Source organism: Halichoerus grypus, chromosome X (assembly GCF_964656455.1).
Source record: "Halichoerus grypus chromosome X, mHalGry1.hap1.1, whole genome shotgun sequence".
Taxonomy (NCBI): domain Eukaryota; kingdom Metazoa; phylum Chordata; class Mammalia; order Carnivora; family Phocidae; genus Halichoerus; species Halichoerus grypus.
The window spans coordinates 90,419,087-90,526,229 of NC_135727.1; the positions used below are offsets into that span (position 1 = coordinate 90,419,087).

At 52.1% G+C, this 107,143-nt stretch overlaps 7 protein-coding genes across 18 annotated transcripts; 6 read left to right on the top strand and 1 right to left on the bottom strand.

Moving 5' to 3' along the window:
* Positions 1-7,456: 7,456 nt before the first annotated feature.
* Positions 7,457-30,076, top strand: GRIPAP1 (GRIP1 associated protein 1). Of its 2 annotated transcripts, XM_036095743.2 has the most exons (27): positions 7,457-7,513; positions 9,615-9,681; positions 9,818-9,879; positions 10,863-10,889; positions 11,718-11,825; positions 15,390-15,540; positions 16,390-16,574; positions 16,770-16,817; positions 17,503-17,534; positions 17,649-17,696; positions 17,827-17,926; positions 19,427-19,504; positions 19,712-19,804; positions 20,846-20,980; positions 21,775-21,870; positions 22,133-22,345; positions 22,477-22,590; positions 23,375-23,452; positions 23,556-23,651; positions 23,771-23,827; positions 23,917-24,016; positions 25,733-25,863; positions 27,449-27,571; positions 27,681-27,774; positions 28,521-28,675; positions 29,300-29,427; positions 29,511-30,076. In XM_036095743.2, exons 1-26 carry the CDS (start codon positions 7,472-7,474, stop codon positions 29,417-29,419), a joined length of 2,553 nt encoding a protein of 850 aa, XP_035951636.1. In that variant the 5' UTR covers positions 7,457-7,471; the 3' UTR covers positions 29,420-29,427; positions 29,511-30,076. The 2 variants fall into 2 exon arrangements, with proteins under 2 accessions (XP_035951636.1, XP_035951637.1); XM_036095744.2 differs by lacking the exon at positions 29,300-29,427.
* A 131-nt stretch (positions 30,077-30,207) lies between these two features.
* KCND1 (potassium voltage-gated channel subfamily D member 1) lies at positions 30,208-39,850 on the top strand. 2 transcript variants are annotated; one of them, XM_078064348.1, is made up of 7 exons: positions 30,208-34,450; positions 36,201-36,363; positions 36,466-36,549; positions 36,649-36,747; positions 37,029-37,279; positions 38,399-38,627; positions 39,719-39,850. In XM_078064348.1, exons 1-6 carry the CDS (start codon positions 33,330-33,332, stop codon positions 38,622-38,624), a joined length of 1,944 nt encoding a protein of 647 aa, XP_077920474.1. In that variant the 5' UTR covers positions 30,208-33,329; the 3' UTR covers positions 38,625-38,627; positions 39,719-39,850. The 2 variants fall into 2 exon arrangements, with proteins under 2 accessions (XP_077920474.1, XP_035951640.1); XM_036095747.2 differs by having other exon boundaries at positions 31,714-31,895; positions 33,207-34,450; positions 38,399-39,850.
* Positions 39,851-42,659: 2,809 nt separating this feature from the next.
* OTUD5 (OTU deubiquitinase 5) lies at positions 42,660-70,469 on the top strand. 3 transcript variants are annotated; one of them, XM_078064211.1, is made up of 9 exons: positions 42,660-43,997; positions 53,807-53,897; positions 62,096-62,160; positions 62,260-62,416; positions 62,507-62,655; positions 66,994-67,197; positions 68,639-68,840; positions 68,963-69,076; positions 69,386-70,469. In XM_078064211.1, exons 1-9 carry the CDS (start codon positions 43,407-43,409, stop codon positions 69,508-69,510), a joined length of 1,698 nt encoding a protein of 565 aa, XP_077920337.1. In that variant the 5' UTR covers positions 42,660-43,406; the 3' UTR covers positions 69,511-70,469. The 3 variants fall into 3 exon arrangements, with proteins under 3 accessions (XP_077920337.1, XP_077920335.1, XP_077920336.1); XM_078064209.1 differs by having other exon boundaries at positions 42,662-43,997; positions 53,804-53,897; XM_078064210.1 differs by having other exon boundaries at positions 42,663-43,997; positions 53,804-53,897; positions 69,389-70,469.
* Positions 70,470-73,389: 2,920 nt separating this feature from the next.
* PIM2 (Pim-2 proto-oncogene, serine/threonine kinase) lies at positions 73,390-78,712 on the top strand. Of its 2 annotated transcripts, XM_036115368.2 has the most exons (6): positions 73,400-73,679; positions 73,814-73,923; positions 74,682-74,732; positions 76,445-76,817; positions 77,300-77,476; positions 77,575-78,712. In XM_036115368.2, exons 1-6 carry the CDS (start codon positions 73,619-73,621, stop codon positions 77,736-77,738), a joined length of 936 nt encoding a protein of 311 aa, XP_035971261.1. In that variant the 5' UTR covers positions 73,400-73,618; the 3' UTR covers positions 77,739-78,712. The 2 variants fall into 2 exon arrangements, with proteins under 2 accessions (XP_035971262.1, XP_035971261.1); XM_036115369.2 differs by lacking the exon at positions 77,300-77,476 and having other exon boundaries at positions 73,390-73,679.
* A 929-nt stretch (positions 78,713-79,641) lies between these two features.
* SLC35A2 (solute carrier family 35 member A2) lies at positions 79,642-88,772 on the top strand. Of its 2 annotated transcripts, none has more exons than XM_036115367.2 (5): positions 79,642-80,154; positions 81,706-81,888; positions 85,259-85,410; positions 86,921-87,061; positions 88,458-88,772. In XM_036115367.2, the coding sequence occupies exons 1-5, from the start codon at positions 80,064-80,066 to the stop codon at positions 88,566-88,568; spliced, it is 678 nt and encodes a 225-aa protein (XP_035971260.1). In that variant the 5' UTR covers positions 79,642-80,063; the 3' UTR covers positions 88,569-88,772. The 2 variants fall into 2 exon arrangements, with proteins under 2 accessions (XP_035971260.1, XP_035971255.1); XM_036115362.2 differs by having other exon boundaries at positions 79,645-80,154; positions 86,331-87,061.
* Positions 88,773-88,831: 59 nt separating this feature from the next.
* On the bottom strand, positions 88,832-92,912 carry PQBP1 (polyglutamine binding protein 1). 6 transcript variants are annotated; one of them, XM_036115376.2, is made up of 8 exons: positions 92,769-92,912; positions 92,470-92,503; positions 92,256-92,340; positions 90,405-90,516; positions 90,024-90,136; positions 89,542-89,826; positions 89,250-89,313; positions 88,832-89,054 (listed from the first exon to the last, which is right to left on the bottom strand). In XM_036115376.2, the coding sequence occupies exons 3-8, from the start codon at positions 92,320-92,322 to the stop codon at positions 88,898-88,900; spliced, it is 798 nt and encodes a 265-aa protein (XP_035971269.1). In that variant the 5' UTR covers positions 92,323-92,340; positions 92,470-92,503; positions 92,769-92,912; the 3' UTR covers positions 88,832-88,897. The 6 variants fall into 6 exon arrangements, with proteins under 6 accessions (XP_035971269.1, XP_035971270.1, XP_035971263.1 ...); XM_036115377.2 differs by having other exon boundaries at positions 92,466-92,503; XM_036115370.2 differs by lacking the exon at positions 92,470-92,503.
* A 74-nt stretch (positions 92,913-92,986) lies between these two features.
* On the top strand, positions 92,987-96,760 carry TIMM17B (translocase of inner mitochondrial membrane 17B). The gene is made up of 6 exons (XM_036115392.2): positions 92,987-93,127; positions 93,993-94,092; positions 95,090-95,153; positions 95,975-96,103; positions 96,197-96,307; positions 96,388-96,760. Exons 1-6 carry the CDS (start codon positions 93,102-93,104, stop codon positions 96,474-96,476), a joined length of 519 nt encoding a protein of 172 aa, XP_035971285.1. The 5' UTR covers positions 92,987-93,101; the 3' UTR covers positions 96,477-96,760.
* The last annotated feature ends 10,383 nt before the right edge of the window (positions 96,761-107,143 follow it).

The window sequence follows — 107,143 nt, forward strand, 5'->3', positions numbered from 1 at the left end:
CATTATTGAAATCAGGAAATTAATACTGATGTATTCCTGTTATCTATTTTATAGACATTATTCAAAGTTTGCCAATTGTCCCACTGACACCTTGTTTTTATACACATTTTATTTATTTATTTATTTGAGGGAGAGAGAGAGAGCGAGAGAGGGGAGGAGAGGGAGAAGCAGACTCCCCGCCAAGCGGGGAGCCCGATGCGGGGCTCTGTCCCAGGACCCTGGGATCATGACCCGAGCAGAAGGCAGACGCTTAACCAACTGAGCCACCCAGGTGCCCCTGACATCCCTTGTAGTAAAATAAAAACCTTTTTTCTAGTACAGGATTCAATCTAGAATCACATGTTGCATTCAGTTGTTAGTTCCTTTAATCTCCTTAAATCTGGATCACTTCCTCAGTTTTTCTTTGTTTTTCTTTTTATGACCTTGATATTTGTAGAATGCCCCTCAGTTGGGGTTTGCTTGATATTTTCTCATGATTAGATTAGGTTTGAATTTCTGGCAGCAACACCACAGAGGTGAAGCATCTTTCTCAGTGCATTATATCTGGAGGCAGGAAATACCAGTTTGTCCCCATATTGATGATGTGAATGTTGTCCTCGTGGTGAAGGTGGTGTCCACCAGGTTTCTCCACTATAAAGTTACCCTTTTCCTCATTATAATTAAGAAGTAATTTGTTGGGGGGCGCCTGGGTGGCTCAGTCAGTGAAGCATCTGCCTTTGGCTCAGGTTATGATCCCAGGGTCCTGGGATCAAGTCCTACATCGAGTCCCACATCGGACTCCCTGCTCAGTGGAGAGTCTGCTTCTCCCTCTGCCTGCCGCTCCCCCTGCTTGTGCTCTCTCTCTCTCCCTCAACCTCTCTCTCTCTCTGACAAATAAAGAAATAAAATCTTTTAAAAATTTTTTAAAAAGAAGTAATTTGTGGGGAGATCCTTTAATACTATGTAAATGCAGTGTTTCACAGTATAATTTTACCCACTAGTTTTAGCACCCATTGATGATTCTTGCCTGAAATAATTACTGCAGTGGTGTTTGCCATATAGTTATTTTCTAATTCCATCATTTTTTCTACATTTAGTAGTTGGTAATCCACTGTAAGGGAGTTTTCCCTTGTCCTCCATTCATTTATTTAGATTAGTTGGGATTCATGGATTCTTTTTTTTTTTTTAAGATTTTATTTATTTATTTGAGAGAGAGACAGAGATGGCGACGGAGACAGGGAGAGAGAACACAAGTGGGGAGGATGGAGAAGCAGGCTCCCTGCTCTCAGCAGGGAGCCCGAAGCAGGGATCAATCCCAGTACCCTGGAATCATGACCTGAGCCAAAGGCAGACGCTTAACCGGACTCATAGATTCTTTTTATTTTTCTTTAAAGATTTTTTATTTATTTACTTTTGTGAGAGAGAGAGAGAGATTGAAAGAGAGAGCACAAGCAGGGGGAGCGGCAGGCAGAGGGAGAAGCAGACTCCCCGCTGAGCAGGGAGCCTGATGTGGGACTCAATCCCAGGACCCTGGGAACATGACCTGAGCGGAAGGCAGACGCTTAACTGACTGAGCCACCCAGGCGCCCCTCATGGATTCTTTTTAAATTCAAATTCATTCAATGGGTGGTAAAACAAGATGCTCCAGATTCACCTTGTACTTTCCTTGCCCCAGCCCTGCGATCAACCATTTCATCAAGGAGCTCTGGTTCCTGTTAGAGGAAAATGGTAATTAGACGAGAGAAATCAATTGGAGGTACACTAACTGGAAAAGAGGAAATAAAGATATCTTTATTTTCAGATGATATTATTTTATACCTGGCAAACCCTAGAGAATTAATGATAAAACTATAACAATAAAAGTATTCAGCAAAGTGGAGGGACATAAAATTAACATAAAGAAGTCAGTGGCCTTCATGGGACACCTGGTGGGCTCAGTTGGTGAAGAGTGCCACTCTTGATCTCAGGGTTTTGAGTTTGAGCCCCATGTTGGGTGTAGAGATTACTAAAAATAAATAAACCTTAAAAAATAAATAAAATAAAGTCTTAAAAAAAGACATCAATGGCCTTCATATATACAAATAATAATCAGTTAGAGGATCTAATGATAGAGAAAACCCCACTTACAATAGCAGCAATGAAGATAATATACCTTGGGGCTGCTGGGTGGCTCAGTCGTTAAGCGTCTGCCTTCGGCTCAGGTCATGATCCCAGGGTCCTGGGATCGAGCCCCACATCGGGCTCCCTGCTCAGCGGGAAGCCTGCTTCTCCTTCTCCCACTCCCCCTGCTTGTGTTCCCTCTTTCACTGTGTCTCTCTCTGTCAAATAAATAAATAAAATCTTTAAAAAAAAAAAAAAGATAATATACCTTAAGAAGGAACCTAGCAAGAAATGTAAAAAAAAAAAATCTATGTGAAGAAAACTTTAAAATGTGTTTGTCAAAACTCATAGATCTTTACAGCACAAAAAATGAATCTTAATGTATGAAAATTAAAAAAAAATCAACCAGGAGGTCAGGGAATCCCTGGATGGAATGCAGACCGTGACAACATAATCTAACTGTATTACTAAGAAATGACATGACCTCACTGAAGGGGGCAGGAGAAGACATGCTGACCTATGTAACCTTGGAAAATGGTACTTTGACTGAAAACTCCAATTTAAAGACAAAAGAACCATAGAAAAGCATTTAGCTCAATTTTGGTCAAGTTATTTCCCACAGAGGTACAAATTAACAATTCTGATATTGCTATACATGTTTACTGCAACTGAATAATTAAGTAAATGGGTGAGGGATGGTTGGAGCCCGGTTTCTCATGGTTGGACTGGGAGGACATTGATAAGAAAGAAGAGATAGAATGAACCATGTGGTACTGGAATATCAGTATGAATTCACGTTTGTCTTAAAATATATACAGCTGGATAGATACAGAAACCATTATAGATATGTGTGTATACATGGGTTAGTATACATACTTCTATTTCCGAGATCTTATGATCATAAACAGGTCAAAAGACAATTGACAATCTGGGAGAAAATGCATACAACATCTATCACAGTAAAGCGTTCGTATCCTCAATACACAAAGAACTCTTGAAAATTGAGGGAGAAAGGTCAAAAAAGCCAATAGAAAAATGAGCAAAAGATGTGAACAGACAATTCACACATTTAAAAAGGATATTAACATGGCCCTTTAATATATGAAAAGTGTAATCTCACTCGTAGTTGGAGAAACACAAATTAAAACTACCCTGAGAGGATGGATAAACAGATTGTGAAATATTCTGGAAATACCATTTCCAGAATATGGAATTCTATTCGTCAATAAAAAGGGAAAAAGTACTGATACACACAGCAAGTTGGATGAATCTCAAAAGCATTATGCTGAGTGAAAGGAGCCAGATACAAGAGTACATACTGTCTCATTCCATTTGTATGAAACTCTAAAAAAGACAAATATAATCTACAGTGACAGAAAACAAATTAGTGGTTGTGTGAGGTGTTTGGGGGGGTGTTGGAAAGGGGTGCAAAGGAACCTCTAGAGGGTGGTGAAAATGGTCTATATATCGATTGTGGTAGTGGTTATAAGGTTAAATACATTTGTCAAAACTCACTGAACTGTACCCTTAAGTATATGTATTGTTAAACAAACAAACAAGACAACATGTCCAAAATGAAGTTGCTTATGCTAAGCCCCACATCACCAAACCAAGACTTAATTACAGTTTTGGCTCTCCCAGATATGGATTCTTACACCAGTCGATCAAGAATCACCTGCTCAGCACTAGTTTGGTAGTCTTTCTGACAAACTTCTGTCATGCCTTAAAAGAAAGTAACCTTGCAATAACCATCCTGGGTTTTCTGCCTAGAAAATTTCCTTATTCCTGCTCCCTTCTGGCCATAAATGTCATTTTGTACAACTTCTCGGGGCTCTTTTCCATCTGCTAGATTAGATACTGCCTAATTCAAATAGGTTTTTGCTCAAATAAACTCTTAAAGTTTTTAATATGCCTCAGTTTATCTTTTAACTATATATATGGGGAGGGAGGGAGAGCATCTCAATAAGGTTCATGAAATTACAAAAGGTATAAAGGAGTTCTGGCTGAAAACACTTCCCCACAGCAGGCAAATTATTTACCCCTATGAAAATGAGGGCTAAGAAAACCTTCAATGAGATACCATTTCTTACCTCTCAGATCGGAGAAAAAAAATTTTTTTTACGATTTTACTTGTTTATTTGACAGAGAGAGAACGTGCAAGCACGGGGAGTGGGAGAAGAAGAAGCAGGCTCCCCTGAGTTGCTCAGGGAGCACGACGAGGACGACGCGGGGCTCAATCCCGGGACGCTGGGATCATGACTTGAGCCGAAGGCAGACGCTTAACCTACTGAGCCACCCAGGTGCCCCTGGATCAGAGAAAATTTTAAAATATGACAACACAGTCTGTTGGAAAGGCTGTGGGGGAAACAGGCTGTCAAATGCATTGCTAGTGGGAATGAAATTGGAACAGCCCTTTGGGAAGGAAATTTGGAGATACCTAACAAAACTACATCTGCACTTTTTTTTTTTTTAAAGATTTTTATTTATTTATTTGAGAGAGAGAGAATGAGAGAGAGCGAGTACATGAGAGGGGGGAGGGTCAGAGGGAGAAGCAGACTCCCTGCCGAGCAGGGAGTCTGACGCGGGACTCGATCCAGGGACTCCAGGATCATGACCCGAGCCGAAGGCAGTCGCTTAACCAACTGAGTCACCCAGGCGCCCTACATCTGCACTTTTTGATGCAGCAATCCTAGTTCTGTGTATTTACCCTAAAGATACACCTCAGATAATACAAAATTACATACATGTACAAGGGCATTCTTTTTGGCATTGTTTATAATTGCAAAATATCGGAAACAACCTACATTGGCAAACACAGGAGAGTGGTTAAATTATGATACACCTACAAAATGGGGTACTGTGTAGCTGCAAGAGAGACAAGATATAGTATCAAATGACAAATGCAAAGCATGCTACCCTTCATATATGATAAATAAGATAATATACATATATCTGTTCATTTGAGCAAAAAGAAACACAGAAAGGCTAAACCAGAAAGTAAGTAGACTGGTTACCTCAACAACGGTGGGGAGGGGCAAAATGGAATTCTAACAGAAACAAAGGAATCTGACTATATTTCAAATGAATCACACAGCCTAATTGAAGGGGGCGAGGAGGAGGAGAACTAATCCAAGTAGCTCTTGAACACAGTATTTTGACTCTCATCAGATTAAAGACAAAAGGAACTGCATCAAATATTGAAGCTTGTTAAACCCAGTATTTTGACTATAGACTGCCATGAGCCTAAAGACAAGAGACTGTAAAACAACCATATTGACCTCTAGTTGGTAGGTTTGTTTTTTTGCAATCTTATGGTTTAGCAATTCTGGTTACCTAATGGGTATTATATGATTGCACAAATAAGCAAATTTATTGTGGATAATGACAGCCAGGTTTCTTTCCATTGAAGAAGGGATTTACAAATATGGAAAGTGAGACAACTAGAATGAACCTTGCGTTGGTGGGTTGAAATGTAAGGTATTAGTAATGAATTTATGTTTTCAAAATATAGATACCTATAGCAAAATATATAAATAGATATGTATGGCTAGATGGATTAGAATACATACATATATTTCCTACGTGAAATAAGTCAATCAGAGGAAGACAATTATCATTTGATTTCACCCATATGCGGAATTTAAGAAACAAACCAGAGGATCATAGGGGAAGGGAGGGAAAAACAAAATAAGACAAAATCAGAGAGGGAGACAAACCATAAGAGACTCTTAACTCTAGGAAACAAATTGAGGGTTGCGGGGGGGGGGGGGGATGGGGTAACTGGGTGATGGGCATTAAGGAGGGCACTTGATGTAATGAGAATTGGGTGTTATATGCAACTGATGAATCACTAAACTCTACCTCTGAAACTAATAATACACTATATGTTAATTAATTGAATTTAAATTTTAAAAAAAGGAATAAGGTGAGTCTGGAGCATCTTATAGTGCCAACAAGAAAGTGCAAAAAAAACCCCAAAAAACCCAACCCAAAACGATGCGGACATGTCAAAGGGACTCCAAAGTCAACTTGAAGGAGCTCCCACTGGCCAAATCTGGGATAGTTTGAGCACCAAATGAAATAATGATAGTGATTATAATTCATTGAATAAAATAAGTCTGTACAGATATACATACATAAATGGGGGAGAAGAGAAAACTCTTCCTTACAGTAGAATAGCAACTAATAAATACCAAAGGAATGTTGGTGTTAGAAAATCATCACTGAATACTGAAGCCAATGGTTCAGAAATTTTATATATAGAGAAAGAATGATAAAACAAAGGTGGTAAAATGTAAACAATGGATGAATCTGGGTAAAGGGTACCTGGAATTTCCTTGTACCATTCTTGCTTTGGGGTACATTTAAAATGATATAAAAATTAAGTTACCGCTCCCCACCAAAGAAAGATAAAGAAAATAGAGTATGCTAGTATTGATAATGTCTCTAAACATGCTTTCTAATGTTTTTCTTTCCCAGATAAAAACTACTGCTTGGGTGGTGGGGTTTGTATAGGGAGCCAGAAAGTACAAGAGAGGCGGGCGCCTGGTTGGCTCAGATGGTTAAGCGTCTGCCTTTGGCTCAGGTCATGATCTCAGGGTCCTGGGATCGAGTCCCGGATCGGGCTTCCCGCTCCTTGGGAGCCTGCTTCTCCTTCTGCCTCTCTCTCTCTCTCATGAATAAATAAGTAAAATCTTAAAAAAAAAAAAAGTACAAGAGAGGCTTATAATGCATTTTACTACTTATTTGGATGTTCCTGGGGTTTCGCCATCCTGTTTTTGCTTTGTTTTTTTAAACGAAGCTTTTTCGTTTGATTCACTGCCATTCTTTCCTCTTGGGTATTTTACATTTATTTGTGGCTAGGTCCTTTACCTAACAGGATGTACGGCTTCATGTTAAGAAAATCAGCGTCAAATTTTGCCCCCCCCCCCAAAAAGCCAAGGGCTTCACCAGAGGCGGGGTTTCCCTCCGGGAATCACTCGGAGGGGGGCGGGAACTAGACAAGCGCAAAGCTTCCGCTTTCATTTCTAGGGTTGTAAGTCAACCATTCTGATTAAAGGAGTACGGCGGAAGGGTGATTTTCTGTCGGCAAACACTTCCCTAGAGACAAGTCCACCTATGACATAGGGATGCCACAGTGTCGCATCATAATGGGTGGTCTGTGAGAGCTCAAAGGCCAGATCAGATGACCTAGTTTGCGGTAAAACATTAAATTGCAATTCACCTGACCTGTCAGTTTTACTCTCTTCTCTCCGTTTCCAAAATACTGAACTTCCGGGGTAGACTCCTCCACCTCCATTCCTGGCCAGTGGTTTGATCCGACCCTAATACTGACAGGAGGGACGAGCTGCGTCTGCGCAGAAGGCTGTTGGGGGGGGTGGGGGGGAGGAACATGGCGCAAGCTCTGTCTGAGGAGGAGTTTCAGCGGATGCAGGTGCCCCTCGCTGGGAAAAGACCACCGCGTTAGGCGACGGGGGGCGGGGTAGAGAGAGGTCGTGCCACCGGCTCTGAGAAGGGGTTGGTTGGGGTGGACCTTGAGTCTAAGGGATTGGTCTGGAGAAGGGAAACTGAGGCTCTATGGGATGAGACTCTTGGATTCTGAGATACTGTTGGGATCAGAGGGGTTGGAGTCTGTTAGCTTTGTGGGCGGAGGAGAGAGTCCTAGAGTGGGCGATACCTTACTCAGACCTGGAGGGGACGAGACCTTTGGGCCCGTGCGGAGGACACCATGGGTCGGTGATGATAGCATTGGGTTTTGAGAGAAGGAGATCCTGAGAGGGCGAAACCATTTTGTCTGGAGAGGAAGGAAGCAGGCGTTAGGCCATTTGCGTCATGGTGGGGGGAGCCCTTGAGAGGGCAGTACCATTACCCGGTGGAAGGTGGAAATGTTTGCGGGAGATACCACTGTGCCAGGGAATTGGGGAAAGACCCCACATGTTGTCATTGTTCCTGGGAGGTGGAGATCCTGTGTGAGTGCTGGTAGTGTATCCTAAGAGGGAGCGGTACCTTTGGATCTAGATTAGGGGTGATCCATTAGGCGTGGGGTGAAGAGGACCCCGAATGGATAATACCATGAATTCCTGTTGGAGAGAGGACCAGAAGAGGTTAAAGAGTGATACCTTGGACCACACGGAGGGGAAATCACTGGACTTTGGGGAGGTACCCCAACTGGGTACCCAGACCACTCGATTCTTTTGGGGATGCCTCTGAGTTGGGATGAAAGGCCAGAGTAGGCCCTTGTTGAGAGAGTTCCTTACTGGGGAAGACCATTGGATTTTGTGTTTGGGGAGACTCTGAAAGGGGGGAAGCCCTGAGTAGGATCCTGTGGGAGAAGAGGAGGAACTCCGAGTGAGGATAGGTGATCCATTGATCCTTGAATGAGAGAAACCAGTTGTAACTGTGCGAGGGATGCTTAGGGTGAAAGGGTGAGATCACTGGACTGTGAAAGGGGAAATTACAACCTGTAACTTGTGAGGGGAGATTCTAAGTGAGTAAGAGTAATCCAGTTGGCCCATCCAAGGTTTTGCAGAGGAGAGACCCTGAAGGATGTAGGGCCATCCCATTGGATCATGACTGGGGAATTCCTGAGGGACGTGGGGGACCCTTGAGTGAGGAAGATTGATTTCACGGGGCCATGAGTGAGGGAAAAACCATTTGGCTCTGATGGATAGGGCTTCTAGAGGTGCCAAGGGTGTACAAATTGGATCAAGACAGGGGGAGACAGATCATTGGATCTGGTAGACTAATAGGGGCAGGAAAGATTCTGTAGGGGCCAAGCCTTTTGACCTTAAGTAGACCACCAGGGGGTGAAGGCTGGTGCCATGGGAGGAGGGAAAGATCCTTATGGGGTAAGGGACAGTAGGTCTGGGAAGAACTGGCCTCAGTGCCCTACAGGGCTGTTAGGAAGGGGTATGCTGTTTGGAGTGGCCCATACTTCACTTTCTCTTAATTCTTGAAAGGGGTTAATTCTCTCGAGCTTTGGAGGTGAGGATCCCAGGCAGTCCCCAACTTAGTGTAAGTTGGACAGGAAAATACCAGGCCCTCTTCCCTTGAAAAGAGGGAGGAATACAGGCCCCTGCCCCCTATACTCAGGGTCCTCCAAGTCTGGCCAAGAGGATAGACAAGACTCTACTATGACAGAAAGATAGAACAGTGTTTAGTGTCTGATGAGGTGAGCCAGGATGAGGAGGGAGAACTTTATCCTGTGGGTGTGGGGAGCCATGGAACATGCATGAGCAAGAACTTGACTGCATCAGTGCTCTGTCTATGGCCTGAGTGCAGAGGGATGGAAGAGGGGGAGGGATGGAAGGGGAGGGATGGAAGAGTGAGGCTGACTGTGATTATAAGTAGAGCTGGAGAAGGTGGGACAGGGGCTGAGGGGCTGGAGGCTCGTTTAGGACCTAGCGTGCATAGGTCTTAAGGAGTGGCTACAGGGAGGGTAGCAGGGTGTGTGGGGCTCAAGGGATTGGTTCCCTCATGGTGAAAATAAGGGCACATTCCTAACCAAGTCATTTCCCTTCTCTGCTTCCCCCAAGGCTCAGCTCCTGGAACTCCGGACAAATAATTACCAGCTTTCAGATGAATTACGCAAGAATGGCGTTGGTGAGCCAAGAGGGTCTCATTAGATGGGGGTGGCTTTGGGGGACACAGGCCAAGGGAAAAAACCTCAGAGGCCTGGCAGGAAGACCTTTCAGCTTCCTGCCACTGAGGCTGAGACAACCTGCTTTCCCCACACCAGAGCTCACCAGTCTTCGACAGAAGGTCGCCTACCTGGATAAGGAGTTCAGCAAAGCTCAGAAGGTACCTTCCTCCACCCACTCACCCACCCATGCTTCCCTGTAACCATCTGACTCATTCATCTATCCAGGGAGCACCTACAGAGAACCAGGCCTAATGTTACATGCTGTCATCAGTCATTCAAAAAACTCTCATGGAAGTCTCTTTAGTTTGCTAATTTTATCTAATCCTGCTTAGTTATTGATTAATTTTAATTTACTCTTAATGCATTTTCAATTTCAATTACTCAGTCTCATTCACTAACTTCTAACTAAATAGTCGCATCCATAGGTGAATCTGCCTTGAATCTGCCTTCTGTCCTCCACTCAAACTCCTGCCTGTGCTCCCACTTCCCATCCCTGTCCTGGTCCTGTTGGTAACATGAGACTAGACCTACCTCTCAGATCATCTGAAGATGAAATAGTGTATAACCTCTTATGGCCCCTCAAGGCATTCAAGGCCCTCTTTTGTCTCCTTCTTCACTGCTCTGTCCCTACGCATAGCTCAATGTTATGCACTCCATAAATATTTGTTAGATGAAAGCATACAGAATGCAGAAAACCTGGCAGTCAGGAAGGTGGGTTTCTCTTCGGTAGGGTGCTGACTGCAGAATGTGGCAATGCCCTCAGCTGCTCAGCAAGGGAGCAGCAGTTTTCACGGTGCGTGGGAGGGATCCACATAGACGTGTTTGGACTGATGTAGCAATGCAGTCACAGTTTCTGAGCCTGGAAACCCAGCCCATGAAGGGTTAAATACTAAGACTCATGAACACTCTCAAGAGCTAAGAGGAAAGCATGTAAGCAGGATGCCCTTCACTCACTCACTTATTCACTCCATCATTTCCGTGGACTACAAATTTCATGCAAGTTCTGTGGTTGAAGATGCTCCCATCCCCCAACCCGTCATCATTGTCCCCCCTTGACACTTGCCACAATGTCTCCATACCCTAGTGAGGGAGTCCATCTCCATTCACCTTATCTCTCTTCCCACCCCCCCCTCACCTTTAGGCACTGAGCAAGAGCAAGAAAGCTCAGGTAAGGGGACCCATGGTGGGTGAATGTGTCTGGGAGACCAAGGGTCGATATTTCTGTATGCTGGGATCTCCTGGTACTGGCCTTTCTTTCTCTGTGTGTGCACTTGCATCTGTGACTACCTCACTGTCATGTGTTTGTAAGTCTGTCTTTATTTTCCCGTGTTTGTCTCACTCCGGGCCTCTCCATCGTTCCTTTTCCCTTTCCGGCTGGGCTTCTCTCTGAATCTCTCTCTGCCTGTCTTCCTGTTCCTCTCTGACTGTTGCTTCTCTCCCCAACCTTCCCTTTTTCTCTCCCTCACCTGTTCCTATCTGCCATCATTTATCTTTTCTTCTTTCCCTTTCTTTCTCTCTCTGACTCCTTGTTTCTTTCTCTCCCACCCTTTCCTTTGTTGCTTCCTGACTCATTTCTTTCCCTGACCCCCTCTCTCTTCCCTCTGTTCTGTTCTCCCTCCCATTGATCTCTCTTTTCCTATCTCTCTTTCTTCCTGCTTTTTCTTTTTTCTCTCTCCCTCTCCATCCCTTTCTCCTTCCCTATCTATCTCCCTTTCCCCATCTCTCTGTACCTCCTCTCTCACCTATTTCTATCTACCACTCTCTTTCCTCCCACTCTCTCCCCTCATGTCCCTCTCTCCCCCCATTTCCATCTTCCCTTCTCTCTACCCTTCCATGTCTGTCTCTCTCCTTCCCTGTATCTCCTGATTCACCCATCTCATTCTCTGTGCCCTACGATCCCCTCCCCCCCGTCATTTTCTCCATCTCTGTTTCTTTGCCCTATCTCTCTGTCCTTTTCTACCCTTGTTCGAGACCTGGCCCATGTCTGCCACTGCAGGAAGTCGAGGGGCTGCTGAGTGAAAATGAGATGCTGCAGGCAAAGCTGCACAGCCAGGAGGAGGACTTTCGTTTGCAGAACAGCACGCTTATGGCCGAGTTCAGCAAGGTACTGGTGCCTGGGACAGCCGAGCGGGATCGGAGGGGTAGGGGCCCCCTGGGCTGAAGCTGGAGGGCTGCTGAAGGTGGTTGGACAGAGGCTGGCCCTGGATAACTGTCCATGGTGCTGAAACAGATCCTGGATTTGTGCTGGGGGGCAATGATTCGACAAATGGGGCCGCTTGCTGTGCTGGGATTAGAAGGCTGCAAGCCCTGAGGACAGCTGGTTCCAGACCAAAGCACTCCTTTTCTTTAAGCTTCAAGTCCCTTTCTATATATTTGGTAGCTGATGCTAGGGAGCTCCTGGTTATTGGAGGGTCTTAGGTAAAGTTCTTATGCTTAGCATGAAATAGAAAAATGTTCTAGCTGCTTCCCTTTTCTCTTCCTTCCCCTTCATCTGACCTGACCCTGGAGTTCTAGTTCTTCTAGATAATTCATCCCAGATTGGATAATTCTGTCTTCTCACTGATTTTAGTGTCCTGGCTGTTCCTAAACCTACTAGGGAGTTAGAGATACTATCTTTTCTTTCCTTATCTATCTTCTCTGTCCATGGTCAAGAAGTCTCTAAGGGGGATGCCTGGGTGGCTCAGTTGGTTAAGCATCTGCCTTCAGCTCAGGTCATGATCCCAGGGTCCTGGGATTGAGTCCCACATGTGGCTCCTAGCTCAGCAGGGAGCCTGCTTCTCCCTCTGACTGCCGCTCCCCCCTGCTTGTGCTCTCTTTCTCTCTCTCTGACAAATAAATACATAATCTTAAAAAAAAAAAAAAGAAGTCTCTAAGGTTTTAGTGTGTTTTAAGGAAAAAATTCTCATGGCAACAAAAACGGTATTTCCAGGACTCCATGTGAGAACTTGAGACCTTAAAAAACAAAATACGAAAACAACCTTTAAACAGGTACAATGTCAGGAGAGGTGATTTGACAACTAATAGTTAAGAGCTATAAGGCCTAGATTAAACTCTTGGCTCTACTTTTTACTAAGTGTAACCTTGAGCAAGTCACTTGACCTGCCTGCTTCTTGGTTCCCAGATGTTTAAATTGGGAATGATAATGACGGTACCTGCCTTGCTGGGATTTTTGTGAGGATTGAATGGGTTAATGTCTGTAAACGCCTTGTACATAGTATTGGTTATGTAGGTGTTAGCTACTTTTAAAAAATTTTTTTATTTATTTGAGAGAGAGAGAGATTGAGAGAACGAGTGGGAGGAGGGGCAGAGGGAGAAGCAGGCTCCCCACGGAGCAAGGAGCCCAATGCAAGACTTGATCCCAGGACCCCAGGATCATGACCTGAGCCAAAGGCAGACACTTAACCGACTGAGCCACCCAGGTGCCCTAGGTGTTGGCTACTAATGGAATCCTTTTATTATTACTGATTCATTTTCCCGCTAAAATGTTTTTTGACTATTTAAAAGTCTTAGATCCATCCTGTGGCCCTGCTCTGCCTCAGCCCTTACTACCTCTTATCTGCTCTATTCCCATAGCCTTCTTGCTGGTGTCTCCACGTCTAGTTTCTCCTACCAGCCCATGCCCTAGAGTTTGTCCTGACCTGCAGGCCTTCTCACATCACTCCTCTAAGCAACAGCTCCGAGTGGGTCCTTGACCCTGACTGTGCAGAGCCCCTGGTGCTCACATAACAGCTGACCTCACTGCCTCACTTCTCACTGCTTCCTGCCTCCAGCCTCAATGGTATCGTGGTTCTTTTAGGATGAGGCAGGGGCAAGCATTCCTCCATCTGTCCAACTTGTGTTTCTCAGCACCTGCCCTGGGCCAGGCACTGGACCAGGTATAGAACCTCCTTCCCACTCCCCCTCTTCCTCCTGGGAACTGGTAATGCTCACGGAGAGACCTGGGTTCAAGGCCTGCCTCCACCACTTACTTGCCAAGATATTTCAGCTCCATTTTTCCTTCGACAAATAGTAATTGAACACCCCCGGCATGCTCTGCATTCTGGAGATAGTTGCAAGCAGCACAACCTGGCCCCCACTCTTGGGTAGCCTACATTCTGGTTGTGGGATGGGGAGAAAGATAATGTATTAAAAAATGATAATGGGACACCTGGCTGGCTCAGTTGGAAGAGCGTGTGATTCTTGATCTCAGGGTTGTGAGTTCGAGCCCCACATTGGGTATACAGATTACTTAAAAATGAAATCTGAAATAAAATAAAAATTAAAAATAGTAATAGTACAGATAACTGACAGTTATGTAGTGCTTACCGCGTGCCAGGTCCTGTTCGGTGTGCTTTACGTTATCCACTCATTTATTCTTAAAACAGGCCAACAAGATATTATTAAGATCCTTACCAAGCAGATGAGGAAAACCGAGCCCCAGAGAGATGAAGTCATTTGTCTCAAGGTCACATGGCTAATAAACAGCAGAGTAGAAGTTCACATCCAAGTAGGCTAGTTTCAGAATCTGTGCTTGTGACCCTACATTACAAAACAAAGTGTAATTGTCAATCACGGTTTAGAATCCAAACATTTGCAGAGCTTTATCTGTAAGACAAAGGGGAATGGATGTTGTCTGGATGATTTTTTATGGTTTTCTTTATTTTCTACATTTTAAAATTTAGCATGTATTGCTTTTAAATAAAAAATCCTGTTAAAATATATATTAAATTAAAAAAAAGAAATTAAGAACATAGTAGGGCAATTTAAGAGTTTGGAGTTTTGAAGGAGCCAGTCGTGTGAAGAACTGGATGAAAGGAATAGTGTTCTGGGTAGAAAATAACCCAGGCAAGAGAATAAAAATTCTCTGTGAGCCTCGGTATTCTCATCTGAAAATGGGGACAAAGGACCTTTTTTTGAAGAAAAAGATTTTATTTATTTATTTGACAGAGAGAGAAAGCACAAGCAGGGAGAGCGGCAGGCAGAGGGGGAGGGAGAAGCAGGCTCCCCGCTGAGCAGAGAGTCCGATTTCAGGCTTGATCCCAGGACCCTTAGATCATGACCTGAGCCAAAGGCAGACGCTTAACCAACTGAGCCACCCAGGTGCCCCGGGGACAAAGGATCTTGTCAGGACCCACTGTGAGAACTCTTACAGCCAGGAGTTGAGCAAGGGGCTGGCCTAGTTTTATTTGCATTGTACATTTCTCCAAGGCTGAGGGCTGACGATGAGGGGCTGTGGGTAGTGCTGGCTTTGGAAATGCCCCGAAAGCTTTCTGTGGTGCCTAGGCTCCCAGACACAGACCTTGCCCTCACAGAAGAGTGAGGTCTGGCAGTGGGGCTAATTTGTGATGCTGACATCCTGGACCAACAACTTCCAGTAGGAGCCTGCCTGAGGTCTTTGATTACGACTGTGAGGTTGCGATTGGGCAAGCAGAAAATTGCCCTCAGTGGCCTCCGTCCTCTGTGACTCGGCCTCTTAACAGATGGGTGAATTCGAAGTCATTTGACATTTGTGCCTCAGTGTCCTTATCTGTGAAGTCGGGATAATGAGTGACGACGGCACCCTACATAATGCGGGAGCATTATGGGAATTACATCAACTGTAAAGTGCATCAGCCAAGTGCTGTGTATATTGCAGCCAACATTGTTCTGATTCTCTGCTTGTCTGCTCTCTCACTCCTCCCCTGTTCAGCTCTGCAGCCAGATGGAGCAGCTGGAGCGGGAGAACCAGCAATTGAAGGATGGGGCTGCCAGGGCAGGCCCTGCCCAAGCTGGGAGTCTTGTGGATGGCGAGCTGCTGAGACTGCAGGCGGAGAACACGGCCTTGCAGAAAAATGTGGCAGGTGCAAGCAGGCCCTCCTTGGGGATGTGGGGATCTTGGGGATTGAGTAGGGTGTTTTCCCCCCTGGGGGAAGGGGAAAGGCTTCAGAATGAGGCTCAGCCCTGCCATGAACCAGTGTATAACTTTGGACAAGCCATTTCACCTCTGAGTCAAAGCTTCCTCATCTACAAGGTGCTCGTGGGGATGTCCACCACGTGGAAGATTGCAGTAGAGTTGAGATAAGAGGTGGTATCTTTCTGAGTTGAGTTCAGTGCCTGGTACCTAGCAAATGTTACCGATTAGCAGATTGAACATCGGAAAGGAGCTCTTTGCTAAATGGAGAGAGTGAATGAAGGAGCTTTCGGAAGACTCTGAGTCCAGATTGTCAGTGGGGTCTGGGAGGAAGGCTCAAAGAAGGCTTGGTAGAGTGTGGGAAGGTCCCAACATGGGGATGTTTGGAGAGCAGCTGGGGCTTGTGGTGTGGTGGGTGCTAGTTTGGTGATCAGGAGGGAGGCTTTGTAGATTTGGTTGAGGATTAGGAGGTTAGAGGATTCAGCTGTAAGGGGGGGGTTAGAGGATGGTGGGCAGCACCTTGGAGGGCTATGGGCGGGGCCTGGGGATAGAAGGTGGAGCTTGGGGAAACTAGCTTGGGCTGGTTTGATTGTAGACAGGATTTCAGTGGATGGGAGAGCTTAAAAGATTTGTGAGGAGTGTGGATGTGGCTGAGCCTTTGTTTTGTAGGCTTTTGGTCACTTGGGACAGGGTCTCTTCTACCTGAGGGATCCAAGGCCAACTCTTCCATCTACTTGAGGCATGGCAGGGGTCTTCAGAGACCACCTCATCCATCACATATTTTTGTTCTACCCACCAGCCCTGCAGGAGCGCTATGGGAAAGAGGCCAGGAGATCCCAAGCTGCCAATGAGGGCCAAGGGGACCCCCCGGGGGGGCCAGCCCCCACTGTCCCGGCCCCCATGCCACTGGCGGAAGTAGAGTTGAAATGGGAAATGGAGAAGGAAGAAAAGAGATTGCTCTGGGAGCAACTGCAAGGCTTGGAGGTGAATCTGGGTCTGTTGGGGTTGTGGTGTCAGGAGGCAGGCAGATGCCCTAGCTCTGCCTATAGTCCCACGGAGATGTCTGTGACATCACCAACTCGTGGGCTGACAGACTGGGGAGGCAGGAGGGCAGGGGAAGGCACAGGCCTTACCTGCCCCTTTGCTGATATTAACCCCCTCCCTCATCCTTCCCTGCAGAGCTCAAAGCAGGCTGAAACCTCCAGGCTGCAGGAGGAGCTTGCTAAGGTAGGGCTGCTGAGCTTTCCCGGGACTTTGCCCCACTCCACTTCCCACCTGCTGTGCTTCTCCTGCAGGGGAGACGGACCAGAGTACCCCGCTCAAAGCCTGAGTTTCGTCATCTGTGAAATGGACAGACTCACATTTACGGCCCATAGTTGCTTTCAATATGGTATAGGCTAATGTGGTTCCTCTGTCTTGTGGATGGCAAGCCCCATCCCTCCCTTCTGTGTCCTCCCAGCTCTCCTTGTTCATCCAGCCAGCCAGCCAGCCAAGCATTTATAGACTGCTGGCTCTTCTCTTAGGTCCTGGCAACCCAGTGATGAGGCAGACAGTCATGATCCTGCTTTCCAGGCCTCCTGCCCTAGCCATTCTATGATGTGGCTGTCAGTCCACATGTTGGGGATGTAAATACCAGCCTTTGGAGCCTATGGCAGCTGGGTGGATGGAGATCATGTTGTTGCTACTGACCACCTTGGCAACCAAATTACTTAACCCTCCTGAGACTCAGTTTCCCCATTTATAAAACCAGTAGTCCTCGCCTCTCAGGACTGTTTCGAGGATTCCACGAGATAACATAAGTAACTTCCAGCTTCCAAAAAGGACTCAGTGAGAAGTGTCTATAAATACTAAATTTATTTTTGCCTTTACTAATATGTTATTACTTGTCTGCACCCCTGTCCCCCACCACCAGCTCTCTGAGAAACTGAAAAAGAAACAAGAAAGGTAAATTTCTTTTCTTCCCGAGGCGGGGGGAGGGGTTTGGAGGGACCAGCGGCGGGGGCGGGGGGGAACCGACTTGTGGAACTGACCCATTTATGTCTATCTTTCTGTGCCCAGTTTCTGCCGTCTGCAGACAGAAAAGGAGACGCTGTTCAACGACAGCCGGTAACTAGCAGGGGTGGGCGTATGGGCAGACAATGGGGACAGTGCCCAGCAGAATTGCCTGAAGACCACAGGGGCAGAGCTGGGGGATAGGGTCTCAGGCCATGGTCAGCACTCCCCCCATCACCCCCAGGAATAAGATTGAGGAGTTACAACAGAGGAAAGAAGCGGATCTCAAAGCCCAGTTGGCTCGTACTCAGAAGCTGCAACAGGAACTCGAGGCTGCCAATCAGGTGAGTGGCTGGATTCTGGGATTGCTGGGGTAGAGGCCAGGGCTGGGAGTCCAGGGAACCCTGAGGTCTGCGGAGACTAGTTGGGGAAGCCAATAGTTCCTGTGTTGGAAATATAGGGACTGGATGGGTCCCGGACCCCCCAGGAGCTATGAAAATGGGAACTAGGGAGCCCCGAGAGCCTTAGGAGTTGGCCTATGGGTCTGCATGAATCAAAGATCTCAGGGGGGCTGAAGACTTGGGGGCTGTGTGCCAAAGTTCAGATGAATCTGAAACTGTGGGGGATTGGAGACAGGAATCTGGAGAAATCTATGGTCACTGGGGACTGGGACGAGGAGCTGGAATGAGCCTGAACTCCCTGGAGGTTGGGGGACTTTGAGACCTGTGGGAGCTGGATAGGTACAAGACTTTCAAGGGTGGACAGGTGGGCCTGGAGGCTGACTCTGTTTGAGGCCCTCAGGGTATGGGGGCTGGTTTGGAGGGCTGAAACAACTAATAAGTTGGATCACTTGGGCTGAATGGTCCTGAGACCTCTGGAGGCTGTGAATAAGAAAAAAAAAATTGGTGAGTCTAAGACATCCAGAGACTGAAGCAAAAGTCTAGATGGGTCTCAGGCTCCCGAGGGTTAGGGGCTAGGGGACTTTTAAGCTTCTAGGCTTCCCCCTAGAGCAGGTGAATCTGAGATCCCTTGGATTAAGGGATATAGTGGTTTGTGGGTCTAAGGTCCCTAAGAGCTGGGGACAGAAGTCTGGGTAAGGCTGGGTCTTCAGTTACCTGGGTCTGAAGATCCCCAGAGACTGGGGACAGAAGTAGCAGGTGGGTGGGTGGGGGGGCGGTGTGGTCAATCAGACCTCACCAGGAGCTGGAAACTAGGAGACTGTATGAGTTTGAGACTGCTAGGTTTTGGGGCTATGAGTTTGGGCAGACCCTGAGACTCTTGGGAGCTAGAGACACAGGGATGGAGTGTGTCTGAAACCCGTGGGTGTTGGGGTCAGGAGTCTGGGTGAAGCTGTAGTCCCTGGGGGCTAAGTGTGTCTGAGAATCCTGGGGCCTCCAAGCTAGAATCTGGGTGAGTGTGAGCCCTCTTATGGATGGGGGTGGGTGAGTTTGAAATCCCCAAAAGCCTAGGTGTTTTTCTAAGATTCTTAGACCCGGGATATAGGATCCGAGGCCAAAATCAAGAGTTGGATGCTTAACCCACTGAGCCACCCAGGCGCCCCTCTCGGCTTCCCTTTCCGATGGCTTCCACTCTTCTCTCTGGCCACCCACCCCTGCTTCTCTTGCATTTTCTAGTTTCTCTCCAGTAAAGTACAAGAAGTGTACTAATCTTAAATTCTAATGACTTAGAATTTGGGTGAGCCTGAGTCTGATGGCTGGGTAGTCTGGGACCCTCAAGTGCTGGGGACATGCTGTCAGGTGGTCAGAGAGGGGGGTCTGTACGGTTATGTGTACCTCAGGGGAGGCTGAGGTCTGGAATGGGCTCCCCTGACCTGATCCCTACAGAGCTTGGCGGAACTGAGAGATCAGCGGCAGGGGGAGCGCCTGGAGCATGCAGCAGCTCTGCGAGCCCTACAGGATCAGGTACGTGGTACTGGGCAGCTTCTGGGAGGTGGAGGGTGACATGGTGGGGGGGCAGCCTCGGCAGGTATTACACAGGCAGGGAAGGCCCCAGGAGTCCTGTTTCCCCCTGGTTGTGGTGCGAGTGCACATGTGTTTTCTTTCTTGGCTGTGGGTGGGTCCTGTCCCCTGTTCTGGACCCACTCTCACCTGGTGTGGGGGTGGGGCCAGGTGTCCATCCAGAGTGCAGATGCACAGGAACAAGTGGAAGGACTTTTGGCTGAGAACAATGCCTTGAGGACCAGCCTGGCTGCCCTGGAGCAGGTACAAGATACCAGGGAGCCCTCACTGATCCCTCTCCGGTTTCCCGTCTCCTCCTGCTTTTGATCCACATTAGGGCACAGCCTTCTGGACCTCATGCCGTTCTCCTGCCTCTGTTTCTATTTGATCCTCTGCTTTCTTTCTTTCTTTTTTTCTTTCTTTCTTTCTAGAGAGAGCAGCAGTGGGGGAGCAGGGTGGAGGGCAGAGGGAAAGAGAGACAGAGACGGAGAATCTTAAGCAGGGTCCACACCCAGCCCCGGAGCCTGACTCAGGGCTCGAACTCACGACCCAGAGATCGAGCCTGACTCAGGGCTCGAACTCATGACCCTGAGATCGAGCTTGACTCAGGGCTCAATCTCACGACCCTGAGATCATGACCTGAGCCAAAATCAAGAGTCAAATGCTTAACCCACTGAGCCACCCAGGCGCCCCTCTCAGCTTCCCTTTCCGATGGCTTCCACTCCTCTTCTCTCCGGCCACCCACCCCTGCTTCTCTTGCATTTTCTAGTTTCTCTCCAGTAAAGTACAAGAAGTGTACCAATCTTAAGTGTACATTCAGTGAATCCTATCTGTCTGGCAGTCTGTCTGTCTGTCTCCATGTGGCTACCACCCAGATCAAGATGTAGAGCGTTTTCAGCACCCCCAGAAAGCCCCTTTTACCCCTTCCCAATCAATACTTCCCCAGAAATAACCACTCCTCTGACCTCTAGCGACACTAATTAGTTTTACTTGTTCTTTAACTTCACGTAGAGGAATCAGACACCCATTTTCGTGCCTGGCTTCTTTCCGGTGAGGCTCATCCATATGTAGCATTGGTCTGTTCTTTCTTCTCTGTTTACTATTCCACTGTATGACTCGACTACTTTATCCATTCCCCCGTTGATCTCTTTTTCTCATTCCTTTTCCCTTTGAAATTCTTTCTCTTTCCTCCTGGCTCTCTTCCCGCCTCCCTCCTTGTCTCCCAGAACCGGGAGGCTCAAACCCTGTGGCTAGCCCCTGGGGGGCCCTTTTCACTCCGCTTCCCATCACCCCCATTCATCCCAGATCCAAACAGCAAAGACCCAAGAACTCAATACGCTCCGTGACGAGAATGCCGGGCTGACAGCTGATTTGCAGCAGCGGCAGACTGAGTATGAGGACCTCATGGGACAGAAAGATGACCTCAACTCCCAACTGCAGGTGACATCTCTGGCTCTGACCTGGCTTCTCCCAGTTCCCTCGTGCGGGCTCAGGGGAGCCCTCCTCGAGGTGCGGTGGAGTGGGGGGAGACTGTGGGATCGGGAGGATCTGGGTTCCAGTCTGGTCTCCTAACTTACTAGCACCTCGTGTCCTAGACCATGTTGCTCTCCTTCGCTGACACTGAGCCTCTTAAGTTAGACAGGATAGCCATTCTGAGTCCATGGTAGCGACCGGAATCATAGTGGCTGAAATAAGATAGAAGGCTAGTTCTCTCTCATGGAACAGTCCAGGTGGGCTGTCTAGGGATGGCTGCGCCACGACCAGTGACCCAGGTTCCTTCTACATTGCCACTTTCAATGCAAGACTTCTATCTTGGTAGCCGAGATGCTTCCCAGGCCCCCCCTTCATCATGTTTGTTTTCCATCTGGAAAGAGGGAAGGAAGAGGGATGGGCCCAGCATGCCCCTTTCCTTTATGAGTATAACCTACCTCATGCTCACCCCTTCTGCATATGGAAATTAGTCACGTGGCCACACCTCACTGCGAGGGAGGCAAGGAAAAGTCAACTTGACAGCCGTGTGTCCAAGTACGAAATCTATTGCTAGGGACAGAGGGGGGAATGCACGGAACACTGGGGAGCCGCTAGCAACGTCTGCCATGTTTCTCATCTAGGAACGGAGAGAACAATACCAACTTTACTGGGGTTAAGGGAGACCTATCCACCAGAGGTGTCCTGGGCGACGATCGCCTCCTGAAGGCTCTTTCTCAAACTCCTCTCCTTTGTCCCCTCATTAGGAGTCATTACGTGCCAATAGTCGGCTCCTGGAACAACTTCAAGAAATCGGGCAGGAGAAAGAGCAATTGACCCAGGAACTACAGGAGGCTCGGAAGGTGGGCAGCTCTGCAAGGTGGATAGCGTGGGTGGGGAGGGATCGGCCCCGGTCCGTGGGGAGGGCGCAGATGATATAGGCCGACACACGGGACCAGCAGAGGGTAGAAAGTGACCAGTGCCATGAGGCTAGGTGAGTGACTTAGCTAGTTCTGTGGGAATGGGGAGGAGGCAGAATTGGGCTCATTCCCTGAGCCTGGGGAGAGGTGGGAGGCCCTGTCTAACGCTGAGGGAGGAGGCTGACTGGCATCCTCCTGCCCCCAGAGTGCCGAAAAGCGGAAGGCCATGCTGGATGAGCTGGCCATGGAGACGCTGCAAGAGAAGTCCCAGCACAAGGAAGAGCTGGGAGCCGTCCGACTCAGGCACGAGAAGGAGGTGCTGGGGGTGCGGGCGCGCTATGAGCGTGAGCTCCGAGAGCTGCACGAAGATAAGAAGCGGCAGGAGGAGGAGCTCCGTGGGCAGATCCGCGAGGAGAAGGTGGCTGGGTGGATGGCGATGTCCTTCTCTCAAAGTAGGGGGAGCACAGCATCGCTGATGGGTTCGGGGATGGTGCGGGGTCGGGGCCCGCTCGTCCGCCTGCCTCGCCCTGACGGTCTCCCCTCTCCCAGGCCCGGACACGAGAGCTGGAGAATCTCCAGCAGACGGTGGAGGAACTTCAAGCTCAGGTACATTCTATGGATGGAGCCAAGGGCTGGTTTGAGCGGCGCTTGAAGGAGGCTGAGGTGAGTTGGTGCCTGATGAGGCACGGACGGCTGGTGGGGGGACACCCATGCCACGCCGGGGGACCGGGAGTGGTCAGGCCCTGGAACTTTCTGCAACACTCTGGACTAGGGTAGCCCCACCGCCCCGCCAGCTCCACGGCAGCCCTCCAGAGGGGATCGGGGCCGGCCATCAGTGAGGCAGAATGCCACATGAGCAGATTTGAAAAGGCATCCCTTCCTTCCGGAACCGCTTCCGTCAGGAAATCATTATAATATCCTGATTTTATTCGGACGAGGACTTTCACTGCCATTGTGGGGGAAAACTCATCATAATACCTAAGAGGAAGTGTCACGCGGTAGTGAAGAGCGCAGGTGCCGGAGGCGGCCGTTTGTGTGGGTTCGAGTCCTGGCTGGGCCGCTTGCTCACTGTGGGCACCTCACCTGGCCTGCGGCCTGTGTTCTTCACCAGTAAAAACAAAAGGAATGATCATAGTACCTGCCATGTGGGTGGTATGGGAAGATTATGTAAACCGAGTCAGTGCACGTAAAATCCCTATGACGTTCTCGGCATGCAGTGAGTGCCGTGTTATGTTTTGTGAAATCAAATCAGATGCACGCGTCGCTCCGTGGCGCAGACAGCGCAGCCCTAGATGTGCTGCCTCCGTGTCCTGCCTAAGGGCACACGGTGTCCCCTGCAGGAGCGGCCCTTGCTGCCATGACTGCCCTCACGGGCCGTGGCGTCCTGTGTGTGTGTGCGGGGGGCGCGGGGGGTTGTGCATGGCCGGACCCGACGCTTGTCCCGTAGGAATCTCTGCAGCAGCAGCAGCAAGAGCAAGAGGAAACCCTCCAGCAGTGCCGGGAGCAGCATGCCGGCGAGCTGAAGGTGCCCGCCGCCCGCCGCCATTCCTCTCTCCCGGGAGGGCCGGGCCCTGGCGGGAGGACGGAGGTTCCCCAGGCAGAGGCCTGAGCTGCCCCCTGGTTTGCAGAGCAAGGAGGAGGAGCTACAGGGCGTGCGGGACCAGCTCCAGCAGGCCCAGGAGGAGCGGGACTGCCACCTGAAGACCATCAGCAACCTGAAACAGGTCCCTTGTCCCCCACCCCGACCCCCGCACCGGCCCGGACACATCCCGGGCCCCAGCGCAGAGTCCTGGGGCGGGGAGGGAAGGCCCCGCCCGCCAGCCATGCTTTCTCTGCCGCACAGGAGGTGAAGGACACGGTGGACGGGCAGCGGATCCTGGAGAAGAAGGGTAGTGCTGCGGTATGACGCGGGGATGGCCAAGCACAGCCCCCCTCTGCCCGTGGGACCCCTGGGCCTCAGCCCGCCTCTTTCCCCCCTGTCCCCCACAGCTCAAGGACCTCAAGCGGCAGCTGCACCTGGAGCGGAAAAGGGCCGATAAGCTGCAGGAGCGGCTGCAGGACATCCTTACCAACAGCAAGAGCCGCTCTGGTGAGGGAGCGGGAGGGCAGGGGGTGCCGGGGTGCAGGGGTGCAGGGGTGGCTGGGCTGGGGCCCGAGGGCCAGAGCTGCTTTTTGCACCTTTATCCACCGGCTCTCCTGCGCTTTCTGTCTGTCTTCGACTTGGTCGGTCGGTCGGTCGGTCGGTCTCCTCTGTTTTTCTTGCTCTCTGCGTTACCTCTTTCTGTGTCTCCTCTTGGTCTCTCTGTGACGCCTTGTGCTATTCTCTGTCTCTGTCTTTCTCTCTCCCTGCTTTCTTTCTCTCTCCTTTTCTCCTGCTGCTTTTTTCTTCTCTGTCTCTTTAACTCTCTTTCTTCTCTGTCTCTGGATCCCCACAACCCTCTCATGCACATCCCCACACCTCACCTGGTGTCTAAATCTCCTGTATCCATTCTCTCATTCTGTAAATGTGGACTGAGCCCCCATGCTCACATCCAGGGTCCTTGATAGGAAACCCCCCAAAACTGTCCTCCAGGGGCCCCAGGTTGAGCTAGGGAGACAGACTTACATTCAGACAGCCGCACTGCAGCATTCTCCCTATGCAGCTAAAATCCATGTTCTTTCTGCCACTTCGGGCAGAAGATGCAACAAAAAACCTTGAGTTTCTTTGGACCTTTTTTTTTTTTAGAAGGAAATGGCCTATAAATATGTTTAAATAAATAGATATGATGCAGCGGTGAGGGCACTGTGCATCTCCCATATCACAGGCTCAGAGAATACTTGCTCCCTTGTCCCCCTGCGGCCATCGGCTCTTGCTGGAGATCCTTGGGGTGGGATGTCAGCCCCCCCGATACCCAGAAGCAGCTGCAGGAGCAGAGGCCCAAGCTCAGTGGGCCTGCTTTAAGTGACATGGCAAAAATGGATCTATCTCTCACCCAATCTATGTCTCCCCGAGGCATTCTGTCTATCCTGAAGTAACCTCTCTTTATTTTTTTAAAGATTTTATTTATTTATTTGAGAGAGAGAGAGAACATAAGCAGTGGGGAGGGGTAGAGGGAGAAGCAGACTCCCTGCTGAGCAGGGAGCCCGATGTGGGGCTCGATCCCAGGATCCTGGGATCATGACCTGAGCCGAAGGCAGACGCTTAACGACTGAGCCGCCCAGGTGCCCGTAACCTCTCTTTATCAGAGGGGTTTGGTGTCTGTTTTGCTACAGATTAAGGTACGAATCAACAAGCAGATTCCAATGGTGGTGCCATACATTGTCCTTGTCCGTTAGATGAAATGAGGATTTAGGGTCACGGTTACATGTCTCTCTCCATCTTTTTTCCCTCTTCTCGTCTCTGCTGACTCGTGTCCTTATGCCCGGTCTCTGTTGGCCTACCCCGTCTGCTGTGGCTCGCTGCCCATCGGGTTTTCTCTCTGCATGTAGGCGTCACCCCGTGCTCTCCCCAGCTGTCAGTCCTCTTTCTGCGTACCCCAAGTCCAAGCGCAGACGTCCCTTAATGCCCGTAGGTGTCCACACTGCCCACTCTCTCCCAGCCTCTTCACCTTTGTTTCTCTTCTGGCGTGTGTGTTTGCCCGGAGAAGCAGCTCCTTTTTCTGTTTCTGCCTGTCCCTGTCATGCTGTCTGCCTCCACCTTCCCCACGCCAAGTGTCACTTCGCCTCTTTCCATCTCTGTCCAGTCTATTTCTGCCTCTTCCTGCCAGTCGCTGCCCTGGGACCCTGGGGGATTGGGGCTCAGGTTTCTCTTCCCTCTCTGCCCAAGGCCTCGAGGAGCTGGTTCTCTCAGAGATGAACTCACCAAGCCGGACCCAGACTGGGGACAGCAGTAGCGTCTCCTCTTTCAGCTACCGGGAGATCTTGCGGGAGAAGGAAAGCTCGACTGTTCCAGCCAGGGTAAGGGGCAAGGAGGAGCCGACAGTCCAGCTTCTCCTGCCCCAGTTCTGGGGCCCACCTTTTGCCCTCCCCTGCAGCCATCTACCTCTCTGGGCCCAGCACACACATTTTCTTACCAACTTTTCTTTAAGCTCGCCAACTGGGACTCAGATTGCCAAATGGGGGATGGGCAAATTATTCTCCCTGACCCTCTGTTCCCTCATCTGTGAGCTAATTCCACCTTTCCCGGTGTCATAAAATATGTAACTCATAGCAGGTGTACCACCCAGGTAGGAGGTCCTTTTTTCCAACTTGTAATTATCACTCGTTACTGTCGTCTGTTGTGTCAGCTTCCTGGCCGGCCACTTTTATTTGGAAATCAATTGTGATTATTCCATAAGTAGTATGTGTGCCGTGTAGAAAAATTTAAAAAACACACACAAGTGAAGATTTTTTTTTTTTAAATCCAAAGAAACCACATCTTCACCATCCAGAGATCACCACTATAAACCCTGGGTTCACACCTTTCTAGATCTTGCTCTTTAAAAAAAAAAAAAAAAAAAAAAGATTTTATTTATTTATTTTAGAGAAAGAGAGAGATCAAACAAGTTGGGGGGAGGGGCAGAGGAAGAGGGAGAGAGAGAATCTCAAGGAGACTCCATGCTAAGTTCCAAGCCCGACGCGGGGCTCCATCTCACGACCCTGAGATCATGACCTGAGCTGAAACCAAGAATTGGATGCTTAACCAACCGTGCCACTCAGGTGCCCCTCTCTTTCTTAAACCTAAATGAGATTGTAAGTAACCTGTTTTTGTTCAGCTGATCTTTTTTTTTTTTTTTAAGATTTTATTTATTTGACAGAGAGACAGTGAGAGAGGGAACACAAGCAGGGGGAGTGGGAGAGGGAGAAGCAGGCTTCCCGCCGAGCAGGGAGCCCGATGTGGGGCTCGATCCCAGGACCCCGGGACCATGACCTGAGCCGAAGGCAGACGCTTAACGACTGAACCACCCAGGCGCCCCTGTTCAGCTGATCTTTATCCTCCCGATTTCATAAATTTTCATCTTCTCTAGTACTCTGATCTTAATCAGATTTCCCTGGTTGGCCCCAAAATGTCCTCGAAAACCAGCATTCAGTTTCAGAGCACATGTCGCATCTGGTTGCTTTATGCCCTTTAAGTCTCTTGAGTCTAGTGTGGTCCTTTTTTTTTTTTTTTTTTTTTTTTATTTCCATGACACCAACCCATAGAAGAAACCAGCCAGTTGACCTGAAGAAAACGTCCCACCTTTTGGGTTCTCCTGCTGGCTTCTTAGTGGTATCATTTAGCTTGTTGCTCTGTCCTCTAGTTTTCCTGTCGACTGGAAACGAGATCTCATTTGCTAGAGGCTCTCCCTTCACCCTCTCAATGAGGAAATGATGTGGCGGTTCCTGTGTCCCTCTTTAGGCAAAGGGAGACCCAGAGTCCCCGTGGGTGCTGAGACTTGGTCTCCAGCCCCTGTCACAGAGCCCACCCCCACCCAGCCCTGGCTCCCTTTCAGCCCCTGATCCTAACTGGGGGCGGGCGACAGCACTGACCCTGGGCTGGCCTCTCCCCTCTTCTTCCCCGCAGTCCTTATCCAGCAGCCCTCAGGCCCAGCCCCCTCGGCCAGCAGAGCTGTCAGATGAGGAAGTGGCTGAGCTCTTTCAGCGCCTGGCAGAGACGCAGCAAGAGAAATGGATGCTGGAGGAGAAGGTGCTGTCTGCCTGCTTGTCCTCACTTGGCACACCCTTGGAGGGGAGGCTGGAGCGTGGAGGGGGGATGTGTGGCTGGGCCCCTTGTTACATGTGAACATGCCCTGCAGGTGAAGCACCTGGAGGTGAGCAGCGCCTCCATGGCGGAGGACCTTTGCCGGAAGAGCGCCATCATCGAGACCTACGTCATGGATAGCCGGATCGGTCAGTGCCTCCTCCCCAGCCTCACCCCCCCCATCCGGCCGCTGACCTGCCTCCTCCCCCCCCACTGTCTCCTCTCCTCTTGCGACTCAGCAAAGGTACTGACAAGACCACAGCTGCTGGAGGGGAGAGCAGGCCCGGCCCGTCCATCCCGTGTGTCTGTCTCTTACCTTGGCTCTTCCCTTCTGTCTGGGTCTCTGTCCTCACTCCACTCTCCTTTCTCTGGTGTGGCTCTCTGTCCCCTCTCTCTTCCCATCTCTTCTTTCTGCTGCACCCCATCATCTCGTCTCACTGCTCCTACTGCTTGTCTGTATCATGTCTCCTCCGGAAGTTCTTGTCCTCTGCACGTGTACCCCTTTGGGGGGTCCTTATCTCTTCCTCTCCCACTTTCTCTCCTCTTTTTCCTCCGCCCCCCATCTTTGTTTCTTTTGCTCCTTTCTTTCATGCTTTCTCCTACCCCTGTTTTTCCTTTATGAGTCAGAATAACACGGACTGATGCATGCTGAGAGCTGGGTGCTCTGTGCTTTGCATGCGGTCGGAGACCTTTTTCCAGCCCCACGAGTTGGCTATTATCCCCATTTCTAGTAAGTGACGGCTGGGTTTCACATGGCAGAGCCTTGGCCCCGACATCACATGGCTTCTCCCCCTGCTTTTTGCCCCCACTCTCTGCTTCCCTCTTCTCTGCCCCATCTCTGTCGTCTGTCCTCCGGCCCTGCCGAAGGGCTGGTCCTCAGCCTGGGCCCTTGCAGATGTGTCTGTGGCAGCCGGCCACACGGACCGCAGTGGACTGGGCAGCGTCCTGAGAGACCTCGTGAAGCCAGGTGACGAGAATCTTCGGGAGATGAACAAGAAGCTCCAGAACATGCTGGAGGAGCAACTCACCAAGAATATGCACTTGCACAAGGCGAGTGTGGCCTACCAGCCTACCCATCTGTCCGTCTCGCCACCTGCTTCCCATGCCACACAGCCCCCGGGTCATCTGCCAGCACCCAGAACCCCCCACCCATTCACTGACCACGCCTCCAGCCCCACCTCCCCATCCTCCAGTCAACTCACCTGCTCTCCCTTGTACATTTCACTCTTCGCTCTGTCCTTGCACCCACCCGCTCATCTGTTCATGCACATTTCACCCAGCTCGCCCATCAACCTGCCCTACTTGCCCATCTAATCATCTGCCCCGTGTCTTTCCACCCATTTCCTGACATACCTCTCTCTCTCTCACACCACCTCATCAGTTACCCACCTGCCCAGTGACCTGCCTGCCTAGCTGTTGTCCTCTATCCGTCCTCTGAACCGTTCCTTTGCTCACCTGTTTACCTACCATGGATCACCCCATATATCTGCTTGCCCATCCTGACCCCCCAGATATTTCCCCCATTTCTGGGGGAGTCAGAAAGGTTACAGACCCAGCCCTGCCTCTGAGAAGTGAGCTCACCATTTAGTAGAAAAGCTGGTGGCAAGGGGAGGGTTGTATCCTCTGGCCGCACCACATGCAGTGGGTGATCTGCTCCCATATCCGTATCCTTAGGTCCCCCTCCCCTGGGAGGCTCCCGCCCCCCCCATCTTTTCCAAGCCCAACCCACTGCTGGGGTTCTGTGAGCCTCTCCAAATACCTTCCTGTGCCAGGCTAGACATAGCTGGGCATTGATTAATGAGGTGAGAAGGATGACACCCTGGGTTTGGTGAGGGAGCGTCCCCTGCTCTTTTCCCTGGCCCCTGATGGCTCGTTTGTTTCTTAGGACATCGAAGTTCTCTCCCAGGAAATTGTGCGGCTCAGCAAGGAGTGCGTGGGGTCCCCTGACCCAGACCTAGAACCGGGAGAAGCCAGCTAAAGACCTGAAGGCTGCACCTACTCCCTCCCCTCCCCACCCCCCCCTCCAGGACACCATCCCCTTGGGCTGTGGTGGGAAAATGGGGCCAAAATCAAATAGGTTGGGAGACTGGACATTAAAGGGGTTACAGGCCTGTTGGCTGGTGTTAGTGACCCTGTTTGAGGGCAGAAGCCCTCGGGGAGTGGGGATCCTGAGGGGAGGGGCAGGGATTTCTCGTCTTTCTCTGCCCTGGCTCCCAGAGGCCTTTGCCTTCATCTCTGCATGAGCTCTCCCTCCCCAGAGACCAACTCTTTTTTATTTTATTTTATATTTTAATTTATGTCTGGAAGCCTGGCTACTCTGCATTTGGGATTGGGGATGTTTGGGTGGGGCGTGGTCCATGTTCAGTGTTCTAGCAATTGTGTGTGTGTGTGTGTGTGTGTGTGTGTAAAGGCTGCAGCCAAAATACCATCTGGCCAGATGGGCCCACCCACTGACTGTCTACTCTCATTCTTTCCAACCCGGAGGGGTGTGATGGGGATGGGGAGGTCACACCATTGGAACGGGGAGGGAGGTCTGTGGCTGCAATTTCACTCTCCTTCCCCCACCCTCCCCCAGCTGTCTGCAGTTACCGTGGGCCCGCCCCTCTAACTGAGTGGCACAGAAATACCTACAGATATGTATGTGGGTGGATGTGTGTGGGGTATGGGTGTGGATAAGAGTGGGCAGGTGAGAGGATAGATAAGTGGTTAGATGGACTGATGGATAAATAAGTGGAAGGTTGCACAGATCAATGATGGGGGAGGTTGAGAAATACACAGGCAGATGGATGGATAGGCAATTGGATGAATAAATGGATAGATGGATAGGTCGGAGATGTAAGTAGACGGATGGCCAGGGGAATGGATGGATGGATGGATGGATGAGGAAGAGTGAAGAGTAGGTAAGTAAGTGATGGGCACGGCTATGGATGGACAGATAGATGGGTGCTGGGGGTACATAAGGATAGGGTGGCAAATAGGTGGATGGGGTGAACATACAAATGGATGAGCGAGTGGGTGCATGGAGGGATAGGTAGAGCACTGGGTTGTGGGTGGGAGAATGGATTGATAGGTGCGTGGTGGGTGGATGGAGGGATGGAGAAACAGACAAATCAGGAGTGTGATGAGTGAGCAAACAGGATTACGCAGGTGGGTAGATTGATTGAAAGGGGAAAATTGGTCCCCCCCTTAGTGCTCCCCCCCTCACCACACTTTTAATTACCAAAAAATGAGGCTTCCCCTGTGCGCCATGCCCTGTGCCATCCCCTCTCACATGACTCCATTTAATGCCTCCCACGATACTATCAAGTTGGGGTAACTCTCCATCTGACAGCTGAGGATACAACGCAAGTCACTTGCTCAAGGACACAGCAAGTCAGTAGCAAAGCTGGGGTTCGAACCCATCCGTGGTCTGAGGCACTCGGTACCCAGTACTCTATGCCACCCGGGAGCAGAGTCCTCTAGCGGAGGCGGCGTGAATTAAGGCTCCTGGACGCAGAGGGATGAGGCAGACTGCCCCTCAGAGTGGGGCCCGCCTGCCTGGGAGAGACCCTGGCATGGGGGTGGGACCTGGCTTGTTCCCATCCTGGCTTGCCCCCATCCACACTCCCCTTACCCCCTATTTTGGGCTGGTGCTCCAGTCCCATAGCAACCATCTTGGTCAGAGCTGGGCTCTAACGCATGCACCCCCCCACCCAGGGAGCAGCTTTGGGGGCCTGGCCATCTAGAGAAATGCCCCCCACCAGTCCCCCCATCCACCCCCTTCTCCAGCCCTTCTCCAGCATGGGGGCAGGGAGGGGACACAGCGCTGCATCATTCCCCATGGCACTCCGCTCTGGGGCCATTAACAGACGCCTCCCCATCGATCAGATCTGCTAAGTGCTGCTGATTCAGACGGGTGGGGGTGGGGGCCCCCGGGGGCAGAGGGGGTAGGAGCTGGGCAGGAAGAGGGGGGAGTCCAGGAAGGAGGTGGGGAGAACTGGCAGAGCTCCCTGCCACCCCCATTTTCCAGATGACGCGACTGAGGCCCAACCAGCTTTGTAGGAGGCGGAGTCTCCCCAGGGTCCCTCTGAGGCTGTCCTAGGGGAGGGGGCTCCGGGAGCCACGAGGCCCCTCCCTGCCTCTCTCTCCAGCTCCCGGCAAGCTCGGAGGGGCGGGGAGAGAGAAGCAGAGGAGGAGGAGAACTCGGGCAGCTCTGCAGAGGGGGGCAGGAGCTCCGGTGTTTGGTACCCCCAGCCCCACCGCTGTGGCCACCGCTGCAGCGGGGACACAGGTGAGGACGGCCCTTGGGGGAGGGGGAGGGGGCCACCAACAGCGCTGTCCTTGTCCCTTCCCTGGTCCGGCCCCCACGCTCTAGCCCATCCTGGGATAGTCCCCAGGGCTTCTGCTGGCCCTTGTCCTTCCAGGGCCCCGGCCCCCTCCCCCTGCCTGTGCCGCCTTCTCCTCTCCCGGGCCCGACTGTGGCTGCTTCCCCTCTTCTGCCGCCGCCGCTTCTACCGCCGGCCCCTCGGGGTGTGGCTTCCCCAGACCAGCCCCTAACGGTGGGACGCAGCTTCTCCCCGGCCTCCCCCATCCGCCCCCCGCAAGGCCCGCCAGCCCCCCTCCCTGGAGACACACCCAACTCCTTTTAACACCCCACTCGCTCTCCAACCCATTTTGCGGGGGGAGGGGGGACCCCTCCTCTTGTCTTAGTCTTTATCCATCCTCTGGGTGCTCTGGGGCTGTGCCCAACTTCCAGTTGAGCCCCAGGGGGCTTCCTCAGGCCCTTTCCTCCCCCCTGGAACTCTTGAGAGGGTGGACCAGACTTTCTCAGCACTCCCTCCTCGCTCCCAGACACCTCTCGGTCTCTGAAAAATAACCTAGCCCCATATCTACCCCTTTAGATGCCCCACTCCCTTCTCCAGCCCCTCTAGGGGGCCCCACCTCGCCTTCCTTCCCCAGAACTCCTGTAGAGTGTAGATACCCCCCCCCCAGGCTATTCTTGGCAGCTCCAGGCACTCCCAAGACACCTCGCAGCCTCTTTACAACCTCCTGGTTCTATAGCCACCTCTTCATGCACGAACCCCTTTCCTGGATCCACGAGGGAGCTCCAGTCCCCTAATCTTTTCCCCAGAAGTCTTGAGGGTGTGGATGAGCCACCTCACTTTTCTCGGCCCCTCTAGAACGCCCCCTCTAGAACGCCCCCTCTAGACACTCTCGGCCTCTTTGAAACACCTCTGGTCCCATTTCCACCACTCTGGACGCCCCGGTCCCTTCTCCAAGCCCACTAAGGGGTCCCAGCCCCATCTTCCCTCAGAACTCTTGAGAGTGTGGACAACTCCCCAGTGTTTCTTGCCCCCCTAGACACCCCAGACATCTTGCAGGCACATGCTGACCCCTCTAGAGCCATCTCTGTCTCTCTAAACACTCCCTCAGATCCTTCTCGGCCCCTCCAGGCGCCCCTTTGCTGTTCCTCTCCATGTGCCCTAGCCCCTCCTCCGTAGGTCCCTCAAGACAACCCCCAAGTCCCCCCCAGACCCTCTAAATGCCCCCCAAGCCCCTGCCCGTCTCTCTAGTTCCTCCTAGTTCCTCTTGGCCTCTGTAGACACCCCCAGTTTGCTTGTGCGAGTGGCCCAGGGCCTCTCCAAGCCCCCACCATCCTGGAGACAGCCACACTCTCCTAAAGGCCACCCCCCCCCAAGTCTCCGTGGGCCTGGGGCGCGGCAGGATGGCGGCAGGCGTGGCCACGTGGCTGCCTTTCGCGCGGGCGGCCGCGGTGGGCTGGCTGCCCCTGGCCCAGCAACCTCTGCCCCCCGCGCCGGGGGTGAAGGCGTCCCGAGGGGACGAGGTTCTGGTGGTTAACGTGAGCGGCCGGCGCTTCGAGACCTGGAAGAACACGCTGGACCGTTACCCAGACACCCTGCTAGGCAGCTCCGAGAAGGAATTCTTCTATGACGCGGACTCCGGCGAGTACTTCTTCGATCGCGACCCAGACATGTTCCGGCACGTGCTGAACTTCTACCGCACGGGCCGCCTGCACTGCCCGCGGCAGGAGTGCATCCAGGCCTTCGACGAAGAGCTGGCTTTCTACGGCCTGGTGCCCGAGCTCGTGGGCGACTGCTGCCTCGAAGAGTACCGGGACCGCAAGAAGGAGAACGCCGAGCGCCTGGCGGAGGACGAGGAGGCCGAGCAGGCCGGCGATGGCCCGGCCCTGCCGGCCGGCAGCTCCTTGCGGCAGCGGCTCTGGCGGGCCTTCGAGAACCCGCACACGAGCACCGCGGCCCTCGTTTTCTACTACGTAACGGGCTTTTTCATCGCCGTCTCGGTCATCGCCAACGTGGTGGAGACCATCCCGTGCCGCGGCCCCGCGCGGCGGCCCCCGAGGGAGCAGCCCTGCGGCGACCGCTTCCCCCTGGCCTTTTTCTGCATGGACACGGCCTGTGTGCTCATATTCACGGGCGAGTACCTCCTGCGGCTGTTCGCTGCCCCCAGCCGGTGCCGCTTCCTGCGGAGTGTAATGAGCCTTATCGACGTCGTGGCCATCCTGCCCTACTACATCGGGCTTTTCGTGCCCAAGAACGAGGATGTCTCGGGCGCCTTCGTCACCCTGCGTGTGTTCCGGGTGTTCCGCATCTTCAAGTTCTCCAGGCACTCACAGGGCTTGCGGATTCTGGGCTACACCCTCAAGAGCTGTGCCTCTGAGCTCGGCTTTCTCCTCTTTTCCCTCACCATGGCCATCATCATCTTCGCCACTGTCATGTTTTATGCCGAGAAGGGCACAAACAAGACCAACTTTACTAGCATCCCTGCGGCCTTCTGGTATACCATTGTCACCATGACCACACTTGGGTGAGTGCAGACCCTGTGTTGGGAGCTGCCCGACCAGTTACACTCACCGTTTTCTGTAAGAGTAAGAAGGGTAGATAAACGATCTCTTTTTTCTCGATTTGCGCTTCTGTTTGCTCTTCTCTAAAAAAAACAGAGGGAGTTGGACCAATCTCCAAATCCCTCGCAGGTCTGACGATGCCTTCACTGTCCGGGTCAGGAGACTTGGGTTCCAAGGATTGTCTTAGGTGCACTCTTTCTGTTGACCTTGTTCTCTCTGGGCCTGTTTCCCCCACTGTGTCAAATGAGAAATGGTGATCCCTTCATCATTTAGAGGGGATTCCGTGACGTCACGGTTGTGAAAGTTCTCTGAAAGTTTCTGGTGTAGGATACCTAGGTACTGGCTTTCCATCACCTCCTTTTCCCACCTTGAGGACCCATGTCTCCCAAACCTCCAGAATCATCTGCCGTATGGAGTACTACCTCTGTGGCTTTGTGATTCCTTGATGTTCTCCAGGTCAAGGTATTTTCGGCATTATGTTTTTAGTGTCAGTCCTTGAGAGGGAACAGTTGGGATAAAGGCATCAAATGGGATCACCAAACTCATGTTATTCTTAAAGACACTGTCTAGGGCAGATACTGCGCTCCTTCTCTAAATTTCCATCGCTGGGAATAGGTGTGCAGTTGCTGCTCAGGATCTGTCGAATGGGTGAATTGGGCTTGCTCGGGGCTTTCATAGAGGTACAGAAAAGTGGCTTTCAGGTTGCTAAGGAGTAGAAATTAATTCTGGTTGGAGGTTCAGAATTGGATCGACATACAAATACTGAGCCCTGAGAGTGGGTTGGAACTGGGTCTTTGGGTGCCTTTTACCCTAGCGAGTCCTCACAGCAACCCCGGGAGGGTGGACAGCTGCCTGCGTCTCATAGTTGAGGACACAGTCTGAGATGACACATCACAGACCAGAAATGGCCAAGTTGGAGAGACTTTTAAATGAGTCAAAACAAAGAAATAAGGAACAGCCATCCTTGGGGGGAGGGGGAGTGGGACATGGACTGAGCGAAGGCCTAGAGGCTGGGACTGCAGAGGCTGGGACTGCAGAGGGGAGGGGATCTAATTGCTCCTGTGGTCAGAACAAAAAAGTATACTGTGCGATCTTGAGCAAGTCAGCTACGGAACCTCCCTGAGCTTTGGTCCCCCCACCCCGGCCCCGTGAAACAAGTTGGTAAGATCAGCACTGCTCCATCTCCTTGGGAGAAGAGGTGGCATGAAGAAGAGGAGGGAGTTACAAGGCTCCCCCCTATTTTTTCATAGGAGCACAGTTTCAAGGCTTCCTCTGGGGTAATAAGAAGGGGTCCTACCTAGAAAAGGTAAGACAGATGTAAGCAAAACTAACAGAGCACTGCTCCCGGGACTCAGAGCCCCTCAGCTGGCTTGGGGTGCTGGGACTCTCTCCCCAGGAGACTATATTTACTGCCTATGACTTCCTCCTTCTCCCCTCTGTTTGGTATTAATAGATTTCCAGCTGACTCAGATGCTCGGTGTGCAACTCAGATGGGGGGGCAGCACATGGTAGGGGCCGAGGGCCAATTTCTCATTTGACCCCCACTGGTGGCCAGAGAGGTCTTTCCCCACATTTTGCAGAGCAGGAAACTGAGGCTCAGAAGGTTTCAGTGCCTGGCCAGGGTTGCAGAGCGTGTCGGGTTGGATGGGACGGAGTGGGAGACTGAGGGGTGGGTGCGCACTTTTCTTGACCTCGGCTCCCCCCCCGGCCCAGCTATGGAGACATGGTGCCCAGCACCATTGCTGGCAAGATTTTCGGATCCATCTGCTCCCTCAGCGGTGTCCTGGTCATTGCGCTGCCTGTGCCGGTCATCGTGTCCAACTTTAGCCGCATCTACCACCAGAACCAGCGTGCTGACAAGCGCCGAGCACAGCAGGTACCTGCCTCTTCCGTCTGAGTACCTCCTGCTGCCCACACCCCGAGCCAGTCTAGTCTTGTGTCGACCCACCTGACTCTTTGTCTCCTCCTTTCTCTGTAGAAGGTGCGCTTGGCAAGGATCCGGTTGGCAAAGAGCGGTACTACCAATGCCTTCCTGCGGTACAAGCAGAACGGGGGCCTTGAGGTGGGGAGGGGCCTGCCTTGGGGTTGGGGGGAGGGCAGCAGTGACGGGAGGAAGAAGGTTCTGACCTCAGTGCTTTGCTCCGTGTCCCCCCCAACCCAGGACAGCGGCAGTGGGGAGGAACAGGCGCTGTGTGTCCGGAACCGGTCTGCTTTCGAGCAACAACATCACCACCTCCTGCACTGTCTAGAGAAGACAACGGTGAGGCCTAAGGAGAGGTGGCAGCGTGGCAGAAGGAGGGGCGTTCCTCTGCGGCCAGGCCAGCTCCCCCCACCCCCCCAGGATGGGAGGCTCACTACTAATTGTGGAAATCCCAGAGGGCTTCCTGGAAGAGGCCCCAGTACAGCTGAGCCTTGAAGGGTGGGCAAGGGAAGGGAAGCGAGAGAGACTTCTGGAAAGGAAGGAGCGGCCTAAGCAAAGGCCCGGGGGTGGGGTCAGTTCCCGTGTGCTGCCTGGTGACCGTGCCTCTCTTCTGCCCCCAGTGCCATGAGTTCACGGATGAGCTGACTTTCAGCGAGGCTCTGGGCGCTGTCTCACTGGGGGGCCGCACCAGCCGCAGCACCTCTGTGTCCTCTCAGGCAGTGGGGCCCGGCGGCCTGCTGTCCGCCTGCTGCCCCCGCAGGGCCAAGCGCCGTGCCATTCGCCTCGCCAACTCCACGGCCTCGGTCAGTCGCGGCAGCATGCAGGAGCTGGACACACTGGCAGGGCTGCGCAGGAGCCCTGCCCCTCAGAGGTAAGCACCCCCACCTGCTGGCTACCCCCCGGGGGAGCTCAGAGCTTGGCCCCAGGGGCGGGGGTTCTGAGATGTCATGACTTCGCGCCCAGCAAGCCAATATTGAGCCCAAACTCCTCTATGCTGGGAGCTTGGGCTTCTCTTGTCTGGAGCTTGTTCTTCGTCGGTTCTTTCAGCAAACATTTATTGAGCACCTATTATATGCCAGGCACACTTTTAGGCACTTTGGAGTTCCCTGTAGGAGTTTAGGAGTTGAGTTCACTTCAGGCAGCGAAGAGAACAGAGAGAGATCCTTGACCTTCTGGAATTTATATTCTAGTGCAATGAGACAGTTAATAAACAAACAAAGACAGATGATGAGGTGTGTTAAGTGCCAAGAAGAAAAATAAATTGGGGGTGGGGGACAGAGAGTATAGAACAGGGTATGACGCAGTTTAAATAGTGTGGTCAGGGGAGGCTTTGCTGAGGTGACATCTGAAGAAGGTGAGGGAGGGAGCAAACAGCCTGTGCAAAGGCCCTGAGGCAGGAGTGGGTCTGCATGTCAGAGACACAGCCAGGAAGCTCCTGTGAGCAGAGTGGAGTGAGTGAGGGGGAGAGTGGTAGGAAGCCAAATCAGAAAGGAACAGGGACCAGGTTGTGCAGCTCTCACAATGGATCGTTGTGAGGATTTTGGCATTGTAAGGAGTGACCGTAATGGAGAACATTTTTGCATGTGTTCTCATTATGTTCCAGGCACTATTCCGAACACTTGGTAGCACCTCTTATCTCATTGAATCTCCACAGTGACCCTATGAGGGAAGAAATATTGTTATTTCCCTGTGTGCTCATTATGCTAATCTAATCTCCGCAACGACCCTATGAGGTAGGAAATATTGTTATTCCCATGCTGGAGATGAAAGAGAGAAGAGAGGTTCAGAGTGGCCAAAGTGAGACCAGGATTTCAACCCAGGACCACCTGACCCCAGGGCCCTCACTGGGCACCGCCATAATGGAGGATGCAGGCGAAGCATTTAGCACAGTGCCAGGGACCCAGCAGGCGCTCAATAAATGTCACGATTGCTGGGGCAAGTATTAAGAGGACCTTTTAAGAAGCTTCCATCTCCCCACCCTTATCCACAGCCGCTCAAGCCTCAATGCCAAGCCCCATGACAGCCTCGACCTGAACTGCGACAGCCGGGACTTTGTGGCTGCCATCATCAGTATCCCTACCCCTCCTGCCAACACGCCGGACGAGAGCCAACCTTCCTCCCCTGGTGGTGGTGGTGGGGCCAGCAGCACCCTCAGGAACTCCAGCCTGGGCACCCCTTGCCTCCTCCCGGAGACTGTCAAGATCTCTTCCCTGTGAGCGGTGGGTCCGCCCGTCCAGAGGGCCCTCTCGATTCTTGGGGACTCCTTTCCAAAGCCATATTTTGGGGAGGCTGGGAGGGGCAGGCCTGGGGACCCCTTCTGCCCCCCACTGAGAACTATGCAATGGAGTTTGATGGAACGGCTCACCTGGTGGGGAAGCAGCCAGGGAAGGGGAAACTTTCCCCACCCCTGACAGTTTTTCCAGGGGGCGCTGAAGTGCTGGGCTTCCTCAGGCCCCCTCCCCGCCCCCTCCACCCCCCTCCCCCAGCCTCCTTGCCCCAGCACGCTGGGGCTGGCCTCTCTCCCCTAGCTGGCCTCCTGCATGCTCCTCCTGTTGGGCCCCCGGGGCCCCCACCTGACATCTGAGCTCTGGCCTGAGAAGGAGAGATGAGATTCCCTCTTCTCTCTGGCTGGGCTGTGGAGGTTTGGGGGTTCAGAGATGAGAACCTTCGCCTCTGATCTGGCCTCTAAGAGATGTCCCCGCCCTCCACCGAGCCCCACAACTCCCCAGTTCTGAAGCTTGGAATGCAACCACAGGCTTCATGGGCCGTGGCCTCAGTAGTGACTTGCCAGCCCCCGGCCTTGGCTCAGGGGTCAGGCTGCCTCTCCCGATCCACACAGATAGCACAAACACCACTCCCCTTTCCTGGCTGCTGGAAACGGGTCCCTGCAACCCCGTCCTCCGCTGGGCCCCCAGCAAACTCTAGCAATAGCAGCTGCTGCCATGACAATTATGCAAAGCCTCTCTGCCCCAGTCTGCTGCAGCATTTACATCTGCCCTAATCAGAGGGGCCGCCTCTACCTACTCCTCTCTTCTCCTCTGGTTTGCTTCCTTCCTGGGTTCGGCTGGGGTCTGGACTGGCTGAGATAAGAGCCTAGCAGCCAGCGAGAGCTGGGCTGTGTTTGGAGATCATAGCTGATTCCAAGTTCTTGGGCAGGAGTCCAGAAGCATCAGGGGCTGAGGCCTGGGTTGTTCCTGAACTCTGGGAGTTGTTGGGAGCAGGAGGAACTTCTTGATCTCCTCTTCCTCCCTCCCCCCACAAAGCCTTTTCACATATTCCTCTCTCTTTTCCCTCTTGGGTCACCTTCCAGAACTCTGTGTCTGCTCTCAGGCTGAAATCTGGCATCATCTCAGGTTCCCTGTCCCCAGCACTGTCCCCGTGGAGCTGGTGGCTGACAAAGATGTAGCTTCCATCAGTCAATAAAACCTGAGAGGAGAGATGAGGATGAGCACCTCCTGGCTCTGTGGGTTTGGAGGCTGGGTTGGGCTGGTGGTTGAAAGTACTCTGGTTTCAATTCCTTTCAACCAGGAGAAGGGCAGGTGTGGGTACAGGTATTGGGAGGTCAATGGTTGGTGACATGTTCTGGAAGATGGGGATCTAGGAGGAATTAAAGAGGGTGGTTTGAAGAGCTGAGACCCACAGCAGCACACGCTTGGTTAGAGGAGACTTAAACCCGGGCTTCCTGGCAGCAAATGACTCTGAACTGAACCCTAATTACAAGCATCTCTCAGGGGCGCCTGGCTGGCTCAGTCAGTAGAGCATGCGGCTCTTGATCTCGGGATCGTGAGTTCAAGCCACACATTGGGCCTAGAGCTAGCTTTTTAAAAAAGAAAGAAGGAAAGAAAGAACTCAAGATTTAAAAAGAAGAAGAAAGAAAGCATCTCTCAAATTTGGCAAATTCCCCGTCCTTGTGGACATCCCCTGCATTCTCTCTGCTGGGCTACTGGGTACACTAGGCTAGTGTGTGACTGAGCCCTGTGGAGCACCGAGAAGACAGACCTTGGATTTGAGTTGACCTGGGTTCCAATCCCCAGGTGAGAGAGTCACTTAAACCTTCTCTTGCCTCAGGTTGCTAATTTGTAAAATAATAATCATTTATTCACCAAATATTTATTAACCGCGTATCATGTGCTAGCCCTAGGGATACAAAGATGGGCAAAGAAGACATTGTCTCTGATCTACAGAGGTGAGCACGGAGGGCAGACAATTAAGCAATTACAGTGTAGTGTTGTAGAACTAAAATCGATGGGATTGCAGAAGCATGCAGATGACAGGAGGACCTAACCTGGCCAACACCCAAAGAATGAGGCGGAGTTAGCCAGGCAAAAGGATAAAAATGTTTCAGGCAGATGGAACAGCATGTGCAATGACCTAGAGGTTAGGAGGCAAGCTCAGAGCCTTTGGGGAACTGAAATTAGTTCAGTTCAGCTGGGGAGGAGAGTGTGAGGCTGCGATGAGAGTAAGGATGTGGAGATAGGCCGGATCACAAAAACCCTTTGAAGCTATGATACAGATTTTGGACTTTATCCTAAGGATAATGGGGACCTCTGAAGGCTTGTAAACGGGAAAGTCATCACGAGGTTTGCACTTCAGAAGGATCACTCTGGCTGTAGACAGTGGATTCTAGAGAAACAGTCCTGGCGGGAGGAAGGGTGGTGAGGAGGCTTTTGCAGTAGTCCAGTTGGCGGGTGATGCTGGCTTGGAAGTGTAGTGGTGGTAAGAGTTGGAGAATCAAGAGATTTGAGAGGTAGAATTGGCAGGACTTGGGATTGAAAGGCATGTGGGAGTTGAGGAAGAGGGAGCAGACGAGGTTGACTCCCAGGTTCTGGCTTGGGCAAAGCCTGAGTGGGGGGTGGCACTCACTGTCAAAAGGAACATCAAACCCATTAGCACACAGTGCCAGGCACATAGAAAGTACTTGGTGAAGATTAGCTACAACGATTACCCTAGATTCAATTTTAGACACGTAGTGCTGGACAAATAAATACCTAGTAGGAAACATAGGTCAAGTGAGAGGATCATGAGAGGATTCAATATGATAACGTGCATAGGCATTTGGCATAGTGCCCTGAACACAATAGGCCCAGGAAACGTGAGTCCTCTCCCACTAAGTCTTCAGAGCAGAAAACACAACATGCCATTTGTAACTGACACCCTTCGGGGAAGAACTTCAACCAAGGTCAGCATCTGAAGGAAGAAGGTTAGATGGCACTCAGAAGAGCTTTCTGATCATCTTTCGGTCAACATGTATGGCTTGACTCCCAAGACTGACAGCAAGCCCTCACCTCTCGAAACAACTTCTTGGTTCATAAGCCCATCTGAACCTCATAACTACTCCCTGAGGTAGTCTGGGCAGGCATTATCATTCCCGTTTTGCATGGGTAACCTCAAATTTGAGACACAATGACTCGCTCGAGGTCATACAGTTGGTAACGGTCCATCAGGTTCTGGAACTGAGGTCTTCCTGACTCCAAAGCCTGGGATCCTTTTCCTTGCACTGCCATTCAGACTAATTTATTGAGCACTTACTATGTGTCAGACACAGCACTAGGCCCTTTACAAGCATTAACCTCTGATCCTTAAATCATAATTATCATTGCCATGTTACAGAGAAGTGGAAATTGCAGATAGGGGCGCCTGGCTGGCTTAGTCCTAAGAGCATGCGACTCTTGATCTCGGGGGTTGTGAGTTCAAGCTCCACTCTGGGTACAGCGATTACTAAAAAAATAAATAAAATTTCTTGAAAAATTGCGGATGGGATGGATGTTAAATGACTTGCCAAAGATCACTCAGACAGGAGGGGCAGAGCTCCGATTAGCTTGTAGCTCTCCAACCGCTCAATACCAGGGATTTTACCAACCCCCTTGCTAAGCACTGGCTGGTGACAGCGCTGGTTCATAAACTTTTGCTCAACCCAGGTAAACTCAGTGGCAGGGGGCGGGGGGCGGGGGAGGGCGGTGGAAAGGCTGTGCTGCGCTTGCGCACTAGCCACAGGGGCGGGGAGGTCAACGCGAGGGCGAGAGTGCTGCGGAGCCAAAGAAGGCGTGTGTGCTTCCCAAACACCCAAGGTCCCCACGGTGCACGTCTGTCCCAGGGTTGGCCGGCCCAACGTGAGTGACGGCTGCTCTTAACCAATCACCGCAGAACTCGGTCTGTTGCCAGGGTGAAGCGGCACCCGCCTCCCCGCCGGCCAAGGATTTGCAGGTGGGTGGGACCGGAACTGACGCTTCAGGGGAGTGCTATATTCTGGGAGTGTTGATATTTTCCAGTCAGTCCGGCTGACTGCGGCCAAGTTGGAACCCTGGCAGGGAGGCGCTTTCAAAATTGTCGTGCGCGGGGCCGGCCACGCTGTCCTGTCGTAGTACCCCCGCGTGCGAGTCACAACCTAGAGGAGAGAAGAGCGCGACGGGGCGGACGAGAAGAAAGGCAAGGAACTAGGGTGCCGACTTTGCCTGAAATCTGAGACGGAGGGCACGGGAGGGCGATCGCTCGCATCTGATTGGCCCGTGGGCGTCATCGAGCACCCACGCAGCTGCCCCGATTGGTTGGTGCCCGCGATTGTTGTGGCGGCGGCGAAGATTTTGCCCACGTACTTCCGAACGAGAGGCGGGGCCGTGCCCTGGCGCGCTTGCGCAGCGCCCCGGGGCCCCACCCGGTAGTTCAAGAACCTGCGAGGGGGCGGGGCGAAGAGGTGCTTGTTTTGGTTCTGTTTCCTTTGAAGCAGCAGGCCGGAACGACCGAGTGTAGCAATAAACTTGTTGGACTGGAGAGAAGGCTGCGACAAACCCGCCGCGGTGCCTTCATCTAGGACTTCACATCCGGGTTCTCCTGCCGCGTGACCCGCGCGCCACCGACGGTTCTCGAACCGGTGCATCAATCTCTTTATCCGGGTCCCGCCGATCCCGTCGTGCTTCGCGCACCACAGTAGCCCCCTCATCCGGGTTCTCTCCCGGCGTGCCCCGCGCCGGGTTTGCTGGGGGGTACTTGGCGGTGCCGCCATGACTATTCTCCCCAAAAAGAAGCCGCCGCCTCCCGACGCCGACCCCGCCAACGAACCGCCGCCGCCCGGGCCGCTGCCCCCGGCGCCGCGTCGCGGCGGGGGTGTGGGCGTGGGCGGCGGCGGCACGGGTGTGGGCGGTGGCGACCGCGACCGTGACTCGGGCGTCGTGGGGGCCCGCCGGGCCTCGCCACCGCCTCAGGGCCCGCTACCGGGGCCACCGGGAGCGCTTCACCGCTGGGCGCTGGCCGTGCCGCCTGGCGCCGTGGCGGGTCCGCGGCCACAGCAGGCTTCACCTCCTCCTTGCGGGGGCCCTGTTGGTCCCGGCGGCGGTCCCGGCGACGCGCTGGGTGCAGCGGCGGCGGGTGTGGGCGCGGCGGGCGTGGTGGTGGGCGTGGGCGGAGCCGTAGGCGTTGGCGGTTGCTGTTCAGGGCCGGGCCACAGCAAGCGCCGGCGTCAGGCCCCCGGGGTCGGAGCGGTTGGAGGGGGCAGTCCAGAGCGTGAGGAGGTCGGCGCGGGTTATAACAGTGAAGACGAGTATGAAGCGGCTGCAGCTCGCATCGAGGCTATGGACCCCGCAACCGTTGAGCAGGTATGGGCTGGGGGTAACAGGTGAGTGGGTATGGTGGGTGGGATCCCCAGACCGGGTAGGGACCCAAAGAAGGCTGTTTGAGATCGTCCCGAGGGACCTATGTCTCCTCCCGGAGCCTGGCATTCTTCTCTGGTGGTGGGGGCCTGAGGCGCTCTCTTCCCCACCCCCCACCAAGGACTTGGGGGTTAGAGGCCCCAGATAAGATGGCGGACTTAAGGATGGAGTCTGTGGTCTCTTCTGGGACCCAGAGCCATTATTCCGGGCCCTGGGACCTCATCAAGTAGGGCCATTAGATGGGATTGCCTCCTGAGAGGGGAGTCTCATGACTGCAAGGGACCTTGGTTTGTGTTCGGTGCCTTGAGATTTCCTTTCCTCTGGGATAAGGGTCTAAGACTCCTCCTTCAGGGAACACAAGTAAGGTGGAGACCTCAGGGGAATTTTGAGCGTCCCCAAGATACATAAACCCTTTTCAGGACTCTATACAGGACAATCCCCTTTCCTTTTCCTTCTCAGGAGTCTATACAGGACAGTCCCCCTTCCTTTTCCTTCTCAGGGGGACACAGCTTAGGACCACCCTGCAGTGGAGTTTGAGACTTCCTTAAGGGTCCTAAGCCTGCCTTCGAGTGCCTGAGACTCCCTTTTCTAGAATCAAGAGCCTGAGACATACGTGTATATATATTCTCTTTAGAGAAGGGGGATCTGAATTTTTCTCCAGGGAGACAAGATTCTCTTCCCTTTGGGGACAAGAGCCAAAACTAACACTCAGGGACCAGAAACTACTAAGGTACATGAGATTCGTCCCTTTTCTAAGTGACAAGGGTCTATGCTTCCTTTCAGTGGTCTGAGACTTTCTTGGGGCCAAGAGTCTGAATTTGAATTTCTCTCTAGGAGCTTAAGCTTCTTTTAAGTGATAGGCTTTCAGCTCTTCTCTCCCCCAACCTCACCAGCCTGAACCTTTCTTCAAGAAAATAAGCCTCACTGATTTGGGTACTTGAGCCCAAGATCCCCCTGTTTATGGATGGGGGCTTACAGAGACAGGGTCTGAAGCCTCTTCAGGAGATGGATACCCCCCACACACAGAGGTCCCAGGCAAGGTGAGGTCTTTAGAGGTCCTTTCTCATCAGGGATTGGTATCTGAGTGTTCTCCTGGGGTGGTCTGAGACACCCCCTTCCAACACACAGAAACACAGGGATATGAGATCCTTCTAATTATGAAGGACCGGAACACGCCTTGGGTACATAACAGCCCATTCTCTCCCTGCAACAGGGATCGGAGCACCCCCTACCCCAAGGGCCTGAGCTGCTGCTTTTTTTTAAGATTTTATTTATTTATTTGAGAGAGAGAGAGCACAAGCAGGGGTTGGGGGGGTGGGGGAGGAGCAGAGGGACAGAAGCAGACTCCCCGCTGAGCAGGGAGCCTGAGGTGGGGCTCATCCCTGGACTCCAGGATAACGACCTGAGCCTAAGGCAGATGCTTAACTGAGCCACCCAGGCGCCTTGGGCCTCAGCTTCTTGTCAGTGATGTAAGATCCCTGCTTTGGGAACTGTAGCCTCATACCACTCTTCAGGGAACATGGGCAGCATGGAGTCCCAGAGATGGAGCTTGAGGCCCCCCCATGGATCTGAGTCTGCCTTCAGGGCCTGAGACCCGTTGCTCCAAGGACACTTGAGCTTGCCCTCAAGGACAAGAGACCCATACATACCTCAGTGACTGGTGTGTCTCTAGAGATGATGTCTGGGCTTCCCCCTCAAGGAATTTAAGGTATTCCTCAGGAACAGAAAGACTCCTTCCACCTTGGGCCCTAAGTCCCTAGGGAGTAGGGTCTTGGGTCTCCCCCTAAGAGTTTAAACTTTGTCTTTGGTGTGTGAGACAACTCAACCCACTTTAGGACCTGAGACCTGAGTCTTCCCTGAGAGTAATTGTCATCTCACTTCAGATAGCATATGTATACCCCAGTCATAGGGACCTTTTAGGGACATAAGATATTTTGCCTTGGGGACTTGAGCCTCAGACCACTTGTGAACTAAATCCTGAGAACTACCTACTCCCCTTGGGACATGCATAGGATGGGATTCTGAGGAAAAGTTGAGCCTCTTCCCAGGGGCCTAAGCTTCTCAGGGACAAGAGATCCTTCACCTTAGGGAGGGGCCTGAGCTCCCCCCTTGAGTATGAGGCTCTCTCCACCATCCTGCAACCAGCAGTCCTTTCTCACCAGTGAGAGGGACATGAGGTCTCCAGTGTGGCCTGCGGCCTCCCCCATTAAACAGAAAGACGTGGGTGCTCTTCATAGTCCTAAGAACCCCTTACCAGGAAGATCTCCCTGCTGTCTATGAGAAGGTTGCCAGGTACTGGGGATGTGGTGGCTGAGGCCTCCCCTGAGTTTCTCCCTGACCGAGCTGTTTGCCTCTCATTTCCAGGATCAGGGAAATGTTTTGAGCTTCCTGAATTGCTTTCAACAAGCTTTGTTCTCGCCAGAGATAGCCCCACTCCAGGGAAATTCTCTACCCATATCTCTCTTCCCCTTGGTTCAGATAAATCTTTCTTTACTTCACAGGGGCCAGGGCCTTGTCTTGAGCACCCTGTCCTTGCTCCCTTTCTACCCTTGACTACTGCAGGTAGAATCAGTTGTCGGAGCCCATAGGGTCAGGACCAGGAATTGTTTCTCTTCCTGGTTGGGGGAGTCTGCCTTTTCTCCACAGAAATAAGCACAAGGACATAAAGGAAGAAAGTTGTGTGCTGCCATGGTGACTAGAAAGACCTCTCCTTACACCCCCTGTGCATCTCCTAGGCTCCCTCCCTCATACTTGTTCCCATCAGAACATGGAAGTAAAGCTCTGTGGCTGCATGTCTTCCTGATGACAGAGGAAAGGCTTTTCCTGTCCTCACACTTCTTGGGACAAGAGGAGAATAAGATGCTTCTCCCTGCCTCGCCTCATCCAACTTGGGACTTTTTGGGGATGAGAAGAGGGAAGATGCTTCCTGCTGTTCCAGTCTTGGTCCTGAATGGTCCCCTGGGGCGTTTGTAGCCTTGGAGGCCCATTAGATCTCCTGGGAAAGAGAGGAGTTGTTGAGAGGAGGCCCAGATGGTGAATCCTTGTTCTGACTACTCAGATTTCCTGTTTGTTCGGATGCTGTGACTACTGTAGGACTTGAGCCCTTTTGGCACCCTGGGGTCCTGGTGCAGGGTTGGTGGTAATGTCAGGGGTTTCCTTTTCCAGGCATGGCTGCCTTACTGAGTCTACCCTGTGAAAAGAGTGGCTTATAAGTCTCCTGGGCTTGAGGACCCCACAGAGCATTTTCAGAGGGGGAGATGCATGCTCCAGTGGTGGGAGAAGCTGGACCTGGCACTGTAGTCAGGATACCTAGGTTCCCACTCTGGCTCTGCTGGAGCTTTGCTGGATGGACCAGAATAGCTAGGTCTGTGTTCTCTGGGTCTCCCGTTTCCTCATTGGTCAGGGAAGGAGCTGGGGAGGTGTCGTTTAGCTTTGGGATTTTAGGGAACTCACGCCAAAGCCCTCTGGAGTTGGAGGTGACAGAATGGTGGGTGTCTTTGGAGGAAAATCTGGGTTTCCCCCCCCCCCCCGCCCCTTTCTTCCCTCCCCACCATCCAAGCTTGGTGGGCAGGACAGGTGTCTGTTCAGTGTGAGGCTTGAGGTTGGCAGACAGTGAATTTTATGTCCAGTGAATTTTATGGTGAATAATAAGCTTGGGGGTTGCCTGTCAGGGGGCCTACTGGATGGTGTGGGGGTAGTGTGGAAAAAGTTTGGGCTTTGGAGCTGGGCAGGTCTGAGTTCAAACCCCAGGATCTCCTGCTTGGCTGTTTTATGGCTTTAGGCAAACTCTCAGCTTTTTTTTTTTTCCCCTCCCCAAAAGACCACCCATGCCTGGGGTTATTGAGTGTATGAATACCTGACCTGGCCCACCTCAATTTGGCTGATTCTTCTCTTGCAGTTTTCCCAGGATCATCTGGTTCTTCCTGGAATCCTTTGTAATAGCCGAGCTTTGGCATCTAGGAAACCTGCTGATACCTTTGGCGGGGAGACAGAGTCTTATAGCAGGAAGTAGTCCCTTCCCGGGCTGTTTGGGTTTGAGTCCTCTGTCTTCAGGCACTTCCCCTATCTGGGCCTCAGTTTCTCCAGCCTTAAAATGGTAACAGTGAGGAGGGAGGTTGGACTCATTTCTCGGAAGCTAGTTGTGATCTCTTCTTTAATTCCCTGCTCCCCACTCCTCCTACCCATTCTGAAAGTTTTGGGTGAGGCCCATTGGCTTGTGGGGATATGCTGCAAAGTTTCAAGCAGTGTTTGGCTTTCTTCTCCCCTGCTAGTGCTATAGGCCTTTGGGCTTGTTTAATTTTAATGGCTTTATTGAGATATCATTCACACACCATAGAATTCACCAATTTAAAATGTACAATTCAGTATCTTTTAGCGTATTCACAGTTGTGCACCTACTGCCATGATCACTTTTAGAACATTTTTATCACTTGCAAAGAAACCCCGTACCATCACCATCCTCTAGTCCCCTCATCCCCTCCCAGCAACTACTAATCTACTTTTTGTCTTGATTGATTTGTCTGTTCTGAATGGTTCATATAAATGGAATCATACAATGTGCAGTTCTTTGTATCTGGCTTCACTTAGCATATTCTTTTCAAGCCTCATCCATGTTGTAGCATGCGTCAGTACTTCATTTCTTGTTGTTGCAGAATAATAGAATCTTCGTTTTTTAACCCACCTCCTCTCCCCTCTCCCCATCAGTGGCCCGGCAGTAGGTTCGGGGGCCTTGGTCTTTTCCCATTCCTTCACCCTGGAGAAGCTTGTGTTGCTCCTTAGAGAGCAGTGCGCCTGTTTTTCATTGGATGGGTTGCCTGTGTTTTGCCCATGGAGCTGAGCCAGTGTTCCTGGGTGTTTTGGGGGGAGAGAAGGGTGGTCTTGGCATCAGGCTTGCTGGGACAGAGCTGTGAAGGCCAGAATATTAAACACCTCTTGGCCTTGGGCTCTGAGAATACATCTGCCCGAGAGCAGCTATTCCTGCTGCCATCTTCCCCTGCCCCCTCCCCTTTCGGTGGCAGCTCATTCATTGATAGGCAGGGTCAGTAGCTTCCCAGACTCGGAGGGGGAATTCCAGGCCCCTGCTGCCTTCATTCTAATCCTCTCCCTGGGGGGATGCTACAGAGGTGGATCCTGTGGGAGTGGAACCATGCCATATTGCCCCATGGCTCCCACCAGCAAGTGCTTCAAGGGAGTTGTATTCGTTTCCTGTGGCTGCTGTGACAAATTACCACAAACTGAGTGGTCTAGAACAACAGAAATTTATTCTCTCACGGTGCTGGAAGCCAGAAGTCCAAAATCAGTTTCACTGGGCCAAAATCAAGGTGTTGCCAGGGCTGCAGTCGCTGCAGAGGCTTTAGGGAGAATCCAGTACTCTTCCAGCTTCTGGTGGCTGCCGGCTTTCCTTGGTTTGTGGCTGCATCACTCCATCCTCTCCCTGTTTTCACACCGTCTTCGCTGTTTATGTGCAGTATCCTCTTCTGTGTCAGGTCTTCTATGCTGTTCTAAGGACACTTGTGATTGCATTTAGGTCCTACCCAGATACTTCAAGATAATCTCTCCATCTCAAGATCCTTAACTTAATCACACTGCTAAAGACCCTTGTTCCTTACTAAGTAGCATTTACAGGTTCCAGGGATTAGGGCCTGATATCTTTGGGTGGTCATCATTAGGCCTCCTACAGGAGTGTTCTTGTTTCCCTTCCAGGGAGGAGAACAGAACCCATTAAGTGCTTTCCTACTGGGCAAAGTCATGTAACATTTGAGTCTTTCCAGTTACCCCATTACTGGGAAGCTTGTTATCCCATTTCACAGATTGGAAAACTGTGGAGTGTTCAGAGTGGTTCATCACATGGCTGATAATTGGTGGAGCTGCACTGGAACCCAAGTCAGTTGGGTCCGACAGTCTGCTTCAACTTCTCTTGGGCCTTTGGACCAGTAGGTTGCAGAGTCTTGCACCTGGGATCCCCTGATGTCAGAGAGCTTTGCCCAGCCCCCTTGTGGAGGCTCAGGGATGTGGAGGGACTTGCCCACAGGCTCAGCACTGGGCTTGTGAGATTCACTGTCTGGACTTGACTTTTTCAGGCCAGAGCATTGATGTAGCTTAAACTTATCAGTGGCAGGGTTAGCCTCCATCCCTCTCTCCCACCAGCGTTTCCTTCCTGGGCCACTTTCCTAAACAACTCCCAAGTTGGCACCTTTCTCAGAGGCTCCTGTCCAGCCAGGGGAAGGAGGAGACTAAGCTAGGGGCTTCTGGGACTCTAAACTCTTCTGGAGCCCAGGACCATGGCCTCCCTGTTTTCTCTCCCCAAAAGGAGAGGCAGGGTTTCAGCCAGACCCAAAGCCCTTAAGGCTGCTGGTGCCAAAGCCAGTGGGAGGGTCGTGGTTTGGCCTCCAGATCCAGGCCCAGATCGCCCCAGGACCAAAGCCCTACTTGTGCAAAGGGTATGCTCAGGCCTCCTTCATTTTTAGGGACAAACCAGGACTTTCCCAAGATGGGCTGCCAGGTATGTCTCCATGTTGTGGCTCATGAGGCCTCCCCTTTGGCCTCTATACTAGGCTTTGCTGGTGCCCAAATCCCAGCTCTTTTTGCTTTTGTCAAATGAGGATAAAGCTCACTGCCACCTGGGCTGTGCTAAGAACAATTAAATGAAGTCACCTTTTGCATCAGGCACCTGGCATGGGGCAGGCATTTGGCTAATATGAGTTCATCTTTCTTCCTGGCCCCACCCTGTTTACTTGCCTAGTCCCACCCAGAACTTTAGTTGTGCTGGACTCACTGCTGGGCCTCTTGGCATCCCTGGTGCTTTGTGGTAGAAGTGATTTAATTTATTTAGGTAATCTCTACACCCAACGTGGGGCTTGAACTCACCACCCCAAGATCAAGAATTGCGTGCTCCTCCGACTGAGCCAGCCAGGCGCCCCCTGAAGTGATTTCTTACCCAGTTAACAAGCATTTCTGGAGGTCTTCGTGTTTTAATCCTTCCATCAGGTGGCACCTCTTCTCAGGTGCCAACCTTAATGATTGGTTAGGTCCCTTCCTGTGTGTTTCATAGCACTGTGTTCAACTCTTCACTGCCCTGCTCACACTTGTGAGGGTAGAGACCGAGTCCGCTTATGGAGGGTAGAGACCGAGTGCGATTCATTGCGCTGTCCTTGTTGCCCGGCTTACTACAGTAGGGGTCTGATTTGGCAGCTGCCTGGTAGACCCTTGTTGGAGGAATAAGTAGGAGCCCTTCTCCTCCTCTTTGATCCCCTTTCCCCTCAATCTCTTCCCTGCACTAGAGGGCAGGAGGTTACTATGTGCCCTTCTTTAGAACCTTTCTTTCTGCCCAATGTGGGCCTGTAGTCATAGTTGCAGCTTCCCTGCTGGTGACCCCTGGCCTGGGGCAGGTACCATGGTGTTGGGAGATGGCTATCCCTGCAGGGCAGGGATGGACTGGGGGAAACTGGCTGAAGTGTGCTAGTCCACAGCCTCTGGGGCGGGCGAGGCACGTGCTGGACTGTTGTGCACAAACAAGAGTCTCTGTGCTGTCCATGGAAGCCCATTAAGGGCTTCCAGGTGCCTTTGTCATCTCTGGCAAGCCAGCCACACCTTCCTGGGGTGTGGGCCCTCATGGTGGGGCTGCTGGGCGTTCCCTCATCACCCCCCTCTGCATCCCCTACTCTCCAGCTACTCCAGTGGGACTTGTTGAGAGCCTCTCAGTTGTACGTGGTCTCTGTCTGTGCCAGTCTTGCCCCTTCTGTGGCCGAGGACCTGTTACTTACGAAGCCTTTTTAGGCCCTGAAGCTCCTCTGAGCTTCTTCACAGCTCTGTGAGGTAGATCACATATTCCTTGTTTGATAGGAAACTGAGGCTTGGAGAGTTCAGGTAGTTTACCTGAAATCACAGAGTGAGTGAGTGACAGGGGTGGGGTTGAAATGCAGAGCCTCCGAATCTTGTATTTCCTACTCTGCTGGGATTTTCGCTCACCTGAGCTGGGGAAAAGTGGACTGCAGAGAAGTGATCCCCTCTGTCTAGTCAGAGTTAGCCCGGATCCTCTAAATCCCTGGGCAGGGTGGTGTCCCAAAGGAGCGGGTTTGGGATTCCTGGTCCCTAGCCCATATGCTGGATAAGGCTGGCTTCTTCTGGTGGCCAGCAGAGGGCGTGAGGGGCCTGGGAAAGGTCTGCTGCTTCTGGTTTTGTTTTGAAATGGAAAATATGTTTTCAGTGACACATGGACGTTATATTTTTAATCGACTTAATTAATTAATTATTTTTATAAAGTTTTATTTATTTGACAGACAGAGACAGCAAGAGAGGGAACATAAGTAGGGGGAGTGGGAGAGGGAGAAGCAGGCTTCCCACTGAGCATGGAGCCCGATGCGGTGCTCGATCCCAGGATGCCGGGATCATGACCCGAGCCGAAGGCAGACGCTTAATGACTGAGCCACCCAGGCGCCCCTCGACTTAAATTTTTAGAGCAGTTTTAGGTTCACAGCAAAACTGAACAAGAGTTCCCATATTGAACAGGGAGTTCCCACATACCACCCTGCCCTCACACATGCATAGTCTCCCCCATTATTAACACCCCCCCCAGCTGAGTGGTGCGTTTGTTACAGTCAGTGTCCATGTAGGACACATCATAATCACCCAGATTCCACAGTTCACATTAGGGTTCACTCTTGGTGTTATACATTCTATAGGTTTGGACAAATGTATAATGACATGTAACCACCGTTAAGGTACCATACAGAGTAGTTTCACTGCTCTAAACATCCTCTTTTCTGCCTATTCATCTCTCCATTATTTTTTTTTAAGTCTGAAGATAAACATTTGTACAGGCTCACTGAACCTGAACCTTTGGGGTCAGATGTGCTTTGGAATTTAGGGAAATTTCAGAATTTAGAAAAATCCCCTGGTGTGTGTACTGTGTGTCATGTAACACCTCTGGTGGAGTCTGTGGTAGGACCTCATAACCATACACCTGAGTGTTTCTGCATAGAAATGTTTGCATATTCACCTCCAAGTGGGATAAATAGGTTCTTGCCAGCTCAGGTCAGGTTATGATGGCAAATGAGTTAGAGGAAGACTTTGGTTTTCAAAGCTTTTTGAGTTTTGGAATTTTGGACAAGGGATTGCATACCTCTCATGAAGAAGGTCAAAATCCTCTGTAATACCAACTTTTAGGGATATTTTGTTGTATGGTCTTTGCAACTTTTATGTGTGTGTATGCACATACATATATACGTTACATGGGTTCAGCAAAGTGAGATCATACAGTGTATGCATTTTACCTTTTACGATATATCTTGACAGTCTCTAGCTATACGTGTAGGGCTTGGGATCTAGGCTCTAGCGAGTTACTTCCTCCTCAACATCTTCCCTACCTTAAGTGGCTAGAAGGTCCCCAGGTGAACTGGTGAACTCCTTGAGATAGAGCCAGGTCCATCCCCACCCCCGGGTACTTGCCGGGTCCGGGCCTCTGGCTGCCTGTGGGAGCCCAGTATTGGATTCCCAATATGGTCAGCAGGGCCGGTCAGAAAACAGATGAGACCCTTCTGGGAGCAAGTATTCTGCTCACACAATGACTGATGCCCTAAAAGAAAGGGTCTCCTCCTTCTCCATGTGCATGGAGTGTCAAGCAGGGCTGGGAATTTGACCCCACCCAGTGTCCTCTCAGCCAGTTAGCTGGGCCCTTCGGGAACCTGGAGGGCAGGGCCCTGGGGAGGGGGTACAGGCTTTTCCTGTTGCTGACCCCCACCTCTTCCCTTCAGCAGGAGCACTGGTTTGAAAAGGCCCTGAGAGACAAGAAGGGCTTCATCATCAAGCAGATGAAGGAGGACGGCGCCTGTCTCTTCCGGGCTGTAGGTGAGTCTGTGCCTTAGCTTTCAAGAGCCTAGGGCTGCCCCTGAGCTGTTTCTGGTGTTTAGGAATAACCCCTGAGATGGGGTTGAGGGTAGAGTTTACTGGTGTTTCAGGGGCTCCAGACCCCAGCTTCAAGTTAGTATCTGGCCTCTATCCTTTGGTCATGAGGCAGTGCGGTGGTGTAAAAGTAATAACAATAGTGATAAAAAACATTACTTAGGGACAGATTGCACTGTCAGACACTAAAGGAAACCCTTTTTCATTCCCCTCCAAGCTAGGTTAAGTGTAGGAACTATTGTGGTTTCCATTTGTCAGAAGAGAAAAGCAGCTTAGAGCAGGGAAGTGACTTGCCCAGGGTCAGATAGTAGAGTTGGGAGTCTCTGGGTTGGGTTAGTCTGAGGCCCATGTTCTTTTTTTTTTTATTATTTATTTGACAGAGAGAGACCGCGAGAGAGGGAACACAAGCAGGGGAAGTGGGAGAGGGAGAAGCAGGCTTCCCACTGAGCAGGGAGCCCGACATGGGGCTCAATCCCAGGACCCTGGGATCATGACCTGAGCCGAAGGCAGCCGCTTAACGACTGAGCCACCAGGCGCCCCTGAGGCCCATGTTCTTAACCACAGCACATTGCTGTCACCCTGGGATCATAGAATTTTTTTAAACTTACACAAAAGTAGAATAGTGAATTCTCATGTACCCATCATTCATCTTCAAAATAGTCGTCAACACTTGGCCAGCCTTGTTTCATCACTACCCTGCCCACTCTTTCTCATTCTCCTGAAACGAGTATTTTTAAAGCAAAACCCCAACATCAGATCATTTCATTTGTAAATATTTATGTATGTTTCTCTAACAGATAAGGATTCTTTCTTTCCTAATGTAACCAAAGTGTTATTATCCTCCTTAACAACATTCATAATTCCTTAATAACATCTATTATCCAGTCTGAGTGACGTCTTCGAGGCCGCTCTGGCTCTGAATCTGTGACCCAACAGGCAGTTTGAAGGCCTTGTGCTAGTGTCCAGGGGAATTTGGGAATGTGATCTGACCCTTCCATGGGGGCTCTGCTATCTACCAGGGAAAAGGGCCCTCTGATAGGAGCCTTGAAGTAGGAGTCAGAAGCCCTGTCTTCCAGTTCTGGCCGTGATTCAAAAACTTCCATTTTCCCGTCTGTGAAATGGTGTTGATTGTGAAGGGCTCCTTGAATCCTTATAAGGTCTGCTATTCTCTCACTGTGTGGCTAGCCCCATGTCTCCCGGTAGCCTGGACTGACTCCACTTCTGACTGTGCCACTGATTCTTGGTGTGAACTTGGGCAAGCAGCTCTGTTTTCCTGATCCTGTTTCCGAGGCTGTAACAGGAGGCAGAAGACCCAGAGTGGTAATGGTTACATGAGATCACTTCAGTAAATCCCTTTGGTGCCTGACACCTGGTAGACCCTCAGGGAACAGTAGCATTGGTGAAGGCTGAACGCTGTTTTCAGTGGGGTCTCAGAGCCACAAATGTTTGTTGAATGAGTAGAAGAAGTTTAGGTGGGTTGAGTGCTTGCCTCCCCATTCTACCAAGCGGAAGACGCTCAGGCAGTGGACTCTGCTGGGCTAGGAAAATCCCACCCTTTCTACCCCTGTGGCTCAATCCTGTGTTCTCCCTGGGATGTTTCCTAGAAAGAGAGCTGGGTTTAGGGGCATCTTGGACAAAAGGAAGGCAAAGAAAGAATAGGTCAGGGCCTGTTAGGTGCTAGGCCCTGTGCTGAAGCCTCAGGCTAGATGTGGGGCAAACGGGGCTGCTGGTGGAGTGAGTGTAAGAGAATGCAGCTGGGCACCTTGGTCTCAGGCCGCCTTTGAGGCAGATGTTGGAGCTAGTAAGGACCTGGCTTGTGCAGTAATCCATATCAACAGGGATATATTTTTTTTTAATTTCATTTTATTATGTTACGTTAGTCACCATACATCACATCATTAGTTTTTGATGTAGTGTTCCATGATTCATTGTTTGCGTATAACACCCAGTGCTCCATTCAATACATGCTCTCCTTAATACCCATCACCGGGCTAACCCATCCTCCCACCCCCCTCCCCTCTAGAACCCTCAGTTTGTTTCTCAGAGTCCATTGTCTCTCATGGTTCGTCTCCCCCCTCCGATTTCCCCCCCTTCATTTCAACAGCAATATTTTCATGTGTGTCCATCCAGTTGACCTCCCCAAACACCCTCTGACACCCCCCTCAAGGGCCTTCCAGTAAAGGGCCTGAGCTTACAGGAAGAGCTGACCGCGGCAGGTTGAAGGCCTTTCCCTATCAGCACTATGGCTACCCATTTCCCCCAACTGGACTGCCCTTGGCTTTTCTCTGTAAAACCTCAGAAGCCCCATGGCCACTCCCTGGAAGTATGTGGCTCCTGGGTCTCTAGGCCTCATCTGGAGGTTTCCCTGGGCCAGAGTGCACAGGACATGTGCCTGGGAAGGGGACTTTGTCCTCGGGCTTTCTGATGCGCCTCTGCTTCCAGCCTAGCTTTTGCAGGGACAGGCAGTAGGGAGAGAGCACCTGAGCTCTGATGAGAAGGCCTACAGGTTCTAGCTTCCTGCCACGCATTGTATAGTGGAAGGAGCACATAACCAAAGGCTGGAGTTAGAGAGGGGATTGCACACACAGAGGCCACAGTGTTGTTCTTTGACCCTGACTGTTTGCTGGCATTCAGCTGGGTGCTTCAGATTCACCTGCAAAATTGGGATTGTTATCCCATGAGACAGGTGAGAAGATTGAGGCTCAGGAAAGGGAAATGACATGCTTGGGGTCGTTAGTGGCGGAGCCGGCATGGGAACCCAGACGTGTCCAAAGGACATGTTCTTTCTATGACCCTGGGAAAGCCCTAGCGTCTCGGCTTAGCTGTCAACTGGCTGGGTGACCTCAGGTATATTCCTTGACCTCTCTGGGCCTTACTTCCTCTAACTAGGAGCCTGTGGTCCTCTACTGTTGGGAATCCTGAGGATGTTGGCTTTCTACCCTCTGTTTTGCCTCTGAGGTCTGGGTGTCCCTCGTGTGAACCAGTACTCAACTGCTCTCTCCCACAACCCCCTGCTGGGGACTTGTGAGCATCAGTGAAGGCTTGGGTGGAAGGAGGAGCCCAAGTTCCTGAGGTACCCTGTGGCCCACCCTGCCCCTGCTAGGCTCAGATAACCTCCTCCTGGAAACGTGGGTCTGCATCTCTCTGGCCCTCTCCCCATAGGACTTTGACTCAGCGAAAACCTCTGGCCCTGGCCCTGGCCTCTGTGGGCAAAGTGGAAGCCACATGTGCGTCTGTCTGCACGGGCCACGAGGAAGCAGCTGGAGCTGTACATGTTAGAACGATGGGGCCCAGAAACATTAGCCTGGACCATCAGTGTCGCGGGGGTGGATCTTCGATTAATTTTGACTGTTTTATAAATGGGGAAACCGAGGCCTTGCGAGAAAGCCAGCACCCTATTACCTAGATCACATATGCAGCCTCAGAACATAGGTGTCTGAGGTTGAACTAGGCCAGAAGGAGAAGATTCCCATGGACACCCATGGCCATTGGGCTCTTTCTGCCTTGCTTCCCCAGTTTCCCCAACTTGGCCATGGGCATCCTTGAGTAGAAGAGCGGGCATCTCGGAGACCAGGCCATCAAGAGGACGGGGTTCTGTCTCCCCTCACCTAGGGTGTCTCCCCCATTGAGGGTGTGCCATTTGGGGCCACGGGCCAGGTGCACACCACAGCCGCTTGACAGGCAGGGGAGGCCTTTTTCCTGGCTCATCTCCTCAGTGGGGCCAGGAGGCAAGTGGGGAAACAGATCAGGTTCCTGTCTCCCCCTGCTGCTGTGTGTACACACATTTGTGTGGTTTGTTTTTAGATTGCCTACAGACACCAGGCTTCCTTTTCTGTCCTCAGCAGAACTTGCTGCGGCTCTTCTAGCAGGCGGGCAGGCAGCCTGGCGGGGAGACAGTTCCCAGGTGCCTCTCAAACAAATGGTAGGGCCCTGTGCTTAATTAAACTCCTGTAGGTAGTCCAGGCTTTCCTGTCCTGCTTCTCCACGTAACTCTTAGGCAAATAGTGACTATTTTAGAGAGCCTGAGGAGGAGGGATTACAGAGGTTTGAGGGACCTTCCCCCAGGCAGCAGGGGAAGGAGGTTGAGGCAAGCCTGTAAGAACTATTGGCTCTTCCTCCCTCCCATTAACCCCTGGCGAAGGGTAGGAAGGAGGTGAGGGTCCTCACTTTATACAGCTTTGCCTCTCATCCAACCTTTAATCTTGGTTAGCGGTAAGGACAGCTACTTGCTGAATGCGATAGGTCTCTGTAGTTGTGAGGGTGGTATGGATATTTGGCCTCAGGGAACATCTTTTTTTTTTTTTTTAAGATTTTATTTACTTGTCAGAGCGAGAGAGAGAGTGCACACACGAGGTGGAGGAGCGGCAGGCAGAGGGAGAAGTAAGTAGTCTCCCTGCTGAGCAGGGAGCCCCATGTGGGACTCGATCCCAGGACCCTGGGATCATGACCTGAGCCAAAGGCAGGCGCTTAACCGACTGAGCCACCCAGGTGTCCCCTCAGGGAACATCTTTGGCAGGATCTGCTGGCTTTGTGTGTGTGTGTGCACATGTGCGTTTCTCTGCTCATGTCTCAGCGTGCTCAGAGAAAGGACAGACGTAGGCTGTGGGGAGGTAAGGTTTATGCTGATCTCTATGTAATTCCTGCCCACTCCTAGGCCTTTCCAGGGTTCCAGCTGATTCCTGCTTGTGCTGGTGGGGAAACTGAGGCAGACAGAATCAGGCCTTGCCCTCAGCGGGCAGGCGGCTAAGGTTATAGCTGGATTGGGGGTAGTGGTAACATCACCTGGAGCATCAGCGTTTGAAGTTACCAGGTACTCCTTGAGAGCCTGGCGTTTACCCTCCCCGATGTGTGACCTCAGGCCAGCTCTGCCACATTTCTGTACCTCAGTTATTCCTCCTGTGTAAAGTAGGGCTTTTTGGGGTGAAGATGAAATAAGTTGGAATGTGAAAAGGCCTTGGTGGAATCAATTGTGGTATTGTCCTGAGGATTTCCGAGCCCTCTTTGGGTTGGGGACAGAGGTGAGGTAGTGGGGGACCCCCTTCAGCTGGACTCTGGGAGGGGAGAGCAGGTGCAGATTGCCCACAAGTGCAGCGTCAGCAAGAGGAGTTTCAGTTTCTATCAAAACAAGTTCTCTGAATTCCCCTACCTCTGCAGGTCCATTGGGCCCTTTCCCCCACCTTGGCCCCCACAGGGAAGTCCAGCCCAGCCCCTAGTCCCATATGCCAACCCTCTGGGAGGAGGGGGCTTTCTGGAGGACAGAGGTGGGGCTAGCAAAGTCAGAGAAGCACTGCCTTGATGAGGACTTCCTGTGTTTTAGCCCTGCCTTGGATGGTTATCCCACTTTAATATCATTGAAAAGATCCTTCTCACCCCCATTGGGGAGGTATTTTTGCTCGGTTTCCTTGGTGTTCAGATACGCACGTTTTCTTCCGCGTCAATGATCCCAAAACTAGCTTGTATTTTATAATCAGTGAGGTGGGTCGTGCCGCCCACCCCCAACAAAAGCTGTGATTTAAATGCATGTACAGTACCACCTATCAGTACATCTTAGGATTGAGGAGAGAAGGGGAAACTTTACAGGTAGGTAGGTAGAGAAAGTCATTTAAGGACCCTGTTTCGTGAAGCCTGTATTTTCAATTTGATGTTAATTTGGTTGCTAAAGATTTGAACTACGGACACAGGAGGTAGGCCTGTGGACCTTTGGATTCAGGAAAGGTAGAGAGCCCGCCCTGCCTGTGTGAGGCAGGACAGCCTAGACTCCTTGCTCGGGGCTTTCCTCTGGCTGAGGGAGTACGACAGAAATGAGGAAGGGCTTAATGAGTGGTTCCGGCGACATTCTGACTGACTCGGGGATGGTTAGCTATTTGAGAGAGTCATCGTCCACTCATGACAAGCGGAGCCCCCAGGTTCATTTCTTGAACACCCAGGACATCGTAGGCATTCAGCAAACCCTACCCCTCGTCTTGACAGCCCCCTGTGAAAGGAAGAGTAGTACTTTCCCCACTTCACGGATGAAGACATTGCAGCCCAGAGAGCTTGAAGGCCTTGTCCAGTGCCACCCAGCTAGGAGGCAGCAGGGCCTTTCTGCTAGGCAAGGGGGCCAATGGCAGGGGAATGGGGGGGGCCTTCACGAGCTTCCCTCAGCTCCCTTCCCTGTTGCAGTCTCCCCTTTCCTCCATTTTCTTGCATCCGGCATCCAGCTCAGGTAGATCCATCTCCCAGGAAATGCCTGTCGATCCTTCCCGAGGAGCATCTCAGCCCCCTCCTGGAGCTTGGCAGGCCGGCCCGTTTAACCCCCTTGCCGCCGTCGCAGTCCCTGTTTACTGCAGCTGCTGGCAGCACTGCCTCCGCAGCCCCCCAGGCTCCTTCTACATAAATAGCTCTCGCAGCCACAGTGGCCTCTGTGGTCCCTGTTTCTAAGAAAGGCGGCAGCAGGGGGCCCCCAGCCTCTGCGCAGGGCACGTGACTTGCTGGAAATGCTGCTGGGGGGGCGGGGGAGAGTGTGGCCGCAGAACCCACATCCTTGTTTACATCAGTGAAGGGGCTACCCCTTCCCGCCTTCACAGCTCCCCCCCCCCTCAGGTCTCCGCACCTCTAAGAGGACGTGAGACAGGCATGGCCCCCTTTTCTGTCTCAGAGCAGCCTTTTTCTCCTCTCACAGAATCCTCCAGGGAGGGAAGGGGAGGGCAGCAAAGGCGATTCTTCAGAGGTAGACTGGCTGTCCTGGAAGACCTCTGCGGTGTTCCCTGCAACAGCAGGACCTGCCCCTGCCCCAGTGCCCCAGGGAGACCCCATCAGAGCAACGGTCCTTCGGGGAGACAAAGGGAAATTCCCTCTTCATCTTAGCCAGCGGACATCAGGCGTGCCCCATCTTCAAGCCCACTTTAATTTCCCCAGGAGAAGACTCCCTGGCTCCCCCGGCCTGTCCATCCACTCAGCAAGCTGGTCCCGATTTCCTGTACTGTATCGGGCCCTGAGCTGGGGTGGACTTGGATGTGACTTGCTCTCAGCCCTCAGTGGGAGTCAGAGTGGTCAGGCAGAGGAAGTCTGCACACACCTTTGATAAATGTAATGATAGAAGTGCTCTGGAGGGTGGGAGGGCTGGGCAACTGTATAAAGAATACATGGGTGTGTGACAAGTAGGCAGCCGAGGAGGATGGAAAGAATGCCCTGAAAAGAGGAAATGGCATGTGTGAAGATCCTCAAGTAAGGTAGGGGAAGCCTGGTTCTTATTTTGACCGAAACCCTGTGACACCTAGATCATTTGGGCCGTAGGCAGGCTGCCTTTCCCGAATTAAGCTTAAGTTATGTTTGTATGTGTCTTTTTCTCTTGCTAGAATATGTGCTTCTTGCAGACAGGGGCAGGATTTTACTCACATCTATCACCTACACAGTACCCCACATTCAGGCCCCACTCCGGGTAGGGGACTCTGCTTTAATGAGTGACTGCTGTGTCCCAAACCCCGTACTAATCACCTTATACCCATGATTTCGTTGATCCTCTAAGAGGCCTGCCAGGGAGTTACCTGCTTGTTCCTGTTTTACACGTGAAGCCTATGAGGCTCAGGACACTTGGGTTGCTTGCCTCTGGTCGTTTAGCTCACTGGTACCTGGCAGAACTGGGCTTGAAGCCCAGTTTTTACAGTTTCTTCTTTTTATTTATTTATTTATTTGTAACCTGCGAAGGCCATGCTGGCTCCCAGGAGTCAGGAAAACTGTATTCTAGAGTTGACTCTCTCAGACTGACTTGCCGTGTGACCTTGGTGAAGCCACAAACTCTCCCTCAGCCTCAGCTTCCTCATGTGAAGCGTGAAGGGGGAGTGTGGAATTGCTGGTGCTCGAGGCCACTTAGGGGACTTAAAATGTTTGTTGATTTGTCTGAGTGGCCGGGCAAGCCCCAGACAGACTGATCTGCCTGGGTTGTGTTCCTCTCGCCTGTACTCTCCCATTCTTAAAGACTGTCCCTGCCTGCCTCTTTTTTCCGTGACCCCATTCCAGCCCACAAAGCCAAGCACGCTCCAGGCAGTAGTGTAGGAAAAGGAGTTTCCCTGGCCCCCAGCCCTCCACCCCCAAGGATGTTCCAGGACGTGGAACTCTTCTCCGTTGGCAGCTCTTGATCCCCGCCTCTCCTTCTGTCCCCACAGCTGACCAGGTGTACGGAGACCAGGACATGCATGAGGTGGTGCGAAAGCATTGCATGGACTATCTGGTGAGACCTTGCAGAGGCCTCGGGGCGGGGGGGGGGGGGGCGGGCAGAGTGGGCGCATCCCTTCCCCACACGGACCTGACCCTCCGATCTGTTCCGCAGATGAAGAATGCGGACTACTTCTCCAACTATGTCACCGAGGACTTCACCACCTACATCAACAGGAAGCGGAAAAACAACTGCCACGGCAACCACATTGAGATGCAGGCCATGGCAGAGATGTACAACCGGCCCGTGGAGGTGTACCAGTACAGCACAGGTACTTGGGCGGGCAGCTGAGCAGCCGCCTGCGCCCGGCCCAGGCCTGCCCTGCCCGCCGCGGGTGCTCCTTCCTTCTCTTTCTCTGCAGAACCCATCAACACATTCCATGGGATCCATCAAAACGAGGATGAGCCCATCCGCGTCAGCTACCATCGGAATATCCACTACAATTCAGTGGTGAATCCCAACAAGGCCACCATTGGTGTGGGACTAGGCCTGCCATCATTCAAACCCGGGGTAAGTAGGTCCCCATGCCCAGGATGGCTGCTGGATAGAGAGGCCGGAAACCTCTTTTGACATCTCAGTTCTGCCCTAGCCCACAAAAATGACATGTCCCCCGAGTTGCCTCTGAGCTCTCACCTCTGTAAAACTAGGGAGTTACCCAAGGTGATCTCTCAGGGCTCATTCGGTGCTCTCCGTTTGCGCGTCTGAGCTGGCTTACCCATCTTTCATGCCTGTTGAGGGTTGGCATTTTGGGATATGGAGGAGGCACATCTGGGAACTGTGAACCCGGGCTTGGTCTGGGTATCTCGGTACCTGCATGGATCCTCCGAAACTCAGCAGTTCTAGACAGCCGTGGTCACAGAGACTTAGAAGTGCAGGCCTGGCCCGACCACTACTGGCTGTGGGACCTAGGGCAGATTATACAAGTAATGTGGGCTGGCCACTTGGCCGGTACAGAACATGCCGAACACTGGGCCTGTTGCCTAGTAGGTGCTCAGAAGGTGGCAGTACGTTTTTCCAGCACATGCTGACAGGTTCTTGTTCTCTCTCATAAACAGTCATCTTCTGGGGATTTTGCTGTCTTCTATTGGGGTTTCACTTCCTACAAACAGAAAGTGCCCCTGCCTCATTTTAGGAAACGCACACCCTAACACGACACACCCTCCAATATAGGGTTTTTTTTTTATTTTGTTTTTTAAGTAAACTTTTAATTTTAGAACAGTTTTAGATTTACAAAATTACCAAGATTAGATAATTTCCATATTCCCCACTATGATGAACATATCTGCATAGAACATTTGTTACAATTAATAAACCAGTATTGATATATTGACTAAAGAGACCATACTTTATTTAAATGACCTCAGTCTTTCCCTAACGATCTTATCTGTTCCAGAATCCCATCCAGGAGACCTTCCTACATTTAGTTGTCATGTCTCTTTTGGCTCTGACAGTTTCTCTGAATTTCCTTGTTTTTATCTTTGATCTGTTTACAGAGTCTAGTTTTGCCTTTTCTAGAATGTAATGGGATTGGAATTATAACAGTATGTAGTTTTTTTCCGAGTGTCTTTCACATAACGCCATGTATTTAAATTTAAGATTCATCCATGACTTTCTGTGGTCTGATCACTCGTTTCTTTTATCTTTTTTTTTTTTTTTAAGATTTAAGTTTTTTTTTTTTACTTATTTTTAAAGATATTATTTATTTATTTTACAGAGAGGGACACAGCGAGAGAGGGAACACAAGCAGGGGGAGCGAGAGAGGAAGAAGCAGGCTTCCCGCTGAGCAGGAAGCCCGATGTGGGGCTCGATCCCAGGACCCCGGGATCATGACCTGAGCCGAAGGCAGACACTTAATGACTTCGCCACCCAGGCACCTCTAAGATTTAAGATTTTAAGATTTATTTATTTTAGAGAGAAAGAGAGAGCATGAGTGGGAGGGGGAGAGGGAGAGAGAATCTCAAGCTGACTCCATGCTGAGCGCACAGCCCAACCTGGGGCTCGATCTCCCAACCCTGAGATCATGACCTGAGCCGAAATCAAGAGTTGGGAAGCTTAACCAACTGTGCCACCCAGGTGCCCCACTCATTTCTTTCTTTCTTTTTTTTAAGATTTTATTTATTCATTTGACAGAAAGCAAGCACAAAGAGGGGGTGGGGGGGCAGAGGGAGAGGGTGAAGCAGGCCCCCACTGAGCACGGAGCCCGATGTGGGGCTCGATCCCTGGACCCTGGGATCATGACCTGAGCTGAAGGCAGACCGCTTAACTGACTGAGCCACCCAGGCTCCCCAGCCCCACTCGTTTTTTTTTTTTTAATTAAAAAAAATTTGAATGCCCTAAGTATTTTTGTTTGTTTGTAGATTTAATTTTTTAGAATGATTTTAAATTTACAAAAAAAAAAATTGAGAAGGTAGAGTTCCCATGTATCCTCCTCCCCCCTACACAATTTCACTTTTATTAACATATTGGATGACTGTGATACATTTGTTACAATATATGAATCAATAGCAATACATTATTATTAACTAAAGTCATCCTGTGTCTTTAGATTCCCTTGTTCTGTGACGGTTTCTCACATTTTTATGTTTTTGATGACCTTGACAGTATTGAGGAGTACTGGTCCGGTATATTATAGGATGTTTCTCTTTTGAAATTTGTCTGATGTTTTTCTCATTAGATTAGGGTTATGGGTTTTAGGGAGGAAGATCACAGTGGTAAAATACCATTCTCGTCACATCTTATCAATGGTATATACTGGGAACATGATTTATGACTGTTGATGTTGATCTTGACCCCTGGGAGAAGTATTGTTTGTCAGATTTTCTCCACTGTAAAATTATTCTCTCCCCCCATTCCTTTTTCCTTACTGTCCTGTTTGGAAGGAAGTCATTATGTACAGCCCACACTGAAGTGGAGGTTATGCTCCATCTTCTTTTTTTTTTTTTTTTTTTTTTTAAGATTTTATATTTATTTGACAGCACAAGTAGGCAGAGTGGCAGGCAGAGGGAGAGGGAGAAGCAGGCTCTCCGCTGAGCAGGGAGCCGGACGTGGGGCTCGATCCCAGGACCCCAGGATCATGACCTGAGCCGAAGGCAGCTGCTTAACCGACTGAGCCACCCAGGCGCCCCTATGCTCCATCTTCTTGAGGACAGAGTATCTACGTAAATTATGTAGAATTCTTCTGCAAGGGAGATTTGTCTCTTGTCCCCCATTTATTGATATCACTGTGGACTCAAGGGTATTTTTTTTATACTTCTATATTTTAAGTTATAATCCAGTACTATTTTTATTTATTTTGATGCTCACATTGTTCCAGTTTTGGCTATTGGGAGCGCTCTCAGTTGGTTCCCAGCTGCATCGCTTTGACATACCCCCATCATTGTGGTGGTGGATTGATTTTTTTGTTGGGTTTGTTTTTTTGTTTTTTGGGTTTTTTTTGTTTTTTTTTTGTTTTGGTTTGTTTATTGTGTTTCATTTTGTAGCACTTTCTTACTTTCTGGCACCATGAGGTGCTCCAGGTTCATCTTGTATATATCTTGCTCCAGTCCTAGAACCAGCCATTTGTCCAAGGAGCCCTGGTTCCTTTTATTGCAATATGTTATTAGAAACCAAGATCTGGGTGCTGAGTGTGCTTCTTACTACTGGGATGTCCTTGCTTCTAGACCCTTTCAGCTGACAGAGCAAGGAGACCTATCTGTGTATACTAACCCGTGTGTATACATTTATCTAGAAATACTTCTTATGTAACCATCCATATCTCTATGAAGCTACAGTTCTTAACTGGTATCTCCAACTGATAAGGTACCTCATCAGTTGTAATTTGCAATTCCCTGATGACAAATGGTGTTGAGCATCTTTTACGTGCTTATTTGCCATCTGTGTATCTTCTTTGAGGAAATTGTGTTTAGAGTTTTTTGCCCTTTTTAAAAAAATATTTATTTGAGAGAGAGAGAGCACAAGCAGGGGGAGTGGCAGAGGCAGAGGGAGAAGCAGCCTCCCCGATGAGCAGGGAGCCCGATGTGGGGCTTGATCCCAGGACTCTGGGATCGTGACCTTAGCGGAAGGCAGACGCTTAACCGACTGAGCCACCCAGGTGCCCATTTTTGCCCATTTTTAAATTGGCTTGTTCTAACATAGAGCTTTATGTACTTTTTGGATTATTCTACATAGGTAAAAAAATTACATTTTACATCATAACTTAATGCACACATATTGGTGTGTAGTGTGTGTATTTGCATTAAAATAATTTTTCGAATTTCACAGAGCAATACTTAAACTTAATGCCTAGAATATGCTCTCATATTTTTTTATTACTTCATTTTTTTAGATGCTGTTGTGTCTCATAGCCTGGCAAAAGCAGTCTCCTACAGTGTCCCACAATTTGTGACAGCGCTTCCCGTGATGATACCATCCCCTTGTCCCCTTAAATGTCCAAATACTCCCTTCACCCTGTGCACACTCAGCTAACTTCTCAGGTGATCTTTTCTCCTTGTCCCATCTGGGCATAGGTGAGGAAGGTCTCGGTATTGTGAAACTGAGCCATCGCTGGGTGAGGCATCTTTAAATTCCAGCACCTGGTTGCCCCAGACCTAGTACTTCATTCAAGGTGTCTTAGGATTGGGAGCAGGGCTTCTGAGTATAGGAGTTTGGAATGACAAGTCCCACTACCAAAGCCTGCCTCCCCCCAGTTCTTGATGAATAGGCAGCCTGCTCAAGGGGGTGCTTAGTAAGAGTACCTGACTTCCTATCTCCTCTCTTCTGGGCCTGTAGGCCCACAATCCTGAGCTGGTTCTGGTTCCTGGCCAGAGTTCAGAGTGTCACCCCACATCCCTGTTCCTCCCTGCCTTGCAGTTCGCAGAGCAGTCCCTGATGAAGAATGCCATAAAAACATCAGAGGAGTCATGGATTGAGCAGCAAATGCTGGAAGACAAGAAGCGGGCCACAGACTGGGAGGCCACAAATGAGGCCATTGAGGAGCAGGTAGCTCGAGAATCCTACCTGCAGTGGCTGCGGGATCAGGAGAAACAGGCCCGCCAGGTCCGCGGCCCAAGCCAGGTGAGTCCTGGGCTCTGTCACTGGCCTGGCCAAGAACCCCTTATTTCACATGCTCTGCCCCCCCATACAGGAAGAAGAAATTAAGCGGTTTTGACATCTGGGAGAGAAGGAAGCTCTCAGCCCATTCTGTACCACATCTTGGCCTTAATCTTGGCATTGTGCCTTAGAACTGTCAACACCTTTGCAGAACGAGCTCTTAAGGATTGAGGGAGGCCAGCCACTGGCGGTAACGTGTGGGATTGATGAATAGTTCCAGAGGGACAAGCTTTTGTTGAATGTGCTTGTGTGTCAGGCTCTGTGCTGAGGATTTAGAATTAGGTCTGGCCTGTTCCACTCTCAGTGATCCTCTGTCTACTGAGGGAGACAGATACATCAGTGAGGCCCTTGACCCTGGCTGGGAGACCAGTGGACATGGGGGCTCTGGTCAGTCTTCACACAGGAAGGTTGGATTTTTAGGGCAGGGATGGGGCAGAGCAGGCAGGCATTTGAGGAATCACAAGGAGTTTAGAGTGACTGTAGGTGTTGGCAGGAGTCGAGTAATTTCTACAATAAATATTTATTGCAGGTCTGTGCCAGGCACTGTTCTCAGTGTATGGGGGTACATTGGTGAGCTGGGCAGGCCCAGATCCCTGTCCTTGCGATGCTTATATTTTTGCAGAGTGGAACAAAAGAAACAGTAAACATAATGAATAGATGATTGAGAGGTGGGACAGATGAAACACATAGAGGGTGCTGACGGGGAGATGAAGATAGTATGGTCAAGGTAGGCCTCAGAGCAGGTGAGATGTGAGCAAAAGCTTGCAGAAGGTGAGGCAGTTAGCTAAGTGCATGTGCCAAGCCAGGCAGAAGGCCAGCAAGAGCAAAGCCCTGAGGGGAGTGCACTCCTGGTGTGATTTGGGAGCGGCCCGGGGCCAGTGTGGCAGAGCAGAATGCAGTAGTCAGAGAGGTGGTGGGGCCGGATTGAGAAGGGGCTCGTGGGCTCTGCTGAGGACTTTGGCTTTTACTGTGAGTGAGGCAGAAGCCTTTGGGAGGGTTGTGAGCAGAGGAGGGACAGGATACCCCTGATTGCCGAGTGCAGCACGGAGTCTAGGGGGTTAGGCGGAGAAGCAGGGGACCGGTGAGGTGGAAGCTACTAGAGAAGTCCCAGTGGTGGCAGATGGCGGTGCTGGCTAGGGAGGAGTGAGGAAAGGGGATGGAGTCTGAATGTGTTTTGAAAGTGGGAGATACAGGTTTCCTGCCCGGTTGGCTGTAAGGATGTGAGGGGGGATTAAGGAGCTGGCCTTCGTCCTGCGGTCTGCCGTGTGACTAGGAATGATGGTGGCCTATGTAGAAACTGTATCACAGCCAGGATGCCGGGAGCGAGCCAGCCTTCAGGGACGGAGCAGAGGAGGCTCACGCCTGGCGGCGGTCCTTACCTCCTCCTCCTTCCTCCGCACTGCAGCCGCGGAAGGCCAGTGCCACATGCAGTTCTGCCACAGCAGCAGCCTCCAGTGGCCTGGAGGAGTGGACCAGCCGGTCCCCGCGGCAGCGGAGTTCAGCCTCTTCACCTGAGCACCCGGAGCTGCACGCCGAGCTGGGCATCAAGCCCCCTTCCCCAGGCACTGTCTTAGCTCTTGCCAAACCTCCTTCGCCCTGTGCACCAGGTCAGTGACTTGGTGACAGGGAAGCATGCCGGGGTGAGGAGGTGCCGCCTAGGTCCTGCCCCCCCCCCCCGCCCCCGCCTCCCCCCCCCCCCCCCCCGCCTCTGACTGTCCGTCTGCCCCAGGTACAAGCAGCCAGTTCTCGGCAGGGGCCGACCGGGCTACTTCCCCCCTTGTGTCCCTCTACCCTGCTCTGGAGTGCCGGGCCCTCATTCAGCAGATGTCCCCCTCCGCCTTTGGTAAGCTTCCTCTGTGTAGGGGCCAGGGACCAGCTGGGAGTTGGGGAGAGATGGAAGAAGCAGCCAGTCCTGAGAGGGGGTTTCTAGAGCCTCGGGCCACCTCCCCAGGAAAAGGGAGGTTTTCAAGCCCAAGGGATGTGTCCAGAGGGGATTTGTGTGGGATTTCATAGGCCCGGAGGAGCCTTCTCTATAGAGAAAGAAGTGTAGAGGGGCCTGGATGGGATCTCTCCCGAGCCAGGGATCAGCCAAGGGTGAGGAAAAGATGCACTGGGAGTGCTCCATCATCCTTTTGCCCTTCCTCTTGCCCAGCAGGTCTGAACGACTGGGATGATGACGAGATCCTAGCGTCGGTGCTGGCAGTGTCCCAACAGGAATACCTAGACAGTATGAAGAAAAACAAAGTGCACAGAGATCCACCCCCGGACAAGAGTTGATGGAGACCCAGAGACTGGAGACCATCTCCCAACCCCCACCACTCCTGCCCTCCAGTGCCGCCCCACCTTCTTCGGCTTTCTTCCCTCTTGCCTTCTTCCCTCTCTCCCCTCCTTTCGCTCCTCCCCACTTCCCTCTGGCTGGCCCATCCCCGAGCCCCCTCTCATCGCTGCCGCCACCACCACCATCACCCGTCTCTTCGCCAGCTGACGTGCCCTGTTGCCCCCTGCACAGCATCATCCCTGCATTCCACAGGGGACTTGGGCAAGGGTGCCGAAGGTAGGCGAGAGGCACACAGAGACAGAACAACTGGCAGCCAGGCAGCCCCCGAGGAGAGACATTCAGACAGAGGAAAGTTTCCCTGCCCCCCATTCCTTCCAAGATCAGAAATACTTGTCACCCCACCTCCACAATGATGTTGGGGAGGTGGGAGGAAGAAGTGGGAATCCCCCTTTCCAGTACCCCAAGAATGTCTGAGCCTTCAATGTTGAATTTTTTCTTTATTAAAATGTACTTTTATCTTACAAAGTCAACCAATCCAAAATGATGTAGACAACAGCATTGGCTCTGTGAAGGCGGCATCTCTCTGGTTTGGGAGCAGGCAGGCCACGGGGCACAGAGGGGGCACAAAGACGTGGTTGCCGTCTCTAGCCTCCAGCTCCGCGGAGGTGGGCAGGGTCTAGAGTACAAGCGGGGGCAGGGGGTAGGTGTCCTGTGGGCTCTGGACAATGAGACTCTGACCTCGCTGCATTCCTACTGCTTCCACGCCACCGCCACCGGTCTCTTTGGAGTCTTGGGGTGGGGGGCACCTTTGAGGATCGTGACTGCTGCCACCCAGGATTTGAGTGTGGGGAGTGGGAGCAGCCTCAGCAGATGGGGCACCCGGGCCCTGCAGGTGTTGACAAGATCCACCATCTGTAATGTCCTTGGCACAATAAAACCAAATGTCAGTTTCCCCTGAGCGCTTCTGTTCTGTGTGGGGCACGGGGTGGGTGGGCCTCCGGGCAGAGGCGGTGATGGCATAGGCCTTGGCTTGACCTCTGAGTGCTGCATGCTCTCCAGTAGGGTCTGTGTGTGGGCCCAGAGTTTGTTCATCTTTGAATCACTGCTTACTAAATCAACTTCTGGACCTGTTCCCACCAAGTAAGCTCCATCTTACTGGCACATGTAGCCTGCCCACCCTGTGTCCTGGGGTGTGGTGGGAGCGGAGGACTAAGCTTCAGGGCTGGAACTGAACTTGCAACTTTTCTGCCTGCCTCCTTCCCTATATCCGTTTGCTCTTTCCTTGTGATTTTTGATGCAGAAATGCTTTGGAAAGGCACAACAGATGCTTCGTATCAACGTAAGTTTAGTGGAATCGACTGGAGGGGCCTCCCTGGTTTAACTACGGAATGGTTAAACCCTTTCTTTTTCATGTTCTCAGTCGTCTGACACCCATGCCCCTGCCTTTCCTTGGGGTAAAGCCACAGCAGAGAAGGATGGCAGGCCCCCAGGTCTTGTCAAGAGTGTGTTTTGCTGTGCCTCACCAATGGGGCCCCTGTGGAAGGATGCATGCCCAGCGCTGCTGGTGAAGGCATGGCTGGTTGAGTGGCCATCTTGTGGGGTGTCTGTGGAATCCACTGGTCAAGCGTGCACATGTTAGAGAGTTGGTTTGGAACCCACTCTGGCTTTTTCTAGCTTTGTGACCTCGGTCAAATCACAGGCTGAGTTTCAGGGGTCCCACCATGTGTACGACAGGAGTGATTAATGTCTACTACCTCACGCTCTCTCTGGTTGTGAGCATTGAGAGAGAATGCACGTGGTCAAATAATGTCTGATGGCCTGGTGCCTGGCATGTTCTGAGAGCCCAAATATTAGCAGATAGTATTTATTTACCTTATGTTGAGTTTTTTACACTGTTTGGCCCCTGCCTACCTCTTCTTGCTGCCCTGTCCAATTTCACTGGCCTCTGCCTGGAATTTGCCCTTCCCCCGTCCTGAGCCCCCAACCTTGTCCTTCAAGATGGGTAGAGTGTCACCTTCCGAGAAGCCCTGTGTGACCCCATCCATATTCTCACCTCTATCCACAGATAATGTCTTTACTCCTTCCCCAGTAACTCTGTGATTCACTTCCCGGGCAAGGGCTGTGATGCCTGACTTAATCTGTGTACCTCTAATATCTGCACCCCTGCTGGGGCCTGGCAGGCTTACAGTAGACCCCTAATAAATATTGGATGAATAAGGGAGCGTACATGTGTGTATTTGCTTTTTGGGTGTTGTGTGTGTGTGCGTATGTGTGTGTGCGTTTGACTTTGGTGAGTTCAAATCTTCACGTGCACCTTGCAGTGTCTAGTGTGTGTGATGAGGGCTTGTTTCCAGGTGTGTCAGATGGTGACTGAGTGTGGGACTCTCTCTCTGACAGTTTATGTCTGTTTCTGAGACAAGTGCATGTCTGCGTGGGTCTGTCTGTGACAGCGCATCTGTGGTTTCTTTCTGATGGGGTGGATGTCCGTTTGTATTCCTGTGACAGATTCTGGGTAGCTATTTCTGGACAGTTTCAGTGACAACGCTGCATGTTTGCTGGTGTGTGTGTGTGGGGGGGGTCTATCCACATCTGTTTTGTGACACTGCCTATCTATGTGGCTCTGTCGCATAAGTATGTCTGCCTTTGGAGCAGTACTTGTGTGTGTCTGGAGCATCTGTGTGTCTTCCTGTGACAGACTCAAGGTCTCTCATTTCTGGGACAGTACAAGTCTTCCTCTGACAGTGCATGTCTGATGGTGCCAGTGTCTTTGTGACAAGTTCTGGTGGTGCGTCTGACAAGACATTTCTGTGTCATTGTCACATGGCAACGTCGGTCCATGTGAATCTCTCTGGAGTGCCTGTCTTTCTGTAACAGTGTTTCTCTGGGTGTCATTCCGGGACATAACTGGCAGCATGCCTGCCTGCCTGTGGATGTCAGTCTGTGACAGTAGATGTCTGCATGTGTGTCTAGGACAAGTTTACATGAATGTGTCTGACTATAGGTTTTGCGTATATCACATGGTACTTCTGTGTCGAGTGCATCTCTGTCTTCCTGCGGCGTGAGGATCGACTATTTTTCCCAAATTTGTGATGGAGGGTGTTTTACCACCTGTCTGAGCCCTTTCCATCCCTGTCTCTCATTGGGGAAGCATACCCCCAAGCCACCATCACTCTGGCTCGCTAGCACCCCCACCACCACCGGAGATCCACTACCCTCTGCCATTCCAGATTCTAGATGTGCTGACTAGGCTCGCGGCCAGACCTAGCCAGGTCTGTCCAGGTTAAGGGCTCCAAAACACCCCACAGGCCTCTGCCTCAGGGCGTCGGAACGCTGTCTCCCGCAGTGGTAGGGGGGTTATCCATCCCTGGAAGCTGGAAAGGTTCTTCCAGGATCCCCGGCTTCAGTTTTGGGGCAGAGGCCGCTGGTCGCCTAGAGGGCTCTGGTCCTGGGTGAGGAGCACTCATTGGAGACAGGGTCCTGGGTAGCCACAGGCCCCGATTCTTAGAAGCCCGGCCTGGCATTATCTCCGCGCTAATCTCGAAGCAGCGGCTGCAAACCAACTTCCTAGGAAAGGAGGCGGTGCGGTTATTTTTTTAAGTTTATATATATATATACACATACACACACATATATAAAAACAACCCCGCGCAACAACCAAAACAAATGCGGTTGCTGCAAAGGGATTCCCAGAACCGGTTTCCTCTTCGCGCGCGCGCCCCCCACATTTGCATGCGGGCCCGGCCCCCGCGGAAGATCCGGGCATGTATTTGCATGAGGGGGTACTTGAAGCGTTGAGGGTGGTATGCAAATAAGGATTGGCTCCGATTGGCTGGGGTACAGCAGGTGCCGCGTCCGGATTGATCAAAGCCAAGTGGGCGGGGCTGTCGCCCGGGGCGACTCTCTCGGGAGGCGCGTGCCCCGGCTCAGTAGCGTTGGGGCTGGCGCGCGCGTCGAATCTTAACGTTGCGCTGTTTTGCGGGCGCTTTGGGGCCATCAGCTTCTTTGCCTTCCACCCTGGCGCCCCCAAGTCCTGGCTCCCCAGCCTCGCTACCCCGGGCATCCACGCCCTGCGGGCTCAGCGGGCTCAATCTGCGCAGCACCACCTCCATGTTGACTAAGCCTCTGCAAGGGCTCCCTGTGGCCCCCGTGACCCCCACGCCGCCGCCAGGTGAGCGAGGCTCCCCTACCGCGACTAGGCCGGGCGGGTTGAAGTGGTTGAGGGCGCTGTGGGGGGAGGGGGGAAGGGGTCGCGGCCGGGCTCAGCACGCAGCCACCCTGACTTCCTCGCCTCCGCCTGCGTAGGAGGCAAAGATCGCGAAGCGTTCGAGGCCGAGTACCGACTCGGCCCCCTCCTTGGTAAGGGGGGCTTTGGTACCGTCTTCGCAGGACATCGCGTCACAGACCGACTCCAGGTATCAACCACGAGGGTCTTGGGTGGGTCAGGGGTGGTGTGTGTGTGTGCGTGTGTGTGTGCGTGCGCGCGCGTGTGTGCGTGTGTGTTGTGTGTGCGTGTGGCGGGGGCGGGAGTCCCGAGGCTGGGATGCTGATTGACCAGGGGATGAGCCGACAATGTGTGCGTGGTAGGGTCATGAGGACCAGGATCCGGGTTGGTGGGGGAGCCGGAGCGCGCGCACGTGCGCGCGCTTGTTTGTGTGTGTGGCGATCCAGGTGGGTATGTGGGGGGGGGAGGGGGTTTCAGGGCAGGGATGCTGAAGGTCCAGGGAGTGAGACTGAGGAGTGGGGGTCGTAAGGACTCTAGACCCTGGGATCCAGGGGATGTGTATCTGTGTGGGAAGGTAGAGACCCAGAGCTGAGATTTGGGGGATTTCGAGGGCAGATGTCCAGCGTGGAGTCCTTAGGACCAGGACCCCAGTACAGAGTTGGGGTGTCTTGGAGCTGGATGGGAAGATTGAGGGCTTCGGGTATTAGGAAATTCAGAGCCCAGGATCTGGAGTGAGGGGTCCTGAAGCCTGGGAAGAGAGAACCCAGGGCCAAGGATGATGGGAGAGGTGAACTTGGTTCTGGGGACTTGGAGGGCAGGGGAGAAGCTCCAGCTCATTTTGGGTTGTGGTGTAGCGAGGTTGGCACCAGAAAGACTAGGGTGAGGGTCAAGACTGGGAGGGGTGTGGGGGTCGTCTGCTGGCCCCCTCACCTCAGCTCTCTTCTCCAGGTGGCCATCAAAGTGATCCCCCGGAATCGTGTGCTGGGCTGGTCCCCCTTGGTGAGTATCTTTGGAGTCCCTGACCTGGCGACGCCATCTCTGAAAGATGGACTCTACCCCCTTGCCTTTCTCGGGCTTGTATGATTCCCTGGGCCCTGTAACGGTGAGGAGAACACTCCTACCAGCCTGTGTTTACTCCCCTGTGGTGACATCCACACCTCCATACAGTTCTGACTCACCCCAGCTCCCCTAGGGCCCTGGATTCTCCCCCTCCAACCCTCCTTTCTCCTCCTCCCTCCAAACACTGCCTCAGGGGCTGCCCGCAGGGCATGCTGGTGGGGAAAGAGGGGCATAGGTCACTGGTTGCCATGGTGACGGTGGCTGCTTCTCTTCGGCCGTTAGAACGCTAACGGACAACAGGGCGGGTCTGGGCAAGTTGTAGGTGTGGGAGCGCCCCCTGGAGGACTCTGGGGGAGACTGCGCCTGCGCAGGCTGTGGGACCCGGAGGGAGAAGTTGCGCCTGCGCAGTAGCGAAATTTTCATCACCGTGAGAAAACCTGTCTGCGGCTGTGCTAGTCAGCGGACTGGCCGGGAGAGGGCCCCACCTCAGGCAGGAAGGCGGATTCTGGCTGTCCATGAGCCCGCACCGGGCGTCTAGCGTGGGGCGGCTTCTGTGGCCAAGCATTTATGCCTTTTATTGAGCACTGTGTGTCTCAGGCTTTGCTTCATCATCAAAGTTTACTGTGTTCCAAGTCCCACTGAGTACTTGAGTTCAACACAGTTCTAGATGTTTAGTGACAGACAAAACATCACATAATATTATTGAGTTCTTACTTTGTTCCTTTGCAATTAATCACTTTCAGCTACTTAACAAATGTATATTGAGCACCTACTGTGTGCCAGGCATAATTTTAGGCATTTGGCAAAATATCACATTTATTGAGAGCTCATTTTGTGCCAGGTCCTTTTCTACTAATTGCTTTTACCTATTTAATAAATATGTATTAAGCCCTACCCTGTTACCAGGCACTGTTATAGTCAGTGAACAAAACAGACAAACCATTATACAATAACAGTATTTATTGCGTGCTAACTCTGTGCCAGACTGTGCTATAAAGTGCTTTCAACTATTTAACACACATTTATTGAGCACCCACTGTATGTAAGGCACTGTTCTAATCTGTTCTGAGATGCCAGTGAACAAAAGATACACTATTACATAATAGTGTTCATCAATTGCTTCTTCAGCAGAAGGTCTTTTTTAAAAAAGATTTTATTTATTCATTTCAGAGACAGCATGAATGCATGCGCACGCGAGAGTGGGGGGGAGGGGCAGAGGGAGAGAGAGAGAACATCTCAAGCAGACTCCTTCCGGGCTGAGCATGGAGCCCGACGTGGGGCTTGATCCCACGACCCATGAGATCAGGACCTGAGCTGAAACCCAGAGTCGGATGCTCAACCGACTGAGTCACCTAGGTGCCTCAAGAAGGCCTTTTTTTTTTTTTTCCTTAGACGGACTTTCATTTACTGAAATATTCACTGAGCTCCTATAATATGCCAGATGTGTATAGGCTTTTGGCTCAAACCACTGTTCCAGTGGCTGTGTTTGAGCCCTCAAGATGAGGAAACTGAGGCTCAGGGACGGAAGTGGGTTGCTGAAGGCCACACAGTCAGGAGGCTGAGGGGCTATGATTTAAGTTCAGGCGAGAAGTCAGCCTCAGAGCTGCTGGCCTGACGTCTTTGTTCTCTTTTCTCTCCCCCTCCCCCCACAGTCAGACTCAGCCACATGCCCACTGGAAGTCGCATTGCTATGGAAGGTGGGTGCAGGCGGTGGGCACCCTGGTGTGATCCGCCTGCTTGACTGGTTTGAGACACCAGAAGGCTTCATGCTGGTCCTCGAACGGCCGTTGCCTGCCCAGGATCTCTTTGACTACATCACAGAGCAGGGCCCATTAGGCGAGGGCCGGAGCCGCTGCCTGTTTGCCCAGGTAGTGGCAGCTGTTCGGCACTGCCACGCTCGTGGAGTTGTCCATCGTGACATCAAGGATGAGAACATCCTGATGGATCTCCGCCGGGGCTGTGCCAAACTCATTGATTTTGGTTCCGGTGCCCTGCTTCATGATGAACCCTATACTGATTTTGATGGTAAGTCTTCGCTAAATCTCAATGGGGGTGGGTTACCTTTTATCGTTATAGTCCCCTGATCTTTGACCTCTAGGCTGGGGTGGTCTGTGCTCCTTGATCTATATTGCACCTTTATAAGGTTCTTGAGTTTTAATATTGGGGACTCTCAAGCCTTGTCGTCTGCTAAAGTCCATCTTCTGACAGTGCCCAGACCTGGTGAGGGGATTGTGTTATTATCCTGAGTATTCCTTTTCTGTCTGGTAAAGGGATCCTACTGTTACTTTTAAGTGCTTTTATTCTGTTGAGGCCACTCTGCTGTTACCTTAACTGTTCTTTTTCTGATGATGAGACTCTGCTGTTATATTTAAAGAACTCTTCTGGTTAGGGGACCCTACTGAGGTAGTGTGTTCTCTTAATTCTGGTGAGGGGACCATACTTCCTGGGGAGGGGATGTGGGAGAACAGCATTATCCGGGAGTGGTCTAATCTCTGGCTTATGTGCAGGGACAAGGGTGTACAGCCCCCCAGAGTGGATCTCTCGTCACCAGTACCACGCACTCCCAGCCACTGTCTGGTCACTGGGTATCCTCCTCTATGACATGGTGTGTGGGGACATTCCCTTCGAGAGGGACCAGGAGATTCTGGAGGCTGAGCTCCACTTCCCTGCCCATGTGTCCCCAGGTGAGGCCTTCACCAGTCCTAGCTCAGTGGACTCCATCCTACCCAGGGACTAGTGTCCGCAATTGACTGCTAATCTTCTGTGTGCTTCTGATCTGCAGACTGCTGTGCCCTAATCCGCCGGTGCCTGGCCCCCAAACCCTCTGCCCGACCCTCACTGGAGGAGATACTGCTGGACCCCTGGATGCAGACACCAGCTGAGGATGCACCCCTGAATGCCCCCAAGGGGGGTCCTACCCCTTTGGCCTGGTCCCTGCTGCCCTAGTCCTAGCCAGGCCCCCGCTAGTTGGAATAGCCGTCCCATGGCATGCCACAGGGATAGATGGACATCTGTTGACCTGGTTATACAGGTCATTAAAAATCCAGTGTTACTAGGGTCAGAGATTGGGGATCAGGGGTCAAGAGACATAAGCCAAGTCTGCCCACTCCCCATCCCAATCCTGCTAAGGAGCCTTCCTCCCAGAACTTATGGTCTCTTATTCTGGAGGGCGGGGGGAACTTCCTTATTTCTCATTTTGCTAAGGGTGTTTATTTGGTTGAAGTTCCTTCTATTCTGAGCCCCAGGACTCTTATTCTGATGAGTTGTAACCCCTACACTGGCACCTCCTGCTACCACCACACACACTTAGTTCAAATGCTCTCACTTGGGCAAGGGTGCTTTCCTTCCAATGCCCCAGCAGCTCTTATTTTAGCAAAAGGACCCTTTTTCCTAGCCCAGGGTCCTATATTGTCAAGCTGCTTGCCTACCTCAGCCCAGGGTTGCTTATTCTGGGGGAGGTAATGCCCTATTGTTATCCCAAGACTTTTTTTTTTAATTATTTTTTATTATTATTATTATTTTATTTTTATTTTTTATTTTTATTTTTTGGTGAGGGGACCCTACTCTGTTATCCCAAGTGCTCTTATTCTGGTGAGGAGAACCCTACTTCCATGATTTGGGAAGGAATGGGAGATGGACACCACCAGAGTCCGCTAGGATGGGGTGGATGGTTTTTTGGGGGATGGGGTGGGGGAAATCATTCTTGTTGTTTGTTCTCCTGGGGCCCCCCCCTCCATCTTTTTCGGATTCTTGCTGCCTCCTTCTGAGCCAGGATTGTCCAGTTGCTGAAATGTAAATACTTATGTATTGGTGGGAGGGGAGCTCCAACTGTGTCCTCCTCTTCCTTCTCCCCCTGCCTGGATTATTTAAAAAAGCCATGTGTGGAAACCCACTATTTAATAAATGTTATAGAATCAGAAGCGACTGGCCATTTGTAGATGAAGCAAGGAAACACACTATTTGATAAATATAATAGAATCAGAAGCAACTGGCCATTTGTAGATGCAGTGAGGCAATAATGGAGCATCTACTGTATGCTGAGCCAAGAGGGAGGTGGACTGGATCGCTCCTCTGCTCTCGGAAAGCTTTAGCCCTGTGATACTGTCCTAAAGCTCTTTTATGGGTTCGTCTATGCAGGATCACAAAGAAAAACTTGATTTCCCTCATTCCAGCTCTTATGTAGCTCCCAGGATGTGCAGAAGGGCTCCGTTGGAGATACTGTAGACACTGAAGATGTTTGGGACATATCCCCAGTCAGAGGGCTTGCTCGGCCAGAGAAAACTGCCTCCCCCAACCCCGTTGGAGGAAATAAAGCTCTTCTCCCATGGGAGAAAAGGCCTTTCAGGGCACGGGGTGAGGGAGGGGCCGGGGTTGGGCACTGACGGAAACCTTCCCAGCCCTTCCATGTTTCCTAATAACATCCAGGGTGTAAGTCACGCCTACTTACCTTTGGCCCCTACCTTTTTTCACCTCTCCCTTGCTCTCTTGCTCATCCCTCTCATCTCTCATTCCTCACCTCCTGACGTACCCGCCCTAACCTCAGCTGTACCCTCTCTTGCCCCGCTTTCACAAAGCTAACCTGAAAGCCTCTCATCTGGTGGCTTACCTGGCCCCTTCGTACTCCTTTCCCTCCTCAATAGGGACTCGCTTAACCTCCCTACTCTCAGTCTCACCTCTCCAGCACCTTCTCACTCGTGTGGGCTAACTGCTCCGCTTTTAACAGCTAGGTTACCAGCCTGACCCTCCCCTGCCCCGCCCCCCCAGTCTCCTTTACCTCCCAGACGCCTGCTGGCTCTCCAGGGGGCGGGGCCTCGCCGGGAGGTGGGGTAAAGAGGAACTTCAGTCCAATCACGAAGGTACCCAGGAGTTTGGGTGCGGAAAGGGCGGGATCATCTGTAGAAGGTGCCAATGAAGAGCCGAGATAGAAGAGGATCAGCTGAACCAATGAGACAAGGACACACGATGGGCGGGTGATCTGGAAAGCGGGATCAATGAAGACGAGGGCGGGTCTAGTAACGGGAATGAACCAATGAGGCTCTGTGGAGACAGCAAGAGGCTGAGTCGGCCGCGTGTTGGGTCTCCCCATCCCGACCGAATCTGGAAATCCCAAGGCTGCGGTCTTAGGTTCACTGTCCGGGAGCAGACCGGGAAAGCCGCGGCTCTGGCCAGCCCCTCACTCGCTCCACCCCCACCCCGGAGGCCCGGAAGCGGAAGTGACGGACACGGAAGTGCCCTGCTGTTGCCGAGGGGACGGACCAGGCAGATGCCAACATGGCAGCGGTTGGGTCTGGTGGTTCCACCGCGGCGGCTGGGCCAGGGGCGGTCTCCGCGGGGGCGCTGGAGCCTGGAACCGCGAATGCGGGTGAGACAGGCCGTGGCTGAGCAGACGGCGGCCGGGCGAGGGTCGGGATCGCTGGGGGGGGGGGGTCAGGAAGGTTCCTCCCTTAAGCGAGAGGGAGCATCCCGTATGGACCAACCTATGTGTGTGTGGCGGGGGGTGGGGGAGGGAGGACGGAATGGCCCACTGTGAGTGTGTTGGAAGGCGGGGAAGAGACCATTCTGAGGGTGATGGGGGTCCCCTTCCGCATATGGAGAGTGGAGATCATTCTGAGTCTGGGGGGTTATTGCCTCTGGGGGAGGCTAAGACCATTCTGAGTGTGTGGGGGGTCCGTCCTTAGAGAAGGGAGAGAGCATTCTGAGGGTGGGAAAGTTCTTCCTTATAGAAGAGAGAGGCTGTTCTGAGGGTGGTGGTTTCTTCCTTATAAAGGAATAGGGGGGTATTGTGAATTAGGGTGGGGCGGGTCCTTCCTTACCCGACTTAGAGGGTCCATTTTGAGGATTAGGATGTCCGTTATAAGGAGATAAGACCGTCCTGGGGGTCCCTTCCTAATGGTGGTAGAGTTCATTGTATGTTGGAGTGGGAGGGTCCTTCCTTACATGGCAGAGAAAAGACGTTCTAAGGGTGCAGGGCCCTTCTTTATAGCGGGGAGAGTTCGTTGTGAGTGTGAGTAGAACAAGGAATGATTCCTTGGCTGGAGGTAGGGAAGGTGCGGTGGTGGGAGGATGACTGGACCATGTGAAGTATAGGGAAATATTTCCTTATGTCCTCGAGGGAAGCAGACCATTCTTGGTGCAGTAACCATTTATTATACGGGGTTCAATCCTAGGGACTGTGGAGGAGTTATTTCTTAAGTTTGTGAAACCATTCTGTGTCAGAGGGACTCTGGTGGTCACAGAAGGTAGGAGTTGGAGAGACCATTCTTAGTGTGAGGGGATGGAATAATACCTTAGATGGGAGAGAGTCCGTTCTTTAGGGGGTGGACATGCCTTATATAGTGGTTTCATTCCCTGTATTGAGGTATCATTCTTTATGTAGGACAACCCCTCATTAAATAGAAGCATCATTTCATATAAATCTTCGGTTTGCTCACCCACATAATGGAATCCTTGTAGCTCACTCAGAGATCAGAGCAACATAGGGGTCTGCTGACGTAATCCACATAAATCCTTTACCCCAGTGATAGGTAGATGGTTAGCACTCAATAAATGTTGAGAATGTGGTTGGTATTCTGTCTTGGGGTGAGTTGCTTCACACACACAGGAGGGAGAGAGGGGGCCGAGTGTGTCCCGGCACCTGCTCCAGCCATTTCCTGATACCTCAGCAAGGATTCCGGGTATGGGCTGGACAGAGTGAGGCCCACTTCCTCCTTTGTGGCTCTTCCTGCCTGCTGAGGCAGTAGAAGTAGCTGGGAGTCAGACCCTCCTTGGAGTCAGGACAGGGAGGCAGAGGGAGGAAGTGGCAGTGGCTAGGAGGGTCCTGGTTGAGAAAGGAGTGAGGGGGAAGGTGGTGGTGTGGCTGTGCCCCAGCAGCTTCTGACCCCTTCTTCTGCCTTGCTCATTCCATTTCCCACAGCTCACCGGCGCCTCAAATACATATCCCTAGCCGTGCTGGTGGTCCAGAATGCCTCCCTCATCCTCAGCATCCGCTACGCCCGCACACTGCCTGGGGACCGCTTCTTTGCCACCACTGCTGTGGTCATGGCCGAAGTGCTCAAAGGTCTCACCTGCCTGCTGCTGCTCTTCGCACAGAAGAGGGGTATGAGCCAGCAAGGGGCATGCACTGGGGGCAGTGACGGGACTGGGCATGGGCGCGCGCGGGCGTGTACACCCAGGCCCACATGGAGGGTTTGCTGGGGGAATAGCACTGTATCACTGTGTCTGCAACCACCTGGGGAGTGTGTAAGTGCAGCTAATCTGCCTGGTCCCTCCAGCTATGAGTAGCCGCAGCCACACTCTTAAACCCCTAATGCCTTGGAAGCTGGCATGTGTGGACTGTAGCAGTGAGATAGTCTGTGCCCATAAGGTAGCAGGTGACCCTTACAGGGTGGTTCATTTATTTCCCTTTAACTTTGCATTATGGATCATTTTAAGCATATACAAACCCGGAGAGAATAACAAAATAATAAAATGTTCATGTACCCATCACCCAGATTCATCAGTTGTCAACTCACGGCCCCTCTGCCATTAAACAGCATCAGTGATTATGCACTCACTGCCAATCTACATGTCTGCCTACCTACTCACCCCCTGCCTTATTATACTGCAGTGTGTCCCACATGAAGTAAGTAGTGTTTTGAAGTAACCCCGCCCCCCACCTTACTATCTGGAATAAATATTTTGGTACATTAAAAAAAATAATTGCAATATCTAAAAATCATACATCAAAAAATGAACCATAACTTTTTAAAGTTAATAAAATAATCGAATATCCAGTCAAGTGTTCACACTTATAATGGTTTCTCAAATATCATAAAAGTTTTTAAGAATTTGTTTCAATCAGGTTTATATAAGGTCAGTGCCTTGCAATTGGTTGATGTCTTCTAGGTCTGTTAACCTCAGGGTTCTCCTCCAGCTCTTTGTGATCTGCAGTTAATTTCTTGAAGAGAGCAGGTCGTTTGTCTTGGAGACTTTGGACAGCCTGGATTTTGCTGGCTGCCTCCTTGTGGTATCATTTAACATGTTCTACCCTCTGTATTTCCTAGAAGTTGGATTTATCTACTAATTTAAACACCTCCCTAAAGGCCTGCTTTAAAACGTTGCCGCCAGTTGTTTCTCTATAAAGGCCTTGCCGGGGCGCCCAGGTGGCTCAGTCAGTTAAGCATCTGACTCTTGATTTCAGCTCAGGTCATGAGATCGAGCCCCGCATTGGGCTCTGTGCTCAGCAGTGGGGAGTTGCCTTGAGATTTTCTCCCTTTCCCTCTGCCCCTCCCCCTGCTCGTGTGCACGCACACTCTAGTAAGTAAATAAAGCTTTAAAAAAATAAAGGCCTTGCCTGTGTAAAGGATACAGATGTATGTTCTAGCTCTGCTCTCAGTATTTACACTGAAGAAAACAGTCTTGCCCACTCATTAGCGCCAGGGCCCTGGGAGGCAGCAGTTTGGGAACCCACCTGTTCTGTTCTTTCTTTTTTTTTTTAAGTTGAAGTATAGTTGACATACACAGTTAGCCCTTGAACGACACGGGTTTGAGCTGTGCAGGCCCACTTAGATGCAGATTTCTTTTTTCTAACAAATATAGTATTGAAAATGTGTTTTCTTTATGATTTTCTTTTCTCTAGTTTACTTTAATGTAAGAATACAGTATATAATACATATAACATAGAAAATGTTCTATGTTCTCAGTAAGACTTCCAGCCAACAGTAGGCTATTAGGAGTTAAGTTTGGGAGTTCAGGGAATCAAAAATTCTATGCAGATTTTTAACTGTGTGGGGGGTTGGTGCCCCAACTCCTGTGCTGTTCACTGGTCAACTGTAATGTTATCTTAGTTTCAGGTGTACAACATACTGATTCAACAATTCTCTACATTACACAGTGCTCACCATGATAAGCGCAGTCACCATCTGTCACCATACAAAGTTATTACCATATTATTGGCTGTATTCCCTGTGCTGTACTTTTCATCCCTGTGACTTACTTATTTTTATAACTGGAACTTTGTACCTTGTAACCCCCTTCGCCTATTTCGCCCTTCTCCCACTCCCCTCCCCTCCAGCAACTACCAGTTCTCTAGGAGTCTATGAGTCTGTGTCTATTTTTGTTGTTTGTTTGTTTTGTTTTTAGATTCCAGGAGTCAGTGAAATCATTTGTCTTTCTTGGTCTAACTTCTTTCACTTAGCATAATGCCCTCAAGGTCCGTCATCTGCTCTGTCCTCCCCCCCCCCCCCATCTGCTCTGTTCTCAGTTGATTGTGAGACACTTCAGGTGCTCACTGTGGCAGCCCCTGCCCTGGCTATGGAGGTGACTGTGCTAGCTGGGCAGGCTGCATCCTGCCCTCATGGGGCTGATCCTGCCCTTGGGGGGCTGATATTTTAAATGGGGAGAAACAAAGAGCCACAGCCTTAACCGCAGGCCTTCGCCTCAGATCTACAATTTCAACCCCTCCCCCATGTTTTTTTTCCCTTAAATCAGTTTTGTGGTAAAACTTGGCCTGACGCGATGTAGGGCTATTTGTATATCTGTGGTTTTTTTTTTTAATTTTTCTCATTTGGTGTGAACATTTACACAAGTCGCCGCAGAGATATGAATATGTGTGGTTATGGTGCGCAGCCCCCTGTGTGTGGGCGTGTTATGTAAAGGATGTGCTCGATCTACCATGTTACTTTTCTGATGCCTGGAAAATGTCCAACACCCAAACCCCTGGGCCCAGAGAATTGGGGCTAGGGGTTCGAGATTGGTAATTACTCCCGGGATTGAGGCCGTGAAGGGCCAGGACGGGGTTTTGCGAACGAGCCCTCAGCACGAGGTCCCTGTGATAACCTTGTGCAGAGTTGTGTTCTCACAGAGAAGGTGAACTGCAAAAAAGTGCGGTGAGCTTTGCAGAGGCCTTAACTCTCCAGGAAGGTGTTCTCGTGTATTGGTGGGAGCAGGTCCCAACCAGACTTGGCTGCTGACTAGTCCAGCTTCCACTCTTCCCTGTGGCGAGGGTGGCCACATCAGTGTGTCACTGTGTCATTGTTTGTCTGGCGGACAGAGTGGGAGATGGCCCCTGCCCTCAGGCAGCTCGAGGGCCAGTAAGGAGCTAGGAGGAGTGTCAAAGTCGAGTCTCAAACGTCCCCTCTGGTCAGCAGCCTTGCATTCATACTCCTAAGGCCTCTACTTCACAAGCTAGTTCATGCTGACGATTTCATTGGATAGACGGGTATTGAGTGCTTGCCCTGAATGTAAGCTGAGTGAATACGGTCTGTGAGCCTCAGCCGCAGAGCTAAGGACGATTTTTTTGTGTCCATGAAACTGCTAGCCAAGAGGCCTGCTGGAGATGTGGGGAAACTGAGAGCACAGGCCTCATTCGAGCCCTCAGGAAGTCAGAGCGTGGTGGGGAGACACAGGACCGGGCCCAGTCCTGGCCCTCAGAGGATCTTCAGTGCTAAAGAGGGCTGTCCTCCACCCCACCCCCCAATACACCCCAGGTAACGTGAAACACCTGGCGCTCTTCCTCCACGAGGCTGTCCTGGTGCAGTATGTGGACACACTCAAGCTCGCGGTGCCCTCTCTCATCTACACCTTGCAGAATAACCTCCAGTATGTTGCCATCTCCAACCTGCCGGCTGCCACTTTCCAGGTGAGCCCCATGCCCAGCGTGGCCTCAGAGGGATCCGCTGGGGTCGGGGAGGTAGGAGGCTGACGAGGGAGGGCTGCAGAGAGCTGGGGCTGTGTGTCGCCTTCGAAATGTCCTTGGCTCTCCCTCGACCTCACTTTCTTCATCTGTGAGAATTGGGAATGGGATTGCCTCCTCACCAGGATGCTGGGACGGCTGAAAGAAATAATACCCGGGAAGAGCCCTTGGTTGGCAATAGGTGGGCCTTTGGCTGTTTGCAGGCGGCCTTGGAAAACGGTTAAAGAGCCTGGATTCTGGGGCCAGGCTCCCTGGGTCCAAATCCCACCTCTGCTACTTCCCAGCTGGGTGATCTCCGGCAAGTCAGTTCACCTCTCTGTGCCTTAGTTTCCCCATCTTCCCATCGGACGTTACAATAGCGCCCACTTCATCTGCGCGAGCCCTGAACGAATAGATTCGTGTGCTGTGCTCAGAGCCACCCTAGCACACAGCGGACACTGTGTCAATGTTTGCCGACGGTATCATCGTGGCTGATTTGCTTGCATCAGCACCTATTTATCAAGGACCCCCCCCCCCCCCGCCCTCGTCAGAGAGCCTGTCACTCACCTGCTGCATGAGCTGGTTCACAGACAACAGCTATATTTACAGATGGTGATGTCTGGGCCGAGACGGGGCAGGTGCTTTGTTCCTCATCACACAGCCGGAAAATGGGGTTGGGACGCGGGCTTGGGTATGGCCCGGGACTTCCTTGCGGAGCTGTGGACTTTCTGGGAGGCACCGCAGGGCTGTTTGGCGGCCTGCCAGTCAGTGGCCAAGGGCTGGGTAGCTTTATGGTCACCTGCCCCGCCCTGTCCCTCCAACCAGGCGCATGGGGGAGGGCGGCGGGGAACAGCCCTTAGTGCCTCCCGCCTGCATGCCGCTCGCAGGTGACGTACCAGCTGAAGATCCTGACCACGGCGCTGTTCTCCGTGCTCATGCTGAACCGCAGCCTCTCCCGGCTGCAGTGGGCCTCCCTGCTGCTCCTCTTCACGGGCGTCGCCATCGTCCAGGCACAGCAAGCCGGCGGTGGGGGCCCTCGGCCACTGGATCAGAACCCCGGGGCAGGCCTAGCGGCCGTCGTGGCCTCATGTCTGTCCTCAGGCTTTGCGGGCGTCTACTTCGAGAAGATCCTCAAGGGCAGCTCGGGCTCCGTGTGGCTGCGCAACCTGCAGCTGGGCCTCTTCGGCACGGCGCTGGGCCTGGTGGGGCTCTGGTGGGCCGAGGGCACTGCCGTGGCCCGCCGCGGCTTCTTTTTCGGGTACACGCCGGCCGTCTGGGGCGTGGTGCTCAACCAGGCCTTTGGCGGGCTGCTGGTGGCTGTTGTCGTTAAGTACGCCGACAACATCCTCAAGGGCTTCGCCACCTCCCTGTCCATCGTGCTGTCCACTGTTGCCTCCGTCCGCCTCTTCGGCTTCCACGTGGACCCGTTGTTCGCCCTGGGCGCTGGGCTGGTCATCGGTGCCGTCTACCTCTACAGTCTGCCCCGAGGTGCCGCCAAAGCCCCTGCCTCCGCCTCCGCCTCGGGGCCCTGCCCTCACCAGCAGCCGCCGGGGCAGCCGCCGCCCCCGAAGCTGTCTTCCCATCGCGGAGACCTCAGCACGGAGCCCTTTCTGCCCAAGTCAGTGCTGGTGAAGTGAGGGCTGGTGGGGGGGGGAGCAACAGGGAGGGGGGCTGGGTGGAGGGTGTTGGGCATCTGCAGGGACCTAAATTGCCACTGCCTGGCTCCTCTGGGATTGGAAGAGTGTTTTCTCCCAGGTCGCAGAGACTTCTGGAGGGGCGTCACCCGAACCCCTCCTGGCAGACTGAGCCCCCCTCCCCTGGAGGGGGCTTTGAGAGCTGCCTCCTCTGCCGCAGTCAACCCCTCTGGGGGCTGGGCTGGCGGTATTGTCATTCAAGGCCTTTCTTTGCCTGCCTGCCTGCCCTCAGCTGGAGGTGTCCTGTCTTCCATGCCTGGGAGAGCCCCTCCCAGCAGTCCCTCCACCTTTGTAAGGACAAATTGGACAAAAATCCTACAGCTCTTTTAGTGACGGACGCCTGTGGGGTTCAGCTTCCTGTAGCTTGAGGCCTTCTGGCCTCCCTCACAACCACAATGGATCGCATTAGCAGCTCCGGTCTTTTTGTGTGTGTGGCCTTGGGGCAGCTTCCCTGACAGGAGACCCTTGGAAATGGGCCTCTTGTGGGCACCCCCTAGGAGAGAGGCTGGGGCGGGAGCTGAGATGTTGTGCATCAGCCCGTTCCAGAGGAGGGGTTGTGCATCAGCCCGTTCCAGGGGAGGGTGCAGTACGGGCCATCTATTTTTTAGTGGTTTGGGAATTTGTGGTATAATCAGATAATTAATGATCTGGGGTGCCGGGGGGGAGGGGGGGCAGGTGGGAGAGGTCCTTGGAGTGGCTTGAATCTCAGTGAATCTAAGACACTGTCAGATGCTGGATGCAGGGTTCTTTTCCGAGACATCCCGAGAGGGAAGATAAAGCTGCCAACCACTCTTGATCATGCACTGGCTGGATGAGGCACCCTTACTCTGTGATAGGGTGAGGGTGTCTTAAAATCGCTGAAATGTGGAACCTGCCCCCTGCACTCCCCAAAGCTTATTAACCCCTTAACTGTCTCCCAGAATGTGTGTGTGTGTGTGCACGCGCGCGTGTGCATGCATGCGTTTGTGAGTGTGCACACGCATGCGCGGGAGATGCCTGGGCTGTCTTTGCTCTATGTAAATAGGGTCGTTGGATCTTTATTTTTGATTAAGTTGTTCTGATTTTTTTGGTTTGTTTTCTAAGGAACTGTAATGAACAAATGTCAGGAGACCCAATGCCAAATAAAGATGTTGTATTTATTTAGTCCACGTGTAGCTTTCTGACCCAGGGGACTCACTGTCTGCGTGGGCTCTGTTACTAACCCCAGGACTACCAGCCTCACAACTGCCGCCCTCGCTTGCTCAGGACACCCGCCTGCCAGCCCCCCCCCCGCCCCCCCAGCTGTCTGTGTTTCTCTCTTCCTCCCCATTCCTACCACAGGTTGCTCACCAAGGTGAAGGGTTCGTAGCCGCTGGGATCGAAGACGCTGGCCTGGCCTCCTTCTCCCCTCTTGCCCTGGCCCAACCAGGACCAAACTCTGATCAGTATTAGGGGTGGGGGGAGGTAGACACTGAACCCCCAACCTGGCCCCCCACCCCCCACCCTGCTCCCACGCAGGGGGAACACAACCAAACTCTGGTAATGAGGGCATGGACAGGACCCATCTCGGTCTCCAGCCCCCGTCGCCCCCATATCCTTGCTACTCCCATACTTTCTTAGGTGAGTTTTTGCAAATAAAATGTGTTTCGCATCTTGCCGGCTTGGGTTGGGAAGCCTCAAAAGCGCATGGGAAGGAAGCACTCAGGCCTCATGGGCACGATCCATCGAAAAGCTTTTATTAAAAACCCCCGGGGGCGGCGGGGGTGGCATGGCGGGGAGGCTCAGTCTTGTTGCTTGGTTCGTGAGGCCTCAGCGTTGGCCCGGAGCACAGCCCCCGGGGACGGGTAGGGGCGCTGCTGGAAGAGGGGCCCCGCTGCTGTCGTGTCTGCGCCCGTCTTGGCCTCATTCCGCTTGGGGAGTCCTGTTGACCATGTGCCCCTGGGGGTGAGACGGAGGTTAGGAAATAGGGGTCAGGGCTTGAGAATATGGGATGTGGTAGGCACTCCCCACTCTCCCCCCTCCCCTCTACTACAACAACTGACACATCGGGGAAAGAGATGGGAGGAAAGGAATGGTCACCGGCACAAGGGAGTCACGAGCAAAGAGAAGGGCTTGTGAGGGGTTCTCATTTACCGGGGTGCATCCGAGTATGAGCTGGGGTCCATGGGGTCTAACTCTTCATCCTTCCGGCTTGCCACTGAGGAAGGAGGTGGCAGAGTGAGGTTTTCGGTAGAGGCACAAGGAGCCCCGATCACCAAGCTCCCCCATCCCAGGAAGAAATGGAGCGCATGTCTGTGTGGCCCGCGGCACCATGCCCCAGGCCGCGGATTCAGGCCATCGCAGGAGCAAAGTGAGGGTCTCCCCCACATGGCACGTGCCCATGGCGCCTCACCTGCCTGAGTCCTGGCCCTGCTGCCCAGCTTACCCTTCTTGCTCTTGGGGTAGGGGGCCAGCTCTTCCCGGCGGTGATGGCGCCGCTCCTTGCTCTCTTCCCGGTCCGACTTGTCGTACCCCCGGTCCCGGTCCCGATCCCTGTCCCGCTCTCTCTCTCTGTCCACTTTGTCATAACCACGCTCTCGGTCTCGGTCCGACTTCTCGTGGCCCCGGTCCGACTTCTCGTGGCCTCGGTCCGACTTCTCGTGGCCCCGGTCCGACTTCTCGTGGCCCCGGTCCGACTTCTCGTGGCCCCGGTCCGACTTCTCCTCAGCATCTGGGGACACAAAAGCCTTGAAGTGACCTTCCTCCTCCCATCTCAGGCCCCCAGCAGCCTCTGCCTTCAACAACCCCCCTTGCCTGGGGTTGGGCCTGCCTATCTCACCTGCCCCTTCCCCGACCCACTATCATTTATCTGACCCCTCTCTGAGAACTGCAGAACCACTTGAGGCGCCCTCCAATCTGCCGGCTCACCTGCATTACTGGTCCTGAGCTTCTTGGCCGATTTGGTAACGACGGAGTTGGGGTCGTGTGGGGAGAGCCAGGACACGAGGTCTGTGTCCACATTCCAGTAGTAAGGGAGCCCGCTGCGGGGCAGTGGGAGGGAAGGAGGGAGGGGGAGAGAGGAGGGGGGAAGGGGGGGAAGGAGGGAGGGAAGGAGTGTCAGCTAAGATGTCCTCTCCTTATAGCCTCAACTCCTGTCTCCCCAATCTCTACTATACCTGCCCCATGTCAGGAGCCCGGAGGGAGGACCCCCAGACCTCTTCCCTATGTTCCCCATTTACCCCAAGGCCAGGGACAGCACAGGAAAAGTGAAGTCAGACGTCAGCTCCCCCCCCAGTTCCCCAGGCTCACCAGGAAGGGTCAAACACCTTGTACCAGCTTGGTGGCAGGCCCTCCAACCGGGTGGCCTCATAGTCTACAGGGTCATCATCGTAGTCCTCAGCAATGATCTCTTCCTCTGGTTCTGGCAGAATAGCGGGGTGGAGAAAAGCAGTAAGGACCAGAGGGATTCTCATCCTATGGTCAGAGCCTGGAGAGACACTCAAATTCACATGGACCACGTGTGTGTGGGGGAGCGGGGGAGTGCATCAGGTCTCACCTGCTGTGGCAAATATCACATTCCAAATCCAAGTGTCTGAGCATCAGGGGATTTGCCAAAAAATGTACCTAAATCTCTTCTGTTTCTGGGTTTGGGTAAGATTTGAGCTTTGATACTATTACCCCGACCTGTCTGATTTCAGAATTTAGACAAGGATTCATCAAAACAAGTGTTGCCTCCAGTTCCTGCATTCAGGAAGCATGCAACACCATGCTATCCAAATCTATTTGGATAAAAGGAGTTTGAACAGTAAGGGGTTGTTCTGAAAATACATCCAAATCTATTCAGCTCCCAAGCTTGGCAAATCCGGGGTTTCTGATTCTGTCTATTGAGTAGCAAGTCTGGATGGCAAGGGATATATCCAAACACTGCTCTGAATCCATTCAGGTCCTAGGCCTGACACATAGCAGGCCTGCAGCAGCTGCCAGTGACTATCGGTAAAATAAAAGAGGCGTATGTTGTCAGCTTGGTACATGACCCTCAGTAGGCCTACCACAGATTTCAGCTGTGGATAGAAGTAACAATGAAACGTATATGTCAGCAACAGCATACTGCCTGTCACACAATAGGCCCAAAGTAGATGTGAGCTATAATCATCAGTATTGTTAGTAACATGTATATTCCATCAGCACAGGGCCCAGTACTCAATAGGCTTAAAATAAATTATCAGTGATCATTATCAGTATTATTAACCACCAGATCTATGCGTGGCACAGAGTAGCTTGTAACAGATGGCATTTATCAATGAGGTGAAAATAAGCTGTACTTTCCAGTGCCTCGCACACTGTAGCCCAAAAGAGATGCAAAAAAAAAAAAAAAAAAAAAGATGCCACTTACTGACAATGAGGTGTAAATATGAGCAGGAGCAGCCCAGTAGGCATAAATGACAGATCCTTTCATTATCTTCTACCGTTAGCCATGATGTGTATGCCAAGCACTCAGGCCCAAAATACATGTCAGCTACTGATACGGTGAACAATAAGGTATAGATCACTAGCATCATGCCTGGCACCACAGTCGGTCTAAAATAATGTAATCACGGGCACCTGGGTGGCTCAGTCATTAAGCGTCTGCCTTCGGCTCAGGTCATGATCCCAGGGTCCTGGGATTGAGCCCCACATCAGGCTCCCTGTTGGGCAGGAAGCCTGCTTCTCCCTCTCCCACTCCTCCTGCTTGTGTTCCTGCTCTCGCTATCTCTCTCTCTCTGTCAAATATATAAATAAAATTTTTTTTTAAAAATGTAATCACTAGGGTAAATAACAAAGTATCAGCATCCTACTACTGTCTAGGGAAGATATAAGCTGTCTTTACCGTAGGATACTTCGTAATCGCTTACACGGATTGTTAGATGGATTGCACGTGGCATACAATAGGCCCCCCAAAAAAGGCATTAGCTGTCAATATTAAGCACGAAATATGTATTCCCCACCCCCACCCCCGCCCGCAGTAGGAATGGATGTCAGGAAGCCATATTGCTAACAATGTCCGCCACCCCACTGATTGGTGCGCAATAGGCCCATGCTAGGTATCGAGTGGCGGTATCAACAACAAAGTGCCTGCCAAGGCTGGCACATGGTAGGCCCATCTGCTTTTAGCTCGCTCACCGGGCTCCAGATGTTTGAGGATGCCTCTCTTGGCCAAGCGGGTCTGCAGCGCAACAGGCAACGGCATAGTGGATAGCAGACAGACCTAGGGACGGACGGATTGACAGGCACACGCACACACAAAAAAAACAGCTCAAATGAGGATTCAAATCCCGATCCTAAAAATCAAGCGCCTCCTCCCAGCATATACTCATCTGGACCCCCACTTACCCACCTGCACCAACAGCTGGCTGGACGGAACCGACGCGCTAAAAGGTGGAAGATAGGTGCAATGCCACCCAAACTCCCACCAACCCCCGCCTCGAGGCTGGGTGTTCCAGGACCCAGTTCCCCTCCCGGGCCCAGGCTCCGCCCACCGCCGAAGGGGCCAAGCTCAGTTCCCCCGCGCCCAGGAATGGGCTCACCCTACGTCCCCCAAAGACTGCCGGGTGGGAGGAACCAAAGCGTTGGGACGGGGGGAGCAGAGTGCAGCACCTCCTCCAGCTGCAAAAAATGCACCCACCCCGACATTACCAATGCAATCACGCGAGTAGTGGAAGGCTGTCAGACCGGCCGCCCCTCTCTTGTCGCGGCTAGGATCACCAGCACCACACGACTGCCCTCTCCCAAAGCACAGAATGAGGTCCTCCCTCCCCGAGGCTTGAAGGAACTGGGCCGGCACTCAGGCTGCGGTACAGATGACGCAAACCTGGGGGGCCAATGAGAGCGTGGCCCTGGCCTGACGAGCGCCAAGCGACCCAATCGCAGGCCTGGAATGGGTGGAGCGCTCGGGCGCCTCTGTGCGTTTACGGCGGGGGCGTGGCCCGGCCGAGGTTTAGCCAGACTGCGCGGCCGGACGCCGGCGCCATGGAGGAGTACGCTCGGGAGCCTTGGTACGGCGATGGGCACAGGCCCCGGGACTGTTGCTGCGGCGCCACGGCCAGCTGTGGGAGGCGGGCGGGGGAGGCGCCGGCCACACCGCGCCACGTCCCAGACTCGGGAGACCCTTAAACATGTGGTCTCCTTCCGTTCCCCTCCGCTTCGTTCCTCCCACTCGGGCTCCGTTAAGAGGGGCCGCAGCCGTGTGCCTGGAGACGGTGCGGTGCCGGACCAACCGCTCCCAAGTGTCCCCGGACTCCGTTATCTCCTCAGTTCCTTTTTGATAACGAAAAGAGACACGCTGGTCGAATCCATTCCAGCCCGGGGGGGGGGTGGTGGCGGTTGTCGAACGGAAATCCCCACGCGTGGCTTTCCCGAGGTCGCTTTAGCGAATGGGGGCGGGGCCTGGGTGAGCCTATTGCGGACGAGCCGGATCCTCCCCCTCCGTCTGCTCTTGGTTTTTCCCAGTTGGGGCGGGTTGAAAAAGAGGGACGAGGGCGGGGTTTGGTCGGACGTGCTCATTGTCGGAGACGGGGGTGCGACGCCGTCCTGCTTTAATAACAGTACTAGCAAATTGACGCTTCCACAGCGCTGATCCAAACGTGCCCACTCCGCGTGTATCAGTTGACTGAATCTTTGGTAGTAGGAAAGCAGTTGGCTGATTCCTTGGTTGGCTGCGAGGGGAGGGGCGGACAGGGCCAAGACTAATGTTTTTCCCCTTTTGCACCATTTCTTGCTGAAATGAGGGGGGAAATAATATTATCTGAAGTGCTGCTTCCCATTCGAGTGACTTGCCTTCTCCCAGTTGGAAGGAGTCCATGCAACATGGGAGGGGGAAGAGGGGCTCACTTAACCCCGCCCTCCCCTTCCGGCTTGCAGCCCATGGCGAATTGTGGACGATTGCGGAGGAGCCTTCACTATGGGTGTCATCGGCGGTGGAGTCTTCCAGGCCATCAAGGGCTTCCGCAACGCCCCTGTCGTGAGTCGTGGTCGTCCCTGGGTGGTGCGGGGGTCCTGCCCTGCCCACACGGGATACTTCGCTGAAAACTGCTTGGAGCTGCCATGACTTACTCATTCTGGTGCCTGCTAGCCTACTATGTGCCAGGCCTGGCTCCAGGATCTGTGGTTTGGGAAGAACTGCAAATATGGCCCTGTGTCCCTCGCCCCCACCACCCAACTGGGGCTCCTCTGTGGAAATGCCGTGCTGTCAAAACGATCCCAAATCCTCAATGTATGTGCAAAGCCAGAGAGATTTTCCCCAGAGGCAGATTACCTGGATACAGGGAAGTGACAGGAGTTTAACTGGCAGAAGGAGGACAGCCTTAAAGTTAAGAAAATGCTTTTAATGTAACCTAATCAATTCTCTCTCTTTCTCTGCCCACCCTCTTCCAAGATCTTATCAAACATCATGGCTTTAAATGCCATCCATTTGCCAAAGTCTCTGCAATTTATATATCTAGTTCTGTCCCTCCCCTCAACTCCTGGAACTCATTCCTAGATCTTTGCCCAGATTTCCTGTTCCCATCCTCAAGGTCTCAGCACAACCCCCCCCCCTTTAGAGTCCTTTCCTGATCCCTCAGTCATTATCATGTCTCTTGATCCCATTTCCTCCAGGGTGTGTATTGCTGTGTGAAGCTATCTTGTAGATCTGTACCTCTGCTGGGGATCTGTCTCTCCCACTGTAACGTGAGCTCTGAGAGAGCGGGGGCTAGGTCTGTCTCAGTCACCATCCCTGCATTACAGCATGGTGCCTGGTGCTTAGGTGCTAGTGATCACTGAATGAATGAGAACTTCTCAACCCACGGCTGAGAACACCCATGTGAGGGTGCTCCCCAGCCTCCGAGTTCTCAGCCCCTGCTCCCCATCTCTACTCCTGATACCCCTGACCTGTCGTGTTCCCTCTCTTAAAAGCTAGAAACCCTGCGTGCCAGGGCCCTCATCCCTGTTCTGACTCCCTACCTCCTCACTTTTCCCAGGGAATTCGGCACCGGCTGAGAGGGAGTGCCAACGCTGTGAGGATCCGAGCCCCCCAGATTGGAGGTGAGAGGCTTGGAGAGACCTAGGAGCTGGGATGCAGAGTTGGGGGTGGTCGCTCCTGTGGTTCTAGACTGCAAATTGGGGTCCACATTCCAGCCCCAGCTCTGCCTGTGACTTCCAGGACAGTAATGTTTCCCAATAATTTAATATGGAGGGGCAGGAATGTGGATTCCGGAGCTTAAATCTAGGTCCCGGATCTTCCCTGATGCGTGACTTTGGGTTCGTGGCTTCACCTCTCCGAACCTCATCGGTAACGTGGGGATGGTGATAGCAAGAACCACCTAAATTGTTTTGTAAGTTATGTCATTTACATTTACGTCATTTACAGAGAACTTACTAAGTGCTGGTTGCTCTGCTAAGCACTTTAATAATAAGAACGAATTTAAGACTTCAGAATCAGTGCCTAGAACGGGTCCTGGCGCACAGCAAGGCCTCAAGAATCACTTTAACTATCCTAGTGTTAACTGGCTTTCATAGCCTGTTTTCATCTCCCTTAAACCAAGATTGGAATTCCAACTCGGTGTGATGGTTAGGAAGATCAAAGTTGCTCTGTTCAAAGCCACACCAAGATAAATCTGCTTGTAAACACTTGTCAAACCCCTACAAAGGTGGGGGAATGCCGGCGGCAATGAGAGATCGCTTGACAAAGGAGCAGCCTCGGGCAGACGGGGAATATCCCCTAGGAGTTTACTCTCTGCCTTTGTGTCCGGCTTTTTCTCCCCACTCATTGCCAGAGCATTCAGGCCTTGGAAGTCCGCAGACACTGAGCTGTGGATTTGGGGGGATTCCTCAGGAACACTGATTCGGCCTCGGTCTCCCTCCAGGTAGCTTCGCGGTGTGGGGGGGCCTGTTCTCCACCATCGACTGCGGCCTGGTGCGCGTGCGGGGCAAAGAAGATCCTTGGAACTCCATCACCAGCGGAGCATTGACCGGGGCCGTGCTGGCGGCCCGCAGTGAGTGCCCCAGCCCCTGGCCCCCAGCCCCAGCCCCTTCCGCCCTGTTCTGCCTGCCCTCACCTCTTTCTCCCTGCCTCTTCACTCTCCCAGGTGGCCCATTGGCCATGGTGGGCTCGGCAATGATGGGGGGTATCCTCCTGGCCCTCATAGAGGGTGTTGGCATCCTCCTTACTCGCTACACCGCCCAGCAGTTCCGCAATGGTGAGTATCTGGCAGACGCTGCTCAGGGAGAGGTGCAAAATGCGTTGCCCCTCACCCTTACCTGATTCTTTCCTCTCCAGCACCCCCGTTCCTGGAGGACCCCAGCCAGCTGCCCCCTAAGGAGGGTACCTCAGCCCCAGGCTATCCCAGCTATCAGCAGTACCACTGAGGAAGTGACTGCCTAGCATCACCACCGTGGGAGCTCCTCCTCCGTTCCCTCCCCGATGATCTACCTCGAAGGGAGGGCTGGCTCCCAGTTGGCCCTGGGACCCTCCAGAGAGGGCCTCTACTCTGCTCCCTTGTCCCAGGGTGGGGGGTGGGGCACCCCAGCTGCCCTGATGGATGGGTCCCCTTCTCAGGGCACCCCAACCCCAAGTTCATATGTAACAAGTTCTCACCCCAGCCCCTTTTCCTGGCGCCCTGATGAGTATTTAAAGCCAGTTTTGAAATGCCTGTGTTTGTACTCCTTGAGCCATGCGTGTTGGGAGCCCCTCCTTAGGACAAGGGGCAGAGCCCTCTTCAGGGACTCAGAAGCCCTAGAACTTGGAGTCCCATAGAGAGTGGGCTCTAGTAAATGTCTGTGGGATGAATGAGCAGGAGGGGGAATGAATCAAGATGTGAATAAGTACATGAATAAGGGTGTGTGGGGGCCAAGTGATGACTCGTAGGCAGACAGAAGAACAGGCTTGGGAAAGAAGTGAGTGAACAGAAGGATTACTGGGGTGGGGAAGGGGAGTAGTTCTGCACCTTGCATCCCTGAGCCCTCCCGCCCGTGCCCCCATTGCCAAGGCTGGGAAATCTGATCTCACAGTCAATTCTGGCTCTCTGGATCCCAGTCACCCCATTTGTGAATGTGATCTCCCTCTGTGCTTCCCCATGGACCTGGGATGGAAGTAGGGGTCAGAAGGATCCAGCTTGCTTTTTTTAAAGATTTTATTTATTTGACAGAGAGACAGCGAGAGAGGGAACACAAGCAGGGGGAGTGGGAGAGGGAGAAGCAGGTTTCCCGCAGAGCATTCCCCGATGCGGGGCTCGATCCCAGGACCCCGGGATCATGACCTGAACTGAGGGCAGACGCCTAACGACTGAGCCCCCCAGGCGCCCCGAAGGATCCGGCTTTCTTGAGGAAGCTGCCCTGTGTCAGTGTCCTGCACCACAGAGCTACTTCTCCACTGATGCTCGGTGTTGCAGTTGTTTAAGAGCAACCATAAAATAACCAGAAAAGAGTTTTCGTATTGGGGTGGGGGCATTATGAGAAAGAGATTTTTCTGGAGGGACATTGGCCGCAAACGCTGTCTCTTCCATGCAAACCCCTACATGCGTGGGGCCAACACTGTCACCACTGGGGTGCAGATGGCCTCACGGGGACCTAAGAACTGTCTCTTCTAGTGCAAGCCGTTACAAAGAGGTGATGTCCTTAGACAAAATTGCTTCCTGCGGGTAAAAATACAGAGCCCCTGACCTCCCAACGGCCTGGGTACCCCCGTAGTAGCAGGACTGCGACACGGCCCGCTTGTGCGCCTTGGTGCCAGGCGGTTGGCAGCCGCCAGACTGGAGATTCAGGGAAGCAAGGTGGGGGAGGCCTGCCAGCACTGTGAGCACAGCCCTCGCAGGGCCCGGGCGCCGGCCTCGAGCTCCGAGCTCCAGGGGCACATTGGTTTAGGACCCAGGGTCTTCCAGGCTGTGATCCTTTCTGGGCCGCTTCTGGGCAAGACCCCTTCTTCACCGCCAGGCCCCATTCCCCCAGCGCCCCCCGCGCCCCGCGTATCTTCAGACCCCATCCTGCCCCTATCAAACACTGCCCCGCTAGCTGCTCCCAGCCTTTCCCATCCGCCAGTCCGCAGGCCCCACTCACGCGGCTGTGGTGTCCACAGACTATCGGCAGGCCCCCTCCTGTCTTTCTTCCCTGTCCTCTAAGGATCCCGCAGGCCCCTACCTCCTTTACGTACCAACTGTGGCTCCTCTGAGGCCACATCCCTGCTGTAGCTCCCCGGTCCCCTCCAGAGGGGCTGGGCTCCTACAGGCCCCTTCCAGCTGCAGCTCTCCGGCCCTCCCCAGCCTCTAGCCCGAACCTCTGCCCGGCTTCAGGCCCCGCTCCCTCCCGCCCATGCAGGTGCACCCGAACACGCGGGCCCTCCGCCCTCCTCTCGCGCCCCCGGGACCCCGTTCACTGTCTCCGGTCCCGGGAGGCCGCGGGACGCGCGGGGGCCTCGGCGCCGTTCCTGGCAACCTTCAGGCCCTTCTGCTCTGGCTCCTCGGGCCGCTGGCTGGGGGAGCGGGGCGGGGGCCGGGGCCGGGGTGAATAGCGGGGGACCCGGCGCAGCAACCGACGCTCGGGTCTTCGGGAGAGAGGTGTCGGGCCTCCTTGGAGCGCCTGGCGTCCGCGGAGCCCCTGGGCTCCTAGCTGGGCCTGGGGAGCCCGGGTTGCCCAGGTCCTCGGAGCTGGAGCCCGGGCAACGGAGGAGTGGTCAGGTCGGGTCTGCGCCCGCAGGCAGCTTCTCTTTGCCCAAGAAGGAAATGCGGGGTCAGACCCCAGGCAGTTTCCATTGGGAGGGCCTGCGGAGACCGGGAGCAGGCGCGAGTGAGACAGAAACGGAGACGGAGACATAGAAGCCGAGGGACATACCAGAAAGGGGATGGAGACTAGGAAAACGGGAGGCAGAGAGAGACACACGAGAGATTTATGAAGAGACAGAAACAAGAAGCTGGGTGAGGGTCAGAGATGCAGGTGGGGGGGCGCCTGGGGGGCTCAGTCGTTAAGCGTCTGCCTTGGGCTCAGGTCATCACCTCAGGGTCCTGGGATCGAGCCCCACATCGGGTTCCCTGCTCAGCGGCGAGTTTGCTTCTCCCTCTCCCACTCCCCGTGCTTGTGTTCCCTCTCTCGCTGTCTCTCTCTGTCAAATACATAAATAAAATCTTTTTAAAAAGAGAGAGTTAGGGCGCCTGGGAGGCTCAGATGGTTAAGCATCTGCCTTCGGCACAGGTCATGATCCCAGGATCCTGGGATCCAGTCCCGCGTTGGGCTCCCTCCTCGGCGGGGAGCCTGCTTCTCCCTCTCCCGCTCCCCCTGCTCGTGCTATCTCTCTGTGTCAAATAAATAAATAAAATCTTAAAAAAGAGAGAGAGATAAAAATGCGGGTGGGACCTGGGAAGACCCTCAGCATCAGACGGAGGCAAACACAGGGAGGAAGGCCAGGCCCCATAGTAGTAGTGAGCTGGGCTGAAGGGCCAGGCTGACAGAGGCCTAGCAGGCTGCCCCTCCCTTACCTCTGGCTGAGGGGCCTCAGAGAAACGGAGAGGAGTCCAACCTGCATCCTTTCTCCCTCTGGCTCTCTCTCTCTCTCATCTCTGATTTAATCCCATCTGCTTCCCACAAGGATTTCATGCCTCTCCCTCGGGTTCTTCCTTCCCGTCTTCTTCCCCGCTTCGCCCACCCCCCACCCCCTGAGGCCCAAGTTGGCCTCCGTCTGTCTTGATCTGTCTCTCAGCCCTCCTTCCCCATTTCTCTACTTCAGTCTCCCTGGCTTGTGGCCATCCACCAGTGTGCGTGGGGCAGGTGGGTGGGGGAAGTAGCTGCTGAACAAGGTTAGTGAGATGGAAAGAATCAGGGAAGTACAACGGGGGCCAGCCCCGGCAGTGAGGTGGAGAATCACTGCCTCAGGCAGAGACCCTGAGAGGCTGGGGGGAGAGACATGGGGAAATTAGACACCGAGAGAGAATAGAAAGAATTGGGACAGAGCCCAAGAGAGGGACCAAGACAAAGCGAAGCCAGAGTTTATGGAGATATCAAAGGAGAGACAGAGATGCAGAGAAAGAGATAGCAAGAAAGAAAAAAAAAACAGTAGGAAAGTGAAAAAGATGGGAAAAGAGAAAATGTAAGAAGGGAGATAGACAAAGATTGGGAGAGTCAGACATCCAGTGGGGGTGAGGGAGAGAAAGGGGCAGAGAGAATCAGAACAAAACAAAGAAGTGAGAGGAAGAAAGAGAGCAGAGAGAGGGAGAGAGAAAGCAAGAGAGACATGAGAGCTGGACACATATACCCCCTTCCCCTGCGTCTGGGGGTTGCTGGTCTGAGTGTTCTTATTTCTTTTGTTTTCTTAGTGGCAGCTGGAGAACAGGGCCTGACCGGGTGGGCAGCTCCGCCAGCCCCAGCCCCAGCACCCCAGGTCATCGAAATGGGTGGGAGGAGGGCAGCCTCCCCTGGGGGTACGCTTTTTGAGAGCAATGCTCTGCTGTTGCGGAGGATGGCGTCAAGGAGCCCATTTGGGGCCAGCCTCTGCCGCCGGCCCACGGGAGCCATCCCTGGGGAACCTGCCGTGTCACCAGAAGGCCCACAAGCATGTGGAAGAGGAAGGATGTGCCAGTGATCCCTTCTGAGGGGACGAGGAACCTTCCTTTTGTTACCTTCCTCATACATAAGAGGAAACGGAAGGCACCAACAGGTAAAGCAGCCCGTCCACAGCTATGCTGCCCGAAAGTGGCAAAGCCGGCATCTCTACCCTTATTTATAGCGCGTGGGGTTGGACAGATGTGTCTTGCCCCATAATTTCCAATGTAATCAGCATTACAGGTGCCCCTTGAAGGTTTTAACAGGCCAAGGCAACAATTTCCGAGCCCCCTTTGTTAAAGTAATAACGAAGGACTCGAGGACTGACTTCATGGAGAGCAGGTTGGCAGCAATCTTGGGCATTCACACAGGCATCTTGTGAGAGGATCATGTGCATTCAGGTTAAGAACCTTCATCAGAGGGGCGCCTGGGTGGCTCAGTCGTTAAGCGTCTGCCTTCAGCTCGGGTCATGATCCCAGGGTCCTGGGATCGAGCCCTGCATCGGGCTCCCTGCTCTGTGGGGAGCCTGCTTCTCTCTCTCCCACTCCCCCTGCTTGTGTTCCTGCTCTCGCTGTGTCTCTCTCTGTCAAATAAATAAATAAAAATCTTTAAAAAAAAAAAAACCTTCATCAGATCAGACCCTTCTTTTTTTTTTTTTTTTTTAAAGATTTTATTTATTTGACAGAGAGAGATAGTGAGAGCAGGAACACAAGCAGGGGGAGTGGGAGAGGGAGAAGCAGGCTTCTTGCTGAGCAGGGAGCCCGATGTGGGACTCGATCCTGGGACCCCGGGATCATGACCTGAGCCGAAGGCAGACGCTTAACGACTGAGCCACTCAGGCGCCCAGATCGGACCCTTCTAACGTACGCTTTTTTGTATGTATATCTCACTGAAGAGTTAAATACGAACTAGAACCACATGTATCAACATCGATCATTCTTGAGCCTGCAGTATGGCACAGAAGAAGGATCGAGCCTGCAGTATGGCACAGAAGAAGGAAAGCCGAAGACTGCTGTGCAGAGTACCGTATTTGTAGTAAACACATGCAAACAATATACGCACCTCATGGATCCCTAATTACATAATGAAAGAATAAAAAGATGCAAGGGAATGGTCAATAATAATTTCAGTATTGCATTTCCGTCAGAGGACGAAGGGAGGATAGAATGGAGTAGAGGGGCGCCTGGGTGGCTCAGTCGGTTGAGTGTCTGCCTTTGGCTCGGGTCTTGATCCGGGGTTCCAGGATCGAGCCCCGTGGCCGGCTCCCTGCTCAGCGGGGAGTCTGCTTCTCCCTCTTCTGCTCCTACCCCCAGCTTGTGCTCTCTCTCGCACTCTGCTCTCTCTCTCAAATGAATAAATAAAAATTAAAAAAAAAAAAAAGAATGGAGTAGAGGAAGCTAACCTAGTAGGTTTCAGCTGGAGCTGAAATATTTTGTTTCTTTTTTTTAAAGATTTGATTTATTTATAAGAGAGTGAGCACATGCACACATGGGTGGGGGGGAGGGGCAGAGGGAGAGGGAGAAGCAGGCTCCCTGCTGAGCAAGGAGCCCAACGTGAGGCTCGATCCCAGGACCCCAGGATCATGACCTGAGCGGAAGGCAGACGCTTAACCGACTGAGCCACCATGGCGCCCTGAAATATTTCGTTTCTTTTTTTTTTTTTTAAGATTTTATTTATTTATTTAATTGACAGAGAGAGAGAGAGAGAGCATGAGAGGGAACACAAGCAGGGGGAGCGGGAGAGGGAGAAGCAGGCTTCCAGCCGAGCAGGGAGCCCGATGTGGGGCTCGATCCCAGGACCCCGGGATCATGACCCAAGCCGAAGGCAGACGCCCAACCAACTGAGCCACCCAGGCGCCCCTGAAATATTTCGTTTCTTAAAGGAAATACATTTGAGGCAAATGAGAAAATGTTGAGAGTTCACAGGTGTCCATTATATTACTATCTTTTGCAGATTGTTGTTCATTTGAAGATATGTCATAATTTAGGAGATGAAAAAAGAATCCTACTTGCCTTAAATTGAATATATAAATTAATTTGGGGACCCATTTCTCCAGTGTTGATTCTTCATGCCTGGAACACAACATCTCTTTCCATTCATTTGGGCCACGTTTTCTTTTCTTCTGTAAAAATGTGTTGAGCTCATATTTTTCTTGCTCAAGGTATTCACAGGAGGTTGATGGATTTTCCTACCATGACAAACAATGTCCTTTTCTATTACATTTTTTTAATTTTTAAGTGTCTGTAAAGGAAAGCCATTCAGTTTCACATTCGGTCTTGTTTCTGGCCACCTTGCTCACTTTTCTTATTAGGTCTAAAAGTGTTTTAGATGATTTTCTCAGATTTCTTAAATAAAGATTTATTTATTAATTTTAGAGACAGAGCATGAGCGGGAAGGGCGGAGGGAGAGGGAGAGAGAATCTCAAGCAGACTCTGCGCTGAGCGCTGAGCCCTAAGCCAACTCGGGGCTCGATCTCACAACCCCAAGATCATGACCTGAGCAGAAACCAAGAGTCAGACACTTAACCTACTGTGCCAGCCAGGCGCCCCGGTTCTCTTGGATTCTTTAAGTAAATAATGTCCTCGGACTTCAGCCAAAGACCACCAGGAACACACCAGTGATTCAACAAAGTTGGGTGTATTAGCTCATTGCAATGAGGGAGAATACACACCATGGAGAATGCTGGGGCATCTCAGTTAGGGAAAGACATTATGGGATTTGGGTTTGTGTTAGATGTGTTTGTGTCAAATTCCCTGACATGCCAAGGGCTGCGCCGTGGCTGTTTAAGACTCTGGACAGGGTACGTACACCAAATGTGCCACAGGTAGTTGCCAAAAACAAGATGATGATTAGTCTTCATAATAAGCCTCGGAGACCAGGGCCTAGATGACCACACTCAGGCCATGGGAACATGTCCCGCAGTCCAGCTGGTCTCTCGAGAGCCAGGCGGCTTTTTCTTTTAGCCTCATAAGAAAGTGCTCTAGCTGACCTGTAGTATTTCTTTTTTTTTTTTTTTAAGATTTTATTTATTTATTTGACAAAGAGAGACCAGTGAGAGAGGGAACACAAGCAGGGGGAGTGGGAGAGGGAGAAGCAGGCTTCCCGCTGAGCAGGGAGCCCGATGCAGGGCTCGATCCCAGGACCCTGGGATCACGACCTGAGCTGAAGACAGTTGCTTAACTGACTGAGCCACCCAGGCACCCCGAGATCTTTCTTTTTTATTTTATTTTTATTTATTTTTTTAAAGATTTTTTATTTATTTATTTGACAGAGAGAGACACAGCGAGAGAGGGAACAGAAGCAGGGGGAGTGGGAGAGGGAGAAGCAGGCTTCCCGCGGAGCACGGAGCCCGATGCGGGGCTCGATCCCAGGATCCTGGGACCATGACCCGAGCTGAAGGCAGACACTTAATGACTGAGCCACCCAGGCGCCCCTGACCTGTAGTATTTCTATAAGTGCCACAAGAAGTTTCCCCGAGCATCATTCCCCGCCCCCCCCCGCCCCGTTCCTTTCCCCTTCGCTAGTCCAAAAGAAATCCGAGGTGATGAGATGGCTCGTGACAGCTCTGGCTAACGAATTTACATTTAAGCTGGTTAGTTGGGCTTCTAGAATAGAAATCGTGTCCTGCGTGGCATCTGCTAAGGTCAGAGGTGAGTTGGGGACCACCTTTTCTGATTGTATTTTCCCTACCGCGGGAACAGCAGCTGCCGTGAAGGAGGAGCCAGGTGTTTCATTTTTCTTTTTGCTTTTTAAGATTTTATTTATTTGACAGAGAAAGAGAGAGAGAGAGAGAGAGAGAGAGAGAGAGCGAGCACAAGCAGGGGGAGCGGCAGGCAGAGGGAGAAGCAGGCTCCCCGCTGAGCAGAGAGCCCGACGCGGGGCTCGATCCCGGGACGCAGAGATCATGGGCTCCGAGGAGTTTCTGCTTGCCTCCTTGCTGGAGATCTCTGGATAGCCTCAGGGAAACATGGTCCACCGGAGGGTGGTAGTTTTAACTATCCGAATGTCTGGAGCAATTATCCTGAAGACACAGGATAAGGTAGTGTTGCAGCCGGCGGGGGTAAGCGGGTCCCCTGCTTCAGTACAGGTAAGCATCCTAGCGGAGCACAGACGGAACCGAGAGTGTATGTATTATTTATTACAGCAGGGGAAAGGCAATTTGTACCCCTCTAAAGGGGAGGATGTCTTGAGTGGAGTTAAACCGTAGCAGCAAAACAGGCTAGAATGTTTCTAAGAACAAAAATGCCCCAACCCCCATTCCTCATGGTTCTAGGGCTTTTGCTGATAGGGTTGTACTGACCTCCGCAGAAGCATTCTGTGAGGCCCGTGTCCAGTTCTTACAAGATGAAGGTTTGGGATTAATTTTTTTGAGGGAAATGTTAGGACCAGAAGGGACCTATAAAAAAGAAAGCTACCTTCAGAGGTATTTAGAGGAACAGCTATGAATTTTTTGTCAGGTGGATGAGTGTGTGTGCTTGAGAGAGAGAGAGAGAGAGAGAGAGAAATCAAATTCAGAATAGTAGCCATGGTCTGAGAAAACACCCAAGAGGGTTTTGTTTTTTCCTTAAGTGACAGAGGGAGACCGTAGGAGGTCAAAAGTAACAGGGTGAAAGTAATGGAGATCTGGGGAGGTGGGTGGGGGGGATGGGGTAACTGGGGGATGGGCATTAAGGGGGGCACTGGATGGAATGAGCACTGGGTGTTATATGCAAGTCATGAATCACTAAACTACCTCTGCAACTAATAATATGTTAATTGAATTGAATTTAAATTTTAAAAAGTAAGGGAGATCATACTGAAAGATATTTTAGTTGGTTACTAGAGGGTGTCAAGATACAATAATAATCAAGATTCATAGTGGGATCGGGGCACCTGGGATCGAGCCCCGCATTGGGCTCCCTGCTCGGCGGCGAGTCTGCTTCTCTCTCTCCCTCTGTGATCTCTCTCGCTCTCACTCTCTCTCAAATAAATAAATAAAAATCTTTAAAAAAAGATTCATAGTGCGATAAAAAGAAAAAAGGGGTGCTGTAGAATCAGAATTAATCTTGTCATCTTGGCGAGAAGCTCTGCACCTCTGTGGTCGTTAGCTTCCAGAGAATTCCTAAGAATCCTGTTTGATGCCTACTAATGTCTTTTTCAAGAAGTTCGAGGGCAGTTTTCCCTCTGATCATGCAGGCTTTGTTTAGGTGGATATTTTGAAATTTGTTTATTTTTCAAGTAATCTCCACACCTAATGTGGAGCTCGAACCCAGGAGATTAAGAGTTGCTCGCTCCTCCTACTGAGCCAGGCAGGCGCCCCTAGGTGGATATTTTGTAAATGCAACTCAAACCTATTAGGGAGACATCTGGAAGCATCATATGAGTCTCTAGTAGTATGAAGTCACATTGGCCTGTAATAGGGTAGAATCTAGTATTTAAAGTGAAATTACAAAAATATGGGGTGGTCTGTTATTAACTCAGAAGTAACTAGCCAGAGGTAGTCCACAGAGGGGTTAGATCTTATTGCCATCAAGGCTAATGATAATACTTTAGTCCCTGGAAGTTTGAGGGTTTCTCAGAAGTGTTGCGATTTTTAAAAAAGATTTTATTTATTTATTTATTTATTTATTTATTTATTTATTTGAGAGAGAGAGCACAAGTGGGGGGAGGGACAAAGGGAGAAGGACAAGCAGACTCCTTGCTGAGCTCAGAGCCAGACACTGGGCTCCATCCCAGGATCCCGAGATCATGATCTGAGCTGAGCCAAAGGCGGACCCTTAACCGATTGAGCCACCCAGGTGCCCTGATATTTTTTGTAATTCAAGTTTAGTTGACATACACTCTTACATTAGTTTCAGGTATACATAGTAATTCATAGTGATTCATCATCTCTATATGTAACGCTATGCTGACCACAAGTGTATCTACCCTGTGTCACCATACAAGACCATTACAACACCATTGACTATATTCCCTATGTTGTGCCTTTCATCCCCGTGACTGATTCATTCCATAACTGGAAGCCTGTATGCCCCACTCCCCCGCACCCCTTTGTGCCTATTCCCCCCACCCCTTCCCCTCTGGCAACCATCAGTTTGTTCTCTGTTGCTTTTATTTTTAGAATTCCGTTCAGTCTCTCTGCTTTTTCTGAAGTTTATGGATGATAGTGGCTGTAGAGTTTGTAAGTTAAAACTTTACAGAGTTTTCAGATAACAGTTATTTAAACGAGTGCCATGTGTGTCCCTATTACTGGAGAGAGAAGTTGAGATTCCCCAAGTCAAATACAAAAGCAAGCGCTTTCCCCTACCCTTACAGCAAAAGCTCTCTGACAATGAAAAGCTCAGTTCACCTGGAAAATAAACCACAGCCCGAACATGCTCATAACCCATTTGGAGGTGTTCAAAGGGGCCTCAAGTCTTGGGTTCCTATCCACGTCCTACCTTTATGGTCTTTGCCATGATTGTGTCATTGGAGGTATGACATTCAAGGGGACCATCTCAGCAAGAGCCTTAAAGTTACCCCATCAATGT

Excerpts from the sequence above, each read along its gene's own strand:
- GRIPAP1 (XM_036095743.2), top strand. The coding sequence starts at position 7,472 with ATGGCGCAAGCTCTGTCTGAGGAGGAGTTTCAGCGGATGCAG. Across the intron at positions 10,890-11,717 it reads GCAAGAGCAAGAAAGCTCAG|GAAGTCGAGGGGCTGCTGAG; the intron begins GTAAGGGGACCC and ends CTGCCACTGCAG. Across the intron at positions 15,541-16,389 it reads CTTGCAGAAAAATGTGGCAG|CCCTGCAGGAGCGCTATGGG; the intron begins GTGCAAGCAGGC and ends TCTACCCACCAG.
- KCND1 (XM_078064348.1), top strand. The coding sequence starts at position 33,330 with ATGGCGGCAGGCGTGGCCACGTGGCTGCCTTTCGCGCGGGCGGCCGCG. Across the intron at positions 34,451-36,200 it reads GTCACCATGACCACACTTGG|CTATGGAGACATGGTGCCCA; the intron begins GTGAGTGCAGAC and ends CCCCCGGCCCAG. Across the intron at positions 36,550-36,648 it reads AGCAGAACGGGGGCCTTGAG|GACAGCGGCAGTGGGGAGGA; the intron begins GTGGGGAGGGGC and ends CCCCCAACCCAG.
- OTUD5 (XM_078064209.1), top strand. The coding sequence starts at position 43,407 with ATGACTATTCTCCCCAAAAAGAAGCCGCCGCCTCCCGACGCCGACCCC. Across the intron at positions 62,161-62,259 it reads AGCATTGCATGGACTATCTG|ATGAAGAATGCGGACTACTT; the intron begins GTGAGACCTTGC and ends TCTGTTCCGCAG. Across the intron at positions 67,198-68,638 it reads AGGTCCGCGGCCCAAGCCAG|CCGCGGAAGGCCAGTGCCAC; the intron begins GTGAGTCCTGGG and ends TCCGCACTGCAG.
- PIM2 (XM_036115368.2), top strand. The coding sequence starts at position 73,619 with ATGTTGACTAAGCCTCTGCAAGGGCTCCCTGTGGCCCCCGTGACCCCC. Across the intron at positions 73,924-74,681 it reads GCGTCACAGACCGACTCCAG|GTGGCCATCAAAGTGATCCC; the intron begins GTATCAACCACG and ends TCTCTTCTCCAG. Across the intron at positions 76,818-77,299 it reads ACCCTATACTGATTTTGATG|GGACAAGGGTGTACAGCCCC; the intron begins GTAAGTCTTCGC and ends GCTTATGTGCAG.
- SLC35A2 (XM_036115362.2), top strand. The coding sequence starts at position 80,064 with ATGGCAGCGGTTGGGTCTGGTGGTTCCACCGCGGCGGCTGGGCCAGGG. Across the intron at positions 80,155-81,705 it reads GCCTGGAACCGCGAATGCGG|CTCACCGGCGCCTCAAATAC; the intron begins GTGAGACAGGCC and ends CATTTCCCACAG. Across the intron at positions 85,411-86,330 it reads TGCCGGCTGCCACTTTCCAG|GTGACGTACCAGCTGAAGAT; the intron begins GTGAGCCCCATG and ends TGCCGCTCGCAG.
- PQBP1 (XM_036115370.2), bottom strand. The coding sequence starts at position 92,322 with ATGCCGTTGCCTGTTGCGCTGCAGACCCGCTTGGCCAAGAGAGGCATC. Across the intron at positions 90,517-92,255 it reads CCTCAAACATCTGGAGCCCG|AACCAGAGGAAGAGATCATT; the intron begins GTGAGCGAGCTA and ends CTATTCTGCCAG. Across the intron at positions 89,827-90,023 it reads GCTCAGGACCAGTAATGCAG|ATGCTGAGGAGAAGTCGGAC; the intron begins GTGAGCCGGCAG and ends TTGTGTCCCCAG.
- TIMM17B (XM_036115392.2), top strand. The coding sequence starts at position 93,102 with ATGGAGGAGTACGCTCGGGAGCCTTG. Across the intron at positions 93,128-93,992 it reads GAGTACGCTCGGGAGCCTTG|CCCATGGCGAATTGTGGACG; the intron begins GTACGGCGATGG and ends TCCGGCTTGCAG. Across the intron at positions 96,308-96,387 it reads CGCCCAGCAGTTCCGCAATG|CACCCCCGTTCCTGGAGGAC; the intron begins GTGAGTATCTGG and ends TTTCCTCTCCAG.